This window comes from Salvelinus fontinalis, chromosome 32 (genome assembly GCF_029448725.1).
Source record: "Salvelinus fontinalis isolate EN_2023a chromosome 32, ASM2944872v1, whole genome shotgun sequence".
NCBI classification, from domain to species: Eukaryota; Metazoa; Chordata; class Actinopteri; order Salmoniformes; family Salmonidae; genus Salvelinus; species Salvelinus fontinalis.
In genome coordinates this window covers 38,818,913-38,960,493 of record NC_074696.1, presented here as the reverse complement: position 1 = coordinate 38,960,493, position 141,581 = coordinate 38,818,913, and the positions used below count along the sequence as shown (strand labels likewise).

Here is a 141,581-nt window from a genome sequence, read left to right as displayed (position 1 = left end):
GAGCAAAGTACAGTGAAATCCTTGATGAAAACCTGCTCCAGAGACGCTCAGGACCACAGACTGGGGCGAAGGTTCACCTTCCAACAAGACAATGACCCTAAGAACACAGCCAAGACAACGCAGGAGTGGCTTCAGGAGAAGTGTGAATGTCCTTGAGAGGCCCAGCCAGAGCCCGGACTTGAACCCGATCAAACATCTCTAGAGAGACCTGAAAATATCTGTGCAGCGACGCTCCCCATCCAACCTGACAGAGCTTGGGAGGATCTGCAGAGAAGAATGGAAGAAACTCCACAAATACAGGTGTGCCAAGCTTGTAGTGTCATACGCAAGAAGACTCGAGGCTGTAATCGCTGCCAAAAGTGCTTCAACAAAGTAATGAGTAAAGAGTCTGAATACTTATGTAAATGTGATATTGCCTTTTTTTATGGGGTATTGTGTGTAGATTGATGAGGGGGGGAATGGATTTAATCAATTTTAGAATAAGGCTGTAATGTAACAATATGTGGAAAAAGTCAAGGGGTCTGAATACTTTCCGAATGCACTGTACACTATGCACACGCACACAGCTAGCATAATCACTGATAAAAACATGCTCATTGACTCACACTTACTCATAAGATACATCCCTTTGGAAAGCAGAATACTATATTGGTGAACTTACTAATGATAATGACATAATGTATCTTGAAGGGGAAGCAAACATATTCATCAGTCCAATTACCTTCTATATTATTTAACCTCTATCATTCCTTCTCGTTCTTTCTCTCATCTGCACTTCTCTTTTGTCTCGCTCCGTCAATATGAAACCCTCTCTCTCTCTCTCTCTCTCTCTCTCTCTCTCTCTCTCTCTCTCTCTCTCTCTCACACACACACACAGTCTCGAGCTGCTCTCCACTTCACACTGGGCTGCTACTGCGGTTGCCATGCCGATGCTCACTATGAGCCGAGCAAACAGCGACCCACTCAGTGACTCTGGCACTTACTTACACACTGACACACACACGCACGCACGCACACACGCACACACACACACACACACACACACACACACACACACACACACACACACACACACACACACACACCACATGTACTCTTGTAATTTATAGATAATGTAGACATTGGTAATTACAGTACTGCTTAATGTATGTTTGTATTTATACAGTGTTATAGGTGAGAGTGTGTTTGTATGCAGATAATGTTATGCTAAGATAAGGGGAAAGGATGAGAGAATGAGAATTATGAGGGTTGATATTCAGAATCTGTGTCACTGTCTACGGTAGCACACCCACCTTCTAAGCACACAAACACACACACTGAGTCATAACAGAGTCCTGGCCTGATTTTCTCCTCCTACAGTATGCCTGGCCTCTGGACTACAGGTCTATGACAAGGCAAATATGATTCTGATTCCAGTAGTAGCCTCTGAGTGCAGGAGGCTGAGACAGACACAGAGAAAGGATCAATCAGTATGTGTACTGACTCATAAAACATTAGACTTCAGCCCTTGTTGACAGAAGGGTATATGGGAAAGGGCTAACATAGATACTGTATATAGCTAGCCATGATTGATTGAAATACTATTGGTACGTGTAACCACGCCAGCCCAGGAACCTCCACATCCCGTTTCTTCACCGATCGTCTGAGACCAGCCACCCGGACAGCTGATGAAATTGTGGGTTTGGTACAACCGAAGAATGTCAGCACAAACTGTCAGAAACCGTCTCAGGGAAGGTCATCAGCGGGCAAATGCTCACCTTCGATGACCACTGGCACACTGGAGAAGTGTGCACTTCACGGATGAATCCCGGTTTCAACAGATGGCACACAGCGTGTATGGCGTCATGTGGGCGAGCGGTTTGTTGATGTCAACGTTGTCAACAGAGTGCCCCATGGTGGCAGTGGGGTTATGGGATGGGCAGGCATAAGCTACGGACAACGAACACAATTGCATTTTATAAATGGCCATTTGAAAGCACATAGATACCGTGACGAGATCCTGAAGGTTATTGTCGCGCCATTCATCCGCCGCCATCACCTCACGTTTCAGCATTATAATGCACGACCCCATATCTGTACACAATTATTGGAAGTTGAAAATGTCCCAGATCTTCCATGGCCTGCATACTCAGCCGACATGTCACCCATTGAGCATGTTTGGGATGCTCTGGATCGGCATGCACAACAGCGTGTTCCAGTTCCCGCCAATATCCAGCAACTTCGCACAGCCATTGAAGAATGGAACATTCCACAGGCCACAATCAACAGCCTGATCAACTCTATGTGAAGGCTGCATGAGGCAAATGATGCACCCCAGATACTGACTGGTTTTCTGATCCACTCCCCTACCTTTTTTTAAGGTACCTGTGACCAACAGATGCACATCTATATTCCCTGTCACGTGAAATCTATAGATTAGGGCCTAATGAATTTATTTAAATTGACTGATTTCCATATGAACTGCAACTCAGTAAAATCTTTGAAATTGTTGCATGTTGAGTTTATAGTTTTGTTCAGCGCAGTATCTAAAGTTGTGTGTGATATAGAGAGAGAGGGGGGTGTGAGTGAAGAGGCACGGCAGATGGGCATGAACAGGCTGAAGACTCAGTGGTCTGGATTCTGTGATCAGCACACTCTTTTGTCCCTCACTTTTCCTCCCACCCGACTGCTGCTCGCTCACACACACACACAATCTCTCACTGTGATGAACGATTACACGAATGAAATTGTCTTCTTTTGCCTCTGAGCAGCTCTCTAGCTTGTCTTCCGCATTAAAAACCTCTCAGACAAGTCAAATATTGTTATCCTTGCTGCTGCACTGAGTCAACTGTATACGTAGCCTGTCATCTTCTTAACAGAGACATTGCTCTTTGTTTGGCCTAGTCTAAGCAATTCTATCTAAGCAATTTTATCTGCTGAAGACACTGAAACCGTACAGTCTGAGCACTTTAGGATCGTACATCCTTCCCAGGGGCCCTATGAACCTACATCTACACACATTCACACACACAAACTTACTGTAAGTCATTTAGGCGTAATATACACTACCGTTCAAAATTTTGGGGTCACTTAGAAAGGTCCTTGTTTTTGAAAGAAAAGCACATTTTTTGGTCCATTAAAATAACATCAAATTGATCAGAAATTCAGTGTAGACATAGTTAATGTTGTAAATGACTATTGTAGCTGGAAACGGCTGATTTTTAATGGAATATCTACATAGGCGTATAGAGGTCCATTATCAGCAACCATCACTCCTGTGTTCCAATGGCACGTTGTGTTAGATAATCCAAGTTTATCATTTCAAAAGGCTAATTGATCGTTACAAAACCCTTTTGCCATAATGTTAGCACAGCTGAAAAGTGTTGTTCTGATTAAAGTAGGCCTAAGTCATTGAAGCTCACCAACACACAAACCATCCGGTTCATGTCGGTGTGTTGTTTGTTTACAAAGACTGACAGACAGAGTGGTTGGCTAGCTAATTAGGTGGTTTGTAGTGATACTTCCTAAACCCTCTCTAAAGCCCTGAGCTGTAACTGAGGCCTGAGGCCTGTGTCCCTGGTTAGAGCAAGTGGTCTCTGTGAACTCAGATTTACTGGTTTAATGTTCTAAGTTCATTAGAGCAGAAGGGCGTAATAAAAAAGGTGGTGACAGGGTGAGGCAGTGAGATGCCCCTCTGGCTAGAGACAGATGCAACTCAGTGTGTCCTCCTCACTTAATCTCCTGGCAGGAGCTAATATAGAGGGAGGTAACAGAGTGAACTGCCCCTCCGGCTACGACACAGTTATACACCCCTCTTTCAACCTCTCCTCTCCTCCCTCTTGTTCCTTCTCGTTCTTTCTAGCTCTCCCTCTCATTCCTCTCTCTCTGTGACAAGGGCATCGTCATGTCTCAGTAGCTCGCTAGAAGGGCTGGGCAGGCCAACACCGCTGCCACGTTCAAACACCAGGCCAGTTGAGTCATGTCAGGATGTGATGATATAACATGCTAACTGGGTTAAAAAAGGAAACGTGTCCTTCTGTTCAGCTAAAAGCTCCATTATCTAGTTAGCTACTGATTCATAGAGTTTGGAGGCCATTTGGAGGCCCTGTGGAGCCCTCCCACACTTTCAGTAATGGTAGATTTGGGACTTTGAAGAGGAGTTGTGTGCCAGAGACAGTCGTGGGCCATTCTGTGGAAGCACCTAGAGAAACCAGACTTTGTGATTCCTCTGAATTTACCTCAGAACTGGAGCTGGCAGCGATGAGCTTGTCTGCAGTGGACAGTCATTCAAGCATCCCTTTTCAAACAAAATGAAGCAACAGCAATACCCTGGAATACACCCATCCCAAACACTCGAACGCACATGACACGCACCCACATACTTATACACCCAGTCATAAACACATTACAGACACGTCGTCAAACACACACACACACACACACACACACACACACACACACACACACACTTAAGTCTTACATGTATGGGGCGGCAGGTAGCCTAGTGGTTAGAGCGTTGGGACAGTAACCGAAAGGTTGCTAGATTGAATCCCCGAGCTGACAAGGTATAATAATTAGAGGAGCGTTCAGGAGGCAAACTGAACGTTTCATGTGAAGCCTGGAGGCATCACAGTGGCAGAGTGCAGGCCCAGGCCCCAGCTCCACAGCCATAGCTCTCTGAGCTCCAATCCACCAACACAGATCAGGGTCTACCAACTGACCAGTGGGCAAGAAATTCAGGGAGGGGACGGGTAGTTCGAGGGAGGAAGAGAATGAAGGGAAAGGCGGAGAGACATGTCAGTTAGGACTGTGCATGTGGGTGGAGAGGAGACAGAGATGTCACATAGGCCTATGACTGTTAGGCTGACTTCCAGGGGACTGTAACCTGAAGCATGTGGGCCTTAACGAACTATGATTGTGAGAATAGTTCCACTATATGGGACCTCAGATGGGAATATACAGTTGAAGTCGGAAGATTACATACACTTAGGTTGGAGTCATTAAATCTCGTTTTTCCACCACTCCACAAATTTCTTGTTAACAAACTATAGTTTTGGCAAGTCGGTTAGGACATCTACTTTGTGCATGACACAAGTAATTTTTCCAACATTTGTTTACAGACAGATTATTTCACTTATAATTCACCGTATCACATTTCCAGTGGGTCAGGAGTTTACATACACTAAGTTGACTGTGCCTTTAAACAGCTTGGAAAATTCCAGAAAATGATGTCATGGCTTTAGAAGCTTCTGATAGGCGAATTGACATAATTTGAGTCAATTGGAGGTATACCTGTGGATGTATTTCAAGGCCTAGCTTCAAACTCAGTGCCTCTTTGCTTGACATCATGGGAAAATCAAAAGAAATCAGCGAAGACCTCAGAAAAAAAATTGTAGACCTCAACAAGTCTGATTCATCATTGGGAGCAATTTCCAAACACCTGAAGGTACCACGTTCATCTGTACAAACAATAGTATGCAAGTATAAACACCATGGGACCACGCAGCCGTCATACCGCTCAGGAAGGAGACGCGTTCTGTCTCCTAGAGACGAACGTACTTTGGTGCAAAAAGTTCAAATCAATCCCAGAACAACAGCAAAAGACGAACAAGGAGGCCTACAAACCTGACTCAGTTACACCAGCTCTGTCAGGAGGAATGGGCCAAAATTCACCCAAATTATTATGGGAAGCTTGTGGAAGGCTACCCGAAACATTTGACCCAAGTTAAACAATTTAAAGGCAATGCTACCAAGTACTTATTGAGTTTATGTAAACTTCTGACCCACTGGGAATGTGATGAAATAAATAAAAGCTGAAATAAATCATTCTCTCTACTATTATTTGGACATTTCACATAATTAAAATAAAGTGGTGATCCTAACTGACCTAAAACAGGAAATTGTTACTAGGATTAATTGTCAGGAATTGTGAAAAACTGAGTTGAAATGTATTTGGCTAAGGTGTATGTAAACTTCCCGACTTCAACTGTAGTTGTGGGGAAGTGAGTATTGCTTTTCTATTAGTTCTTGAGGACAGATGGTAACTAGAGCTGGATATCATGCTTTCAGGGTTGCATGTCGTCACCTCTTTTCTCGCTCAACGGAATGATACACTACATGGCCTTGCACGGGGGCATTGTCATGCTGAAACAGGAAAGGGCCTTCCCCAAACTCTTGCCACAAAGTTGGAAGCACAGAATTGTCTAGAATGCCATTGTATGATGTAGCATTAAGATTTCCCTTTACTGGAACAAAGGGGCCTAGCCCGAACCATGAAAAACAGCTCCAGACCAATATTCCTCCTCCACCAAACTGTACAGTTGGCACTATGCATTGGGGCAGGTAGCGTTCTCCTGGCATTAGCCAAAAATCCAGATTTGTCCGTCGGACTGCCATATGTTGAAGCGTGATTCGTCAATCCAGAGAACGCATTTCCACTGCTTCAGAGTCCAATGGTGGTAGGCTTTACACCACTCCAGCCGATGCTTGGCATTGAGCATGGTGATCTTAGGCTTGTGTGTAGCTGCTCGGCAATGGAAACCCATTTCATGAAGCTCCTGACGAACAGTTATTGTGCTGACGTTGCTTCAAGAGGCAGTTTGGAACTCGGTAGTGAGTATTGCAACCGACAGACATTTTCTACGTGCTTCAGCACTCGGTGGTCCCGTTCTGTGAGCTTGTGTGGCCTAACTCTTCGCGGCTGATCCGTTTTTGCTCCTTGGCGTTTACACTTCACAATAACAGCACTTACAGTTGACCGGGGCGGCTCTAGCAGGGCAGAAATTTTACAAACTGACTTGTTGGAAAGGTGGCATCCTATGATGGTGCCACCTTAAAAGTCACTGAGCTCCTCAGTAAGGCTGTTCCACTGCCAATGTTTGTCTATGGAGATTGCATGGCTGTGTGCTCGATTTGATACACCTGTCAGCAACAGGTGTGGCTGGAATAGCCAAATCCACTCATTTGAAGGAGTGTCAACATAGTTTTGTATATATAATGAATTAATATCCTGTCCTCAATAATGCTTTTGGGACAAACGGGAGTGGTGGTACCAGGAATGAATGAGTGAAAGAGTGAGGGGGTGAGAGAGGAGAAAATTGAGAATGAGAGGGCATCTGACACAACAGGCGCTTTGAAATAGAGATGTCAAAAAATGGTCAGAGGAGCAAAGCAGTAGTTCACCTGACACTACTGTACAAACATGCATGTATACTGAACAAAAATATAAATGCAACAATTTCAACGATTTTATAGTGAGTTACAGTTCATATAAGGAAATCAGTCAATTTAAATAAGTTCATTAGGCCCTAATCTATGCATTTTTTTTATTTATTTATTTATTTATTTTACCGTTATTTTACCAGGTAAGTTGACTGAGAACACGTTCTCATTTGCAGCAACGACCTGGGGAATAGTTACAGGGGAGAGGAGGGGGATGAATGAGCCAATTGTAAACTGGGGGTTATTAGGTGACCATGATGGTAAGAGGGCCAGATTGGGAATTTAGCCAGGACACCGGGGTTAACACCCCTACTCTTACGATAAGTGCCGTGGGATCTTTAATGACCTCAGAGAGTCAGGACACCCGTTTAACGTCCCATCCGAAAGACGGCACCCTACACAGGGCAGTGTCCCCAATCACTGCCCTGGGGCATTGGGATATTTTTAGACCAGAGGAAAGAGTGCCTCCTACTGGCCCTCCAACACCACTTCCAGCAGCATCTGGTCTCCCATCCAGGGACTGACCAGGACCAACCCTGCTTAACTTCAGAAGCAAGCCAGTAGTGGTATGCAGGGTGGTATGCTGCTGGCTTGGTCCCACCCAATGGGGAGCCAAGCCCAGCCAATCAGAATGAGTTTTGACCCACAAAAGGGGTTTATTACATACAGAAATACTGAGTGGCTGGTCTCAGACGATCGCGCAGGTGTAGAAGCCGGATGTGGAGGTCCTGGGCTGGCGTGGTTACACGTGGTCTGTGGTTGTGAGGCCGGTTGGACGTATTGCCAAATTCTCTAAAACAACATTGGAGGTGGCTCTGGTGGACAGTCCTGCAGTCAGCATGTCAATTGCACACTCCCTCAAAACTTGAGACATCTGTGCCATTGTGTTGTGTGAGAAAACTGCACATTTTAGAGTGGCCTGTTATTGTCCCCAGCACAAAGTGCACCTGTGTAATGATCATGCTTTTTAATCAGCTTTTTGAAATGCCACACCTGTCAGTGGATGGATTATCTTGGCAAAGGAGAAATGCTCACTAACAGGGCTGTAAACAAATTTGGGCACAACATTTTAGAGAAATACGCTTTTTGTGCATATGAACGATTTCTGTGATCTTTAATTTCATCTCATGAAACCTACACTTTACATGTAGCGTTTATATTTTTGTTCAGTGGACATAAACAAACCCGAACGCTTAAGTATTGTACTATAGTACACTATCACCAGCCATGACTCACTGTGTAATTGTTTATTACTCAAGAATGAGCAGCAGTCAGAACATGCACAACAATATGGGATATATACAATTGGCTGTTCATATAAACTGACCATGTAACGAACAGTAACACTTCCGTTAGAGTGAAGATATGTTACTTCCCATAATGTAGCCTACCAAGTAAGCAACTGAGCGACATGACATTCCAAGCCACAAAAATCGGAATATCTTCAACATGTTGCAATTTGTGTCAAGGCCCAATAAGGCAGACTAGTCTTACCTCAAGGGGTGGTACGAGACCGTTTTCTGGGATCCGCTGTGAATGTTCATTCGTCAATGGCGATGGGCTGTGATCGCTTGCTTTGGGAGTGTTGAAATCTTCGTTGTCTAGGCTATTTCAGCTCAGCTTCCTATACGGGACCTGACACACTGTTCCTAAAATATCAAATGGAGTATGTATAGGTTATGAAATGCAGCTCGCGCCCTGTCCCGTTTTAGGAGAGCAACAGAAGAATCTCCGCAGCCTCCTTTGCTTTCTCATGGAGGAAAGCCCCAGTCCGTGACGCCACAAACCGAGAACAAGGAAACCCCACCCGTCCGTGAGGTCACCATCGAAAGCTCAAAATGAATTTAGTGCTTGGAAATAACCAGGGAAACGTCAATATTTTGGTTCTGTGGAATGACATGGCCTGGAAGTTGCTGACCATTATTTGTGTAGAGTTCCCAGAAATCAAAATCATAAAGACAGTTCTTCGCACAGTCGATTAGATATGGGAAATGTAGCCTACTGAATTTCCTCCAACTTTCCAGATATGAGTGCTAGCGTAATGTACTCTGATCCAGTTCCTCAAATTACATCTTTCAGTGTCTATAATACTATGAGATTTTCCTTACCAGGTAACCGACGGGGAAAAACTTCTAGCCCTAGTACACCTTTGCCAAGTATGAACGTTAGCCAAATCACTATGCAGGCTAACGCAAACGGTTATGTTCCATAAGACATCCACCGAGTTATGTAGAATATGCAACATAAACCATGACTCAATTCACATCGAGGCAATTGCAGTTGACTTATATTAGTAGCAAGTAAGGCAATATTATATTAGTAGTATGCAGCACAAAGGGAGGCTACAACATGTCATGGTTGTAGAAAAGCATCTTTTTATTAGAAGGGAAACATAATCAAAGTCAATTCCAAGATGGCTTCACTTATTACTGGTAGATTGCACTGCATTATGCTCACTCATCCTCCAGAAACATTTCAAAATTAGGTGCTACAGTACAACAGTTCCTCCTTCCCCTCCCGCTTGTTTCCATTGCCAGGATTGGAGAAGCAGGGATCAAACAGCTGAAAGAAAAAAGAAAAAAAATCTCGGGTGAATTTAAACATGTGAGACAATCGCACAGAAATCCTAACAAAATACTGAGTTTGGGTCATTCAAAGCTGCAAGAGGCAGAACATGTACAGACAAGTTGCTCCATTGGACATAGAAAGGCCCTAGTATGTGTTCAATTTAACAATCCTGTCCATCTAGTCCAATTATCATAAAGAGTCAGCCATCAGGCTTTACATGAGTCTAAATGAGCACTGCACTACAACGTGACTTAGCAGCACATTAACAATCATTTGCCAGTATCAAACTTGACTACAGGAACTAAATCAGATTTCAATAGTCATTGTTTGATACTTAACATGAACTTGTCAAGATAAGAAAATCCCCACAGCAAGTCTACTGGCCAATATAGCTTTACACAATTACTATTGTTTTCTGACTACCCTGAGAACATGCATTCACATCCAAAAGAAGACTAGTCACAATCGGCATGCAGATGTTTCAACCAAATGCAGAGATCACAGTTGACTACAGAGAGAGACAAGGGACAAAAATCTCTAGAAAGGAGAGGACAAATGAGTCAACCGGTAGCCTATTTATAGAGCGGGATGGAAATCGTATCAATAGGAACATAAAAATACTGTTGGTTAACAGGAACTAAATATACATCGGTATGACAGGTACTTTGTTTGTGGCTATGCTCTAGGGGGTGGGGGGGGGGGGGTGGGGGGGAACGGCATTCTTTCAGTTTCACTAAGCAAAGAAGATCAATGCACACCAAGTGTCAAAGTACAAAAGTCAGTAGATAATTCATTTCTGAGTACTGACAGTCGCATCATCTATCCCTGTCATTCATTTTTCAAACTAATAAGGACACATTACATTACCTGGAATACATTTTTAATCACGTCCATATTCCCCACACCTTGCTCAATTCAATCCAAGTACAGGGGCCATCACAATGAAGCTACATGTCCACCAATATGTATACCTGACCCAACGGGGACGTTACACTTATCTTTATACACGCCATTATAAAAATCAGCTATTGTCTGTAGTTTCCAGGGAGAGTCCCAGTAGAGGAGTGCATTCAAATACAAGTACAGCCCAACAGAAAGTAGAGAGACGAAGAGGGAGAAGAGAACGGAGCACAGACTAGTCCCGAGGAGGAGAATTGGAAAGCTAGACGAAAGGAGCACGGACCAGAGTCCTGAGAGTGAAGAAGCGACTGAAGTGGAAGGGAGCTTAGACGAAGAGCACCAGGTCTTTACAGGGGGCGGCTGTGGCCGAGGAGAAGGCGGCGAGGATAGAGGCGAAGACGACGTCGGGGGACTGGGCGGCGTCAACGGCCTTGTGCAGGCCGCGGGCGCTGTAGTACTTGACTAAGGGCACCGTCTGCCGGTGGTAGGCCTCCAGCCGCGAGCGCAGCGTCGACGCGTTGTCGTCACTGCGGCGCATCAGCGGCTGCCCTGTCACCTGATGGGGGACAGAGAGAGAAGACATTAGGGTTCATTTGACTGAAAAGTACCATTTTGGTTTCTCTCCCGTTGTTTATTTCTCCTTTCCTCCCTACACTTTCAGAGTCCACAGATCTATACGAATTTGATAGGTTTAAGAAATATGGTGATGGCTCCCTCTAGCGCTCCAGAAGGTCAAGTGCATCTTCTACCATATTAATTACTTCCTATCCAGTCCTTTCGGATCTATGATGAACACAGAAGGGCTTGTGAAGGCCTTCAGCGGTGTCAAATAGATTTCCAAGCCAGTAGCACCGATCTACATCTCTGGGTACCACACACACACTACAACCCTTTTGATTTGTGTGTTGAAAGCAATTTCTGTGCTGAGCATCTGAAACAAGAGCTCAAAGCCACCTGCACGGAACAACTCCTAGCCAAGGGATTGTGTGTCACGACACTTGTGAAAGAGTCTGTTTGCAAATGAGCCACTACATTCTTCATATGACAGATACACTTCTATAAGAACACACACACTTCTATAAGAACACACTTGTTAAAAGTGCATATTTGCACAAACACTGAGGGCGCACACACTTTTAAGTGCAAATTGACCCAGAAACACATTTGAAAACCTGTGATTATAAAACCAGCTTCCTCTGGGTTCTACAATAGAAGTAGGGTTTCCAGACTCAGAAAGGGGATGTTCGTCAAGGTACTTACGTCATCCTTCATGGGCTCTTTGGGTGGGTTGAACTCATCATGGTAGGAGCGACCGCTAGGCTGGTGAATTAGTCTTGGGGGGGGGGGGGGGGGGAGAAGGTTAGTGGGCCACGTGGTTACACCATTTTAACAACACTTCCATCCTCCATCAAGTCCAACCACACTGCCTTTGGCCCACTTCAACATTTTACACCACATCCCACAATGGCCTCACAAAGAACCCCTTTTGACATGCGAATGGAAACATTTGGATTGGACTAGTGGCACATTATTTCCTCTGTATGAAGCCGTGTCCTCATTACAGATCACTGTTGTGGATGAGGGAGGCATTGCTCTGTTTCATAACAATTTCGCCAACAAATGGTCTATAATAACTGGATCAAACCACAGGTCACCGCAGCACGTCTCCCCCTCTCTTCTCCCGCTATACAATATTTGGTCCCACCTGCCACAGATCCTGCGCACCAGTAGGGAGTCGTCAACGGAGAACTCAATCACAGAGTCCAGCTTCTCGGTGCGCTTCTCCAGCAAGTTATCCAGCTAGGAGAGAGGGACTCATGAAACATAAGAGCAGGGAAGAAACAGGTTCATATGCTCAGTGATGTAGTCGAGGGTAAACGCAGATTACACATCATTTTGCGCGACAGTTAACCCACCTTTTGCAGAAAAATGCATTGAAAGTGTAGGAAGCAATCCTTTTTTCACCGCGACCAGCAATCGGTTTACCCACTACATCACTTCATATGCTTGATTAACAGCAAGAGACTTTTGCTCTGGGAATTGACAGCAAAAACAGAGTCAGGCACCAACCAATCCTCACCATCTCTGCTTGTGTCACTGTGCGTGGGAATCCGTCCAATAGGAACCCCTTCTTACAGGGAGGCGTGTCCAGGTTCTTTTCTATGAGTTCTACCACCATCTCGTCACTGACCTATGAGTAAGTTGACAGTGATGAGCAGCGAGACAAAAAAGGCATGCGAACACACAATTGGGACAGAGGTCCAAGTAAACCGGTCTCAGATTACCACTAAGCTACAGAACCAGTGAAACAAAACAGATGTCATTTCTATTAAAATGAGCACAGAGACACGTTCAGAACTAACATATGAACACGCGCATCTTACCAGTTTCCCGGCATCCATGGTCTCCTTGAGCCTCTTGCCGAGCTCAGAGCCAGACGCCACCATGGCCCTCAGCATGTCCCCCGTGGCCAGATGACACACACAGTACTGCTCTGCCAACCGAGGCGCCTGGGAGGGAGGGGGATTATTGGCATTAGGCCTAATGTTACAAAGGCAACAAGGGTAGCATTTATGTAGCCATGTCTCATGTTTCAAAAGTGTAACTTGCCAACTCTGAAGAGAAAACTACAGCAATGCATTTCCACCCTCCAACATGTCAAACTTTTACAACAGGTGGGAGCCCTTCAAGCATTCAAGTCGTGCTGAATCTTAATAGTTGATAGCAACATCCCTCCAGCTGCAACATAGCCTCCACCCATGACATGAGACTAATGTCTAGATGCATGTGGGGAGGGCATGGGACACTTCTGGAAAAACTAAAACGTGGGTTGAATAATTAAAAACGCCATAGCACATGCAGTACAGTTGTTTCAAGGACACAATTATGTGGCCATTTTGTTTTTACATTTCAGAGTGATGTTCAAGTTGCGCCACAACAGAGCTAAAGACCAAACCCCCAAGGGACAAAGTAAATACTTAAGATCTTCCAAGCCAGACAACAAGTACAGTGCCGTCAAATTATTCATAGCTGTTGACTTATTCCACATTTTGTTGTGTTACAGCCTGAATTCAAAATGGATTAATATATATTTTTAATCTCACCCATCTACACACAATACCCCATAATGACAACATGTTTTTAGAAATGTTAGCAAATTTATGGAACTGAAGTATCTAAATGACATAACTACTCATACCACTGAGTCAACACATGTTAGAATCCCCTTTGGCAGCAATTACAGCTGTGAGTCTTTCTGGTTAAGTCTAAGAGCTTTGCACACCTGGATTGTACAATATTTGCTCATTATGCTGGTCAACATTCTTCAAGCTCTCAAGTTGGTTGTTGATCATTGCTAGACAACCATTACCAAGTCTTGCCATAGATTTTCAAGCAGATTTAAGACAAAACCGTAACTCAGCAACATTCACCGTCTTCTTGGTAAACAAATCCAGTGTATATTTGGCCTCATTTTAGGAAATGAACATTCATATCCCAGTATCTGCTGGAAAGCAGACAACCTGGTTTTCCTCTAGGATTCTCCCTGTGCTTAGCTCCATTCCTTTAACTTTATTTATTTTTATCCTGAAAAACTCAGCCTTAATGATAGCAAGCATACTCATAACATGATGCAGCCACCGCTATGCTTGAAAATATAGAGAGTGGTACTCTAATGTGTTGTATTTGACCCAAACATAACACTGTCTATTCAGGACTAAAAGTGAATTGCTTTGCCACATTTTTTGCAGTATTACTTTAGTGCCATGTTGTTTCAGAATATTTTTTATTTTCACTGTCAATTAGGTTAGCATTGTGGAGTAACTACACTGTTGATCAATCCTCGGTTTCCTATCACAGCCATTAAACTGTGTTTTAAAGTCACCATTGGTATCATGGTGAAATCCCTGAGCGACTTCCTTCCTTTCCGGCAACTTAGTTAGGAAGGACGCCTGTATCTTTGTAGTGACTGGGTGCATCCAAAGTGTAATTAATAACTTCACCATGCTCAACAGGATATTCAATGTCTGTTTTTTTTTTTGTTTTTTTTTAAACCACCCAGCTATCAATTGGTGCCCTTCTTTGCGATGCATTGGAAAACCTCCCTGGTCTTTGTGGTTGAATCTGTGTTTGAAGTTCACTGCTCGACTGTATGTGTTGGGTACAGAGATGAGGTAGGCATTTAGAAAGCATGTTAAACACTATTATTGCATACAGTCCATGCAACTTATTAAGCACATTTTTACTCCTGAACTTATTTATGCTTGCCATAACAAAGGGGATGAATACTTAGAATCAAGACATTCCAGCTTCTCAATTAATCATTTTTTAAGAATGTCAAATAAAACCACCCACAGGCCAACCCAGTTGGGGGAACCCTGTCATAAGATGGTGTGGTAGGCCAGTGACCCCCCAAAAAACTCAATTTAGTCACTTTTAAAAACTAGGGGTCTGAAAATCCTACACTACTTTTACCAGCCTGTGCAACAAAATGTGAGTGTTTAGTAAGGCAATGTTGTGCAGCTATCCAGCCACTACAGCAAGGAAGTACAGACGTCCCCAACTTCGCTCCTGGGAAGCTGCAGGTGTGCCAGCTTTTGTCCAGCCCAAACACATTTCAAACAAAACCCTGCACAACCTATTGTTCTCCCGGACCAGAGACTCCCAGAAACTAAATAAAAATTACACTGAGCTTATTGACAGGGAAGTCATAAGTCTACACGTTCATTGAACCTGGTTAGATCAAATGAAAGTAGTTGGCTCTGGCCAGCTGGAGAGTATGATTAGCATACAGTCACCTAATGGGACATTGAAAGTCATAGTTCAAAGTGCCCTTCATACAATACATTGGCATGCGACTCCAGAGACGAGTACCACATTGACTTTGTGCCAAAGTGTTGCAAGATCACAAATCAAACTGGTCAACACCAGATAACGTTAGTTCGAATGGAAATGGCTACATTCAACTTAACAAATGTTCATAACTAGTTAACTAGCTACAACTTGCATTATACTTCGATATCTGTCTGATCTAGAAACCCAATTCATTACACGAAACTTGGGAAAGCTAGCCATCTATGCAAGCCAATTCAGTGTGAACTTCAGGACAAGGTGTAACGTTATACAGTTAGGTGGCAGTGTCGGCCATGCGGTCTCCCATTCCTGCACTTCCATACTAGTTAGCATAACTCACTCACCTGTGTTCCTTTCCCAGCACCAGGGGGTCCGAGAAGGATTGCCCGAATTCCCTTTTTTACATCGTCCAATTGCATGCTGGGGGCCATGTTCACTTTCACCGTCCTTGTGACACTTCGTTATCTACCAACTCGACCACGAAAGGAAGTGTCAGTGACTTATTTCTTGCTGTTTAGGATTAAAGCCCGCCCCTTATTAGAAAATACTTCCCTCTCATTGGTCATTAGATGGTTCAGTCAAGCGACCTACACGCTGATTTGCTGAAATAGTAAGCACATATCTTGTTATAACATCCGGGTTTTGCACACGCAATTACGGATTTTCTTTGGTGAGGGACCATAGAAATGTAAATGAACATTGTTATTAGTTAGACTGTTAGATAAATCTCTATTATTAATTGTTTATTATTATTTAATAATTAAGTAATATTACTGTTATGGTTTCATCTGTCGCGAATAATTACAACTAGTACTGCATGCTGTGTGTAGAGGTGGCAGAGGAGGCTCAGGGACTGTTCTTAACCACTGCCAAGATGTGGTCGCTTTTTTTTGGCTCTACCAATCGATGCCTCCCCTGCTGAAGCTACAGTGCCTTTTCAATCCAAACAGCTCAACTCCCAGCCTTTCATTCGAATTCAAATTGAGACATTCAATCTCCATCAATCAATCTACATTTGTTGTTCGTTTGTTGAGATTTTATACGCTTTGAGATAGTTTTTGTGTAAAGAAAAGCGCCATACAAGTAAAATAAATAATAATAAGTATCATTATTAACATTGTTATTTGTGTCTAAATATAGGCATTTGTTAGATATACAGTTGAAGTCGGAAGTTTACATACACCTTAGCCAAATACATTTCAACTCAGTTTTTCACAATTCCTGACATATAATCCAAGTAAAAGTTCCCTGTTTTAGGTCAGTTAGGATCAACACTTTATTTTAAGAATGTGAAATGTCAGAATAACAGTAGAGAGAATTATTTATTTCAGTTTTTGTTTCTTTCGTCACATTCCCAGTGGGTCAGAAGTTTACATACACTAAATTAGTATTTGGTTTAAATTGTTTAACTTTGGTCAAACGTTGCGGGTAGCCTTTCACAAGCTTCCCACAATAAGTTGGGTGAATTTTGGCCCATTCCTCCTGACAGAGCTGGAGTAACTGAGTTAGTGGGCCCATGGTGTTTATACTTGTGTACTATTGTTTGTACAGATGAACGTGGTACCTTCAGGTGTTTGGAAATTGCTCCCAAGGATGAACCAGACTTGTCTAGATTTACATTTTTTTTTTTTTTTTTAGGTCTTGGCTGATTTATTTTGATTTTCCCATGATGTCAAGCAAAGAGGCACTGAGTTTGATGGTTGGCCTTGAAATACATCCACAGGTACACCTCCAATTGACTCAAATTATGTCAATTAGCCTATCAGAAGCTTCTAAAGCCTTGACATCATTTTCTGGAATTTTCCAAGCTGTTTAAAGGCACAGTCAATTTAGTGTATGTAAACTTCTGACCCGCTGGAATTGTGATAGGGAATTAAGTGAAATAATCTGTCTGTAAACAATTGTTGGAAAAATTACTTGTGTCATGCACAAAGTAGATGTCCTAACCGACTTTCCAAAACTATAGTTTTTTAACAAGAAATTTGTGGAGTGGTTGAAAAACGACTTTTAATGACTCCAACCTAAATGTATGTAAACTTCCGATTTCAACTGTAAATGGTTGTTTTTGTAGGCAAACCCCTGATTAAAGGTTGTTCAAATAATAATTTTCCAACTAACAAGAAAACCAACAAACTTCTATCAAAACCACAGTCTTTCTCTGAATTAAGATGCTTTTGGAAGCAAAAAAAGAGAAACATACTATTCATCAAACTAATCAGATAGCTCAGCTACATGTCTATAAGAGAAAGAGCTGTGTGGATGTAAACGATGACCAACGATACGAATAGGCTTAATAATTAATGGGGTGGCAGGTAGCCTAGTGGTTAGAGCGTTGGACTAGTAACCGAAAGGTTGCAAGATCGAATCCCCGAGCCGACAAGGTACAAATCTGTCATTCTAAACAAGGCAGTTTTTTTGCAATTTGCAATCCGCTGTTCCTAAACTGTCATTGAAAATAAGAATTTGTTCATAACTGACTTGCCAAGGTAAATAGTGATAGCTAATTTATGTTAGTTGAATAAATGCCACTAACAGAGAAAAGAGAAGTCTTTGTCATTGCAGAACTCTGTCCCTCAAGTGTTTAGTATGAGTTTTTAGGATCAGTAACCATCTCGACCCACTGAAAGACATACACTTACAATGGCTTACAAAGTATGTCTGAAGGAGTAGTCTACGCTGATGTGAAGCTCAAAAAGCAACCAAGTACTGAAGGAAAAGATGGTGCAATGTTCTAAACTAAAATATGTCACAAAAAATATTTTATTTTTATAGACATACTTCAGTATGTTCAACAAAAAGCTTCTTCTACCTGCATCAATATCTATCTAATTTTAAAGGGGCATAATAGGGTTAGAGGCAGAGAATCCCAGTGGAGAGAGGGGAACCGGCCAGGCAGAGGCTGCAATTGTAGTTCGTCGCTCCAGTGCCTTTCCGTTCACCTTCACATCCCTGGGCTTGACTACACACTTATAGGACCTGCTGAAGAGATGAGTATTCAATAATAACTTAAAGGTCGAGACCGAGTCTGCGTCTCTCACATGGATAGGCAGACCATTTCAGAAAAGATTACTCTTCCGGTGTTGTACCGAACAGCTCGAGAGCACTAGTAATGTCTGCAGTTTTCGGTTTGAATTAGTTTATAAATACATCTTTGTCAAAATTCGTCATCTCACCAATGTCTTATTAGACTAGCAGTTGTTCTGAAATGTTTAATGCTTGCCTGCATTTTACTCCCTCTAACACACATTAAATTATTAATTTCGGCAGCCTATCCTGACGTAAAGTTTGTTCTATAGAAAGTATTTGACTGATGTGTGCCTCAATGTCAAATTAAGGAAATTAGAAGGGGGGGATTTCGGCAAGGCTATTTTCTTGCTTGCCAAAATTCTCCCCCACCCCATTCTTTCTTTGGACTGCAAGGCCAGGGAACAGTATAGGCCTGGCACACTTCAGAATAATTTTGGTAGCTTATGTTGACCAGTAGTGTTTGCACCAGAAAGCAAAATTAGAGTATGAAGAAACAAACTTTTATTTTAGAAACATTTTGAAATGTTTTAGAAAATAAATATTAAAATCACAAACTTCAAAATTAAATAAGAAATACGAATTTCAATCTTTGCATAAGATATAATTACAAATAAAATATAAAAAGACCAATAACAAACAGATATTGGAAAGCTGTAACAGCTCGACTGAACATTTAGTCCACTTTTTATGGAAAGTTTCAGGTGATACCGTTGCCTGGAACTCAAGCCTAACCTAGTACTGACAGGCAGCGCAGACATAACCATCCCACCATTGGAGGATTTTCATACAGGACTGGTGGAACCATCGTGGGCAGCGGTCACAACCAATCTGAAATTTATGATAAAAAATGTAAATATATTTAAAACGTTAAATACATTTTCTTGAATTACAATTATTTAATTATCAGACAAAGTAGATGCTATTTCTAGAGGTAGTATTACTGCTTATACAAATTCGTACTCCTAAGAACATGCCTTTTGAAGTGAACTAGCAACTACCCCGTTAGTGTCTTCCAAATTATTGTCCACCTCAATAATGGCTCAGGTCATCAGTCATAATGTCAAGTAGTCTATACATCTTTATATGTATTTTTTTTAGCGAACAAGGGAATAGTATTGGTTTCTTGTAACAAAATGATTTATATACATGTGTTTTTTTTGCGGCCATCTAGTCAGAAGTTGGATCAAAGATAACATTTATATGGATATTTCAAGTTTTTTTTTAACGAGAATTATATTAAATTAGAAATTGAACATACCAGTGTTTTGGAGGAGAGTGACTGCTATTTCCTCTCTCATGATGTTAACATCTTTGTCCCTATTTGAAAAGACAACGACTCCTCCTTCTGTCACGCCCTGATCTGTTTCAGCTGTCTTTGTGATTGTCTCCACCCACATCCAGATGTCACCTGTTTTCCTCATTAGTCCCTGGATACTAACTCCTGTGTTCCCTGCTAGTCTGTTGCCAGTTTGTCAAGTCAACCAGCATGTTATTCCGGTCTCCTGCTTTTTACTTTGCTCTGTTTTTGCTAGTCCTTCCGGTTGTGACCCTTGCCTGTCTGGACTCTGAACCTGCCTGACCTTTCTGCCTGACCTTGAGCCTGCCTGCCTGCCACTCTGTACCTCCTGGACTCTGACCTGTTTTTGTTGGGACTCAAACCATCTGCATCTGGGTCTCACCTTGTGCCCTAATACCTTCAGAACACATTCAGCAAACTGGGGAAAAAATATGATGGACATTTCAGTTTCCACCAACAAAATTGTTAAACTTAAGATTCTAATTTGCAAGTATACAACGACACAGCTATAATATAATTTGACAGTTCTGTTTTGCCTTTTAGTCAGTATACTTTCAGTAGGTTAATTGTACATTACTTATACTCTCATACTTACTTTCAAGGCATAGACCCCACAAGAAGTAACTTCTTGTTGGCATGGGTGAGGAAGGGCACCACACACCTGTCTGGAGATATTACCCCCCTTCTCTCTCAGGAATGATCTGAACATATATGTTAATAAAAGTACAGCATTTTGAAACACTATTGATTACAATATAGAGATTAATAACAGAGGGGAATCTGAGAATGCAGGGATTCCACCAGGGTGTGAGTTGAAGTAGTCAAATCTGGAGCTGACAAGGGCTGGAATGATCATCTCGGATTATCTAACATCTGAGAATGGGCAGGCATTCCCTCGGATGAAGAGCATCTCAGTCTTGCTGATTATGTGCTGTCATCCATGTGGAAATGTCACCTGCATATCTGATGTAGGAAAAGAGATAAGAGAAGTTGAGTTTCCTGTGAATATGTTTATGTACTGTACATGTGTGTATGTATTTATTTTAATTTCTATTATTGTTATGTTTATTGTGTTTTGTGGTTGAGGGGTGGGGGGAGGTTGATGGGGATGGTGGTGTTGGGGGTGTCCTATTGAGGGCGAAGGGACCTATTGGGGAGGGGATTCTTCATAGAGGCACATTCAGTCATAATTTTGCTTATTATATTATTATACTTTTTTTCCTTTTTTTTCTATTAAAACAGTTTACTGTGATTATGGATATGCACTCATGTTGACTTATGTATTTGAACTTTCTTTTTTGCCCTGAGTACACATTTTTTATTTATTGTTATTATTTTGTTATTACTACTGTACCTACATTTAAAAAAAAAAAAAAAAAAAAAAAAAGGGGGAAAAAATAAATGTAGGAACTGCAATTAGAGGGAATAGCACAATGGGGTGGGGGATTGAGGGATGGGTATTCTTAAGTGTGCCAGGCCTTACAGTCCCAAGATAGAAGGGGAGGGGGGAGAATTTCGACAGGCAAGAAAATAGCCTTGCCGAAAGCAAGCAAGTGGCAAGAGTGATTGAGGGGACAAATTGATTTTGGGGAAAGTGGGGAAAGAAATAAGCTGTGTTCTGATACTCTGCATCGTTTGCATTTAAAAGCATTGGATTGGTGCAAACATAATGGTGAGACATTCCACCACAGCACAAGACCACTGAACGACCCCAGGCCAAGTGTTTTCTTTCCTAACCCCCTGTATTATTAGAATATTGTGAATACCTTCGGAAAGTGGACAGGAATTTGCTGGCTTCTTGCCTTCCTTGAGTTTGTGATCAACTACAGTGGCAAGAAAAAGTATGTGAACACTTTGGAATTTCCTGTATTTCTGCATAAATTGGTCATAAAATTGGATCGGATCTGTTTAAACTAATAACACACGAAGAATTATACATTTGAATGTCTTTATTGAACACACCATGTAAACATTAACACTGCAGGGTGGAAAAGGTATGCGAACCCTTGGATTTCATAACTGGTTGACCCTGCTTTGGCAGCAATAACCTCAACCAAATGTTTTCTGTAGTTGTGGATCAGACCTGCACAACGGTCAGGAGGAATTTTGGACCATTCCTCTTTACCAAACTGTTTCAGTTCAGCAATATTGATCCGCTCTCTTGAGGTCATGCCACAGCATCTCAATCAGGTTGAGGTCAGGACTGACTGGGCCACTCCAGAAGGCGCATTTTCTTCTGAAGCCATTCTGTTGTTGATTTACTTCTGTGTTTTGGGTCGTTGTCTTGTTGCATCACGCAACTTCTGTTGAGCTTCAATTGGTGGACAGATTGGCCGAACATTTTAGATGTGCAGCAATGTTTTTTTTGGACAGCAGTGGCTTCTTCCGTGGTGTCCTCCCATGAACACCATTCTTGTTAAGTGTTTTACGTATCGTAGACTCGTCAACAGAGATGTTAACATGTTCCAGAGATTTCTGTAAGTCTTTAGCTGACACTCTAGGATTCTTCATAACCGCATTGAGCATAATGCACTGTGCTCTTGCAGTCATCTTTCCCATACGGCCACTCCTAGGGAGAAAAGTAACAGTGCTGAACTTTCTCCATTTGTCTTCCCGTGGACTGATGAACACCAAGGCTTTTAGAGATACTTTTGTAACCCTTTCCAGCTTTATGCAAGTCAAAAAAATTTTTTATTGGTCTTCTGAGATCTCTTTTGTTCGAGGCATGGTTCATATCAGGCACGGATTCTTGTGAATAGCGAGCTAAAATTTTGTAAGTGTTTTTTTTATAGGGCAAGGCAGCTCTAAACAGCATCTCTAATCTCGTCTCATTGATTGGACTCCAGGTCAGCTGACTCTTGACTCCAATTGGCTTTTGGAGAAGTCATTAGCCTTGGGGTTCACATTTTCCAACCTACACTGTGAATGTTTAAATTATGTATTCAATATAGACAAGAAAAATACAATTTGAGTGTTATTAGTTCAGCACACTGTGTTTGTCAACTGTTGTGGCTTAGATGAAGATCAGATAGCTAGCCTTGAATAATTAGCTTCAACAATAAATAAGCCTTCCATTTTGGAAATTGCATTCTGATACGCTTATAATGTATTTAGTGTTTACATTGTTCCAAAGGGTCAGAGAAATTATATTGTAATCTATACAGCACCTGCTTGGCACACTTAATATCCACGCAGTGCTTGCTCCTTAACTTATTTTTATTGATCTCCAGTATTTTCTACAACTAGTCAAATGTATTCCTCACATCTGAATTCAACTTTACCTCAAGAGCGACCAGTAAACATTCCCCTGTTTCAAGTTTATTTGTCACGTCCTGCACCCCCGCAGCAACCTGGGCATTCGTCTCTATGTGGAGACAGAGGAGGGTGAGCCTCATAGAGTTAATACTATGGTCAGGGTCAGGAAATGCTCTGCAGATGGGGAGGTTATTTCCTACAAAATGGATGTCTTGATTATTATGCCTTTGAATAAAGAGGCAAGATAACTCAGAATACAACACCAGTACCTGCGCAGTAGCACTAATGTCATACTATATGTAATTGTTTAGTAAATACATAGAAATGGAGATATGTTATTTTTGGTTTACCTCATGATTAAATCTCAAACACACACACACACTGTTTTCTCTCTATCAGTCCTTGTCAGCTGGGTGGGTAGGCTTGGTGGGTCGAAGGGGCCCCCACTGCAAACTGCCCTTCTTCAGAGCCAGCCAGGTCCCCTGTCGCCCCCCACGCACCCTGAAACCCATCCCGCACAAGAGGGAGCCCAAATATGACCTGCCCCTGCCCAGTATACATGGTGAGGTCCTACAAGGTCAGGGGACAACACTGGTTTTAGGTCTTGTTGTGAAGCTTGTTTAATGCAACATTTAAAGGCATAGTTAATCCAAATGACTAAATTAATTAAGTTGTGTTTACATTTAATTGCGTCTTTATTGTAAATCCAATGCATCCAAAGTGTGCTTTACAGTCTGTCCTGTCTCAAAACATATTGTTTGGTCCCTTTCAGATCACAGCCACGTCAACAGTGGGCGTCAGGCTTGTAAGAGACATGAATTATGTGAGCTTTAGTGACCTAGGCTGGAAGGTAAGCTTCTGTCTCCCTGAACTACTCATTCTACTGAATAGATAATATCATGAGCTAACATTGTATCACCTTATTTGCTGTAACACACAATTAGTGTTTTTAGGGAAGCAAGGCATTTGTGTAGTACGTGCATTGTGGTGTATGTATTTCTGATAGAAATATAGTCTGTTCTAGTCATTCTATTTCTATGGTATTCTCTCCATTGGTTCCTGGCTCCTACGGGTTACTCTGCCTTCTACTGTGATGGAGAATGCCTATACCCTCTGGGGTCCTGCATGAACGCCACCAACCACGCTATGATCCAACTAGTGGTCAGTATGCACTACTACACCCTCACATGAACGATAACATTGGTTTCAGTGGGAAAGACGGTAATTGGCTCAGACATGAATGGGAAACATGGCAAATTGAAAGTAAAATACCCATGTTAACTGAGTCTACAATGGCAGACTCTTAAAGTAGAGTACAGATAGTGAGAAGTTACATTCAAGACTGAAGTGGTCGACTTTGCTATATGCCTGCTCTTTAAATGACAGACTGACCAGGTAAAACTATGATCCTTTATTGATGTCACTTATTAAACCCACTTCAACTAGTGTAGATGAAGGGGAGGAGACAGGTTAAAGAATGATGTTTCAGCATTGAGACATGGATTATGGATGTGTGCCATTCAGAGGGTGAATGGGCAAGACAAAAGATTGAAGTGCCTATGAACAGGGTATTTAAGTGACTTTGAACAGGGTATGGTAGTAGGTGTATCAAGAATGGTCCACCACCAAAAGGACATTGAACGAATTTGACACAACTGTGGGAAGCATTGGGAGTCAACATGGGCCAGCATCCCTGTGGAACACTTTCAACAGCTTGTAGAGTCAGTACAGTATCACACATCACAATACAATGCCATAAAGTGTGGGCCTGTAGTACCTGTAAATCAACTAAACTGTGTTGTTTATTTCCTTATGCAAAGAATAAAGCATAATTGTTCATGTAATATTAGCCTCATAACTCCAGGAAGAGGAAATAGTGATGAAACAATCAAGTAAATGAAAAGACAGAGACAAATCCTTTTGAACTACTAGTTATTTTATTTAAAAATGTAAAATTCAGTGCAAAGTAATGTAGTGCATTAGTGTCTAGATCCCTGTTAGGTGGCAAAGTGTCACAAGAATCCTGTGGGGAGAGAAAACAAGAGAATACATTAATTTAATGGGTGTTAACTAATCACGGTTCAACGAAGCACTTCAAGTCCTCAAATCCTGAGAGAGAGAGAGAGAGAAAGTGTGGCGTTTCAGATCTCTGCAGTAGGACTACATGCTGGCCATGAGGTTCTCCAGGTGGTACTCCAGGAGTCTGAAGAGCTCAGTGACCAGAGACACTGGGTTAAAGTACCAGGCCAGCTGCTGCCCAAACATGTCATCTAGCAGAGCCATCAGCCCGCCCTGAAGAGAACACCACACAACATATAGATAATGGCTCTGAGTTACTAGCTTACCAAGAGGAAAGAGACAATGAGAGTTACTCGCTGTAAAACGTCATTGAAACCCTGTTAATCAGGAAAAAGTAAACTAGGAATAAGGAAGTAAACTCTTGACTCTTACATTGAGCAGCAGCAGGTATCTCTCAGCCTTTGGCTCAATGCTGGCAGCAGCAGGCAGGAAGGAGTACAGGAGAGCGTACAGACGCTCCATGAACCCACCAGGGTGCTAAAGGAAACAGAGGAGGAGAAGAGAAATTGAAGTGAAATTGCCAAGAGAGAGACATTGAAACATCTACCAGTGAGATGCTACTTACCACCATCAGGGTCTTCTGAGCTGTCATCATCCCAAACATCACCAGTTCAAAGAGGACATCTATCAGGTTAACATGATGGATCTAGGACAAGAAAACAGGAATGATTTCAAATAGATCAGATACTGTGATGTATAAAATACATCCATGTGGAAGAACTCAAAGTGAGACATGAAAGAGTTAATGAACTCACCTTTGCCTCAGCCAGCTCCCTCTCAATGTCAATCTGCTTGGAGGGGTCACTCAGGTAGTCCACAAAGTCGTTATAGGCACGGATGAATTCGGCCTCGTCCTATCACAAAGCAAAGAGCATTGATGTTAGTGAACAGAACACATTTCCCACTGAGGACGCTCTCTTTCCCTAGAATGAATAATGAGTTAGTGAGTTACCATGTGGTGGGCCTGAACCAGTGCGCCCATTAGGACCTTTCCCGCCACAAACAGATAGTTCCTGCTCAAGGTGGAACCAAGCAGTGTCTAGAGAAGAGGGAAGAGTTAGGGTGAGACACCCATCTTCCTCTATGAGACAGAGAGAACAAGAAGACACAGAGGGAAAAAATAAAAGTGAGTCCACTCACAGTGAAGGCCTGGCGCAGGGAGACGAGCCTCAGGGCGATGTCCTCCACTCTCTTGGTGGTAAGGTAGAGGCTGTGGGAGGGAGGGAATGGAGCATGTCAACCATTAGAGTCAATGGGGATAACAGCATGGTGACCACTATCCTTCAGCATCTGACAAGCCCAGACTACACAGACATTTAGAGGAACTCACTTTAGCAGAGGAACCTCCCTCTCCTCAGGCAGCAGGTCCTCCTCCCAGCCCTACAACAACAGAACAAACATTCAACATCAGTGACTAATGCAATGACATGACAAACAATGGGTCAATGGAAGGATCTTAATGCTACTTAAGGCAATAGAATGTGTAGCTGTGTGTCTAACATCTGACCTCATAGCAGTTGTGGCCCTCAGGCTCTGGCTCAGTGTACTGCTGATTGGTGGGCGTAGAGATGGAGGCAGCCTCCGACCACGCCGAGGAGGAGAGCAGCCCGTCCAGCCCCATGTGGAGAGTGGCGTACACCACCGAGACATCAGTCTGCTGCTCCAAAAACACACACAATACACCTGTTTACCACACACACACGTTATTAGAAAACAGAGCATATCTAATGGAAAAATGCCCAGTAATTGGTATTCTATATACATAGGAAAACCTTTATTTACCTGGTAGCAGCCAAGCGTCACATCCACAGACGTTTCGTGGCGGAGGTGAGACGCATACTGGGTCACCCTGCCAGCCACATACTGACAGAGAGAGACGACATGTTAAGGCCAAATGGAATAAGTGAAGAAAAGCCTAATCTAATACTATTTCAGTAGTATTTACATCTTACCTGGATCCAAGTGACGGACTGCACCTTGGTGGCACAGTAGGGGATGCCCTCTGGACTAAGTCTGGCTGTCTCCTTGGAGATGGCCCACACCAGTTGAGTCTCCAGGCCTCGAACCCTACTCACATGGTGCATCCTCACCACCACCTGCTGTGGAGAGAAACAACAAGTAACATCAACAAAACAACATCAGCCATCGCTGTAACTGACAACTCTGACAATGTAGATTAGGACTAGGTAGTTACAAAGACACATACCTGGGATCCTCCACGCATGTAGGTGATAATGGGGCTGATAAACTGGAAAGTTCTCCAAGCTTTAGCCACCAGACCGGCATTGTTCTGCACAAGAGGGGGGTGACATTACAATACATTCAGGTTAGAAACAGCAAACATTGTAACGGTGATGTGACTCTGTGTGCTTCTCTTACCCTGATCACAACAAGCCCACAGTACAGGGGGCTGAACCTAATCGGGATCAGCTGCCAATTACCAGTGGCCTCCTAAAGCAGACAACAAAGATTTTAAGAATGAATATGTGGGATATTTTTCAAACATAAAACCAAAAACTTTCTGAAAAGTGTACCTCAAGGATAGTCGGCACATCCTCAAGGATGATAGCAGCATCCTGGACATGAAGGATAACTGGCAGCGGTGGCACATCCAACTGGACCTCATCCAGTACAGTTGATTCTAAAATGAGGAAAAGGAATACAAACAAACAATTATTAGGACGTAAAACGTAGCACGCTAGCTAGTACTACTAGCAAAAGTGCATCGCTTAGCAACAATTGCTAAAGTTAACGTTAGCTTGGAAGTCAGAATTACAGAAATACACAACATTTCACAAATTACATTGTCAATGTTGAATGTGGTAAAATAAGAAGTTTAAAACTCCACATACCCTCTTCCAAGTCGCTGTCGCTGTCCACCTCCCGACGATCGCGAACCCTGCAAAACGGAAAAAGACAACAAAAACAACCCACAAATGAATTTGAACAACCTGTCGACGCAGTAGGCTGCCGACGTCCTCGCACTCTCTCCGTCAATCTTGAAAAGCACCCAGGCATTTTCCAGTCGATGTTTCAATCTCAGGTCTCACAAATCAGTCAAGTTTGTTGTTGTTGAACAGCAAATTGAAGTTGTTCTTGTTTTCGCACAGAAAACGTTCAATAGAACGCCGATATGTTCTAACGGTTAGATGTCTCATGGCAACACATGTATTTGAAAATTGTTGTTTACAAAAATTGACAGCTGTGTTGCCATAGAAATGAGTTTGGAACTCTATGGTTACCATTAGAATCCTATACAATTCCTGGTCATCATTCTAATTCTATTGACCCTATTTTGTCACCAGAGGCTTTCCTATGTTGTGTGTATAATATAAAATAAAAAGACCAAATGTTGTTTTTTTAAATCACTAGCTAGGTCAATGGCCCATTGAAATGTTTTAGCTTGTTTCATGGAAGTTGTTGAACCTCTGAAAGTCTAGGCTTTGCCTCAGTGGGCTATAAAGTCTTGTGGAGCACAGACAACCCGGGTTAAAACATATTGACCACATTCATACAAGGTTGGCGAAGCCACAGCGCACTGAGGTAGGAGAGCACTGAAGCATCTGCATAATTATAATCCATATCTCTTTTATAAACAGGATATTATCATTGATTATATCAAAGTGTATGTATGAATAAGTCAGTCTGACCTTTTTCATGGCAGGTTCACCTTTTGAAGCCAGATGAGGTTCCAAAAGCGTGCTGCGCACCCACCAAGCTCAGTCCCATCTCTGTACTCTTCTACGACGACAACAACAATGTGATCCTAAAGAAGCATCGCAACATGGTGGTCAAGACCTGTGGATGCCTGTGACATCTGTGGTGGCCCATCTATTCTACATCATTTTAATAAACTTCACTGCCATTGTTCCAAAATATACAAACAGGGTAATATACACTGCTCAAAAAAATAAAGGGAACACTTAAACAACACAATGTAACTCCAAGTCAATCACACTTCTGTGAAATCAAACTGTCCACTTAGGAAGCAACACTGATTGACAATAAATTTCACATGCTGTTGTGCAAATGGAATAGACAAAATAGGCAATTAGCAAGACACCCCCAATAAAGGAATGGTTCTGCAGGTGGTGACCACAGACCACTTCTCAGTTCCTATGCTTCCTGGCTGATGTTTTGAATGCTGGTCACTTTTGAATGCTGCCGGTGCTTTCCCTCTCGTTGTAGCATGAGACGGAGTCTACAACCCACACAAGTGGCTCAAGTAGTGCAGTTCTTCCAGGATGGCACATCAATGCGAGCTGTGGCAAAAAGATTTTTGTGCTTATGAAACATTCCTGGAATATTTTACGTCAGCTCATGAAACATGGGAACAACACATTCCATGTTGTATTTATATATTTGTTCAGTATAAAACATTGATTTTGAGTATTAGAATGGTATATGAATAACACCCATTGCCTCTATCATAAAGGATAACCATACTTCACTCAAACTATTCAAATCTACAGTAATTCAGATAATTACATCACCCTTTGTCATATATTCTATACATCCAATCAAAGCTGTAAAGTACTGCGACATCAGTACAATGCTACATTTCTACCCTTTTGATGGCTATGTTGTCTTGTTGAACCATGAATTTCTCATTGTCTCTTTTAGATGTACTACACATGGTTAAATTAAAACACAAAATATATGGACCATAAGTGCGTGACAAAAATTACTACACATTTTTTTTGCATTTCTTTAATTATACTTTTAACCAGTACAAGTTAGTAGCAATGGCAAATGTCATTCTATTTTTTTGCAGTTTTTCTATGTACAGAGGATCCAATACACAGGAATGTGTCATTGTCAATATATTTATGGAGGACTGTGTACTGCTATTTTTGTAATAAAATAAGTAGAATATATATTGTAGAGGTTGATTTGATGCAGAAGTGAGAGGAAATGCCAGTGAACACAGACCTCCAAAAACTCCTATCCTTGACAGTGTCACCCTTGTTCAGCTACATAGCACTTCAGTATATTGGAAATACATTTGAAAATACTTATAAGTACGCATTTGCCTGGTATCAGTATAGACGGAATGGCATTTAACTTGCATTCGGAAGTAACCATATTCTGCTAGCATTACAAGGCATACATATTCTCTCACACATACAAAACGTATTCACTGCTTTCCTTCAGAATGGATCAAATAGGCAGAGGAATGCTTTCATATATATTGCTACAGTTCTTGGAAATGGTCAAATGCAAAATACAATTGTTACAACGTGGACCCGGCGACTATCAAAAGTGATTTTGGCACTGTGTCGACCAGGGCCTTTTACAGGCAGAACAAGGCTCAGTCTTGGGCAATTAACAAATCTTTTCCACTATGACACCATTCTCAAAGAAAGCAGAAATGATTTGCACAAGAGTGTATGGGAGGAGGTATAGAAAAGAGTTGGGGGGTAAAAGTAAGACAGCGGTACACAAATGAGAAAAAGTTGGAAAAACAGTAAAACCATGACACTTTTAGACATGTAACAGTCTAGATGTTACTGAATCAGGAATGAATGAAGGAAGCAGCATAGGGAAAAGGAAAGTAGGTAGAGTGGGCTCATATGATTAAGATGGGTGCTTCAATGGGTGGGTGCTTGAAGTTGAGGGGTGTTTGGACATATAAGATGGGGTGCTGGTGTGCTTCTGCCCCCATTTTAGGTCATTGTCACACATATTCCCCCACCCATGTCCAGGAGCCTCAGTGTTTTGTCTCTTGACACCATTTAGTTCCAGTTGCAGCGCTCTAATCGTGGTCATCCCGTGTCTGTGAATCACAACATGAAAGGCGATGAGTGACAACATATCCACAATATTGAGTAATACAAAATACAACTTTAGCATAGGGCAAGAGTTTGCTTCTAACATGTATACTGGGAGTCTGAATGATGAGAGCATCTTAACCCAGCTGTAGGTCCATTGTGTGTGTTGGTCTTTTAAGCCTCAACATCATCCAGCTCTGGGGGCATTGGGGATTTGGGATGCTTGCTCTCAAAGTGCTGCTTGAACGTCTTCGGGTCCGGCACCTGCGTCTGTAAGGGTCAGGTAAGGGACAGAGGATATCAACAATTGTTGGCTGAGACCAAATTTTCAGGTGACAAACAATAAACAAAGCAATAAAATGCATCAAAGTACTACACATCACAGGCCTGTACAATGGTCTAGACACAAAGAGAAACCTAAAAAAGTTAGAGATGTCAAACGTTCAGGCTGCTGTACAGACTATGGAGGCTCTAGTCTAGAGCGCCCGGTTCAATTGTGGTTGAGAGCATTATTTTACTCTCTAAATAGTTAAATGAGTGAGAAATAGATGTCATTGTTGCAATAGTTTGCCAGTGGGCAACAAACTACATGACCAAAAGTATGTGGACAGCTGCTCGTCGAACATCTCATTCCAAAATCATGGGCATATGGCGTTGGTACCCCCTTTGCTGCTATAACAGCCACTCTTTTGGGAAGGCTTGCTGCGGGGACTTGCTTCCATTCAGCCACAAGAGCATTAGTGAGTTCGGGCACTGAACTTCGGCAATAGGCCAGGCTCGCAGTCGGCGTTCCAATTCATCCCAAAGGTGTTCGATGTAGTTGAGGTCAGAGCTCTGTGCAGGCCAGTCAAGTTCTTCCACGCCGATCTCAACAAACCATTTCTGTATGGACCTCGTTTTGCGCATGGGTGCATGCTGAAACAGGAAAAAGCCTTCAAACTGTTGCCACAAAGTTGGACGCACATTGTATGCTGTAGCGTTAAGATTTCCCTTCTCACACAAGATTTGACGGTACATGATGCAATGAAAGTTGTCCTGTCCCCTTAGCAGAAAAACACCCCCAAAGCATAATGTTTCCACCTTCATGTTTGATGGTGTTCTTGGGGTCATAGGCAGCATTCCTCCTCCTCCAAACACGGTGAGTTGAGTTGATGCCAAAGAGCTCCATTTTGGTCTCATCTGACCACAACACTTTCACCCAGTTGTCCTCTGAATCATTCAGATGTTCATTGGCAAACTTCAGACGGGCATGTATATGTGCTTTCTTGAGCAGGGGGACCTTGCGGGCGCTGCAGGATTTCAGTCCTTCACGGCATAGTGTGTTACCAATTGTTTTCTTGGTGACTATGGTCCCAGCTGCCTTGAGATCATTGACAAGATCCTCCCGTGTAGTTCTGGGCTGATTCCTCACCGTTCTCATGACCATTGCAACTCCACGAGGTGAGATCTTGCATGATGCCCCAGGCCGAGGGAGATTGACAGTTCTTTTGTGTTTCTTCCATTTACGAATAATCGCACCAACTGTTGTCACCTTCTCACCAAGCTGCTTAGCGATGGTCTTGTAGCCCATTCCAGACTTGTGGTGTTCTACAATCTTGTCAATGACATCCTTGGAGAGCTCTTTGGTCTTGGCCATGGTGGAGAGTTTGGAAGCTGATTGATTGTTTGCTTCTGTGGACAGGTGTCTTTTATACAGGTAACAAACTGAGATTAGGAGCACTCCCTTTAAGAGTGTGCTCCTAATCTCAGCTCGTTACCTGTATAAAAGACACCTGGGAGTCAGAAATCTTTCTGATTTGAGAGGGGGTCAAATACTTATTTCCCTCATTAAAATGCAAATCAATTTGTAACATTTTTTACACGCGTTTTTCTGGATTTTGTTGTTGTTATTCTGTCTCTCACTGTTCAAATAAACCTACCATTAAAATTATAGACTGATCATTTCTTTGTCAGTGGGCAAAAGTACAAAATCAGCAGGGGATCAAATACTTTTTTCCCTCACTGTATAGTTTTCAAGATGACATTTGATTAATTGCTTAAAACAGATGAATATCTTTGGTTTGTTACTGATGATTTTGTCACACACGCTGCGTTATGCAGGACTTAGAAATGCCACATAAGTTAATGAAATGACACAGAAAATTAAACGCTGTCTCTATAAAAGTCGATGGTCACACACCAATACATGGATATGACAGTCAAACTGTCACTTAAATAGAAGCTAACCGTTGTCACTGTTGATATCCTAAGTCGCGTCGTGATTCGTTTAAGTTAAAGATAACTAACTAACAAAAAAGTGGTCTGTTCCCTCCTGAAATCAACACCTGACATTCCAAGATATAGATGTAAACCCGCTACAAGTTGACCTAACCAACTATGTATAGTTTATTCCAAGTGTGAATAGTGTTAGCTCAAACAGCGCTACACCCCCGTTCTATTGATTTCAACGTGACATTGATGGAAGTGATTAACAAAAAAAGTGTTGCATTACACTTGAATCAAAATGCAACACTTCTAAATGTAGGCCTAGCTAGCTGTCTACTACAAACTGTCCTCTAACCAGTGATGCACACATTATTCCCAGATTCCGTTTGGTTTTTGAGCTGTGTTAGTTTTAACAGGACGTGCAACCTCATCTCCCCCTCTCGCACAATTGATTTCAATGTGATATCGATATGAGTGATTCACAAATAAGTGTTGCATTTGTCTTCCTGTCTTGGTCGACCCCAAAACAAAACGAATCACTCCAAAAATCTATCTGACCGTCTCCTGATTTATTATTTGACCATGCTTGTCACTTATGAACATCTTGGCCATGTTCTGTTATAATCTCCACCCGGCACAGCCAGAAGAGGACTGGCCACCCCTCATAGCCTGGTTCCTCTCTAGGTTTCTTCCTAGGGTTTGGCCTTTCTAGGGAGTTTTTCCTAGCCACCGTGCTTCTACACCTGCATTGCTTGCTGTTTGGGGTTTTAGGCTGGGTTTCTGTACAGCACTTCGAGATATTAGCTGATGTACGAAGGGCTATATAAATAAACTTGATTTGATTCTGCAAGCTGTTCTCTAACCAGTGATGTAAAAAGCCTCCAGTTTCCATGTTTAAAAAAAAAATGTATTGTGGGTTTCAAGAGCACATACAACCTGATTTCCCCCCTAATTGATATCAGTTATTTGTCACTTGTCAAAACAGGGTTTTTGGTGTGCGTGCCGTTAATACAAAAGTACTATGATTATTATTGTTGCACATGTATGAGCAGATAGTACATTTTATGTTTAGGTCTTCAATATAACAAACTGTTTCTGCATATTGGTTATTGATTTGGACACATTGTCAACAGAAAGCAGCACCACCATCATTTTCAACTGAAGTTTTAGGACTATTTTATTAAACGTTCAACATTAATTTCTAATGGTTATGTACTTAATCAGGTAAAAACGGCTCAATGATTACAAAAACATGCTGCAGTTTATTTTGATGATATACCAGGAATCACCAAAACGAGTTTGGCCTGCCTTCTAAAGGCACATACAGTACCAACCACTAACACTTACCCGACAGACGGGGCAGGTGTGGACCAGTGCTGCCTTGGCTGCAGTCTTCTGGTCTGCTGCCGCTCCCTTCTTCTTAGCAGCTGCCGCCTTGGCGTTCTTTTGCTGGGATTGAATCTTCTGTTGACCGCGAGCCATGGCCTACCTGAGAGAAACAGACGTAGAAAAATGCTATCCATTTGTATTTATCTGTTGATACTAGTATCTCAGTCTCCGTCAGAAGTCTAGCCATCTATTTAGAGAATGTACAAGTGAATTCAGCTACACAAGACACTAGCCATCTGACAACTAAACAAGAGATTCCATTAGATTATATAGCTAGCTAGTATTTGGTAAACAATAGTTTATGTAACAGCTTGGCTATAAGATGTATAGCTCTCCTGACCCATTCCGTCTCAGCCTCCAGTATTTATGCTGCAATAGTTTATGTGTCAGGGGGCTAGGGTCAGTCTGTTATATCTGGAGTATTTCTCCTGTCTTACCCGGTGTCCTGTGTGAATTTAAGTATGCTTTTCTCTCTCTCGGACAACCTGAGCCCTAGGACCATGCTTCAGGACTACCTGGCCTGATGACTCCTTGCTATCCCCAGTCCACCTACTGCTCCAGTTTCAACTGTTCTGCCTGCGGCTATGGAGCCCTGACCTGGTCACCGGATATGCTACCTTGTCCCAGACCTGCTGTTTTCAACTTTTTAGAGACAGCAGGAGCGGTAGAGATACTCTCAATGATCGGCTATGAAAAGCCGACTGACATTTTCTCCTGAGGTGCTGACCTGTTGCACCCTCTACAACCACTGTGATTACTATTATTTGACCCTGCTGGTCATTTATGAACATTTGAACATCTTGGCCATGTTCTGTTATAATCTCCACCCGGCACAGCCAGAAGACTGGCCACTGGCCACCCCAAGAAATTTAGAACCAGGAACAGATATAGCCCTTGGTTCTCTCCTGACCTGACTGCCCTTAACCAACAGAAAAACATCCTATGGCGTTCTGCATTAGCATCGAACAGCCCCCGTGATATGCAACTTTTCAGGGAAGCTAGAAACCAATATACACAGGCAGTTAGAAAAGCCAAGGCTAGCTTTTTCAAGCAGAAATTTGCTTCCTGCAACACAAATTCAAAAAAGTTCTGGGACACTGTAAAGTCCATGGAGAATAAGAACACCTCCTCCCAGCTTCCAACTGCACTGAAGATAGGAAACACTGTCACCACCGACAAATCCACTATAATTGAGAATTTCAATAAGCATTTTTCTACGGCTGGCCATGCTTTCCACCTGGCTGCCCCTACCCCGGTCAACAGCACTGCCCTCCCCTCTGCTACTCGCCCAAGCCTTCCCCATTTCTCTTTCTCCCAAATACAGTCAGCTGATGTTCTGAAAGAGCTGCAAAATCTGGACCCTTACAAATCAGCCGGGCTAGATAATCTGGACCCTTTCTTTCTAAAACTATCTGCTGAAATTGTTGCCACCCCTATTACTAGCCTTTTCAACCTCTCTTTTGTGTCGTCTGAGATTCCCAAAGATTGGAAAGCAGCTGCGGTTATCCCCCTCTTCAAAGGGGGGGACACTCTTGACCCTAACAGCTACAGACCTATATCTATCCTACCCTGCCTTTCTAAGGTCTTCGAAAGCCAAGTCAACAAACAGATTACCGACCATTTCGAATCCCACCATACCTTCTCCACTATGCAATCTGGTTTCAGAGCTGGCCATGGGTGCACCTCAGCCACGCTCAAGGTCATAAACGATATCTTAACCGCCATCGATAGGAAACAATACTGTGCAGCCGTATTCATTGACCTGGCCAAGGCTTTTGACTCTGTCAATCACCACATCCTCATCGGCAGACTCGACAGCCTTGGTTTCTCTAATGATTGCCTCGCCTGGTTCACCAACTACTTCTCTGATCGAGTTCAGTGTGTCAAATCGGAGGGTCTGTTGTCCGGGCCTCTGGCAGTCTCTATGGGGGTGCCACAGGGTTCAATTCTTGGACCGACTCTCTTCTCTGTATACATCAATGATGTCGCTCTTGCTGCTGGTGATTCTCTGATCCATCTCTACGCAGACGACACTATTCTGTATACTTCTGGCCCTTCTTTTGACACTGTGTTAACAACCCTCCAGGCGAGCTTCAATGCCATACAACTCTCCTTCCGTGGCCTCCATTTGCTCTTAAATACAAGTAAAACTAAATGCATGCTCTTCAACCGATCGCTGCCTGCACCTGCCCGCCTGTCCAACATCACTACTCTGGACGGCTCTGACTTAGAATATGTGGACAACTACAAATACCTAGGTGTCTGGTTAGACTGTAAACTCTCCTTCCAGACTCACATCAAACATCTCCAATCCAAAGTTAAATCTAGAATTGGCTTCCTATTCTGCAACAAAGCATCCTTCACTCATGCTGCCAAACATACCCTTGTAAAACTGACCATCCTACCAATCCTCGACTTCGGTGATGTCATTTACAAAATAGCCTCCAAAACCCTACTCAATAAATTGGATGCAGTCTATCACAGTGCCATCCGTTTTGTCACCAAAGCCCCATATACTACCCACCACTGCGACCTGTACACTCTCGTTGGCTGGCCCTCGCTTCATACTCGTCGTCAAACCCACTGGCTCCAGGTCATCTACAAGACCCTGCTAGGTAAAGTCCCCCCTTATCTCAGCTCGCTGGTCACCATAGCAGCACCTACCTGTAGAACACGCTCCAGCAGGTATATCTCTCTGGTCACCCCCAAATCCAATTCTTCCTTTGGCCGCCTCTCCTTCCAGTTCTCTGCTGCCAATGACTGGAACAAACTACAAAAATCTCTGAAACTGGAAACACTTATCTCCCTCACTAGCTTTAAGCACCAGCTGTCAGAGCAGCTCATAGATTACTGCACCTGTACATAGCCCATCTATAATTTAGCCCAAACAACTACCTCTTTACCTACTGTATTTATTTATTTATTTTGCTCCTTTGCACCCCATTATTTCTATCTCTACTTTTTTCTATCTCTACTATCTCTACTTTTTTTTACTTTTTTTTTACTTGCTATATTGTATTTACTTCGCCACCATTGCCTTTTTATATTTTTATTTATTTATATATATATATTTTGTTTGCCTTCACCTCCCTTATCTCACCTCACTTGCTCATATTGTATATAGACTTATTTTTCACTGTATTATTGACTGTATGTTTGTTTTACTCCATGTGTAACTATGTGTTGTTGTATGTGTCGAACTGCTTTGCTTTATCTTGGCCAGGTCGCAATTGTAAATGAGAACGTGTTCTCAATTTGCCTACCTGGTTAAATAAAGGTGAAATAAATAAAAATAAATAAAAAAGATGTAATAAGGGCTTTATAAATACATTTGATTTATTGATATAAGATGTAGGCATGCTATACTATTTAATGGCTAAAATATGTTGTTAAAGTGGACATCGTTTTAACGACTTTGCACATATGAAACAGACAATCATAATCAAAAACATAAAATTCCCAGTTTATGCTACAAATCCAACTTTATAAGAGGTTTTAAACAAAGTTTATTATCGTCTATTCTGGTAAGAATGTGATGAGCATAAAACAAGAACCACAACAGAACATTCCAGTACAGTGGCTAGCTGGGGTGTATTCAATATCTAGAACTGACCTGTGTCCAATAAAAACTCGTTTACGTTGCAAAACGTTTTGCAACTGTTTGCTACGGTGTACACTAATGACTATACCCCGTCTTGATACTTCGCTCTTGCATTGTAGCTAGCTAGCCAACTTTAGTTCGGTTGGTAGAGAGCTAACTAACTAGCAATCAAAGCCAGTATCTATCTAGTAAGTTAGCCAATTAATTAGTAACAGTTGGCGTGGTTTACTGATAATAGCTAAGACCAACACGTCAGCGGCGCGAACTGAAACAAAATACAACATGGTTAGCCAGTTCTAACAACAATGGCTAACGTTAACCTATCAGTTAGCAAGCCAACTATTTCACGTGTGGCATAGCTAGCTAGCTACTTAGCTGACATTGCAGAACTGAATAGCTAAACCAAAACAAACGTTACCCAAGTGTTTATTTGGCTATTAGTTGTACAAACCGATATATGTGCTCTTCAATCTAATAAACAAAATGTTAATTTTGGAAAGAAATACCTTCCCGTTGCTTCGCCCTTCTTATTCTTCTTCTTCGGTGAGGTTTATCGCTGGTTGGCATCCAACGTTATGGTGCATTACCGCCACCTACTGTACTGGAGTGCTGACCAGAGACAGGGAGAAACTAAATCCTGCCAGCCCCGTTGCTCTTAAAAATATAACAAACTATTTGAGACTATTTCTAATGACGTTCTTGTCAATATACTCTTTAAACACATTTCCTATACCCCCTTCTCCCTCATACTAGATCTCAGCCTCTCTCTTTCCCTCTGATAAAGCCCACACTGTAGCAATACATGCTCCACGGTCTCTGTTTCCTGGCAATAATCACACTTTCCTGTTGGATGCTTTCCGATTACATTTAAGGTATTATTCAATCCGCTGTGTCACACTCTTAATCCTGTAAAAATAGCCTCCTTTCTTCTGTCCTTTCCTGCCAATCTCCCCTCGCCGAATTTCCTCTGTACTTGAAAGAAATGCCTTCCCTTAGTATCTCTATTCCACTGCTTCTGTCATCTCTGCACCATCACTGTCCAAATCAGTATTTCTGCCTCTGCCTTGCGCATTAAAACTACAACAGCAACATCTCCACTACTAAGTGCTTGTTTAGCCAGTACATCAACTGCCTTGTTCCCCTCCACCCCCACATAGGCTGGGACACAAGTAAATCTTATCTGTATACCCATTTGTCTAATCCTGCCATGGGTTTGTAGCACCTCATAAAGCATGTCTTCTCTGCTACGTGAGCTAAAGGACTGGATACTCATCAACACCGCACATGAATCAGAGCAAATAACTACAATGTCTGGCTTGACTTTCTCCACCAACTGCAAGCCAACAGTATTGCCATCAGCTCCGCCGTGTACACATCCATATGATCTGTAATACATTTCTGTAGTCTCTCCAACACTTCTAGATCAACTACTGGAGGTGGGAGTAGCCATGGTGGATTCACAGGGATAGCTACCTTTGGACTAAACTCCCTCCCATACAGTCCCATCTCCTTCGCCGGGGAATTACCCAACCACCCAAAGCTTGTGTTCTGTCTTCACTCATGTTCCCAGCATGCCTGTAAAATCCCTTTCGCAGGATGAGACACCACATTTCCCTGTAGGTTAACCCATTAATTCATTGCCAGCTGCTGTCTCCTTATCTGCAATGGCCTATCCCCCATCTCCACCTGTAGTGCAGCCACTGAGGAGTTCCGAAACGGCCCACTACATATTTTTGCCCCTGTATGACATCTAGCCTTTCCAATGAGGCCCGGGCTGCCGAACCATACGCTATGCTGCCATAGTCTATTACAAATTGGATAAATGCAACATACATGGTCCTCAATGAGGAACGCCCAGCCCCTCACTCCTTCCCCGTCAGACAGTGCATCACATTTAGCACCTTCTGACACTTTCCCACCACTCTCTCAATGTGTTCTGACCAGGTCATTCTAGTATCAAAGTATACGCCAAGCAACCTGAAGGCCCTCACCCTCTCCAAGTTTCTCCCATATAATCTCAAGCATACCTCATCTCCCACCTTCCTCCTTGTAAAGAACACTGTCTGAGTTCTCTACAGAGAACCTGAATCCCCACATTAAAACCCACCGCTCTACCTCATCAATTGCTTCCTGTACCTTCCTGCCTATGTATGGCACATTTCCTCCCCTCTTCCATAAGTCCCCATCATCTGCAAATAACGACCTCCCAATATCCGGCCGTACCCGAGAGTAAACATCATTGATTATGTCATGACTGTCCTGTGAGGATCACAATGGGTTAGATCAGCTTGGCAATGGTTGACAATAACCAGACCTCCTCTCACCCGCAGAGGGGAGGAGGGAACTGGTGTGGGGGTTTTGACACCTCCACACCCTATCGTAAATGAAGGTAGAAGAAGACTCTCTCTTATCCCCTCCAGCTTTGGCGAAAGGAATGTATTTTGTTTCCTGTCGAAACTCTAGCACGTTCAAAAAAGTGAATACTGGAACAATAGTTCTAACATAAGAATGTAGGTAATGGTCAGTGGGGAGCTATGGAAAACAAATGTCATGTTGTTTTTAATTTTGTGATCTCATTAAAAACTGTATGGACGAAATACTGTAACTTGGAAAGTATATCCCCTTTATGTGTCAAGTTTCCATCCAATACATTGTGCATATAATATGAACAAATATGACACTATTTTTGTTAAGATATGAATGTGATTTTAGGAGTCATAAGAGATAACTTCCAATCATATCCTTTGCACATTAAGTAGCCATGCCCTGAGTGAGGTCAGAAGAGCGTGTCAGCCTGATGGACCCGTCCTTTTTGACCAGAGTGCTTAAAAGGACTGGCTAAGAATTAACATTTCAGACCAGAACATTGCCAGGTTGCAGCTGTGCAAGTAGCCATGCCCTGAGTGAGGTCAGAAGAGCGTGTCAGCCTGATGGACCCGTCCTTTTTGACCAGAGTGCTTAAAAGGACTGGCTAAGAATTAACATTTCAGACCAGAACATTGCCAGGTTGCAGCTGTGCGTGTAAAGTGGTCTAAATCCTGAACCCTTAATAATCAACACGAGGTGTAGGCGAGGAATTAATCTCTCAGACAATCACTGTTACAGCTGATTAGCTGTCCTGAATCAAATATCTCAAACTCTTCAAACCATCCTACTACTCTTTTCAAATCACCGTAGTACGATACTCTCATCATCCCACTGGAACCATCGGCACGGCTGGCTGGCTTATCTTCAAATAAGCAGCTTCAGGAGCGAATGGAACAGAGTGAACTCTGTAGTTCTGTTCAGGACTACACAACGAACAAAGGCACCCATACGTAAATACATTCACAATTTCTTATTCCAAATGGGCGGCGGTTCGTGTGCAAACTATATGATTAATGTGAGAATAGTTCTGAAATGTATTGACGATAAGTGTTTTTTTTCTCTCGTTCCTTTTCCATGTCGTGGTGTAGAAAGCCACCATATTTTAAAAGTCCGCTAGGGACCTTTGTCTCATGTATTAAGTGTGTATGTTATCTTGTGATTATTTAGTTAGCTAGTAAATAAATAATTAAACAAATTTGTGTAGTACTGAATCATGAGTAAGGCTGGGGTTTTTGCAGATCCAAGTAGGTTACAACTTTTTATTTAACTAGGCAAGTCAGTGAAGACAAAATTCCGATTTACAAGGACAGCCTACCCCGGCCAAACCCAGATGATGCTGGGTCAATTGGGCGCCACCCTGTGGGACTCCCAATCACAGCCGCATATGATGCAGCCTGGATTTGAATAAGGTACTGTAGTGATGCCTCTTGCACTGAGATGCAGTGCCTTGACCGCTGCGTCACTTGGGAGCTCACCTGTTCAGAATGATGATATGATAAGAGGTTATGATTAATAAGATGACTGTTTATCGATGTAATAGATATACAGTTGAAGTTGGAAGTTTACATACACTTAGGTTGGAGTCATTAAAACTTGTTTTTCAACCACTCCACAAATTTCTTGTAAACAAACTATAGTTTTGTCAAAGTCGGTTAGGACATCTACTTCGTGCATGACACAAGTCATTTTTACAACAATTGTTTACAGACAGATGATTTCACTTATAATTCACTGTATCACAATTCTAGTGGGTCAGAAGTTTACATACACTAAGTTGACTGTGCCTTTAAACAGCTTGGAAAATTCCAGAAAATGATGTCATGGCTTTAGAAGCTTCTGATAGGCGAATCGACATCATTTGAGTCAATTGGAGGTGTACCTGTGGATGTATTTCAAGGCCTATCTTCAAACTCAGTACCTCTTTGCTTGACATCATGGGAAAATCAAAAGAAATCAGCCAAGACCTCAGGAAAAACATTGTGGACCTCCACAAATCTGGTTCATCCTTGGGAGCAATTTCCAAGTGCCTGAAGGTACCACGTTCATCTGTAAAAACAGTAGTATGCAAGTATAAACACCATGGGACCACGCAGCCGTCAAGTGCAAATCAATTCACTATGTTTAATTGTTACCCGATTAAATTAATCATGTAACAACTAACTCATTAGGAATTTGAGGCACCACGGAAGAGGTTGTTTAAAGAGTTACCATCTTCCGAATTAAACTTTATAAGATATACAGTTGAAGTCGGAAGTTTACATACACCTTAGCCAAATATATTTAAACTCAGTTTTTCACAATTCATGATATTTAATCCTATCAAAAATTCCCTGTCTTTGGTCAGTTAGGATCACCAATTTATTTTAAGAATGTGAAAATGTCAGAATAATAGTAGAAAGAATGATTTATTTCATATTTTATTTCTTTCATCACATTCCCAGTGAGTCAGAAGTTTACATACACTCAATTAGTATTTGGTAGCATTGCCTTTACATTTTTTAACTTGGGTCAAATGTTGCGGGTAGCCTTCCACAAGCTTCCAACAATAAGTAGGGTGAATTTTGGCCCAATCCTCCTGACAGAGCTGGTGTAACTGAGGCACATTTGTAGGCCTCCTTGCTCGCACACACTTTTTCAGTTCTGCCCACAAAATTTCTATGGGATTGAGGTCAGGGCTTTGTGATGGCCACTCCAATACCTTGACTTTGTTGTCCTTAAACCATTTTTCCACAACTTTGGAAGTATACTTGGGGTCATTGTCCATTTGGAAGACCCATTTGCGACCAAGCTTTAACTTCCTGACTGATGTCTTGAGATGTTGCTTCAATATATCCACATAATTGTCCTACCTCATGATGCCATCTATTTTGTGAAGTGCACCAGTCCCTCCTGCAGCAAAGCACCCCCACAACATGATGCTGCCACCCCTGTGCTTCACGGTTGGGATGTTGTTCTTCGGCTTGCAAGCCTCTCCCTTTTTCCTGTAAACATAACGATGGTCATTATGACCAAACGGTTCTTTTTTTGTTTCATCAGACCAGAGGACATTGCTCCAAAAAGTACGATCTTTGTCCCCATGTGCAGTTGTAAATCGTAGTCAGGCTTTTTTTATGGCGGTTTTTCGAGCAGTGGCTTCTTCTTTGCTGAGCGGCCTTTCAGGTTATGTCGATATAGGACTCTTGCACCTGTTTCCTCCAGCATCTTCACAAGGTCCTTTGCTGTTGTTCTGGGATTGATTTGCATTTTCGCACCAAAGTACGTTCATCTCTAGGAGACAGAACGCGTCTCCTCCCTGAGCGGTATGACGGCTGCGTGGTCCCATGGTGTTTATACTTGTGTACTATTGTTTGTACAGATGAATGTGGTACCTTCAGGTGTTTGGAAATTGCTCCCAAGGATGAACCAGATTTGTGGAGGTCTACACGTTTTTTTTGAGGTCTTGGCTGATTTCTTTTGATTTTCCCATGATGTCAAGCAAAGAGGCACTGAGTTTGAAGGTAATCCTTGAAATACATCCACAGGTACACCTCCAATTGATTTTCTGGAATTTTCCAAGCTGTTTAAAGGCATAGTCAACTTAGTGTATGTAAACTTCTGACCCACTGGAATTGTGATACAGTGAATTATAAGTGAAATAATCTGTCTGTAAACAATTGTTGGAAAATTGAGATTTTGGAAAATAGATTGTCACGGCCGTCGTTGAAGGAAGACCAAAGTGCAGCGTGGTGAGCGTACATATTCCTTTTATTTTAGAAAAATGACGCCAACAAAACAACAACGAAGAAAACAACCGTGAAGCTTACAGGGCTACACATACTGAGACAGAGGGGCGCTGTTTCCCTTGCTCTGATGATCTCTCCGGTGAGATTCAGCTACTTGCGATTTGACAGACAATTATGAATACACAGAGACGAAAAATACAAATAATTCTATATTTTGTGTTTTTTTATTGATCGAATATTTGGGGAAGTCTGGCTTCCTTTGGCATCCATGAATACACGCCATTGTCTTAGACATGCTAGGAAGAGGATATAGTTTAGTTGATGACTTGTCTAATCTCACATTCTTAACCTTAAAGGAAAGAGGAAGCATGCGAGAGCTGTCTGCTGTGTTTGTCTGACCGTGTTTGTGTGAAAGAGAGAGTGCGTGAGAGAGAGTATATAGACCCCAATGTGTTTTTTGTTTTGTTTAACCCTAGTTTCATGTCCACACCCCGGCTCAACTCCAACCCTCGCCCTAACCTTAAATACAGTTCGGTACAGTCTAATAATGAGTTATGACTATACTTGTTACACTGTAATTACAGGAATAAATACAAAGTAATAGGGCACTGTGTTGTAATGTGTAAACATCCATATCATGGAAGATCCGCGTATAGCTCAATTGTAATTTAAAGGCACTGTTCGTGGAGTCTGCATTCACAGTAAACGCTGTATATCTTGGCTCAATTCTAAATGACCTTTACATTTAAATGCGGATCTTCCGTCATACTTCCGCGATACGGATTGAACACAGACCTAACTTTAATTAAAATGAAATAGACTCAAGCCCTTCCTGATGGAAGTTTGACATAAAATAAATGAAGAAAAACATTTATTTTGGGCTGATATCCACTTCTGCTTTGAGGTTTTGTTTCAGCCGGTCTCTTTCACAATTTCACTAAATCAAATCAAATCGATTTATATAAGGGCCTCCCGGGTGGCGCAGTGGTCTAGGGCACTGCGTCGCAGCGCTAGCTGTGCCACCAGTGTCTCTGGGTTCGCGCAAAGGCTCTGTCGCAGCCGGCCGCGACCGGGAGGTCCGTGGGGCGACTCAAAAAAAAGGTCCGTGGCCTAGCGTCGTCCGGGTTAGGGAGGGTTTGGCCGGTAGGGATATCCTTGTCTCATCGCGCTCCAGCAACTCCTGTGGCGGGCCGGGCGCAGTGCGCGCTAACCAAGGGGGCCAGGTGCACAGTGTTTCCTCCGACACATTGGTGCGGCTGGCTTCCGGGTTGGAGGCGCACACTGCTTAAGAAACAGTGCGGCTTGGTTGGGTTATGCTTTGAGGACGCATGGCTTTCGACCTTCGTCTCTCCCGAGCCCGTATGGGAGTTGTAGCGATGAGACAAGATAGTAATTACTAGCGATTGAATAACCACGAAAAGTGGGGAGAAAAGGGGGTAAAATTAAAAAATATATATATATTTTTTTGTTGATATATATAGCCCTTCTTACATCAGCTGATATATCAAAGTGCTGTACAGAAACCCAGCCTAAAGCCCCAAACAGCAAGCAATGCAGGTGTAGAAGCACGGTGGCTAGGGAAAACTCCCTAGAAAGGCAGGAACCTAGGAAGAAACCTAGAGAGGAACCAGGCTATAAAGGGTGGCCAGTCCTCTTCGGCTGTGCTGGGTGAAGATTATAACAGAACATGGCCAAGATGTTCAAATGTTCATAAATGACCAGCATGGTCAAATAATAGTAATCACAGTGAACAGGTCAGGGTTCCATAGCCGCAGGCAGAACAGTTGAAACTGGAGCAGCAGCACAGGCAGGTGGACTGGGGACAACAAGGTGTCATCATGCCAGGTAGTCCTGAGGCATGGTCCTAGGGCTCAGGTCCTCCGAGAGAGAGAGAGAAAGAAAGAAAGAGAGAAAGAGAGAATTATAGAGAGCATACTTAAATTCACACAGGACACCGGATAAGACAGGAGAAATACTCCAGATATAACAGACTGACCCTAGCCCCCCGACACATAAACTACTGCAGCATAAATACAGGAGGCTGAGACAGGAGGGGTCAGGAGACACTGTGGCCCCATCCGATGATACCCCCAGACAGGGCCAAACAGGCAGGATATAACCCCACCCACTTTGCCAAAGCACAGCCCCCACACCACTAGAGGGATATCTTCAACCAGCAGCACTACTGCGGAACTAGTGCTCCAACCCCACCTCCATCACTCCACCCCCCAACAACACTTACACCATCACCCCTGGTACATCACAAGGTCAACGAGAGGATCACAGAGGCCATGTTTCCGTTCACAATTATTTTCAGTGTATTTCTGCTTTGTTACTTCCCCTTGTTGTTTTTTTAAAAATGTGGTTGTATAATTCCACCTCCGACCCCTTCAAAATAAGTCAGCTAGCGCGAATCTGATTGAATCTAGCCTTGAATCTAAAAGTGTCAGGACACAGTGTCTAAGCAATGCTGATTCCTTGGCTGGTGTGAGAATCCTAATCTAGAGAATGTAATGAATGTCATGATGATCAGTGACAAAACAACTGTGACGGATGTGTATCGCTGAAATAGTAGCAAAGAAAAACATAACTTGTGTAATTCCATGCACAGTAGCACCCTTCCCCCTTCAACCCCTTCAACCCATTTTATTATTTCACTTGTTGCTCAATTCAAGACCTTTACGCTTTTGACTCATGACGAATCAAATGACTCAGACAGACAGTAGTATAGGTCAACAGTGTTGGTTGAAGAATGTGATATCCGTTTACATGGTACATTCTTGACAATGGCAACTGGTCAAATTGCTTTACACAATTATTGATTTAGAGAAGTCTTTTACATTGTGTAACACATTGAAAAGATAAAATCACCAAAAAAGATATCACAATGTTTAACGTATCACCAGTTACACTATTCAAAATAGTCAAACAATTATTATTTTTTGCATTGGACATTTTAACCTTTGACATATGTTACAAAAAGCAATGATTGTCACGCCCTGACCTTAGTTCCTTTATTATGTCTCTATTTTGGTTTGGTCAGGGCGTGAGTTGGGGTGGGCATTCTATGTTTTTTTTCTATGTGTTTGGCCTGGTATGGTTCCCAATCAGAGGCAGCTGTCTATCGTCGTCTCTGATTGAGAACCATACTTAGGTAGCCTTTCCCACCTGTGGTTTGTGTGTAGTTGTTTCCTGTTTTGTGTTGTTTCACCTTTCAGGACTGTTTCGATTTTCATTGTTTTCACTTTGTTATTTTGTATTTCATGTTCAGTTATAATAAATTAACATGGACACTTACCACGCTGCGTTTTGGTCCGATCTATCCTGTTCATCAGATGAAGAAGATCATTACAATGATGCCGAGCAATGATGATACAGGGGGAAGAGCGTCATTTTTTTAAAGGGGTAGATCAGCTTTAATATTGCATACTGTTACGACTTCTAGGAGTAGTGGGTGCGGAGTCAGCAGAGGGTTTACGACAACCGTATTTATTCCGGGGACAGAAAAGGTCACGCCAAAAAACACCGGGCGCATACAATGACCGGCCCAAAAACTGGACCCAAACAGTCCGGAGAAAATAAGAAAATAGCACATCCACCAAACGAACAGAGAAACAAGCCTGCACAAAAGGAGGCGGGCATAACCGGCTTAAATAGCCCTAACCAAAACCCAAACAAGAAACAGGTGTAACCAATAAGACAAAACTAACAGAAAAGGAAAAGGGGATCGGTGGCAGCAAGTAGACCGGTGACGACGACCGTCGAGCCCCGCCAGAACAGGAAGAGGAGCCACCTTCGGTGGGAGTGGTGACACATACAGATTGTGGCTTCTATCAATGTCATTGTCTGCATCATTTTCAGTCCCACATATATATTTTTTTAAATATATACAGTACCAGTAAAAAGTTTGGACACACCTACTCATTCCAGGGTTTTCTTTATTTTTACTATTTTCTACATTGTAGAAAAATAGTGAAGACATCACAACTACGAAATAACACACATGGAATCATGTAGTAACCAAAAAAGTGTTAAACAAATCAAAATATATTTTATATTTCAGATTCTTCAAAGTAGCCACCCTTTGCATTGATGACAGCTTTGCACACTCTAGGCATTATCTCAACCAGCTTCATGAGGTAGTCACCTGGAATGCATTTCAATTAACAGGGGTGCCTTCTTAAAAGTTAATTTGTGGAATTTATTTTCTTCTTAATGCATTTGAGGCCATCAGTTGTGTTGTGACTAGGTAGGGGTGGTATACAGAAGATATCACTATTTGGTAAAAGACCAAGTCAGTATTATGGCAAGAACAGCTCAAATAATCAAAGAGAAATTACAGTCCATCATTCCTTTAAGACATGAAGGTCAGTCAATCTGGAAAATTTCAAGAACTCTGAAAGTTTCTTCAAGTGCAGTTGCAAAAACCATCAAGAGCTATGATGAAACTGGCTCTCATGAGGACCGCCACAGGACAGGAAGACCCAGAGTTAACTCTGCTGCAGAGGATACATTCATTAGAGTTAACTGCACCTCAGATTGCAGTCCAAATAAATGCTTCACAGAGTTCAAGTAACAGACACATCTCAACATCAATAGTTCAGAGGAGACTGTGTGAATTAGGCCTGTTTCTTGCTTGGGCCAAGAAACAAGAACAATGGACATTAGACTGGTGGAGTCCAAATGTGCGAAATTTGGTTCCAACCGCCGTGTATTTGTGATCCGCAAAGTAGGTGAAAGGATGATCTCTGCATGTGTGGTTCCCGCCGTGAAGAATGGAGGAGGAGGTCTGATGGTGTGGGTGTGCTTTGCTGGTGACACTATCAGTGATTTATTTAGAATTCAAGGCACACTTAACCAGCATGGCTAACACAGCATTCTCCAGCGATACTCCATCCCATCTGGTTTGGTCTTAGTGGGAATATCATTTGTTTTTCAACAGGACAATGACCCAAAACACACCTGCAGGCTGTGTAAAGGCTATTTGACCAAGAAGGTGAGTGATGGAGTGCTGCATCAGGTGACCTGGCCTTCACAATCACCCGACCTCAACCCAATTGAGATGGTTTGTGTCGCGCTGGTATAAAGGATCGGGAGACAGGTGTAGGAATGCGTAATAGGGTTTTTTATTTACCCAAATTACAGCGTGCCGTGTACAGGCACGGGGACGAAGACCAAATAAACACGTATACAACACACAGGGTAGAAACTCAAACAAAAGAGCGAGGAGTACCTCGAATAAATAACACACGTGCACAATGATTAACAAACGGGATGAGATCCGTAATCATCTGCGCAATCCACAATGGCAAGAATGCCAAAACACACAGCACAGGTACTCACACGCACCAACGAACATTATAACAATAATCGACAGGACACTGGTAAACCAAGGGCACACTAACAAAATTACTAATCACTGGGAATAGGGGCCAGGTTTGCGTAATGAAAGTTCCGGAGGGATCTGTGACAGTTTGGGATGAGTTGGACCGCAAAGTGATGGAAAAGCAACCAAAAAGTGCTCAGCACATGTGGGAACTCGTTCAAGACTGTTGGAAAAGCATTCCTCATGAAGCTGGTTGAGAGAATGCCAAGAGTGTGCAAAGCTGTCATCAAGGCAAAAGGTGGCTAATTTGAAGAATCTAAAATCTAAAATATATTTTTATTTGTTTAAAACTTTTGTGGTTGCTACATGATTCCATATGTGTTAGTTTTGATCTCTTCCCTATTATTCTACAATGTAGAAAATAGTAAAAATAAAGAAAAACCCTTGAATGAGTAGGTGTGTCCAAACTATTGACTGGTACTGTATATTATTTGAAATATGTATATACAGTATATATTTTATATATTTTCCTTCTTTATTATTTTGCCCTAACCCTATCACCCTCCCATAATTGGAGTAAACTAACGGACAACAATACTTAGGCTTCTACTTCCAGCTTATACATACTATATACATTTTACAGACATTATATTTTACATTAGTTATCTGTTTTTTTGGGGGGGGCGGGGGGGGGGGGGTCCCAGCCTTCAGCTACACTCAACCCCTCCCATCTATCTCTGAAGACCATTCCATTTTGATTTCTAGCTGCCATATATTTTTCCTCTGTGCTGTGATGTGTCACAAAAATTCTGAACCTTTCTATTCTCATAGTTTCTACAGATAGTAAATTAAAGATAAACATTTTTGCTAATAGTATTTTAATATTATTGATCTATTGACTCTGACTTTTGAAATCACCCAGCAGTGCTGTTTGCAGAGTTAGCTCCAAGTAAAACTTTCAGTTTTTTAGCCATTCCTGAACCTGTGACCAAAAACAAGCTACATATGGGCAGTACCAAAACAAATTATCTAATGGTTCTGCCTCTTCGTAGCAAAATCTGTAGAGCTGGGACGGTTGTATCCCCCATATAACATCATATTGGTTGCTAGAATTATTATTTTGTATAATAATATGCATTGAAAATATCCTCCCTACTCGTTTGCTATCTATATGGTCCTTAAATGAAACTGGTATACTTTTTTATTTATCACTATTTTCTTCAACCAATTTTGGTCTTTAATGCAGAGCTAACAGACAAGTTCCTTACCTTCTCCCCTTTCCACTTGCGTCCTCCATTTTTGTGGTAATGATGCAATCAGTTGGTTGCAATTTTGGATTATGGATTAATTTTGGATTTGAATATTTTTTTGTTAACTGCATGTGTGACATAACTCCACCAGTCCTATTTATGATATAATTGCAAAGATTATACAGTTTTTTGTACATTTTTTCCCAAAATAATGTTTTTTTTAATCAATTAGTATATTTGATTTTAACCATAATATTTGTTCAAATATTTGTTCTGTCTTTTCTGGTGGATTAAACTGAACTGTTCTGTTTGTTCCCATCCATTCATGTCCCTTCTCCTCCATTGTCCTGAGGGAGATTGCTGTTTCTCTGCATCCTGGACCTTTGGGCCTTTCATGAACGACACAGAGGACATGATATAGCTAGCTACACCGTTTCAGACAAGACAGGAAAACACTTCTGATTCTTATTTAGATAGACTTTAGATAGACTTTAGACTTTAGATAGACTTAGATAGACTTTAGACTTTAGATTGACTTTAGATAGACTTTAGACTTTAGACTTTAGATAGACTTTAGATAGACTTTAGATAGATTTTAGATAGACTTTAGACTTTAGATAGACTTAGATAGATTTTAGATAGACTTTAGACTTTAGATAGACTTTAGCTGAACTTTCTCTCTTACATACTTTTTATTTCAGCACAAGAGTTCTGAATAAGTAGAGAGATTGAATTTCAGAAGAGATACATTGAATAACTAGTGTGAATTGAATTGTGTGAGTGTGGTGTTTGTCACTGCAAATTAATTAACCATCCTCTTTAAACTGGCAACCACAGAGCTTAAGCTGAGCCACTGTGTTCACCACTGACACAGTTGTCTGAAGGAGAGGCCAGTCAGACTACTGAGAGACGAGTCATACGACTGAGACATGATCGAAACAGTCTAACTGTGAGGAACAATGTGGTGACTAAAAGAGAAACAAACGACCACCACACTTCCTCAAGTCCAGCTGTCCAGATTACATCCTCTGTTTCTGACTTCCCTCTCCCTTTCTTTCTATTTTCTCTCACATCTTTCATTTCCCCCTTTCCGAATCATCAATGAGAGTGAATGAGGTGTCACCGATATGTAAAATTCACCAATGGCACATAAGGATGCTGTCCTGTGGAAGACAATGATTCTAAATGGAAACGCTAAAATGGAAATAAAAGTTTTTCCCCTGTTGAGACCTGAAGTTGACTTTTAGTAGAAATAGCATGACTGAAGTCATTTATGACTTCCCCCAAAAGTTGTGTCACTTCCTCCTGTTATGTTATTGTCTATTTTCTAGGCACAGTTCCACTCAATCTGTGATTTTCATCACATACATCAAAACATTTGCACATAACACTTTGAAATTGTGAGAATTATTTATTGAGTCATTTACATACATTCACAGTCTCTATGTATCCCCTGTGGTCTTGCTTCCGCCTCTCTTAGCTAGCTACAACAAAGTCAGTGGAATGTGAACGGTTTGAACAACTGATCAAAAATATATATATTTTTTTGTCTACACAAGCTATTCAGCTATTCAGCGTTAACTAGCCTGTAAATGAATAAGGACTCAAACCCCTCCGCACACCAAATGTGACTTCCCTCAGAAGTTGGCCACATTTACTCGAGACTGACCAGTCACCATTACAGGTCGTGACGCAGGGCCAGAACTATCATCCACTGTGCGCTCGTTGGACTGCGTGGACCGACCATCCCTGTCATCTGCTAGTGCTCTCTGGTACACCCCCGCTAAGCTCTGCCTGAACCTTGAACCTCTCATGTCCAACCCCATACAGAAGTACAGCAGCGGGTTCACACAACTGTTGAAGTAAGCAAAGCCTTTGGCCACTGTCAGCCCCACCTTCACCATGGTACTCTTGCTGTACATCATTTTGGCCAGTAGGAGGCAGTGGTAGGGCGCCCAGCACAGGAAGAAGGCACAGACCAGCGATGCCAGGATACGAAGGGGACGCGACTTGCCCGACAGGCGGGTGCGTCGGATGCCCACCCCTGCCAGGACGTAGCAGCAGAGGATGATGAGAAAAGGAAGCAGGAAACCGCATAGGAAGCGGATGGAGTAGAGCGCTAACTTAGCGCTGTTGTCGCCTTCCATTGGCTCCTTGACCTCCAGCGAGCACTTGCTCAGGTTGTTCTTGCCCAGGTAGACCTGGCGGTAGGCAAAGTAGGGGGCGCTCAAAATGGCCGCCACCGCCCACACGCCGGTGCTCATCAGGCGGGCGGCGCAGAGTGTCCGGCGGCGTTTGGTAAAGACGGGGTGCCAGACGCACAGTGCCCGGTCCATGCTGATGACGGCGAGCAGGAACACGCTGCAGAACATGTTGGTGTACTTGAAGAATCCGTTGAACTTGCACAGGAAGATGCCGAACGGCCAGTAGTCGAAGAAGAGCTTCTTGGTCAGCGAGAGCACACGGCTCAGGCAGAAGATGAGGTCGGCCACGGCCAGGTTGACCAGCCACACATTGGTGACGGTGGGCTTGAGCTTGAAGCCCGCCACCCAGATGACCACAGAGTTGCCCGTGGTGCCCAGGACAATGGTCAGCGTGTAGAGGACAATGATGAAGTTGTCCATGATGGCGTCAATGTCCACCACGGTGGCTTTGTCATCTCGGCCGGCTGAGGCAAGGAGGACGAATGGAAGCGTGGCGTTGGATGTCATTCTGTTAAAAAGGGCGAGAAGGGTGTGAATATACAGAATGACTTCCTTATACATTACCACTTAATGGCTTTCCTCTAGATGAGGCATAAAGTGTAACACTTTTTCCTCTAATGATTTTGAACTTTGTCCAGCCAGTAGCCAATCAGTTATTATTATCAGGAAGAGGACTCATAGTCACAAATGGACAGAACTCTATAAATTCTTGACTTTAAGATTAAAATATCTTTAGCTTTTTAGGAAGTATTCTGAATCTTCAGATGGGACCTTGTGTGCCGGGCATGATGTGATCTGTCCATGACAGTCTGAGTCATTCTGAGTCCATGTCTGGGAATGTGTGTGTGTATTTGTGTGAGTATGTGGCGGAGGTCTGGAACTGTGAACTACTCACAGTTGTACTTTTTTGTTGTTGTTGCTTTTTCCAACGTGCACACCAGTGGAGGCTGCTGAGGGGAGGACGGCTCATAATAATGGCCGGAACGGTGTTAATGGAATGGTATCAAACATGTGTTTGATGTATTTGATGCCATTCCACTAATTCCGCTCCAGCCATTACCACGAGCCAGTCCTCCTCAACGAAGGTGCCACCAACCTCCTGTGGTGCACACCCACATACTATGCTATTCATCGGATATTGACAGACCGTCTGCATTCCACCTAAAACATATCAGTCCAACAAGGAACTTGTAAGAACACGATTGCCGTCCTGTTCCTCTTTGCATACAGTATCTCCATTTCCCTTCCAGAGGCATACATAGACAGGAACCATATAATGGTGTTGTCTTATGACTGATGTGACCAGTCTCTTGCCCAGGTACCCTCTCATTAAGAGTCCGACCAGAGATACCTGGGTCATAGCTGCGGCAAGTAGGGTGCTGGGGGTGTTACAGCACCCTCTGGTGGTGAGATGGTAATCCGCAGTCAGCACCCCCTAGTCAAAACATCTTGCGGCTACGGCCTGGGGTACATTTACATTTAAGTCATTTAGCAGACGCTCTTATCCAGAGCGACTTACAAATTGGGTAGTATATTAGGGCACAGTATCCTGTGCAATGTACCCATTCCCATCAGTGAGCCAACAGTAAAACAAACATATTCCTGTTGTCTGGCAGCCAATAAGCTTCCGGTCCATATACCTGATGGGGTTTACTTAGGAGCACGATTGTTAGGAACGCGTTATTAGGACCTGAGCCAAGAACGCACTCCACCTCTTGGACGGTTTTGTGGTTGTGCTTTTTTTAGAGGCTTCTTTGATATGACGCCAATATGATTTGCATTCCCCTAAATACTTCCATTGCCATGAAGCTGGCTCCCGGCACACGTTCAAAGTCAATATTGACCGACTACATTCATTGGTTGTTCTTTATCAGTTTGAGGATGTACTCCATTCATGGAAATACACCTTACAAAGCCAAATCCGATCATTCATCCGAAGCACTGTCATTGACAGACGTGAGATATTATTTCTGTTTAAATGTCTTTATTGTCAAGATTAACAACTATGTGTTACTGTTAGATTGACTGACATACTGTATGTACTGGTGACTTCATGATCAACGGGACTAGCACAGTGGACTGATTGTTCTGGACTACAGTGTATACATTCTGGACTACAGTGTATACATTCTGGACTACAGTGTATACATTCTGGACTAGTGTATACATTCTGGACTACAGTGTATACATTCTGGACTACAGTGTATACATCCTGGACTACAGTGTATACATCCTGGACTACAGTGTATACATTCTGGACTACAGTGTATACATTCTGGACTACAGTGTATACATTCTGGACTACAGTGTATACATTCTGGACTACAGTGTATACATCCTGGACTACAGTGTATACATCCTGGACTACAGTGTATACATCCTGGACTACAGTGTATACATCCTGGACTACAGTGTATACATCCTGGACTACAGTGTATACATCCTGGACTACAGTGTATACATCCTGGACTACAGTGTATACATTCTGGACTACAGTGTATACATTCTGGACTACAGTGTGTACATCCTGGACTACAGTGTATACATCCTGGACTACAGTGTATACATCCTGGACTACAGTGTATACATCCTGGACTACAGTGTATACATTCTGTACTACAGTGTATACATTCTGGACTACAGTGTATACATCCTGGACTACAGTGTATACATCCTGGACTACAGTGTATACATTCTGGACTACAGTGTATACATCCTGGACTACAGTGTATACATTCTGGACTACAGTGTATACATTCTGGACTACAGTGTATACATTCTGGACTACAGTGTATACATCCTGGACTACAGTGTATACATCCTGGACTACAGTGTATACATCCTGGACTACAGTGTATACATTCTGGACTACAGTGTATACATCCTGGACTACAGTGTATACATTCTGGACTAGTGTATACATTCTGGACTACAGTGTATACATTTTGAGCATTTAGTCATTTTACTACACCTCCTAGTTTATGGCACTGCTTGTGTCACTGCTACAGTATGTATGCTTGCCTACACGATTAAATGCTGTTTGCCCCTCGGCTCGTAAACACCGAAGAGACTTTGTTTTCAATGAAGTTTAAATAAATGCTGAGAAAAAAACATGCCATATCTCACGTAGACTATACTCAATCACAGGTTGTAATTTGCTGGGTCCCCCCCCGTCCACCTCAATGTCATATTTGAATCTACAGTAGTAATGTATATCAGTGGCTAATCATTAATCATCTTGTTGGCAACTCAATTTGAGCTGACGTGTGGTGATATGGTAATGGAAAGCAATAGACACAGATAAAGGGTAACATCTTCTTTGGATAGTCCCTGACAGATGATCTGTACATATTCAGCTAACTATACACAGAATCTCATCATTTGTCCAGAATAGGCTATAGCATGTTGCTACTGTTCGTGTACAGCTTGAGTATAGTATAGCTAGTCGGAAGACAGAGTTGCTGCATGTCAAAAGAGTTTACGTTGTCTCTAACTGAATCAAACCAGTCGTCTGTTGATAGAACATCTACAGAATGTTCTCTCTTGTACTTGAAACTATCCAAATTAAGTGATTTAAGAAACAAAATGAAAAGTAAAGCCAAAAAATGCTGTGTACGGTTGTTATTCATACTGATAATGCTTACCTATGAGTTGAGATGCTCCAGTAGTAGCTGACCAGTACTTCAGCTTCAATGGTTGAACAGAGTGTGGAGGTGCATAGTTCTATGCTGTGTGTCTGTGCAGATAGTTGTGTCTCTGTGTCACTACAATCCTCACTGTCCTCTCTGTCCTCTCTATGTGCATCAGTGTGTCTGTGCGAGCGAGTCTAAAGGATGTGGGCTCAAACCCCCTGTCACTGTGCCACTTCGGTGGCCACAGAAAAGACATGAGTTCTATGAACTTCCTCTCTCTCTCTCTCTCTCTCTCTCTCTCTCTAGAAGAGGCAGGAGTTGGAAGGGGGTGGGGACTACTGGCCATGCCTTACTCGTTCATTAGACGCTCCTCCCTCTTCAACTGGAGTCCACTTCTTGCCTCTCTATGTTCAGCCAAAAGAAACACACAGGAGGTGAATGCCCCCAAAATCTACAGCAGTGTTCTCACATATATACAGTGCCTTCAGAAAGTATTGATACCCCTTGACTTATCCCACATTCTGTTGTGTTACAGCCTGAATTCAAAATGGATTAAATAGATTTTTTGTGCTCATCCATCTACATACAATACCCCATAATGAGAAAGTTTATTGAATATGCAAATGTATTGAATATGAAATACAGAAATATCTAATTTGCTAAGTATTCACATCCCTGTCAATATATGTTAGAATCACCTTCTGCAGCAGTTACAGCTGTGAGTCTTGGGTAAGTCTAAGAGATTTGCACACCTGGATTGTACAGTCGTGGCCAAAAGTTTTGAGAATGACACAAATATGAATTTCCACAAAGTTTGCTGCTTCAGTGTCTTTAGATATTTTTGTCAGATGTTACTATGTAATACTGAAGTATAATTACAAGCATTTCATATGTGTCAAAGGCTTTTATTGACAATTACATGAAGTTGATGCAAAGAGTCAATATTTGCAGTGTTGACCCATCTTTTTCAAGACCTCTGCAAACCGCCCTGGCATGCTGTCAATTAACTTCTGGGCCACATCCTGACTGATGGCAGACCATTCTTGCCTAATTAATGCTTGGAGTTTGTCAGAATTTGTGGGTTTTTGTTTGTCCACCCGCCTCTTGAGGATTGACCACAAGTTCTTAATGGGATTAAGGTCTGGGGAGTTTCCTGGCCATGGACCCAAAATATTGATGTTTTGTTCCCCGAGCCACTTAGTTATCACTTTTGCCTTATGGCAAGGTGCTCCATCATGCTGGAAAAGGCATTGTTCATTTACAAACTGTTCCTGGATGGTTGGGAGAAGTTGCTCTCGGAGGATGTGTTGGTACCTTTCTTTATTCATGCCTGTGTTCTTAGGCAAAAATTGTGAGTGAGCCCACTCCCTTGGCTGAGAAGCAACCCCACACGTGAATGGTCTCAGGATGCTTTTCTGTTGGCATGACACAGGACTGATGGTAGCGCTCACTTTGTCTTCTCCGTACAAGCTTTTTTCCTGATGCCCCAAACAATCGGGAAGGGGATTCATCAGAGAAAATGACTTTACCCCAGTCAAATCAAATCAAATTTATTTATATAGCCCTTCGTACATCAGCTGATATCTCAAAGTGCTGTACAGAAACCCAGCCTAAAACTCCAAACAGCAAGCAATGCAGGTGTAGAAGCAACGGTGGCTAGGAAAAACTCCCTAGAAAGGCCAAAACCTAGGAAGAAACCAGGCTATGAGGGGTGGCCAGTCCTCTTCTGGCTGTGCCGGGTGGAGATTATAACAGAACATGGCCAAGATGTTCAAATGTTCATAGACTTTATTTATTTATTTTATTTTACTGTTATTTTACCAGGTAAGCTGACTGAGAACACGTTCTCATTTGCAGCAACGACCTGGGGAATAGTTACAGGGGAGAGGAGGGGGATGAATTAGCCAATTGTAAACTGCGGATTATTAGGTGACCATGATGGTTTGAGGGCCAGATTGGGAATTTAGCCAGGACACCAGGGTTAACACCCCTACTCTTACGATAAGTGCCATGGGATTTTTAATGACCTCAGAGAGTCAGGACACCCGTTTAACGTCCCATCCGAAAGACAGCACCCTACACAGGGCAGTGTCCCCAATCACTGCCCTGGGGCATTGGGATATTTCTTTTAGACCAGAGGAAAGAGTGCCTCCTACTGGCCCTCCAACACCACTTCCAGCAGCATCTGGTCTCCCATCCAGGGACTGACCAGGACCAACCCTGCTTAGCTTCAGAAGCAAGCCAGCAGTGGTATGCAGGGTGGTATGCTGCTGGCTGCAGTTTTGGGGGGATTCAGATGACCAGCATGGTCAAATAATAATAATCACAGTAGTTAACGAGGGTGCAGCAAGTCAGCACCTCAGGAGTAAATGTCCTCAGCAGTCCAATCCCCGTACCTTTTCCAGAATATCAGTATGTTCCTGATGTTTTTCCTGGAAAGAAGTGGCTTCTTTGCTGATGTTCTTGACACCAGGCCATCCTCCAAAAGTCTTTGCCTCACTGTGCGTGCAGATGCACTCACACCTGCCTGTTGCCATTCCTGAGCAAGCTCTGTACTGGTGGTGCCCCAATCCTCCAGCTGAATCAACTTTAGGAGACGGTCCTGGCGCTTGCTGGACTTGCTTGGGCGCCCTGAAGCCTTCTTCACAACAACTGAACCGCTCTCCTTGAAATTCTTGATGATCCGATAAATGGTTGATTTAGGTGCAATCTTACTGGCAGCAATATCCTTGCCTCTGAAGCCCCTTTTTTTGCAAAGCAATGATGACGGCACACGTTTCCTTGCAGGTAGCCATGGTTGACAGAGGAAGAACAATGATTCCAAGCACCACCCTCGTTTTGAAGCTTCCAGTCTGTTATTAGAACTCAATCAGCATGACAGAGTGATCTCCAGCCTTGTCCTCGTCAACACTCACACCTGTGTTAACGAGAGAATCACTGACATGACGTCAGCTGGTCCTTTTGTGGCAGGGCTGAAATGCAGTGGAAATGTTTTGGGGGGATTCAGTTCATTTGCATGGCAAAGAGGGACTTTGCAATTAATTGCAATTCATCTGATCACTCTTCATAACATTCTGGAGTATATGCAAATTGCCATCATACAAACTGAGGCAGCAGACTTTGTGAAAGTTAATATTTGTGTCATTCTCAAAACTTTTGGCCACAAGTTAAACACTATTATTGCACACGGAGTCCATGCAACTTACTATGTAACATTTTTACTCCTGAACTTATTTAGGCCATAACAAAGGTGTTGAATACTTATTGACTCAAGACATTTCAGCTTTTCTTTGTTAATTAATTTGCAGCTCCACTTTGACATTGTGTGCAGTATTGTGTGCAGGCCAGAGACACACAATCTCAATTGAATACATTTTAAATTCAGGCTGTAGCACAACAAAATATGTAAAAAGTAGTATTATTTGATATGTTGTTGACATAATGAGATTGGGATGCCACCATGAATAAGCCTTTATCTTGACTAACTACAACATAAAGTGATGACCTTATGACGAATTGACTGACGCATCTAAACTCATCATTCAATCACCGTTTAAAAAAAATTTGATTACGAAACGAACGACGTCAATCTTTTAGCTTCATTGCAGATTTGATACAGTATTTGAGAACATAGAGTTTGAGTATTTAACTTTCCAAAACGACCAATATATGGCTTACTGATGCATGTACTGCACGATTGTATACAGAGCTTTATAAAAGCTATCTGCAGAATGCCTCTGGCCCCTGATAGTTTTGGGTAACTCCTACATGGGGATGCTGCAATCTGGTGGCAGACTGTGACAAGTCATCACGTTGTGCCTTTTTACAATAAAGAAGTCCGATATATCCTGCCACAGAACGTTGCAGCCAATTGTAAATGTTCTATCGACTGCAGGAACCATTCTCTTTGTTCTGACGTTTGCTCTTGGTTAAGAATTGAGCAAGCAGGGTTTGGTGTGATGAGGACAATTTCCTTTGTTTCCCAATGCATTTAAAAGAAAAGACAGCTTCTTGCTTGATTAAACACCCAGTGCCATTTTGGAGATATCGGTAATCTCAATATCCATAATCTCTTTCACTCAGTTACAGGTAAGGCCTTTTCATTATTTAATCTAAAAGACACATTTAAAGCATGACACAATAATCACAATTCCACAAAATCTCATTCAAATACATTGAATCACAATACTAAAAAGACTTGAATCGTAGAGAAAGTAGAAATTGTATTGCCGTGGAAATGTGTTACCTCTAAATTTAAAATTGAGTTTTGGAAAAATGGTACTGATAAACAATACAATTACATTTTTGCTACAATTGAATGTCAGTAGTTAAGGTGTTCATAGGTAATTGCTACTTAGAGTCAAATGCTAAACATTCCAGGATTTTTACCTATTTGTACAAACACTGAACAAAAATATAAACGCAACAAGTAAAGTGATGGTCCAATGTTTGATGAGCTGAAATAAAAGATCCCAGAAATGTTCCATATGTACAAATAGCTTATTTCTCTCAAATGTTGTGCCAAAATTTTATTTTCATCATTGTTAGTGAGCATTGATAATCCATTCACCTGACAGATGTGGCATATCAAGAAGCTGATTAACAGCATAACCATTACACAGGTTCACCTTGTGCTGGGGACAATAAAAGGCTACTCTAAAATGTGCAGTTTTGTCACACAACACAATGCCACAGATGTTTCAAGTTTGAGGGAGCGTGAAAATGGCATGCTGACTGCAGGCATGTCCTCCAACACCGTTTTAGATCATTTGGGAGTACATCCAACCGGCCTCACACCACACACCACGTGTATGGCATCTTGTGGGTGAGCAGTTTGCTGATGTCACCGTTGTGACCAGAGTGCCCCAAGGTGGCGGGGGGTTATGGTATGGGCAGGCATAAGCTACGGACAACGAACACAATTGCATTTTATCAATGTCAATTTGAATGCACAGAGATACCGTGACGAGATCCTGAGGCCTATCGTCGTGCCATTCATCCGCCGCCATCACCTCATGTATCAGCATGATAATGTACACTATTCCTGCTAGATGAAAATGTCCCAGTGCTTCCATGGCCTGCATACTCACCAGACATGTCACCCATTGAGCATGTTTGGGATGCTCTGGATCGACGTGTACAACAGTGTGTTTCAGTTCCCCGCAATATCCAGCAACTTCGCTCAGCCATTGAAGAGGAGTGGGACAACAATCCACAGGCCACAATCAATAGCCTGATCAACTTTATGCGAAAAAGATGTGTCACGCTGCATGCGGCAAGTGGTGGTCACATCAGATACTGACTGGTATTTTCTGATCCATGCTCCTACCTTTTTTTAAAGAATCTGTGATCAAAATATGCATATCTGTATTCCCAGTCATGTGAAATCCGTAAATTTGGGCCTCATTTATTTATTTAAATTGACTGATTTCCTTATATGAACTGTAACTCAGTAAAATCTTTGAAATTGTTGCATGTTGCGTTTATATTTTTGTTCAGTACAGATTATTCATAATTCTGATCTACTTTTTCTATCTCTATGTTTATTTGAGGTGTATTCTTACTATGGAAGGCATCTCAACAACATCACAGATGTTTCTGGGGTTTATTGCTTTCATCACTTTTCTGTTGAAAGGTCAGTTTCTTCCCGATTGTACATACTGTACTTCCCTCTTAACTTGTACACATTTTGACTTAATGACAATTATATCATCTCTGCAATATGTGCTTGGGTGTTTCGACAAATGTGTGTGAGATTGATAAACCTTTGTGTGTCCGTGTGTGTGTGTGTGTGTCCGTGTGTGTGTGTGCAGACAAATGTGTTTTGCTGTTCAGCCTGGCCTCAAAGAGTAAATGTAACACAGTAAATGTGAATATGTGACACTCAAATGAGTATGATATGTTACGTTTGGTTACGTAAAACAGAAGATTACTTTAGCCAAAAACAAAAGGAGGGAGGTTGGTTGGGGAGGATGGGTAGGCGTATAACACGAATGTCTAGGTTCGAACAATCACATCAAGGACAACTTTAGCATTTGAGCTAATTAGCAACTTTTCAACTATTTACTACTTTTTAGCTACTTTGCAGTTGCTTAGCATGTTAGTTAACCCTTCCCCTAACCCTAACCTAACCATATCTCCTAACCCTAACCTTAACCTCACCCTAGCACACATAGCCACCTAGCTAACGTTTGCCACAACAAAGTGGAATTCGTAACATGTCATACGTATTGCAAATTCGTAACATACAGTATCATATAAAATGGATGATGGACATCCACAAATTAATACATACCATACGAAACGTAACATGTCACACTAAATGGAGGGAGACAGATTAACATTTGCTATGTTACGCGTATCCCTGAGTCCAGGTTTTGCTGTTCAGTGTTTCTTGATGGTGCTGTGTTCTCCAGGTGCACTCTGCCAACAGTGGAGTCTGTGGACGCCCCAGAGCATTGTGGCTGTTGGTGGATCCTGCCTACTGGTCCCATGTACATTTGAGATCCTTGCTACATTTGATGCTGACTTGAAAAACTGCACACCCACTGGGCTTTGGTCTAAAAACAAATGGGGTGGAAATATAGTATTGAGCACAGCCAAAACAGATGACCAAAACATCATAAAGGGAGTGATGGTGGGAAATCTGTTGAGCAAGAACTGCACCACCCTTTTCAACAGTTTCCCTGCAGGATATGATGACACATATCTCTTCAGGCTGGAATGTGCTGGAACAAATCGCCTCAAGTATATTTTCTACCCAGGAGTACATATCAGTCATACAGGTACACTGAATTTGACCTTACCTAAGATATTTATGGTTTCCAATTAAAACAAATATTGAGGGCTAAACATTCTAACAAAAGGACTACATTGAATTCTTGTGAATACTAACAGCAAACACAGGTTTAAAAACTTAACACCAGGGCCGGCTCTAGCCTTTTGGTTGCCCTAAGCAAGATTTGGTTCAGGGGCCCCCTCACCAAGCAGTTCTACACATTGTTGCCATGGGGCAAAGAGCAATTTTATAACAAATTTCATGAAATTGTACACATTTTGTCATGACTTATGCCATGTTAATGACATCTGAGTGAGAGTGACCAACAAAATCAATGGGGGCCCCATGGAGGTCAGGGCCCCTGAGCACCTGCATGCTCGGCTAAGATTACAAACATTTTAGATAACTGGCTAGACTAACTTACCAATCTAAAAATTGTTAGCTGAGATGGCTAATTGAGTGACTGACATTGACTGACAAAACAAGAGAAAAACTGCGGATTTTTTTATTTAAAAAAAATAAATTCAACCTTGCACTTTGTGTATTCTACTATTCTAACTCTCAACAGAAAGTAATTTTTTGGGTCGGGGGCCCTAAGCGACCGCTTATAATCGCTTATGCCTGGAGCCGGCACTGCTTAACATGAAAAAGAGAGGGATGTTCTAAGCAGAGTTGGTTTAAACCTGGTTGCCCCATTACGGTATGTCATTGGGCTTTACCCAGGCCTCTTTCTGTCTTGTTATTGATTCTCTCGCTCTCTCTCTCCCACATACCTTTATTACCTCCAGACACCCCACCCAAACCCCAACTAACCCCTATTGGCAACATCACAGAGGGGGAGCTGGTTATACTGAGCTGCTCTGCCTCTGCCCCCTGCCCTACGTTCCCGCCCTCTCTGACCTGGACCTCTGGGCTGGGTGGAAGTGTTGAGAGCCAGCTACAGGAGGGTATAGATGGGCTCATGACCATGACCTCCACCCTTACCTTTACCGCCTCCCTCCTCCATCACGGGCTGATGGTCAAATGTTCTGCCCGCTACACGCTGCAGCCAGGGGGCACCACCAAGACGACTCAGGGGAACCTGACCCTCAATGTTCTGTGTGAGAGACTACAACAACCATAACCATATGACCACAACTATAAACAGTAGTGTAGTTATAGAATGAGACCAAGGAATCTCCTCATTCTGTTTGTGAACATGATTAGTTAATTGATAGATAATTGATACTGTTAAGTGCTAAACAGTATCAAAGAGCACAGGGCATAAAAAAACATACTGGTTAACAACATGAATTAGCAGGTAATAAGCAGCCAGTTAGCTATTCATACCTATGCAGTGATTCTTCCCATCCTCATACACTGCATGTGTACCTTCTCAATATTGCTTTCTGGATCATGTTCTCAATATGGCAACCTTCCAGCACACTTGTGAGACTTCAAAATGACACTAATCGTCATCTTTTTTTTCTTATTTTTTCTCTCATTCACACCAATACACTCTATTTCTATCGTTCGCACGCTCGTTGACACGCACATGACGAACGTTCCCTTGTGGAAACGGGCCGTTAATCTCACGGATCAAAATGAGCTCACGTACCTCATCAGGAAGTTGATTTAACTGTGTGGATTCTATCTTCCAGATGCACCTAAAAACACTGTAGCCCTGTCCAGCCCATCTGGGCCTGTGCCCGACGGGAGGGCAGTGACCCTGACCTGTCAGAGTGATGCCAACCCACCAGTGGAGCGCTACTCCTGGTACAAAGACATCAGTGGGCAGGTGACGTGGAAGGCTAATGGGCAGACACTAGTCCTCCTGGTCAGCAAGGCAGACAGCGGGCTGTACTTCTGTGAGGCCCACAATGAGAAGGGATCACAAAGGTCAAAGGTCATGCCTCTGGAGTTCGAAAGTAAATCATTTTGTTCACTTGATGACTAACACACAACATTTGACCTAATAGTGCACTGTATGAAATAGGGTGCCATTTTATTTGTTGAAAAGTGCCGTTGTTGAAAAGTGAACATTAAATCTCTATTTTAAATGGTTAACACTCAAGACAAATGGACAACAAATGAATAGTACATTTTAAAAACCAATGTTCTATTCCCATTGTTTGTAGGTGGCCAATGTTCTGTGATGGTCCCCTACATCATCTGTGGAGTGATGGCGCTGCTCTATGTTCTAACCGTCACCGTGGATGTGTATAAATATAAAAGGTATCATTGTTTATATGTTCATGCCCATCGAGTTTAGGAATACATTCATAGAAAACATTTATAGAAGGACTGTTCCGATCCACTTTGTTCTAACCCAAGTCCCCCCTTTTTCCTCCCCTAAGTCTGTCCAGAAGACTGAAAGTAAGAGGAACATTTTCATTTTCATAATATTCTGTTTAATTAACTGAGCAATTGTAAGGCATTGGCAGTAGATGACGCCGTATGATACGATACAGAGACACATGCGTTTCTACGTCAAAGCTTTAACAATTCTCTTTATGACTATTACACATCTTGAATCTTTCACCAAATTCACGGTGGTTTTGTATTAAACGTGCAACACTAATGCTCCTATTACATTTGATATGGTATTGATACCTCTGAGACTGATAGTCTGTTGGATGAGATATAACTCCTCCGTTTATACACAATTATTTCTCCTCAATATTCCAGCAGCAGCTAGAGCTGTCGGAGAAAGGAGACAACACGTACACTAACCTGACGGTCGCCAGCATCAGCTCTGACTATGACCAACTCCAGGTGATTACGAGGAAAAATGTCCAATATAAACTCACAACATACAATGTTGTCGTTTGTAGGTATTTAAGCTAACTGTTTTACGTGTGAGCATTCATTTGAATTAAGTAAAGTCAGTGGTGGAAAAAGTAACCAATCGTCATACTTAAGTGAAAGTAAAGATACCTTAATAGAAAATGACTCAAGTAAAAGTGAAAGTCACCCAGTAAAATACCACTTGAGTAAAAGTCTAAAAGTATTTGGTTTTAAATATAGTTAAGTATCAAAAGTAAAAGTATAAATCATTTCAAATTACTTCTATTAGGCAAACCAAACACCACCATTTTCTTTTCTTTTTACAGATAGTCAAGGGCACACTCCGACACAATTTACAAATTGAGCATTTGTATTTTGTGAGTCTGCCAGATCAGAGGCAGTAGGGATGACCAGGGGCCTCATTTATAAAACGGACTTAAGTGTGACTTATGCAGAAATGTATAAGTAGTTATTTATAAAACCTTACTTTGACGTGGAAATGATCTTATCTCTAAGCAAAGTCTAGACTTGACGTACGTGATTTTCCTGCTGCTTATGTCAGGCTATTCTTTTTTCCCTTGTAGTTTAAGGTCAGACCATTTCTTTTTCACTTCAGCCACAGTTCTGTCTTGCTGCCCCACCTGGTTCACTGCAGCGGCGACACACTCCCAAGCTACCTTTTTGGCCCCCTATTTAGTCCACCGAATAATACGTGTTGCCTGTCTTCAATCTCCTCTACCATCACCGTGATCTCGTCTTCCGAAAAGTTTGCTTTTTTCTTTTGGTCCATGGCTATTCCTGACTAAACCCTCATTTTTGCAAGCATTCTATAAGGGGAAATCGCTGATTGTAAGGCACGTTCAGGTGTGGTCAATTTGAAGTTAATTTGAGATTTATAGATCACAGGTGCGTAAGTTACAAATGGGCTACTTAGAACCTGCGTAAGCAAGGTTTTTTATGCTCAGTATCTTTTATGAATCGAACGTAAGCACACCGTCGGAAATGATCTTATGACTAAGTTCAAGAATCAATCTAAGAACATTTTTATAAATGAGACCCCTGGGATGTTCTCTTGATAAGTGGGTGAATTGGACCATTTTCCTGTCCTGTTAAGCATTCAAAATGTAACGAGTACTTTTGGGTGTCAGGGAAAATGTATGGAGTAAATAATACATTGTTTTCTTTAGGAATGTAGTGAAGTAAAAGTAAAGTTGTAAAAAATGTAAAGAAAGTAAAGATACCCCAAAAACTACTTAAGTAAAAATACTTTCAATTACTACTTAAGTACTTCACACCACTGAGAAAAGTCAAACATCATCAATGTGAATGTGTGTGTGTGTCTATTTGCAATGTCTTCCTTTGACAGATGACCAGGGCTGCCCGAGGTGAAGCTCACCCTGGCAGAAGAAGTGAAAGAGCTGCTCCTTGAAACCACATGGCAAAACAGATCCAGATTTGACCTTTGCATTTGAACTTTGTTGTATGGAAAATGTTCATCTTGTTATTTTTCTTCAGATCATACTGTATATTTCTGTCACAAAATATATGATATTATATATTTTAACCTGATGCCTCAATTTTATGTACCTGTCAGCAACAGATGTGGCTGAAAAAGCCGAATCCACTAATTTGAAGGATTGTCCACATACTTCTGACCATGTAGTGCAGTACTAAATTGTAGTTGAATGTTTTTGGTTTGTGGTTCAGCATCATCAGTGTATTTCTGTCTTCTTCTCTGTAGATGATGTTAAACCATGCAGGGGGTTGTGGTTTGTGTCAGTCAGGATTATAATGGGCATAATCAGTCGAATAAATCTCTTAATGCCATTCTACCGTGCCTTCTCTCTTGAAATTCCACACATTCCTTTGCCTTCATCAATGAACAGGAAAGAAAGTAGAGGAGTGGGTGGGCGGTGGAGGGGAAATGACGAAGCGGGGCGTGATCTGACATCACTTTTTTGACACCTCCCCAGATAACCAATTTTGATTCTGGGAATGTTACCCGAAGGTTGTGGAAATGTTCCCTGAACGTTGCACCAATGTTCCCCAAAGGATCAATCAGATGGTTTTCTTAATGTTCTTTGAATGTTCTCTTTTGGTTGTATGACGGTTCTGGGAATGTTCTCTGAATGTTACAAAGTTAGGAACGTTCTGGGAACGTTCTCTGAAGGTTACAAAGTTGGGAACACACACACCCAGGATTACACAATTAAATATGAACAATTGATACACAATTATAATTTCAGTTATCAATTTGTTTTATAAAACGGGTTCGGAGAAATCTGCAATCTGATTGGCACACACACACCTTTACATCCTCGGACCGAGGCCCGAACTCGGCGGTCCTCACTGCAGGAACTTCATCAACACTCTCGTCAGGTTCAATCTCTGAGCTACTGGAACACGTATGCCTCTTTTTGCACTTGACGCCAACCTTCCTCGACACACTGCTTCCCTCTACACTCAACTTCTTCTCGACAGTCATCACTGCACATGCCACCACATATAATTGATCCTCACTTTCGTCACTCTCAATTTCCTCAAGTTCTTCCAAAAGTTCAGCAAAATCCCTCATTCCATATTCCCTCATAACCATTTCCACTGTTCTCCTTTTTTTCCCTTGTCCATCATCTTTTCCTTCGCCAGATCTTCCAGAAGACCTGTGCCATCCCTCCACTCCATGTTTACTCATAATATGCTTCACTTTCCGCCTTATTTCCTTTTCCACCATCATCTCCAATCGCTCCCTTTCTACAAACATTTCTCTCCGTGCAACCTCTCCAATGCCATCTGTCATCTTGATAACAGCTCTCTATGGCTTGTGAAAGGAGAGTTCAATATTTTTTGGGAGGCGGGGAATAAAAGCGACTGAACAAAACTATAAATGCAATATGCAACAATTTCAACAATTTTACTGAGTTCATATAAGGAAATCAGTCAATTAAAATAAATACATTAGACTCTAATCGATGGATTTCACATGAATCGACAGGGGCGCAGCCATGGGTGGGCCTAGGAGGGTTGGGACTTGGGAGCCAGGGAGCCAGGCACAGCCAATCAGAATGAGTTTTTCCCCACAAAAAGGGCTTTATTACAGACAGAAATACACCTTAGTTTCATCAGCTGTTCTCAGACGATCCCGCAGGTGAAGAAGCTGGATGTGGAGGTCCTGGGTTGACGTGGTTTCACGTGGTCTGCGGTTGTGAGCCCGGTTGGTTGTACTGCCAAATTCTCTAAAACAACGTTGGTAGAGAAATTAACATTACATTCTCTGGCAACAGCTCTGGTGGACATTCCTGCAGTCAGCATGCCAATTGCATGCTGTCGAAACTTGAGACATCTGTGGCATTGTGTTGTATGACAAACCTGCAAATTTGCACCTGTGTAATGATCATGCTGTTAAATCAGCTTCTTGAAATGCCACACCTGTCAGTGGATGGATTATCTTGGCAAATAAGAAATGCTCACTAACAGGGCTGTACACAAATTTGTTCACAACATTTTAGAGAAATGCGTTTTTTGTGCATATGGAGAATTTCTGGGATCTTTCATTTCAGCTCATGAAACATGGGACCAACACTTTACATTTTGCATTTATATTTTTGTTCAGTATAGTTAGCTATTTAAAAAATGATGTGCATTCACATTCCCAGAATGTTCCCAGAACTTTTTTTCTTCCAACATCCAAACGGGAACCACAGGGGAACGTTGCGTAAAAGTTCTAATTCCTCTAGTTCCTAACCAGAACCCAACCAATGACCCCAACCAGTGTAAAGAAAGTTCTAATAATGTTATTTTATGAGGCTATTTGAACGTTCTCAGAACAATGTGTTTCTACCTTACCAAAATAGCGACTTCCCTAAAGTGACTTCTTTCATTCTTAGAAAAATTACTTTTCCACAATGTTCTCAGAATGTTCTGTGAAAGTAATTTTTCTAAGAACCGAAGGAGAAACGAAGGAGAACCTTTAGAGAACGTTGCAGGAACGTTCTATGCTAGCTGGGTCCCTCCCTTGCCCCCCATTTCCCACCAGGGAGGAAGTGGCAGATCTTTGATGACATCATGGCATGCTCATTTCCTTTGTCTGCTCTGTCTGAGTCTCTATCCGTTTGTGTCCATCCATTAAACAACATCAGGCAGAATGCTAGCAGAGAGATCTGACAGTACTTGCTACAGAGAGGGTTGGGTGGGGTGTTTTTTGTCGGGTGCAGAGTGGGGACATGGGGTCAGTGCCATTACTTTTGTGGGATTACCTAATTCACTAAAGGAGGGGAATGATATAAAACTCCTATAAAAAGGAATCACCACTTAGCAACCATTTCAAACATCAAACATATCTGATAAATATTAGTTTTGAATCATCTCTTTCAGAGAGATTGCAGCTCATCATATCAGAGTTACAGAGTGGGACAGTTTTTTTTAGCGTCTGATTGCATCACTATTTCAAACCCCAAATTATTCCATAGAAAGGCCTGATAATCGAACCCAATCAGTAGAACCTAACCGGTTTTAAGAACCCAACCAGTGAACCAAACCAGTATAAAAAACAGTATAAAGAACCCAACTGGCATAAAGAACCCAACCAGTATAAAGAACCCAACTAGTATAAAGAACCTAACCAGTACCCAACCAATGAACCCCACCAGTATAAAGAACCCAACCAGTATGAATAACCTAACCAGTACCCAACCAATGAACCCAACCAGTGTAAAGAACCCAAATAGTATAAAGAACCTAACCAGTACCCAACCAATAAACCCCACCAGTATAAAGAACCCAACCAGTATGAAGAACCTAACCAGTACCCAACCAATGAAGCCAACCAGTGTAAAGAACCCAACTAGTATAAAGAACCTAACCAGTACCCAACCAATGAACCCTACCAGTATAAACTAGTACAAAGAACCTACTAGTACAAAGAACCTAATAAGAACCAAACCCATGACCCCAACCAGTGTAAAGAAACCCAACCAGTATAAAGACCCCTACCAGAACCGAACCAGTGTTAAGAACCTAACCTGTATAAAGACCTCAACCAGTGTAAAGAACCCAACCAGTACAAAGACCCCAAACAACCAGTTTAATGAACGAAACCAGTACAAAGACCCCAACCAACTAGTGTAATGAACCCAACCAGTACAAAAAACCCAAACAACCAGTGTAATGAACCCAAGCAGTATAAAGACCCCAACCAACTAGTGTAATGAACCCAACCAGTACAAAGACACCAAACAACCAGTGTAAAGAACCCAACCAGTACAAAGACCCCAACTAACCAGTGTAATGAACCCAACCAGTACAAAGACCCCAACCAAACAGTGTAATGAACCCAAGCAGTATAAAGACCCCAACCAACCAGTGTAAAGAACCCAACCAGTACAAAGACCCCAAACAACCACTGTAAAGAACCCAACCAGTACAAAGACCCCAACCAACCAGTGTAAATAACCCAACCAGTACAAAGACCCCAAACAACCAGTGTAAAGAACCCAAGCAATATAAAGACCCCAACCAACCAGTGTAATGAACGCAACCAGTACAACGAAACCAACTGGTATAAAAAACCCAACCGGTAGGATGAAAAACAAAGAAAGAAAGTGAACAGCCGTGTTTTGGGAGGGGGAGAGAGGGGCCTTGCGGGGGAGTTCTTCTATGAATGGAGAGGGTGACTCAGGTGATGTGTCATCGTACACATTCTATAAAAGAGAACGTTTGGATTTGTGAACTCATTTAGGGGGATGAAAGATTGGGGCTGCTGACAGTTTATTTACAACTTTTGGATTTTGGGGTGACAATGAAATGTAAGTATTTCTGATACTACACTATTGACTGGGGATGTAATGTGTCTGTGTGTATGTGTGTGTTTGTGTGTGTGGGGGGGGTGTATACATTTTGTAACCTGCCAACAATTCTGATTAAAGGTATAATTCAGCGATTTTGCATATTTAGATATTTGTTTCCTTACCTTGAAAGCAGTCTATGGAAAAGGAGTGACAGCAATCCACACTAGCACGTTTGGACCAATTCCTCACGCAAATCAATCTCCACCATTTAGCACCAAAATATTTAAAACCAAAATAGTCAAAATAGTTTGAGACCAACAAAATCCATTCAAGACATGATTTGGGCAAACAAAATGGAAACAAATAAGCAAATAAATAAATATATAAAACTACTGACTAGTCATCTAGTCACACTGCATCGTTTGGAAGGGCTCGTGACCAAGCGTTTCATGGTACAGTCTACTAGATGTATTCGGCGCACATGACAAATAAAATGTGATTTTGATTTTGATTTAAGCAATTTATTCTACTTAGGAGAGTAATACAGGCAGCTTCAAAACACTATAACGGTAGGTTTCCAGAAACGGAACTTAAACTAATACTGTTCCACTGTACGTAGACAAAGCTGTGCACTTACAAGCAGCAACGTGTGCAGAATTTCTCAAATACATGGGGGTGTTAGGTCAGCCCAAGCCTACGGGAAACTTCAGTGCAGCGCTTTCTGAATCAGCTGCACAGTATAAATACTGGGTCAGGAATAGCTTTTTGACAGTGCAAAAGGGACATACATTTTTCAAAGAAATGACTGCACAGGAAATAGTGTGTGTGTGTGTGTGTGTGTGTGTGGGGGGGGGGGGGGGGTTCTAAGCTAAAATTTAGAATTGTTTTAGGATGGAATTTTAGAATTTTAGGACCCCTTTAGGTGTCTTGTATTTGATAAAATATTGAATTTGGCCTTTACTACTAGAGCCCATAGAAACACATTCAATAACACATTTATAAATCAAATTTAAAAAACAGTAAGAATTGCTACCGTATTATTCTACTGGCAATGTACTGTACTGATCATCAACATGTAGCTCAGACAGATTCCATCTCCCTTCTTCACGTTCACATGGAATGTAAGGTGTCTACCACAACATACTCAGCATTCATCATCAATGACTTGGCTTCAACTGCAATATCTTGTTTAGTTCTGGTTGGTGATTTATATGAAGGTTTGGTTGCAGTCTGCTGGCTAAGAAAACAGTTGGCATCAATGCTTGTCATTTCGTGATCTGATATCATCAAATGAATCACTAGCCTACTGATTCAGAGCCATAATGCTTGCTAGCAATAACCACACAGTCTAGAAAGGGTTCTTTGAAGTTGTCGGCTTGATGAGTCAATGATGAAACAGTTGCACTCCATGCTGATTGGATGACCCCTTTTTCAAACACAACATCTTTTTTCAAATGGAAGCTATCAGGTCTATGTATTTCCCGTTCATGGTAGCATATGACATCTCATGTTTCAAGCAAGTTACACCAAAGTGAGGGGGGGGGGGGGCAAGTTAAAAGAAATACCTGTTTCCATAATGGTTTCTTGCTCTCTGGGAAGACAAAAACCTGTTACGTGGTAACCAATCAGTGTGTCCACTCACTCGAATGTAGGCCTACCATGTGGTCTGGTACCACCTGTGGTCTGGTACCATGTGGTCTGGTACCATGTGGTCTGGTACCATGTGGTCTGGTACCACCTGTGGTCTGGTACCATGTGGTCTGGTACCATGTGGTCTGGTACCATGTGGTCTGGTACCACCACTTAGCAATTGTTGAATAACAAACCTTTTTTGAAACGTTGATGAATGCTGTGATCTTGAATGTAACCCTGATCCAATGCCTCATTTAATGTAGCTCTCTAAAATTATGATTTATTTCTTACCTCTGCAGTGTGCCTGGACTCCACACAGTCTCTCCTCCTGTTGCTGCTACTAGCCCAGCTGCTTGTCCTTTCCTGGTCACGCCCCACCCCAAAGTGCCCCCTCTGTGCCCATCTGACAGTGATGGTCCAGCAAATGAGAAGCCTGCAGATGCTGACAAGGAATCTACAGGTGAGTGAGTTGACCATAGTTTGGTAGGCACAGCACAGTCACTGCTAGTCAACATACTCTCGTTCTGTGGCCATCCAATTGAACTCTTATCTGTGTGATCTTCATTTAGAGTGAAAGTGAGTTCAGCGGTATGGAGCTTACAGAGTACAATCTAGACTCTCTTCCCGAGATGGAGCACACGGCAAATCACCTCAGTTCACTAAAGGTATGTATGCGTCTTCTCACGTCCAGTCCTTATTGCATGCTCTCTCTAAACTACAGTGCCTTCAGATAACATGCACATCCCTTGACTTTTTCCACATTTTGTTGTGTTACAAAGTGGGAATTAAATGGATTTAATTGTCATTTCTTGTCTGCAATGTCAGAGTGAAAAAAAAAAAAAGTTTTTTAATGGAAAATAAAACTAATATACTTTGATTAGATAAGTATTCAACCCCATGAGTACCCCTGTTAGAATCACCTTTGGGAGTGATTAGAGCAATGAGTATTGCTAAGGAAGTCTCTAATAGCTTGGCAAACCTGGATTGTACAATATTTGCCCATTATTCTTTAAAACATTCTTCAAGCTCTGCCAAGTTGGTTAATGATCATTGCTAGACAGCCATTTTCAAGTCTTGCCATGGATTTTCAATCCAATTTAAGTCAAAACTGTAACTAGGCCACTCTGTAACATTCAACGTCGTCTTGGGTAGCAACTCCAGTAAATATTTGGCCTTGCCTTTTAGGCTATTTTCCTACTGAAAAGTGAATTTGTCTCCCAGTGTCTGTTGGGCAAACAAACTGAACCAGGTTTTCTTCTAGGACTTTGCCTGTGCTTAACTCTATTCCTTTTCTTTTTATCCTAAACAACTCCCTAGTCCTTGCTGATGACAAGCATATCCATAACATTATGCAGACTCAACCATGCTTGAAAATATGAAGAGTGGTACTCAGTAATATATTGTGTTAGATTTGCCCCAAACAAAATGCTTTGTATTCAGGACAATTTTTTTTCAATTTCTTTGCCACATTTTTTTGCAGTTTTACTTTAGTGCCTTGTTGCAAACAGGATGCATGTTTTGGAATATTTGTATTCCTTACAGGCTTCCTTGTTTTCACTCTGACATTTAGGTTAGTATTGTGGAGTAACTACAATGTTGTTGATCCATTCTCAGTTTTCTCCTTTAACAACCATTTAACTCTGGAAGTTGTTAAGTATGGGCCAAAAAATATGAAAATGTATGTCCGCACTACTGTAAGTTGCTTTGGATAAAAGCGTCTGCTAAATGACTCAAATGTACATGTAAAATGTTTAAATCACCATTGGCCTCATTGTGAGTGTTTTCCTTCCTCCCTGTTAACTGAGTTAGGAAGGATGGCTGTATCTTTGCAGTGACTGGGTGTATTGACCATCCAAAGTGTAATTAATAACTTCACCATGCTCAAAGGGATATTCAATGTATGCTTTTTTTGTACCCATCTACCAATAGGTGTCCTTCTTCGCGAGGCATTGTAAAACCTCCCTGGTCTTTGTGGTTGAATCTGTGCTTGAGATTCACTGCTTGGCTGAGAGACCTTACAGATAATTGTATGTGTGGGGTACAGAGATGAGGTAGTCATTAAAACATCTTGTTAAACACCATTATTGCACACAGAGTTAGTCCATGCAACTTATTATCTGACTTGTTAAGGACATTTTTACTCCTGAAGTTATTTAGGATTGTCATAAAAAAGGTGTTTAATACTTACTGTCTTAAGACATTTAAGCTTTTAATTTTTAATGAATTAGTACAAATTTACTTTACCACAATTGTAAATGTCCTTCAATCAAGTATTGAATTTCAAGCACAGATTAAATTATAAACACCAGGGAGCTTTTCGAAAGCCTCATAAAGAAGAGCAGTGATTGGTATATGGGTAACAATAACAAATCAGACATTGAAAATATCTTTAAGCATGATCAAGTTAATAATTATGATGTGCTTAATGTATTAAACCACCTAGACACATTAAAGATGCATTCGTCCTTTTGAACTGAGCTGCAGGAGAGGAAGGAAACTGCTTAGGGATGTCATCACGATGCCATTGATGAACAACATTTTAGGGACTCCACAATAATGACCTAAATGACATAGTGAAATATCACGCCAAAAAAACATGCAAAGACAATGAATGAAGTTGATTCACTCAAACAGTGCAAGATGTTTTGGGACTTGTCTGGTTAATGTTTATCAGATATGTTTGCTTCAGAGAAATGGCAATTAATCCACATATCAGCAATAATGCACAAATCAATACAAATACTTGATCTGAAAGTGATCTGAAAAAACAAGGCACTAAATTATTACTGAAAAAATAAAACACAGCAAAATAATACACTTTTTGGCCTAAATTGAAAGCATATGTTTGGGGCAAATCCAAAACAACACATCACTGAGTAACTGCCTCCTTATTTTCAAGTATGGTGGTGGCTGCATCATGGTATGGGTATGCTTGACCTCCACAAAGACTGGGGAGTTTTTCAGGATGAAAATAAATGGGAATTTGAAAAGAATAATGGGCAAATATTACACAATACAGGTGTGCAAAGCTCTTATGAGACTTACCCAAGAAGAATCACAGCTGTAATTAATGTCAAAGGTGTTCCTAACATGTTAAATACTTATGCAATGACTATATTTTAGTTATTTAATTTGTAGTCATATTTTTTTGTTGTTGGTATAATTGTTCTTCCATTTTGACATTACATAGTATTTTGTACATTACATAGTACAAAAAAAGACAATTAAATACATTTTAATCCCACTTTGTAAGACAACAAAATGTGAAGAAATCCAATGGGTCAGAATACTTTTGCAAGGAGCGGTATACAGTGCCAGTTGTCTGAAAGTGACAAAGTTTTGTAAATGTAGTGACTTAAAGCAACATAAATGTATTCCATAATTCATTACTGCTCAATTTATTTAATCTATTGTGAGGAATACTTCAGTGATGCTTTATAAATTCACCAGGAACACTTTCAGAAACTTTTTTGACGTTGTACTAAATGGGATGTACGCGTTTAAAACACAGTGTCAAGTCCCCAGTCTTCGGGAATTCACACCTTGTCGCCCTCTCTTCCCTCTCCCAGCTAAACGACTCCCTCTCACAACTTTACACGGATCTCTTCTCCTTTAAACTGCATGTTGACTGGATGATTGATGCCCGAGTCAATATGAGCTTGCCAGTCTCTCCCAAGACACGAGAGGTCGCTAAAGGCCTGCATAATCTCTCAAGCTTCTGTTCTACTGCACTACAGCAGGTAGGTAGCGCAATATACTCTGGGTACAGTTCTAGGATCCACTTACGCGCTCAAATTCCAAACCTTATCCATAAGTGAGGGAGTACGTGACCGACCTTAGATCAGAGTATAGGCTCAATGTACCCAAGCATTTTAGCTTAGTCACTGTGTGTAAAGAACATCTATATAATATAACACACATGGGAAAGCTGTTTGGATTTTGATAATTCTCTGTGATATGTTCAGGAGTCATATTTTACAGTAACATACGATTCTTAGTTTGCACCATTCTAACTCCCCCCCACCCCCTTCTCCCTCCATTATAGATCGCGTGCACACTACCCCAGATTTCCACCCCCTCCTTCCCAACACAACTCAAAGCCTGGGATGTGGCCCTCCTCTCCTACGAGATTCCTGAGCGGTTACGATTCTACTGTCAATGGTCAACCAGAGTGTTGCTCCTCCTTAGGTCAAAGGTTCAGCGCCTTTGACATAAAGTTTCCCGCCATCTAAGTTCCTACTCTGTGCAACAACAAATGACTTCCTCGAAAGCAGTGCTATCTTATTCAATTTAACTCAAGGTTTTTAGCCACAGTAAGTACGCTTACTTACTGTGATTGCGAATTGTGTTCAACTTGAGTGTTTAAGATTCAGCTTACTGTAGCGTCATTCTTTCAAACATAATGCACTCTATAAGGTCATTTCCTTTTTACCTCTCCCTTTGGTCTTAGCTCATTTATATGTTGAAATGAAAATTCTTCTTCTTTAATATACAGTCATTTATAATATCATTATTACAGTGATGTTACTGAAGAATGTGATTGAATTAGGGTTAACCCTAACCCTACATCTGAATGAGCTTATGACCCTGTTTTGTATTGTATTTACTGAATGTACAGTTATTTATTAACCAAGTATCTCATCTCTGAGCCTATGATATTTTTGATGCTGGCATCACATATTTTTATACAAATACATTATAATATCCATGGGATTTACCCATCTAAAATAAAAAGACAGTGATATATTACCATGTTGTCCTGCATTTCTATACATCATTCTAAATAAACTGACATACTGTTTGTGTAACTTACTTGAATTGTATCTACATAATGACTTCATAACACATTTATAAGGCTTTCATAGCAGTACTATCGACCCGTAGCACTCGCTTCCGCCATCATAAAGTGCTCCGAGAGGCTAATCAAAGACCATATCACCTCCTCCCTCCTCGACACACTCGACCCTCTCCAATTCGTCTGACAGATCCAGGGACGACACAATCGCCATTGCACTGCACACTGCCCTCACCCACCTGGACAAAAGGAATGCATATGTGAGGATGCTGTTCATCGACTACAGCTCGGCCTTCAATACCATAGTACCCTCTAAGCTCACCGCAAAGCTCACAGCCCTGGGACTGAACTCCACTCGGTGCAACAGAGCTGCCGTGGAGACGGTTAAAAACGTCACGTTCCGTGGCGTACACATCTCAGAGGAGCTGAAATGGTCGAATCACGCGGACACTGTGGTGAAGAAGGCACGGCGGCGACTCTTCAACCTTAGGATGCTGAAGAAATTTAGCCTGTCCCCGACGGCCCTCAGTGTTCTACAGGACCACAATCAAGAGCATACCGTCGGGCTGCATCACAGTCTGGTAGGGCAACTCCCCCGCTGACCGCAAGGTGCTACCAGAAGGTGGAAAGCTCAGCCGAACACACGATTGGATGCACACTGCCTGCCCTACAGGACACCTACAACACCAGGTGTCGCAGGAAGGCCAAGAAGATCATCAGGGACAACACGGACTGTTCTTCCCGTTTCCATCACTCAGACACGGACATGGTAAAAAAAATGAAAGACTGGCCAATAGCTTGTAACCCCAGACCATCAGGCTGCAGTAGGGACCCTTTAAATGAAGTGTCACCCAGAACTTTGCTACACATGAACATGTAACACTGAGGACATATTGCTAACACAGCTAAAGTGACAGTACAGTTGTAAGTTGCGTGGTAATGCGAGGCACGGAGAAATGTATCTGCCCCAAGGGGGGCTGGAGGGGTTAGAAAAGATGTTGGGCAGAATAGCTGGTGGTCGGATGGGTGGCGGTGGGGGAGATAGTTGGATAGTTGGCAAGCTGGAGGAAATAGAGTTGGCAGACACTCGAGGTACGAGAGGATCGCACTATAAAGCTGTTTTGGTGCGTGACCCCCTGCAGCTGTTCGGTTTGTCAAATGAGGGGAGAGAGGGAGTTGGAGAGGAAGACAGAAAGAAAGAGAGAAAGAATTAATAAAAAAATAAAGAACGAAAGAAAGAAAAACAAAGACAGAAAGACAGAAAGACAGAAAGACAGAATAAAGACAAAAAGTCAGACTGAAAGACAGACAGACAGACAGAAAGACAGAAAGACAGAAAGAAAGACAGAAAGACAGAATAAAGACAAAAAGTCAGACTGAAAGACAGAAAGACAGAATAAAGACAGAAGGAATGAAAGAGGCACAAAACAGGTGGACAAGTTGAGGAAAAGAGGCCGTCATTTGAAAGCCTGTGATGTGTGCCGCTTGTTAAGCACAGGTCACACACAGATGGTTATCCAAGCCCAGGTTTGTCAGAGTGGCATGCCCTCTCTTGCTCCTCTTCAAAGGTGAAATGCAGCAAGAGTGGAGGGAGAGAGAGAGTGGAAAATGAGAGAGTGTCTAGATAAGTGTTTGGATAGACACAGGATAGACACAGGCGTTTATTTGTTGACTGACAGATCAAACTCAAAACATTGACTGGCCTTGGGCTCCACAACAGGGAGGGAAGGCACCAGTGGGAGTGGCTGGCTTTCGACTGATGGGACAGACAGCTCACCAGAGAATCCGGAAGGAGGGAGAGAATGAGGGAGGAGTGCGGAGGTGAGGAACAGGGGAGCAAGATAATGTAAGGATTAAAGTAGGGGAGGAGATATCAAAACGCACAAACAGCAGAGATAGAAGGGCCATTGCCGAGAAAGACAGACACGGACAACTATTCGACAAGATCTCTAGAGCAAGGACTCTTTTACCTTGTGATTGGAAGCGCTACAGTGCAGCTTATGTTTTGTGGAAGCATTTCTGAAAGGTGCACTACTTGGTGGATGTGGGCAGGGATACAGATTCACTGCAACCTGTCTGTGAGGAACATCACAATATCAGTGTGAAGTCAACCACAGAGCCAAAATGACGGTAAGTAAGCCGTCCTCTCTACCCCATTTTCTCCTGCAACCAAGTAAGAATTAGGAGCAATGTGTTTCATTCAGCCAATAATCATCAAGGTTTAGGGAGACATTTGTAGAAGTTTTCTAAGATGCTGACTTCTTCTGGAATTGATTTCATCCAGTTTAACTTCATAAATGTTTTCCCGAAATGTATTAATAGGAAATTCCCTTTTATTGCACTGTTACATAAACAAGGGGGGGTCCAGTCTCTAATGCATGTACAGCCTCTGTTACAATAGTGTATTTTCCTTGCTGACTACGCCAATGTAGAATTACATCATACATAAATGCACCCCCCCCCCCCCCACACACACACACACACACACAAATGTACTCATAATGCTTAGAATATTTATATTTCATTGAATTTTCATTTAGGATAAACAACACAAATGTAAATAGCCGGTTAATATTGAGCTGTAGAAATGCAAGCAACATTTCTGCCTTATACCGATGTGAGATGTCCCCGTTATGTGACAAAATGCTATCACACGTGACACTGATACTAGACAGCAGGCTATTAAATACAACCAATTGAATGTGTAGTATACACTATTTGGTAACACATACATTGTAAATGCCTATACATGTTTTTAAATGCTTTATAAATGATTATAAATGCTATGAAAGCTTATGAATTGGAATCCTTGTAATGCTTGTAAATAATGAAATACCTATTTATTAACAGTTTACTAATGCTTGTTCATGATAGGTTTTATAAAGTGTTTACCCATTATATTGATTCATATTCATATCAATCCATACTGTTTCTGCTTACACTATTGATACGGAACGTTCCACTATTGTAATCCATATTGAGTAGTAGATAGAAGTGGGGTAGAGGACAAGACAAGCTTAATCCACAAACCACACAACTCTCTTTCCCCCAACACAAAGTTACATAACCAAGGTGTTAAATCCATGTCCCTACAGGCTATTCAAGTAATGCCATGCTGGCAGGGGTCTGGGCTGGGCTTAACCCTGTGGAGCTAGCTATGCAACAGAGATGTACTAATGGGGAGCCTTGGGGTCAATCCGGTCGGCAAATCCAGAAAAATCCCACAATAGCTCTCCTGGTGCCAATCAATGGAACAGACAACAACCAATCAGAATAAATCAACGGCTTTGTTGAAATAGGAGGTGTCCAAAAACTGTCCATCAAGCCGTTCATAGGGCTCTAAAGGGTAATCTTTACATCTGGTTTAGTGATAAGCATCATGACAGATATCTGTCATGCTCCCATCTCCACAGGCTGCCACGAGACTATTGGACGAGATGTGCCATCTCACGGCCCAGTCGCTTACATCACTGGAGACCTCGGACCACTTCCAGGTGGTCAAGATGTTAGGGGAGGGGTCGTACGGGAAGGTCATGTTGGCTGTACATCGGAAAAGAGGTAAACTATGGATCTGTTTTAATCCTAACCCCAGTTTGCCTGGCCTCATATCTCCAGAATGTCTTTCTTTCTTTTGTTCTGATCACTTTTCTCTCTTTCCCTTCCCTCAAGGAACTCCAATGGCCCTGAAGTTCTTTCCTCGTGATTCCACAAATCTCTTCTCCTTTTTGCGAGAGTATAACCTCTCCCTCTCCTTCTGCACCCACCCGTCCCTGACCAAGGCCCTGGGCATTGCCTTCTCCACCCCCTCACATTACGTTTTCGCCCAGCAAGCCAGCCTCTTCGGTGATCTATACGACGTCATTGTCCCTGAGGTATAATATACAGTATGTGTAAAAAAATAAATAATAATCCACGCCCATGAGACATTTGTCAGTGTGTTCTGTTATGAATCTTTGGTAACTAACAGAATGGGAAATGTAGTTCAACTGTGCCTATGTCTATGTCTCAGGTGGGTGTGGAGGAGGACTGTGTCCAGAGGGTGGTTTCCCAGCTGTGCGGTGCCCTAACCCACCTCCACTCCCTAGGCTTCGTCCACCGTGACGTCAAGCCCGAGAACATCTTCCTGGTCGACGCTGCCTGCCGCTGGGTCAAACTGGGCGACTTCGGCATGGCCAAGGCCACGGGAACCAAGGTACCCGGTGTGTGGTACAGTTCTGCTTACTGTACGCCCGAGGCAGAGATAGCGAAGGAGTCGGAGGATAGTAGGCATAATACTGCATCAAAACCTGATGGAGGAAACGGGTTGGACAACAAGATCAAGAGGGTGTGGGTGTCGGTGGAGGTCAGTACAGACTGCTGGGCCTTGGGGATCCTCATCTACGCCATGCTGACTGGCAGTCTACCCTGGACGCAGACCGCGTCCGATGACCGCTCGTACATCAAGTACCAAGAGTGGTTTGACCAGCAAGATGGTCAGGACGACGAACTAGACCTATGGGGGGAAGGAAAAGACGAGGACATCATGAGGAGTTTGGATGAAGACAAGCCGAATCGGAGCAAGAGAAAATCCCATCCGGTCGCCCCCCAGTTTGCCTGTTTCACCCCACTGGCCAGTTCCCTTTTCCTGTCACTACTTCACCCGCAGCCTAGGCTTCGCGGTAAGCCCGGCGATGTGCTGGGCTACCTTGGAGGAGACTGGTTGCAGGTGAAGGAAAAGATACAGCTGGAGGAGGAGAGGAAGAAAATGAGAGGGCGAGAGGTCATCAGGAACGAGACAGAGAGGGAGGGAAGGGGAGAGGGATAAAGGAGTGGCGACACACGATCATGAACTCACAAACTCAGAGGTGAAAGAGAAAATATTTTTTGGACCTTCCAGAAGACAATACAGTGGGGCAAAAAAGTATTTAGTCAGCCACCAATTGTGCAAGTTCTCCCACTTAAAAAGATGAGAGAGGCCTGTAATTTTCATCATAGGTACACTTCAACTATGACAGACAAAATGAGAAAAAAAATCCAGAAAATCACATTGTAGGATTTTTTATGAATTTATTTGCAAATTATGGTGGGAAATAAGTATTTGGTCAATAACAAAAGTTTATCTCAATACTTTGTTATATACCCTTTGTTGGCAATGACAGAGGTCAAACGTTTTCTGTAAATCTTCACAAGGTTTTCACACACTGTTGCTGGTATTTTGGCCCATTCCTCCATGCAGATCTCCTCTAGAGCAGTGATGTTTTGGGGCTGTTGCCGGGCAACACGGACTTTCAACTCCCTCCAAAGATTTTCTATGGGGTTGAGATCTGGAGACTGGCTAGGCCATTCCAGGACCTTGAAATGCTTCTTACGAAGCCACTCCTTCGTTGCCCGGGCGGTGTGTTTGGGATCATTGTCATGCTGAAAGACCCAGCCATGTTTCATCTTCAATGCCCTTGCTGATGGAAGGAGGTTTTCACTCAAAATCTCACGATACATGGCCCCATTCATTCTTTCCTTTACACGGATCAGTCGTCCTGGTCCCTTTGCAGAAAAACAGCCCCAAAGCATGATGTTTCCACCCCCATGCTTCACAGTAGGTATGGTGTTCTTTGGATGCAACTCAGCATTCTTTGTCCTCCAAACACGACGAGTTGAGTTTTTACCAAAAAGTTATATTTTGGTTTCATCTGACCATATGACATTCTCCCAATCTTCTTCTGGATCATCCAAATGCTCTCTAGCAAACTTCAGACGGGCCTGGACATGTACTGGCTTAAGCAGGGGGACACGTCTGGCACTGCAGGATTTGAGTCCCTGGCGGCGTAGTGTGTTACTGATGGTGGGCTATGTTACTTTGGTCCCAGCTCTCTGCAGGTCATTCACTAGGTCCCCCCGTGTGGTTCTGGGATTTTTGCTCACCGTTCTTGTGATCATTTTGACCCCACGGGGTGAGATCTTGTGTGGAGCCCCAGATCGAGGGAGATTATCAGTGGTCTTGTATGTCTTCCATTTCCTAATAATTGCTCCCACAGTTGATTTCTTCAAACCAAGCTGCTTACCTATTGCAGATTCAGTCTTCCCAGCCTGGTGCAGGTCTACAATTTTGTTTCTGGTGTCCTTTGACAGCTCTTTGGTCTTGGCCATAGTGGAGTTTGGAGTGTGACTGTTTGAGGTTGTGGACAGGTGTATTTTATACTGATAACAAGTTCAAACAGGTGCCATTAATACAGGTAACGAGTGGAGGACAGAGGAGCCTCTTAAAGAAGAAGTTACAGGTCTGTGAGAGCCAGAAATCTTGCTTGTTTGTAGGTGACCAAATATTTATTTTCCACCATAATTTGCAAATAAATTCATAAAAAATCCTACAATGTGATTTTCTGGGAATTTTTTTCTCATTTTGTCTGTCATAGTTGAAGTGTACCTATGATGAAAATTACAGGCCTCTCTCATCTTTTTAAGTGGGAGAACTTGCACAATTGGTGGCTGACTAAATACTTTTTTGCCCCACTGTACTTATCCTCTGATGTGTCACATTGGTGCTTAAAAAGACATTGTACAGTATATAATACCACTACAGTTGCACTTACTGTAAGATAAATATCCATCAAGTCATTGTTGATACTGGATAGCATTTGGGGATAGACACAGCTGCAATTGGCTACTTTAGGGACTTGTAAGCACTTTACAATTATCATTTCGATGTTTTCAATCTAGTAAATTCTAAGTGTGACTTGATGATGGTGTTTCTGTATTCTAATGTTTTTTTATCATATGTAAATGTCATCTGTATGTCATATCATTTCTTGTGGTTGGAATTGAGTCTAATAAACATTTTATTATGTGTTATCATTTGGATTAAACTCATAAATTCAAAGTTTTGCTGGGCCTACCTCTCTAGATTGCTATGATATTTACAAATGTTAAAGTCTTCTGCATTTTGTGTTGATTCTACAGTAAGTTATCTGGCTACTCTACTGTATTAAGTTAAGCAGGAAAATTGATCAGATTTCTGATTTCTGATTTATTATTGGACTTGAAAAGTAGAATAACAACTGCGACTGCAAGCACTGCACTCGGCAAAAAACTGGTTGAATCATCGTTGTTCCCATGTCATTTCAACAACAAAAATGTAATGTGATGACATTGAGTTAACGTGGAAAACTGATTGGATTAGCAAAAAGTCACCAACGTAAGGGTAAGTTCAGTCTTTTTCACCCAACGTTTAACCTAAATCCAATGACATGGTGACATGTTTTGTTGATTTCACGTTGAATTCAGGTTAACTCAACCAAATGTAAATCAAAACTAAACGTTGAACTGACGCCTGTGCCTAGTGGGACATGACTATCACTCCATAATGTGAACTCCATGCAGTAGGCAGTTGGCCTTCAACAAGTAGCCGTACTCCTTGCCATAGAAGGAACTGGTATTATGATACAACAATAAATCTGCTCGCCTGCACAGCAGGGTGCTCCAAAATCCCATAATAATGCACAATGTCAGCAGAACGTCATCGTCCCCATTGCAAATGGACGGAAATACAGAGGCCATTTTATGTGTTTGGGACCATCTCACTCCACAAGACGACACGGTGACTGTCATTCACTTATCATGACAAACAAGATCCAAAGAAGATTGGAACAAAATGGCTGCTTGTTATGACGCATTTGCATTGTGGTGTGCGAGTAACTGAACACTATTTAAGAACCATAACATGACACCCTGGCATGCATCGGCATACATACAAACACACCCTCACATACAGACACTAACACACAGAGTACCAAGCACACACAGTGAGATCTTCCCAGGGTGCCACATTTAAAAATAGACCGTCCGCAGTTTATTAACCACGACGAGCCATCATCATCCCCAACCCCCTGCTCTGCACCTTTCTCACTTGTGGGCCTACAAAGTTCTCAAACAGTTCACACAGCATTCACTTAACCCACTCACACACACTTTCAGTCAACATTATCACAAACAATGGGAGAATTCCTTGAACAGACCACACATGAACACGTAGTCCTGTCAGCTCTCTTTCTCATACCATCAATGCACATACACTACCGGTCAAAAGTTTTAGAACACCTACTCATTCAAGGGTCTTTCTTTATTTGTATTTTTACTATTTTCTACATTGTAGAATAATAGTGAAGACATCAAAACTATAAAATAACACATATGGAATCATGTAGTGACCAAAAAAGTGTAAACAAATAAAAACGTATTTTATATTTGAGATATTTCAAATAGCCACCCTTTGCCTTGATGACAGCTTTGCACACTCTTAGCATTCTCTCAACCAGCTCCATGAGGTAGTCACCTGGAATGCATTTCAATTAACAGGTGTGCCTTGTTAAAAGTTCATTTGTGGAATTTCTTTCCTTCTTAATGCGTTTGAGCCAATCAGTTGTGTTGTGACAAGGCAGGGGTGGTATACAGGAGATAGCCATTTTTGGTAAAAGACCAAGTCCATATTATGGCAAAAACAGCTCAAATAATCCAAGAGAAACAACAGTCCATCATTACAAGGTTAAATCCTGAGATTACAGACTAGTACTAAAACACTTGAAGTAGGTCAGTCAATCCGGAAAATATAAAGAACTTTGAAAGTTTCTTCAAGTGCAGTCGCAAAAACCACTAAGCGCTTAGATGGAACTGGCTCTCATGAGGACTGCCACAGGAAAGGAAGACCCAGAGTTACATCTGCTGCAGAGGATAAGTTCATTAGAGTTACCAGCCTCAGAAATTGCAGCCCAAATAAATGCTTCACAGAGTTCAAGTAACAGACACATCTAAACATCAACTGTTGAGAGGAGACTGTGTGAATTTTTTTATTTTTTATTTTTTTATTTATTTAACCTTTATTTAACCAGGTAGGCAAATTGAGAACACGTTCTCATTTACAATTGCGACCTGGCCAAGATAAAGCAAAGCAGTTCGACACATACAACAACACATAGTTACACATGGAGTAAAAACAAACATATAGTCAATAATACAGTGAAAAAAAAATAAGTCTATATACAATGTGAGCAAGTGAGGTGAGATAAGGGAGGTGAAGGCAAACAGATATATGTATAAATAAATAAAATATAAAAAGGCCATGGAGGCGAAGTGAGTACAACACAGCAAGTAAAATAAAAACTAAAAAACACTGGAATGGTTGGTTTGCATTGGAAGAAAGTGCAAAGTAGAGACAGAAATAATGGGGTGCAAAGGAGCAAAATAAATTAATAAATAAATACAGTAGGTAAAGAGGTAGTTGCTTGGGCTAAATTGTAGATGGGTTATGTACAGGTGCAGTAATCTATGAGCTGCTCTGACAGCTGGTGCTTAAAGCTAGTGAGGGAGATAGGTGTTTCCAGTTTCAGAGATTTTTGTAGTTCGTTCCAGTCATTGGCAGCAGAGAACTGGAAGGAGAGGCGTCCAAAGGAAGAATTGGTTTTGGGGGTGACTAGAGAGATATACCTGCTGGAGCGCGTGCTACAGGTAGGTGCTGCTATGGTGACCAGCGAGCTGAGATAAGGGGGGACTTTACCTAGCAGGGTCTTGTAGATGACCTGGAACCAGTGGGTTTGGCGACGAGTATGAAGCGAGGGCCAGCCAACGAGAGTGTACAGGTCGCAGTGGTGGGTAGTATATGGGGCTTTGGTGACAAAACGGATGGCACTGTGATAGACTGCATCCAATTTATTGAGTAGGGTTTTGGAGGCTATTTTGTAAATGACATCACCGAAGTCGAGGATTGGTAGGATGGTCAGTTTTACAAGGGTATGTTTGGCAGCATGAGTAAAGGATGCTTTGTTGCGGAATAGGAAGCCAATTCTAGATTTGACTTTGGATTGGAGATGTTTGATGTGGGTCTGGAAGGAGAGTTTACAGTCTAACCAGACACCTAGGTATTTGTAGTTGTCCACATATTCTAAGTCAGAGCCGTCCAAAGTAGTGATGTTGGACAGGCGGGCAGGAGCAGGCAGCGATCGGTTGAAGAGCATGCATTTGGTTTTACTTGTATTTAAGAGCAGTTGGAGGCCACGGAAGGAGAGTTGTATGGCATTGAAGCTCGCCTGGAGGGTTGTTAACACAGTGTCAAAAGAAGGGCCAGAAGTATACAGAATAGTGTCGTCTGCGTAGAGGTGGATCAGAGAATCACCAGCAGCAAGAGCGACATCATTGATGTAAACAGAGAAGAGGGTCGGTCCAAGAATTGAACCCTGTGGCACCCCCATAGAGACTGCCAGAGGCCCGGACAACAGACCCTCCGATTTGACACACTGAACTCTATCAGAGAAGTAGTTGGTGAACCAGGCGAGTCAGGCCATGAATCAGGCCATCATGGTCGAATTGCTGCAAAGAAACCACTAGTAAAGGACACCAATAATAAGAAGAGACTTGCTTGGGCCAAGAAACACAAGCAATGGACATTTGACCGGTGAAAATGTGTCCTTTGGTCTGGAGTCTAAATTTGAGATTTTTGGTTCCAACCGCTGTGTCTTTGTGAGATGCGGTGTGGGTGAACGGATGATCTCTGCATGTGTATTTCCCACCGGAGGAGGTGTTATGGTGTGGGGGTGCTTTGCTGGTGACACTGCATGGCTACCACAGCATTCTGCAACGATACGCCATCCCATCTGGTTTGGGCTTAGTGGGACTATCATTTATTTTTCAACAGGACAATGACCCAACACACCTCCAGTGATGGAGTGCTGCATCAGATGACCTGGCCTCCACAATCCCCCGACCTCAACCCAATTGAGATGGTTTAGAATGAGTAGGACTACAGAGTCAAGGAAAAGCAGCCAACAAGTGCTCAGCGTATGTCGGAAATCCATCAAGGCTATTGGAAAAGCATTCCAGGTGAAGCTGGTTGAGAGAATGCCAAGAGTGTGCAAAGCTGTCATCAAGGCAACGGGTGGCAACTTTAAACAAATCAAAATATATTTTAAAACACTTTTTTGGTTACTACATCAAAACACTTTTTTGGTTACTACATAATTCCCTGAGTTCTTTCATAGTTTTTTATGTCTTCACTTTATTCTACAATGTAGAAAATAAAGAAAAACCTTGAAGTCAAAAAAACACCCTTCGTCGAACATTCTCACTAAATAATAAATCTAACTTTCAAATGTTTTTTTTACCCTCAAAGCTTAATTAACGTCAAATTTTTTCTACCATGCATCATCCATAAGATGCACAAAGACACACGACTCCTTTTGAAGGTTTTTATTGCCACTTTCACATGTCATGATGAGTAATGATGACCAAGGCAATAAATCATAAGTACACATCCAGTGACAGGAAAAGGGTGGGTATTTGAAGAATCTCAAATATAAAATATATTTTGATTTGTTCAACACTTTTTTTGGTTACTACATGATTCCCATATGTGTTATTTCATACAATATAGAAAAAAGTACAAATAAAGAAAAAACATTGAATGAGTAGGTGTTCTAAAAGTTTTGACTGGTAGTGTACATGGACAGTAAACACCATGCGCATATATCACACTAACTTCATGTACAATAAGTCTGTCAATAAAGTAGTTATTCTTTAGGACTATTGTAATAAGTCTTTGTGTACAACCCTACATGGGTCAATTCTGCCTGACTGTGTTTGGCTAGTCAATTTATTAGCTTGAATACATTTGCTCGTTTGACACTCGCAACTTCTTGGAAACGACAGCGAGGTCAGTGGCAAGATATCTACATGTACAGTATGTTGAACCCAGTCAAATCAAAACATTATGGAACTGTAACTCAACCAACACAAGGCAACTGGAAAACATGTGGTTGTGTCATTCATGTGGTTCATGTGGTTGTGTCACTCATTCAATGTTTTTTTTATTCATACCTAACACTTTACATTACAACCTGGTCTCAAATATGTAAATCCAGGACACTCAAATTAGTCTGATATGTTACATTTGGTATGGTTACCTAAGACGATATTTACCACTTTCTCCAATTAGAAAAAACAGTACAAGAATTCAACATCTATTGGGTTTGAGTCATCTTGACCCATAGACTACATTAGATCCCAAAGACCAACAGTCAGTCCTTACAAACCACTGATTCCATGTTGAGTCCTGGGTGATACAACCCCTGATCCCCTTGTAAAACACTGAGGTTGAAGCACCCAATGCAAGAAAGGTCACACTACAATGGGTTGTCCTTTGTGTCCTTTGTCCTTTGCGTAAATCAAAGCGTAAAAACTCTGGGTTTATGAGCAAAACCAGGGGCGGAAAATGGCGGCAGAAAAGGGGCACTAGCCAGTAGTAAATGTATATGGAGGGATAAAATACAGTTGTCATCTGCCAGGCTAACAACACCAGGTTATAACTCACTCGGCCAAAACTCGTTAATTATGGCTCGTTAACGGCTGGACAGTTTAATTGGGGTATTACACATGGGAAGGAGAGGGGCTGGGTTGGAGGGGGCTGAGAAGGATTGCTGCACAGCTCCAATAAATGACTACAACCGCGGCTCACTCCTGACATTTCACCTGATATGAGTCATTAACGGTGTGTGCTTGTAAAAGTATGCCAAAGTTTGTGTGTGTGAGAGAGAGGGAGAGTGAGGGCATGAAAGATCAAGAGAGATGCAAGAAAGTGCATTTTAGGTATGTGTAAAATGTATTTTCTCGTGGCCACAATATCAGAACATCCCATGCCAACTAAATTCAAACCGATCTGTCTCATATTTTGGCTTAGAGTTTCATAGAAATGTATTAAATGTTGACATACAATTTTACATAAGGTGCCAGTCTCTGATGGGTAAGTTAATATTAGCATCCAGTAGCTACAAGTCTGTTAATGGGCCTAGCGCACGACTAGTGCAGTCAGGCACTCTGCGGTCTGACACCTGAACCCCAGCACTGCCTTCGACCAGGCCTGTGTTTGTGAGGCAACTTTAAAAAATGATGGATGTAGGACATGAGAGCATTGGAATCAGAACTAGAATCTCATGTGCTTGTATACAAATGTCATAACTCTCAAATATACTTTGAATCACAAGGTAAAGAATAACATTACATAACCTAATAAAGTGACTTTTCAAAGATGCTATTCAGTCACGTCCTCCTGAAAAGGATACTTTTATAATATGAGTTGGATTGAAGTGTTTGAAAGATGTTTCAGATATATTTTCAGAATTAATGAGAGTCTATGGTAATACTGAAAACACCTAAATCAAATACCTAAAGCGAAATACAGCACATTTATCCAAAAATAGTTTTCCGGAATCGACAACCACCAAGTTGACGGAAACATCATGCTAAACTGTGTTTTGAGAGCAACATCCCTTCGTCTGCCACAACTATCCACTGCCACCAACCATTAATTTGAGCATTTTCTAATGTAGGATAATGAATGTCCCCTAGTTAGCATGCTTCAAATATCATGTCCAAATCATCTCTGAAAGAGATTGTGTAGTTCAAATGAAGTTTATTTTGGATGATTTGGGCATGAAATTTAAAGCATACCAACGGGGGACATTTACTTACATGGGTTTTGGTTAGAAAATGCTAATATTAGCAGTTGGTGGCAGTGGCTAGTTGAAAATAACCAAAGTGTGGATTGCAGTCTTTTCTTGTACATACAGTCAGTAGACTAAGGAAACAAATATGCTAATTTCCAACTTGGCTAAGTTATCCCTTGAATGTGAAAAATGTAAGGATATTTGACACTGAGCTTGGTCCAGACCCTCTTGGTATTTTCACAGTACGTCATCTTCAAAGCATTAACAGACTGATAGCGTTGCAAGTCCCGTTCCTCAGAACTATGTGTATGTGTATGAGCCACGTGTTGCCAATTGATCAGTTGAACGATATCCTGGGACGGATGGGGACAGATGGGGGAATAGAGAGAGATAGATGAGGCTCAGTGGAAGTCATTGAGACTGTACCTCCTCTCCTTTTTCCATCTCTCTCATGACTCTCACTATCCATCCATCTCCTTTCTTCGTTTTCTCTGTCAGCAATGCTAAAAGCGACCAGCCGCGGAGAGATCATGCACTGACCCCCTGTTCCTCGCCTCTCCCTCACTCTTCCTTCTCGTCTGTCTAGGTCATGTCACCAGCAACCAGTCATGGAGTCACACTAGCCCCCTCTCACCCCCACCTCTTTCTCTCTCCCCCTCTCTCTCCCCCACTCCTTCTCTTCATTGACTTCCAGCCTCTGCCTGGCTAGTTGTCACACTTATCAATCTGTCTGTCCACTGTGTTCTTCACGTGATGTTCCCTGTTCCCATGTCCCCCTGACCCTGTTGTGTCAACTTGGTATTTGTGACGAATGTGTCAGGTCTATTAAAAGGTCCAATGCAGCTATTTTATTTCATTATCAAATAATTATTGGGTTAATAAAATAAATATTTTTTATATACTTCTACTTATTCAGGGCAACCCAATTGAGACCAGTGTCTCATTTACAATGGTGCCTGACAAAATTACATCAACAAAATGATTAAGAAACTATCAGACAGCTATAAATACATCAGGTTATTACAACAAGTTATAATAATACATTGTAGGCTATACTCAGGCTATACTCGGCCTTGTCTCAGGATGGTAAGTTGGTGGTTGAAGATTCCCTCTAGTGGTGTGGGGGCTGTGCTTTGGCAAAGTGGGTGGGGTTATATCCTTCCTGTTTGGCCCTGTCCGGGGGTATCATCGGATGGGGCCACAGTGTCTCCTGACCCCTCCTGTCTCAGCCTCCAGTATTTATGCTGCAGTAGTTTATGTGTCGGGGGGCTAAGGTCAGTTTGTTATATCTGGAGTACTTCTCTTGTCTTATCCGGTGTCCTGTGTGAATTTAAGTATGCTCTCTCTAATTCTCTCTCTTTCTCTCATTCTTTCTCTCGGAGGACCTGAGTCCTAGGACCATGCCTTAGGACTACCTGGCATGATGACACCTTGCTATCCCCAGTTCACCTGGCCGTGCTGCTGCTCCAGTTTCAACTGTTCTGCCTGCGGCTATGGAACCCTTACCTGTTCACCGGACGTGCTACCTGTCCCAGACCTGCTGTTTTCAACTCTCTAGAGACCGTAGGAGCGGTAGAGATACTCTTAATGATCGGCTATGAAAAGCCAACTGACATTTACTCCTGAGGTGCTGACTTGCTGCACCCTCGACAACTACTGTGATTATTATTATTTGACCATGCTGGTCATTTATGAACATTTGAACATCTTGGCCATGTTCTGTTATAATCTCCACCCGGCACAGCCAGAAGAGGACTGGCCACCCCTCATAGCCTGGTTCCTTTCTAGGTTTCTTTCTAGGTTTTGGCCTTTCTAGGTAGTTTTTCCTAGCCACCGTGCTTCTTCACCTGCATTGCTTGCTGTTTGGGGTTTTAGGCTGGGTTTCTGTACAGCACTTTGAGATATCAGCTGATGTACGAAGGGCTATATAAATAAATTTGATTTGATTTGATTGAAACAATTGCACGCTTCAGTAAACGAATTTAACTCCAGAGTTTTAAACTGCTCTATCGGCAGCAGGGAATCCATTTTGCGCAGCAGGGAATCCGTGACAGCTTCCTGCTGTTCGTAGAGAGGTAAGATCGAAAAGATCATTAAAATAAGCCCATCTTAAATCTTAGCTTTTTAATTAGCTCATCTGTATACATTTCTTTAATATTAGATCTTATCAATCCAAACGCCCAGATATTTATAGGCGGGACCCCGTTCGATAAGAGAACCAAGCATCCAATGAGCGAATGTGTAGCCCATGTGAGATATTTTCCTGTGAATTAGAGAACAACATACTGTATATTTAGTTTTGCCTGCATTAAGTAAAAGTTTTAAATCAACAAGGGCTTTCTGTGAGGTAACAAAATCAGATTGCAGCTCTAACATACGTTGGTCAACAGTCGGTGCGATGGCATCTATTACTGTACACAGATTCATATTACAGGATTTAATACATAGACCAATATTATTTGTATAAAGAGTAAAGAGAACAGGTCCCAAAATCGACCCCTGCGGTACACCTTGCGTAATATCAAGGAAACTAGACTTATCACCACCTGAAAGCACACATTGTGTCCTGTTTGTCAAATAGTTCTCAAACCATTTGCAAGACTCCTTATCCAGGCCCATTTCAGACGGTTTTTGAATGAGTAGGGAATGGTCAACTGTGTCGAAGGCCTTGGAACGGTCTCTAAATAAGACAGCACAACGATTCTTATGATCTAGGTGATTTAACCCATCAGCTGAAACAAGCATAGTGGCTGAAACAGTGCTATGTCCAAGTCTGAAACCAGATTAGTGGAAATGTAGAAAAGATTGAGAAGTTAAAAAAGGTTCTTAGCTGGGAGTTGGTCCAAATCTTTCCAAATCTTAGGGATAAAACCTAGAATGCAATTTGTCAAGTTCAAAATACAGGTTAGAGGTTCAAAGACGAGTGGGGCAGAGAGCTGTAGTCAGGAGAGGTCAAGTGAATCATCTCCTGCATAAACATTACACCATAGAAATCAAATGGTTGAAATGAAAATGAAGTATGTGGGGGCGGCAGGTAGCCTAGTGGTTAGAGTGGAGGGGCGGCAGGTAGCCTAGTGGTTAGAGCGTTGGGCCAGTAACCAGCAGGTAGCCTAGTGGTTAGAGCGTTGGGCCAGTTGTCACGACTTCTACCGAAGATAGCCCCTCTCCCGATTCGGGCGGCGCTCGGCGCTCGGCGTCGCCGGTTTACTAGCCGCCACCGATCCCTTTTTCCTTTTCTGTTTTTTTTGTCTGTGTTCATTTTCACACCTGGTTTCAATTGCGTTTATTTCTGTGTGTATATAGGGTGCTTGTTTCCTGCCTTATTTCGTGCGGGATTAAGTTTGTGGGGGTTTTGCGCTCATTGATCGTTGATATTTCTTGTTCTCCTATTTACGCACGTGTAGTTTATTTTTCGGAACTGAGTTTGTTCCTCCGTGCGTTTGGCACGAGTTTCGGTTTTGTTTTCTCTAATCTGCTCTATGAACTGTGAGACCTTATATAGAGGGATCTGTGCCATTTTTGTATTGGTGGACTATATATATATTAAACACGCTTCTCAGTATCCCTGCTCTCCTGCGCCTGACTCCTACACCTCTCACCGAGACTCACCTTATCACACCAGTAACCAGCAGGTAGCCTAGTGGTTAGAGCGTTGGGCCAGTAACCGAAAGGTTGCTAGATTGAATCCCAGAGCTGACAAGGTAAAAATCTGTTGTTCTGCCCATGAACAAGGCAGTTAACCTACTGTTCCAAGGCTGTCATTGTAAATAAGAATTTGTTCTTAACTGACTTGCCTAGTCTGCCTCATTCTCTACAATCTGTTCTGATGTGACTAAAGGACTCCCTCTAGTGGAATGAGATACATTTTCATAGATTATCCTTTCAAACAGACGGCTAGCTGACGCAAAATGGTTATTAAAAGCACTACAAATTTCCGTTTTGTCTAGTATGGGACCAGAGGCTTTCAAAACCTGCTGGGCATTACGACATTACGACGGGGTGGAGTTTTGTTTGAACGATTTTACCACTTTCCAGAAGTTGCCTTGATTACCAGCAGGCTCCGATACACAATTCAAGAAATATGTTGATTTAGCTTTTCTTTGAGATGTCCATTTCTCAAATGTCTGAAGGACAAAAACATCTTCTTAGCAAAGAGCAATTTCTAAAGCAAGTATTTTGCTAGGACTGTCTGGGGGTGGTTTGAGTGTCGAACTGAAAATTAGCTGTTATTGGCATTGAGGTTTGGAACTCTGTTTCTTATTGGCCAAGTAACTAATTTACCGCATTGTGATGTCACCATGGAAGGCCAAAATTCCCTCACACTAAAAAAGTGTGTAAATATATGTACATAAAACCCCAAAAAGTCCCGTTGACTGCACTGGGCCTTTAATTTTTTAACCTTTCGTGCTTTAGATAATGTGAGGTAGTTCAACGTGGGAATCGGCATGGGCCTGTGTTAACATTCATGTCCGTGTACAGTATATAGGTGTGAGTAGATATATTGAGGCTGGGGTGGCAGGTTAAAAGCACAGTGGTGTAAATACTTTAAAGTACTACTTATGGAGTTTTTTTTTGTATCTGTACTTTACTATTATTTTTACTTCACTACATTCCTAAAGAAAAGAATGTACTTTTAACTCCATACATTTTCCCTGACACCCAAAAATACTTGTTACATTTTGAATGACTAGCAGGACAAGAAAATGGTCCAATTCACACACTTAACAAGAGAACATCCCTGGCCATCTCTACTACCTGATCTGGCAGACTGCCTAACCACAAATGCTTCGTTTGTAAATGATGTCTGAGTGTTGGAGTGTGCCCCTGGCCATCCGTAAATAAAATAAAAACAAGAAAATCGTGCAGTGTGGTTTGCTTAATATAAGGAATCTGAAAGGATTTATACTTGTACTTTTAGTTATGATAGTTAAGTACATTTTATCAATTACATTTACTTTTGTTACTTAAGTATATTTAAAACCAAATACTTTTACTCAAGTAGTATTTTACTGGGTGACTTTCACTTGAGTCATTTTCTATTAAACTTATCTTTACTTTTACTCAAGTATGACAATTGGGAGCAGAGCATGTACAAAGCAATTCAAAGTGGCTCTGTGGTGGTCAGCGTTGGGCTGTCCCCCTAGTGGTAAAGGTTGACAGCTACAACAACTATTTGACATACTTTTTCCCTGTCAGGGGATATAGGGATGTAAATGTAAAACTTGAAATATGAATATCCAAATTTTTGGAATGTATTTTGGGAAGCCATGTTTTCTAACACCTTTGACATACCGTACCAGTCAAAAGCTTGGACACACAGCTTGGTTTTTATTTATTTGTACTATTTTCTACATTGTAGAACAATAGTGAAGAACTCAAAACTATGAAATAACACATATGGAATCATGTAGTAACCAAAAAAGTGTTAAACAAATCAAAATATATTTTTGATTTTAGATTCTTCAAAGTAGCCAACCTTTGCCTTGATGGCTTTGCACACTCTTGGCATTCTCTCAACCAGCTTCACCTGGAATGATTTTCTTGAAGAGGTTCCCACATATGATGAACACTTGTTGGCTGCTTTTCATTCACTCTGTGGTCCAACTCATCCCAAACCATCTCAATTGGGTTGAGGTCAGGTGATTGTGGAGACCAGGCCATCTGGTGCAGCACTCCATCACTCTCCCTCTTTGTCAAATAGCACTTACACAGCCTGGAGGTGTTGGGTCATTGTCCTATTGAAAAACAATTGATAGTCCCATTAAGTGCAAATCAGATGGGATGGCATGTCGCTGCAGAATGCTGTGTTAGACATGCTTGTTAAGTGTGCCTTGAATTCTAAATAAATCACTGACAGTGTCACCAGCAAAGCACCCCCACACCTCCTCCTCCATGCTTCATGGTGGGAACCACACATGCGGAGACCATCCATTCACCTACTCTGCATCTCACAAAGACTTCGAGGTTGGAACCAAAAATCTCCAATTTGGACTCATCAGACCAAAGGACATATCCACCAGTATAATGTCCATTGCTTGTGTTTCTTGGCCCAAGCAAGTCTCTTCTTCTTATTGGTGTCCTTTAGTAGTGGTTTCTTCCTTCATGTCTTAAAGTAATGATGGACTGTCATTTCTCTTTGCATAGTTGAGCTGTTTTTGCCATAATATGGACTTGGTCTTTTACCAAATAGAGGTGATGTACAGAAGATAGCCCTAACTTATCACAACACAACTGACTGGCTCAAACGCATTTAGAAGGAAAGAAATTGCACAAATTAACAAGGCACACCTGTTGATTGAAATACATTCCAGGTGACTACCTCATGAAGCTGGTTGAGAGAATGCTAAGAGTGTGCAAAGCTGTCAAGGCAACGGGTGGCTACTTTAAACAAATCAACATATATTTTGATTAAATATATAAATTCTTCACATTTTTGGTTACTACATAATTCCCTGAGTTCTTTCATTGTTTTGATGTCTTCACTTTATTCTACAATGTAGAAAATAAAGAAAAACCTTGAAGTCAAAAAAAACACCCTTCGTTGAACATTCTCACTAAATAATAACTCGAACTTTCAAACATTTTTTACCCTCAAAGCTTAATGAAAGTCTATTTTTTTCTACCATGCATCATCCATAAATTGCACAAAGACACAGCACCTTTTGAAGGTTTTTATTGCCACTTTCGCATGTCATGATGAGTAATGATGACCAAGGTAATAAATCATAAGTACACATCCAGTGACAGAGCCATGTGAAACCATGTTCTGGGGAATGTAAACAAACACGATTGACATGAGGCAACTTTAGTCATTCACTCCCAACAGCATTCATCAATAAACAGCAGCACATCCTCTCCAACAATAGCTGGAGTTGTCATAGATTCATCAAAATTACACTGTTAGACAATCATCATATTTCACAGCCTGGTTGCCAGATTGGTTTCTGCATTGGCTATTGATAGAGGAGCAGGCAAACACAGATCTGGCATCCCAGGCTACTTATTTCATAAACAGACAAATTAAATATTGAATAGCACTTTTGCGCACATCATTCGTTTTATACCGATTTACTTGTCATTCTTTTCATTACAAATATGCATTTTAACCCATTTTTCATCCAATGTACACTACATCACAACTACCTACCTACAAATGGACTGTAGAGTGCTCTGTCAAGTCCTCCACAAAGTAAACACAGATACATGCTCTTCTCTCTTCAAAAAGGCCCAGTGTGTGAGGTGGTCAGTACAAAGGTAACAGGTACGTTCAACAATATGAGATCTACTCCGTTTCTCCCAAAAACCCACTATAGTTGATATGCAAGCATAAGGAATATGGGAGATTCCATCCAGCCAATGCACACACTAATCCAATGCTTTTAAATCCTTGAGGGGGGAGTGAACAAATGCACACTGAGGAGAATCGGAATTGAGCTACTGTCCTAGCAATTACAATTCATTACTACAAATCCTTTCCCCTATTATGACCAGAAGAAAACCATATGGGAAAGGATGTCTCCCTATGTGTTGTCCTCTATAAATCAAGCATGTCGTGACGATTAGGTAAACATTAACAAGAGGGCACTGTTTCTGGGTAAAAAGCAGTACTGTAATATTGCTGCTACTCTTGTGATAACAGGAAATTGAAGATCTTATCATCATAGCCCTTAGGCGGTATTGAAGACCTCCCATAAATCTCATATGACCAAACATTGAATATGTGCGATAGATTTGCATTATTATCCAAAATATAACTTCATTATTATTTTTTACTTTGGGAGGAGATTATAGCCCACATTCATGAATAGTTTTGATAAAGACATTCTAGAAGTACATGGTGTTCCTTGTCTCTTGGACAGTTTTCTGTTGTATTGTAGCGACAGAGGGAGGCGGTGCGTTCAGCGATGGAATCAAATAAAAAAATGCAGTGACGTGGACTCAAAACTGGCCCCAATTCAGAGTGTGCTGTTGTTGCGATGTTGGGGGGAGTGAACTGAAGATAAAGATACAATTTTTACAGGCTGATTGACTCATAGCAATACCGGTGTTACTGAATATCAAGCATGTACAGTACCAATCAAAAGTTTGGAAACACCTACTCATTTAAGGGTTTTTCTTTATTTGTACTATTTTCTACATTGTAGTATAATAGTGAAGACATCAAAACTATGAAATAACAGATATGGAATCATGTAGTAACCAAAAAATGTTAAATCAAAATATTTTAGATTCTTCAAAGTAGCCACCCTTTGCCTTGATGGCAGGCTTTGCTTATTTGAGCTGTTCTTGCCATAATATGGACTTGGTCTGTTATCAAATATGGCTATTTTCTTTATACCCCTCTACCTTGTCACAACACAACTGATTGGCTCAAACACATTAAGAAGGAAAGAAATTCCACAAATTAACAAGGCACACCTGTTAATTGAAATGCATTCCAGGTGACAGCCTCATGAAGCTGGTTGAGAGAATGCCAAGAGTATGCAAAGCTGTCATCAAGGCAAAGGCTGGCTACTTTGAAGAATCTCAAATACATTTTGATATATTTAACACTTTTTTGGATACTACATGATTCCATGTGTTATTTCATAGATTGTCTTTCCTATTATTCTACAATGTAGAAAACAGTAAAAATAAAGAAAACCCTGAAATAAGTAGGTGTGTCCAAACTTTTGACTGGTAGTATGTCATAGCATAACAAGAAAAAGGGCTAAAATAAGCTCATCACAGACAGTTGTAACAAGTTACCTTGCAGGAGTGGAGTCTCCCCAAAGATCAGTGCTGGGGTTGGATGATTGGACCACAGTGTTGGAGTTACTACTGTCCAGATCTAGCAAACAGCCTAGAGAGAGAAAAAGAGACCCTTTTGCGTGTTCAATGGCAACTGTTCATTTGTGATTGTTTATTTCAATTGCTTTGGCAATGTTAACATATGTTTCCCATGCCAATAAAGCCCCTTTGAATTGAGAGAGAAAGAAAAAACAATCAAAGCTACCAAATTAAAGCTTCATTTAGCTATAAAGAAACATTTTCAAGGCTTTATTGAGAGTTTTAACTGCTGTACCGATCTCTGGGCCTCCTGTTTGAGGCACTGTGTTGTGATTGGAGAAGGTAGAGGAAGGAGGAGTAGCCATCTTTCCTTTTGGTGGCGGCGGTAGGAGACCAGACCCACCTGCCCCCTGTGAGCGTGGCTTATCCCTTTTTTTGCCTTGCTGGTAAGAGAGAAAGGATGATAGAGAGAAATATTGAAATTGGAACGCTTAAGGAATATTGGTTGTTGGTGAAAAGTTAAATGGCCAATCACAAACAGACCCCAGGGTCACAGGCTATGATTTTGTTATACAATTTCTATGAGAATGATCTAGTTTAATTGTTCCAGGTCTTTACCCCAATATTAAGGGTGATGGTTTGTCCTTCTTTAAATCCCAAGTCCAGCTTTGGTCCCGAAGCTGCCCCCTGAGGGTTTTTGCTGATCTCATTCTCTTGTTTCACCCACCTGTGAGACACACACACAAAATCAACCTACTATGCACTGACACTGGAAAAAGCAATGTCACAGTTGTTTTGGAAACTGCAATATCTGGAACAAGCATACTCAATGACAGTTTTGGCTGGCAGCTTATGCTGCAGACAGACCACAGTAGGCATGTTTGTTATTAGTGGGAAATGGTGAAGCACCAGTGTTTGAGTGCCTTGACAGTCACAATGTCCCTGGAGTGACCTTCCATCACTTACTTAAAGTGGTCCTGCAAAGACACGTTGAAGTCAAAAGAGTCCCCTCTATCCCCGAATCCAACACCAATGAACGCACTGCGGCCTGAGAGAGTAGGTTGACATAGCTGTATGAGTGCATAGGCATGGAGCTGACAGTGTGTTGCGAATTGACATTTGAGGAGAGCTGACAAATTCAAATGCGATCCGAGACATGATGTTGACATAGACTGATGAAAGTACCATAACCTGCTAAAGGAAGCTGACATAAAACTATATGACCTGTGTAAAAGTCTGACAGCTATGAATGCACAGGGAGGGGCTTTCACTCATATACACACCATTGCCATCCTGTATTCGCAGGACAAAGTAGCGACTGGAGTCGCTTACGGTTTCAACTGCGATGCCGGGATACTCTGTGACAGGGGCTTGGGCGAACAGCTCCCCTGCAGGATGGGAGGAGAAAACATCATAATAATAAACCACACAGATAAGCTGTATGAAGTTCATTTTACTGGCTACATCGAAAGGGTGCCTGGTGAGCAATGCTGGGACAAAGGGGCAGCTGTGCAACACACACACAGTTTCATGACTCTCTCACCTGAGACCTTGTCTTCCAGTTTGATGTAGGCCACTTTGCCCTTCGCCGTGATCCGCATGCGCCCTGACCAATCAGGCACATCCAGCTTCCAGTCTGCTGCCCTACAGTTAATACCCAGGTCAGAGGTAGCCAATAACACAGCAAAACAGGAAGTACATCATAATGTCAGTAAACAGTGCCTATTTAAACTGTTCTCAGACAGCTTCTGTAACAAATAGTACTGTGTAATATGGAGATATTTCTGAATTGACCCAATTGTCTTGTTCTTATAACACCTGAAGGCTGAAGCAAGACTATTATGAAGATCACAAACCCCAATTAATAGCATATCAGATCATCTACGGTCTTAGAGAATCTCAATTAAAACCATTTAGCCTACAGTTAACTGGGCCACACACACACATATAGGCCAGATTGAAAACAGTAGTCTGCTGAAACTACTTTTTATCCTCCCTGGCAGCTGGCACTGCTTGTTTCAGCTGTCCTTAATAGACAATGGTTTCATTATTTGAGCAATTCTGAAATAAAATGTTACTATCATAATAAGACTGTTGTAGAATGATTGCTAGCCTTGGCCAAAGGATAGAGTTATTTATCACCTATATACATTCATATAAGATTTGCTGTCAATGCATTACACCAATACATTTCCTGTGTAAACTATGGTGATAAACAACACACGTAAATAGACATATCATGCCATTCACTGTCGATTCATCCGCACTCATAGTGCCAGCTTTGCGAGTGTAACATCAATATTGCCAATGGGGCAGAATAATGAATGACTCATAGGCCTACGCAAAACAAATATTAGACACACATCGACAGCGGTAAACATATTTTGAGCAAACAGACAGATAGGCGCACACACACACAATGCAGCACGATGACCACAGATAGAACCACCGGCACCGCGCGTTTAGTCCAACACCCCAAAAATGGGCCAACCCTTTGCATTTACCTGTATCCACGATTTGTAGCCCTCGGTGGTATGCGATAAACATTGATGTCGGGTTTAACGCACAGGATTGACTCATATTCGCCTTCGGTCGCCATTTATGTAAAAAAAAAATTGATGATGTGTGTCGAATTTATCGGTCCTTTCGGTTTTTGCGAGTGGCCTACACACTCACAAGCCACGAGACGGCGATGACGTGACGGGGATTCAAGAGCGGAGTTTGTGTTCCAGGATGCATTGACCCTGAGCACATCCCCCAATGTTATAAGGCAGCATTCCCCTTCCAATAATTAGTGGTGGAAAAAGTACCCAATTGTCATAATTGAGTAAAAGTAGACACCACAAGTAAAAGTCACCCTCTAAGTAAAATATACTTAAGTATCAAAAGCACATGTAGTTGCTAAAATATACTTAAGTATCAAAAGTTAAAGTATAAATCATTTCAAATTCCTTATAAACCAGATGGCACCATTTTCTTGTTTTTATTTTATTTACGGATAGCCAGGGGCACACCAACATTTAGACATAATTCACAAATGAAGCATGTGTGTTTAGTGAGTCCACAAGATTAGAAGCAGTAGTGATGACCAGGGATGTTCTGTTGATAAGTGCATGATTTTGACATTTTTCCTATCCAGCTAAGCATTCAAAATGTAACAAGTACTTTTTGGTGTCAAGGAAAATGTATGGAGTAAAAAGTACAATATTTTCTTAATTAAGGAATGTAGTGAAGTAAAAGTAGTCAAAAATATAAATTGTAAAGTAAAGTACAGATACCCCCAGAAAACTACTTAAGTACTACTTTAAAGTATTTTTTCTTAAGTTCTTTACACCACTGCCAATATGCATAGATGTGTAAGCACCCCTAGATGGCATTTGTAACCAAGGTAAACAGATGTTCATGTAAACATTTGAGACCCCAAAAATGCCGACCTTATGAGAAACAGGCAAGACTGCTCCCAATAATAATCCGTTAGTTTGTGGAAAAACAAAGAAACGAACAGAGTCGTTTGTTTCCCTCTCACTTATAAAGGCACTGTTACTACATTGTTTCATTTGATTGACTACAATGTAGCCAAACATCCTCGTGATTATTAAGTAGGGGGAGTGGTCTTTTAATCAGGTGCGGATTGCAGACGGAAGCGGAAATTGTAGTTTTTTTTTCTTCAGATCTATGAAAACATCTCGAAGGTTCGTATTCCTTTGAAATAGACGCAGGATCATATAACTAAATGTATGATCAATGGAAGTATGTATTTTAAAGGTGTCAGTTGTCGATATAAGTAGACCAAAGCTGTCATCAGGTGACTGTCGTTGACAGCTAACTGGTTCGCTTGCTAAAGCTTGCTCTAAAAACAACATTCGACAGCCATGAAGACGCACTGACGTTTTTTTTTTAGCTACGCCGGTCGCTGTCCATGGTGCTGAATCGTGATGCATTTTGTAGGTGGATGTATATAACGCAACTAGCGTTCGTGACAAGACGAAAATTGCCCAATAACATGCTAAATCGACAATAGCCTACTCAGGTGCATAGCTAATCGGTAACACTGCAGAGCCTGGATTTGTCGCCATAGCATTGGCATTGCAGAATGCTAGCTAGCTAGCCACAGAGCTAGCTTAGTTTATTGCAAACATGAATGGTGTTGATTTGGTCGCAATCATGACTAGGTCTAGTTTCTAGGCTGCTTTCGGCATTTTCTGTTTGGCATTTACATGATAAAAACACAAACAATTTGTTGCCCAATGGCATGCCAATGTGACGTAGCTTCTTCACTAGCCCTAGCTATGTCATTGCTTTGCTCCCTTTTAGAAGAATTGTTCCTGATCTGTGTGTGCTGGGACCCGATGTCGTCGTGGAGAGAGAGACTAAAAGAATGAGCATCCAGTGAACCAGTGAGACCAGATCGCAAGACAGTCTTTGAGATCCCCGCTATCCGTTTTATTTCAATAGGTAAGGAGATGTAGCTATCAGCAGCATGAGTTGGGCTAAGTGCCAAGCAGCTTCTCCTGTGTTGATACCTGCCATTCATTACGTGAGGCGAGACAGAAGCTTCATTAATACACTGCTCAATAAAATAAAGGGAACACTTAAACAACACAATGTAACTCCAAGTCAATCACACTTCTGTGAAATCAAACTGTCCACTTAGGAAGCAACACTGATTGACAATACATTTCACATGCTGTTGTGCAAATGGAATAGACAAAAGGTGGAAATTATAGGCAATTAGCCAGACACCCCCAATAAAGGAGTGATTCTGCAGGTGGTGACCACAGACAACTTCTCAGTTCCTATGCTTCCTGGCTGATGTTTTGGTCACTTTTGAATGCTGGCGGTGCTCTCACTCTAGTGGTAGCATGAGACGGAGTCTACAACCCACACAAGTGGCTCAGGTAGTGCAGTTCATCCAGGATAGCACATCAATGCGAACTGTGGCAAAAAGGTTTGCTGTGTCTGTCAGCGTAGTGTCCAGAGCATGCAGGCGCTACCAGGAGACAGGCCAGTACATCAGGAGATGTGGAGGAGGCCGTAGGAGGGCAACAACCCAGCAGCAGGACCGCTACCTCCGCCTTTGTGCAAGGAGGTGCACTGCCAGCGCCCTGCAAAATGACCTCCAGCAGGCCACAAATGTGCATGTGTCAGCATATGGTCTCACAAGGGGTCTGAGGATCTCATCTCGGTACCTAATGGCAGTCAGGCTACCTCTGGCGAGCACATGGAGGGCTGTGCGGCCCCACAAAGAAATGCCACCCCACACCATGACTGACCCATCGCCAAACCGGTCATGCTGGAGGATGTTGCAGGCAGCAGAACGTTCTCCACGGCGTCTCCAGACTCTGTCACGTCTGTCACATGTGCTCATGTGCTCGGTGTGAACCTGCTTTCATCTGTGAAGAGCACAGGGCGCCAGTGGCGAATTTGCCAATCTTGGTGTTCTCTGGCAAATGCCAAACGTCCTGCACTGTGTTGGGCTGTAAGCACAACCCCCAACTGTGGACGTCGGGCCCTCATACCACCCTCATTGAGTCTGTTTCTGACCGTTTGAGCAGACACATGCACATTTGTGGCCTGCTGGAGGTCATTTTGCAGGGCGCTGGCAGTGCACCTCCTTGCACAAAGGCGGAGGTAGCGGTCCTGCTGCTGGGTTGTTGCCCTCCTACGGCCTCCTCCACGTCTCCTGATGTACTGGCCTGTCTCCTGGTAGCGCCTGCATGCTCTGGACACTACGCTGACAGACACAGCAAACCTTTTTGCCACAGTTCGCATTGATGTGCCATCCTGGATGAACTGCACTACCTGAGCCACTTGTGTGGGTTGTAGACTCCGTCTCATGCTACCACTAGAGTGAGAGCACCGCCAGCATTCAAAAGTGACCAAAACATCAGCCAGGAAGCATAGGAACTGAGAAGTGGTCTGTGGTCACCACCTGCAGAACCACTCCTTTATTGGGGGTGTCTTGCTAATTGCCTATAATTTCCACCTTTTGTCTATTCCATTTGCACAACAGCATGTGAAATTTATTGTCAATCAGTGTTGCTTCCTAAGTGGACAGTTTGATTTCACAGAAGTGTGATTGACTTGGAGTTACATTGTGTTATTTAAGTGTTCCCTTTATTTTTTTGAGCAGTGTATATGGATGAAAGCTCTGTCTGCTTACGTTTACTATGCGTGCGTGTGTACATGCTCTTACTAGTCTTTATACTGACTAGGTCCTTGTGGTTTGAGACACCCCATTAGGCGTCATGACGTCCTCTATGCTACGCCGACAATTGAAGAACCTCGTTCAAAACTTCTCTGAGGCTGAGGTCAAGGTAAGGGAGATGATTTACTTTACCCCATCCCCCATCTTGTCTTTGACCCCTCTCCTTTCCCCTCTTTCCTTTTCCCTCCACTCTCACTTTTCCTTCTCTTCTGTCATCACTCACTCCTCCTGTTCTCTCCTTTCTTGCTCTCTGTCCTGCGTTCTCAGATTTTTCTCCTGATTTTTGCCTAATCTTCCTCGCACTCTCTGCCACGACATGCTTCCCTTCATCTTGACTATTCCTCTCTTTCTCCCCTCTTGATGTTGTACCCAGTGTGCGTCAATCTTACCTTGCAAGGGCCGGTGTGGGTTCATTCTTTTGTGCCAGCCAATTAGTAGTACACCTAATTCAACTGATCACAGTCTTGGATCAAGGCTTTCATTTAGTAGAATCAAGCTAGTACTGTTTGGCTGGAGCTAAAGCCTGCATCCACATTGGCCCTTGCAGAGTAAGATTGGCCACATATGCTGTTCAGTTGACACTGTCAGCATTCCAAAGTACCTTTGCAGCATCCTTCTAATATAAGACACACCCTCTGTAGCAGAGCATGAGTCAGTTCTCCATCTGTTACACCTATCTGTAACACCAGTGACTCTATCACCAGTATTTCCCCTACAATTATATACAGTAGTACAAGTTTGGTGCCAGAAGGCCTGGATGCCTTTGTTCTCCATCTGGACAATAATCTGTATTAACACTGCTGTATGTCTGTCAGGTGAGGGAGGCCACCTCCAACGACCCATGGGGCCCCTCTAGCTCGCAGATGGCCGACATCTCGGACCTCACCTACAATGTGGTGGCCTGCAATGAGATCATGACCATGCTGTGGAAACGCCTCAAAGACGACAAGAACTGGAGGCACATCTACAAGGTGAGGCCAAAGAGAAATAATCACGCATGTACAGTACCAGTCAAAAGTTTGGACACACCTACTCATTCAAGGCTTTTTCCTTATTTTTACTATTTTCTACATTGTAGAATAGTAATGAAGACATCAAAACTATGAAATAACACATATGGAATCATATTTAGTAACCAAAAAAGTGTTAAACAATTCCAAATATATTTTATATTTGAGATTCTTCAAAGTAGCCACCCTTTGCCTTGATGACAGCTTTGCACACTTGGCATTCTCTCTACCAGCTTCATCTGGAATGCTTTTCCAACAGTCTTGAAGGAGTTCCCACATGCTGAGCACTTGTTCCCTGCTTTTCGTTCACTCTGTGGTCCAACATCCCAAATCATCTCATTAGGTTGAGGTCGGGTGATTGTGGAGGCCAGGTCATATGACCCAGCACTCCATCACTCTCCTTCTTGGTAAAATAGCCCTTACACAGCCTGGAGGTGTGTTGGGTCATTGTCCTGTTGAAAAACTAATTATAGTCCCACTAAGCGCAAACCAGATGGGATGGCGTATCGCTGAAGAATGCTATGGTAGCCATGCTGGTTAAGTGTGCCTTAAATTCTAAATAAATCACAGACAGTGTCACCAGCAAAGCACCCCCACACCATCACACCTCGTCCTCCATGCTTCACGGTGGGAACCACACAAGTGGAGATCATCCGTTCTTGTACTCTGCGTTTCACAGAGACACGGCGGTTGGAACCACACATCTCAAATTTGGACTCATCAGACCAGGAACAGATTAACACCGGTCTAATGTCCATTGCTGGTGTTTCTTGGCCCAAGCAAGTCTCTTCTTATTGGTGGCCTTTAAATGTGGTTTCTTTGCAGCAATTGGACTATGAAGGCCTGATTCATGCAGTCTCCTCTAAACAGTCGATGTTGAGATGTGTCTGTTACTTGAACTCTGTGAAGCATTTATTTGGGCTGCAATCTGAGGTGCAGTTTACTCTAATGGACGTATCCTCCGCAGCAGAGGTAACTCTGAGTCTTCCTTTCCTTCCTTTTTATTTTTGTTTTTTCAAGTGCTTTGTAAAACTGTAGCCTATATATTTGATCTTCCTGTGAAAAGATGGTCTTCATATTATTTGACACTTTCTTCTTTGTTTTGTTTCTATTGCCACAAATCAGATACAAATACATGTCCTCCACAGGATTTGTATTGGCATGGGAAATATATACAGTTTGTGTGGTAATCTTTCTCAGTTTTTACAATCCGCTTGTAATTTCATAAAAACCCTCCCATCTTTGCCACACTATGGTGTCATCTTAACTTTTGATGTATTTATTGTTCTGTTGATGATCGCTCCATTCAGTGATTTAAGTCGCAGAGTGTTTTTAAGGAGCTGGGGACGCTCATCTGGATCCCCCATTTTGTTTTTCTCCCATCCCCTAACTGCAGTCATTGACTCTGCTGGAGAACCTGTTAAAGACGGGCTCAGACCGCGTTCTGAATACGATGCAGGACAACGTCTACATTGTGAAAGCGCTAACAGAGTTCCGTTTCCAGGACAAGGATGGGAAAGATCAGGTACTAAAGCTTGCTAAATGCATGTTTGTCCCACCAACTCCTCTGATATGCAGGTTCCATCTCCAATGTACTCTTTTTGAAGACTCCTCACTTGAGAAATTGACTGTGAGCTAATTTACTCATGAATAATTGTTATTAGCATAATTCCAGCATAACTCCAGTGAAAGTGCTTTGTAGAACAGGATAGGCTTAAACTGGTCCGGGAGACCAGTCCAATAAGTGAGTGAGGCTTGAGGTATCTGGCTCCACTAACATCTAAGCTAACACATTGCTTTCCCATGCATACACTGATCATTTGAGCTTCCCCTTACCAGTTCTGCACAGTTACATTTAGGGAGCACCATGCTTCAGAAAGAGAGCTGCCTAGCAGTACTCCTCATGCTATCCTTTACAGGGGGTGAACGTGAGGGAGAAGGCCAAGGTAGTACTGGTTCTTATGGAGGACGACGAGAAATTAAAGGAAGAGCGAGAGTTTGCACTCAAGACCAGAGACAAGATCTCAAAGAACGCTACTGGTGAGCGTTACAGAGCACACCAACATTTGAGATACTTCAATTGACCATTTCCCTTAAAACATTCTTGGAAAATCCCCACAGGACACAAAAGTGAATTGACCCCAACCCTGCTTTACCATAATAATGTATCTCGTTATGCTATATCTTATCGGGCTCTTTCTACAGCCTCCTCGGATGACCCCAAGGACCCCAAGGACCCCAACTACAAGCCAGTGTATGTCCCAGGAGCCACCGGGCTCCCCTCCCTAGCCAACATCCCGTCTGTGGCTGATCTCGCCGCCAGCTTTGAGGCCAAGAAGCAAGAAAAACTGAGACTAGAGGCCCAGAAAAAAGAGGAGGAACGAAGGGTAAGTATTACACCTTAATAGTCAGATTTCTCCCTTTATTTGGACTTTCAAAGGTAAATGATTGTACACTTAGGACATTTTGGATCATCTACCAATTAAATGTGCGTTTGGCATCATGATTGTCCAGTCTCTTATGTAATTGCAGTCAAAGATGACCAAGGAAGAGCTTGAATGGGAGGATGCCGCCAAAGCAGGCAAGCCTACGGTTGCTGACGCCTTTGGCGAGGCAGATGAGCCATCAGAGGAGGATGCATGGGGCGCAGCAGCCAAAGCACCCGCTCCTGATCCTTGGGGGGGTGCGCCCAAAGCTCCATCCGAGGATGCATGGGGTGGAACATCCAAAGCTCCATCCGAGGATGCATGGGGTGCACCATCTAATGCTACAACAGAAGAAGCAGATCCTTTTGCGGCGCCAGCCAGTGCCCCAACAGATGGTTCAGATCCTTTTGCGGCGCCAGCCAGTGCCCCAATAGATGGTTCAGATCCTTTTGCGGCGCCAGCCAGTGCCCCAATAGATGGTTCAGATCCTTTTGCGGGGCCAGCCAGTGCCCCAATAGATGGTTCAGATCCTTTTGCGGCGCCAGCCAGTGCCGCAATAGATGGTTCAGATCCTTTTGCGGCGCCAGCCAGTGCCCCAATAGATGGTTCAGATCCTTTTGCGGCTCCAAAAGATGGTTCCGATCCATTTTCGGCACCATCCAATACACCATCTAAAGTTGAAGCGGATCCGTTTGGGGCATCAAAAGATGATCAATTTTCAGCACCATCCAATACACCAAAAGGTGGTTCTGATCCATTTGGGGTACCAAAAGATGATCCATTTTTAGTATCATCCAATACACCAAAAGGTGGTTCTGATCTGTTTGGGGCATCAAAAGATGATCAATTTTCAGCACCATCCAATACACCAAAAGGTGGTTCAGATCCCTTTGGGGCACCAATAGACGATTCAGATCCCTTTGGGGGCCCATTGAATGACCCAACGAAGGGTGCTGATCCTTTTAGGGCACCATCCAGTCCAAAAACCGAGGCTTCAGACACGTGGGGTGCTCCATCCAATCCACTGTCTGAAAAGAAGGCTGATCCCTGGGGAGACGAGGGGACCACAGATCCATTTGGCGATGGCTCGAAGGCTGATGATGACGCATGGGGACCAACAGGTAAGTAGTGATAGTTATAATCTTGTGACACCATCACATGTGCTCTTAATTCAGATTTTTGTCTCAATCCTTAGGTTAAATACATGATAGAAAATGTGTATACGGTCATTTTAAGATGTAGAGCACAATTTCCATATAACAATTTTTCATTGGAGTTCCCCTTTAAATCGGTTTAACCCCACCCCCTTTACACCAGCATCGACTCCGCCCACCGCCAGTGACCCTTGGGGTGCACCTGCAGCTCCCACCGACACAGCATCCACAGACGACCCCTGGGGAGATGGAGGGGCTTCCACCACTACAGGCGCTATGAACTCTGACCCATGGGGAGCTCCAAGTAATGGCACAGGTAATACAGTACTGTAGTACATACAGTACTGTAGTATTGTATGCTTCCTCAAGGCTGTTGCCTCCAAGCTCTGAGGAAGGTGTCTGACACGCCACAATGTAAGCCTGTCTGTTTGTCCTGGCAATAAACCTTAAACACCCTTGCATGCAGACATCTGAGTGGCACCTTTTTCTTTTTCTGGGATAGTCGGCAATTGAAGTGCCCTGGGGTAAGATCTTTTCTTTGGATCCCGTTGTTGACCACCGTATTCCATCTTTCAGTCAAGCTGAGCTGAAGAGCGTCTGCGTACGCTAACAGATCCCAGTAATGTGTTTGTGTGTTAGCGCTCCGTCTGTCTTCCCTCTATGTCTGTGCCTCCACCACTGTACTTAACACGTCCTTGTCGTCATATATCTTCGTGATATACACTAATATTGCAATACCGGGATAATATTGTAATATTTCGCAGGCCTAATTTTCCTCTCTCTCTACAGACAGTGGAGCCACAGCGGACGAAGACAACAAATCGCCAGCTTCCTTCCATGGTGCCGGCGCTTTGCTCGTGGACGTGGGCTCAGTCCTTTCCCCCAAACCCAAACAACCCCCCCCCCCCCCCCCCCCCTCGCCAAGTAACAAAGTAAGGACGGGTAAACGAGAGACCAGACCCTGAGAGAGATAGACAGAGAGAACCAGAGGGTGAATATGAGAAGTATATTTATGTTCATTTAAAGCAGTGTTTGTGATTCAGTGTTTTTACTAGGCCTTCCTCCCACTATAGTGCATAACTGTTGTGTGGGTCAGCATCGGTAGTTGTAGATGCATAGATTTTAGAGATGTAACCTTTTCACTCCTCTCTCTGTTCTATACTCTCTCTTGGAATGCTCTGTACTGTATATCTGTTCCTCCCTCGCCCCATTTTCTTTTGCTTTTCCTAATTTCCTAGGCGTTTTACAAGGCCCAGGCATGGCTGGCCCTATGGGCAGAGTCACATCCATTGCTGGAATGTCTCGTACTACAATCTCCCCAAACTCCAGCCTTTTTGGTTCCACCCATATGTCCTACGGTGTTACCCGCCTTTGGGTCCCACGACCCCTTGCTGGGGCCTCCTTTATCCCAGCTAGCATCCCATTCCCTGGGAATGCCTCATCCTGGCCTGGCAATGCCTGCAATGGGACCTCAGATGGCATGCCCCTGTTTTGGAGCTGGGATGGTACAACCCAATCGTCTGGGTTGGGTTCCTCAGGCAGGACACTCTGCAGTGGAGCATCCACTCCTCAAATGGGAGGGTGGTCCCTTTGCAGTGACACATGGTTTTAGACACCAGAATGGGAGACGGAACAACAATCCTATACTTTTTTGAAAAGCTACAACCTGTCCAGCTCACCTTCCTCAACCCCAATATCTACAATGGTTAATATAATGTACACGTCCAATTTAAGTGTATGCAATAATATGTAAGAAATGAAACGAGACAAAATATAAGTATTTCAAAATAGTTTTTCCAAGAAAAACATTCCATTTTGGTTGATTCGATGTTCATTTCGGTTCTTTCAAGAGTGGGAAGCTGAGATGGGGCCCGTAGGAGTTAGTTCCATTTATTCCTTGTGTGATTTTGTTCTTTTTCAATTAGACTGGTTCTTATCACTGCTCACCTTCTCTATGCTTGACTCATAAGGCTCTGAGAAAGGTGGATGGAGGGTTAAGAAGACCTGATGAGTCATTACAGTAGTCTACAATGGAACATGTACACAAAAATAACAGGATGGCAGTAGAGCCGCTATCAGGAGGGTGTGTGTGTGTGTGTGTGTGTGTGTGTGTGTGTGAGAGAGCATGTTTTGTGTGAAGATGAGGTGAGATCCTTGAGCAAAAGTAACCATAACGCAATAGTAACTTATTTGTGATTTTTTTTTTAAAGTACAATTGTATCTATTTATTAATTTACTTATTAGCCTATTTACTGTATTTATTAATTAAATTATTTGTTTCTTGAACACTTGGCCTCCAACAGATACTTTCAAAACAAACTAGAGCCATATTCAAATTCATTCATCTCACATTACTGACAGCAAGCATCAAAGTTGTCATTGTCCTGTGGGTTTCTTGAGTTGAACATTGACTTTGGTTGGAAAAGGTCATATCCAATTGGATAGAAACCTAATCATCCACATTATCAGCCAATAACCAATAGTGGCTTTATTTCTCTTTTGTCATTTTATACACATAAGTCTACTTATTTACTTGTGTTTGGGAACAAACACATTGTATTCAAATGAAATCTGAATTTGTCATATCCTTTTTTTCTGTCCAGCGTATGTTGTTGAAAACTGTATCTCAGTCAGTTAAGTCTTGTCGTCAAATATTTGTATGACAAGACAACATCCCATGCATACGGTATTGTTATGTTTTCCTATCCAGTGAGTTTTCATTGTAAGGCCTCTGAATCCTACGGGATACTTGTCATTCTGTGTTTTGCATTTCCTCTCTGGCCTCAAACAAAACAGTTGAAATACAACAAGACAGTACACAATGTGAAGCGAAATGAAAAGTGGACTGGAAGTCACAAGATTGATTTATCTGAATCGTAGCGCAAAAGGATTAGTTTTGTTACGATAATACATGTTATCGTAGCTACTATTATAATTTAATTTGTATGATATACTTTTTATTTTTATGTCAAGGCTGTGGTGTAAACTGTGACAGTACACATTTGAGAAATAAAGTTATCCAAGCCTTGAGATCTCAGATCTGACTATGGTAGGGGGCAAATTCTCTCTTTTGTTGGCATTTCTTGTTTTAAGGTGTCTCCATCAATGCCTGTTATCTCTTTTGATTGAGGTGTATGGCCTATGCTCAAACCACATTTGTCTCAATCAACATCAGTGATGGTACCTATTTCAAATGGCCACATGAGGGCTGGTGAAACATCTGCCACTACAGTCACTTCAGTACAGCGTTATATCTCCCCTTTTTTAGTTTGCACATACATGCGTACGTACGCCACAATACTAAAGCCCAATTTCAATTATCTTCATTCAGTCGCTCACATCACTCTTTCAGTTCCTCTCCATAATCGTGACGATTCAAAGTAATTTGTGAACAATTTGAGGAACAGCTGTTTGAAGGGGAGTGATCTCAACGGAGTAGAGATTGCTGGGTCGAAGGGAGATTGGGTGGATCAGTGTTGATGAGTGTACTACATAACTTGAACACTCCAAATGACGGGATGAACGCGAGGAGCTGAGCGGTGAGCGGCGCACATACTGTACATTCTCTAATTCCGCTCTTCATTCAGAGTATGGCATGACCTTCGGAAAGCGGGGCGGTGACTCGTCATCCGGGTCAAGATGGGGATTCCCCGGAGGTGAACAGATAAACAGTATAGAACAACACATGATCCTTAAATAATATGTAGTGAACTACAAAGTAGGATCATGGAGTTGCTTAAAGTGGAGCGTAAGAAATGGTGGGAGAGAGAGCGAGAGAATGTGACGATGGATGATAGATAGATATAGGGAGCAAAGGGAGAGAAAGTAACAGATGGGTTTGTGAGGATTAAGTGAAATCTGGGTGGGTTTGTGATAGAAACTCACCCAAGAAAGGCAGAAGCGTGAGGAAGAGAGGGAGAGAAAAGGTAAAGAAATTTAATCTGTTAGAGGACAGAGTGTAGAGGGTCGATGTCTCTGAAGGCCTTATATGGTATGTTTTTTTGCTTCTTTAATTTCAGTTTCCTTTTTTTTGCTTCATTCACAAACATCGGTTCAGTAACTTTCATGCATGTATTGTACAACCGTATGGGGGGACAAGGACTCTATGGAAAGCCCGGCGATATGCAGCACAGAGAAAATACAACTGGTATGGCCATTTGAACTCAAATCTAGTCACAGCTATTACAGGAAATTAAACTGCGTGTGTGGCTGTGTCATATTTAATCATATTGCTGGACAATGGGGATAGGAGATTTTCTTTGCTTTACGCATTAAATTGATGCGGTTCCTAGACTGCTGCAAATATTTTCCGGTTTCGAGTCAAGTATAAAAAAAAATGTTTTGCCGGAGTATCTGGAGTTAATATGGATGAGACTCTTAGGAAGGAGATATTGATTGACAGTTTGCAACAAACGTTTTGTTGAAACGCTTACAGATTTGGAAAATTAAGAGCTTGTAATTTAATACTTTTGGGGGAAATTGACAATGTTTGAAGGATATTCTAATTGTTGAAATATTTTGGTGTCATGATGGGATAAATTAAATACCGGAGTCTGATTAACTCCTCGTTTTACTGTAATGAGGAATAATCTCTGTCATTATTTTGTGCCGCAATTGACAAACCAATCTGGCAACAACACAGCTTTACTCTCTTCGAAAAAAGGGTTCCGAAAAGGTTATTTGGCTGTCGTCTTTTTATTACATTTTTACATGTAACATATGCTCTTATTCAGAGTCCAGGGTCCTACATGGAACCCAACAGGGTTCTACCTGGAACCAAAATGGGTTCTTCAAAGGGTTCTCCTATGGGGACAGCCGAAAAACCATTTTGGGTTATAGATGGCACCTTTTTTTCAAAGAGTGTATAGTGGTAATGTATGCAGATGGGCTGATGCAGATGTCGCCAGATTAAATAAAAATACACAAACATCTGTGATTCTGCTATCTTTGTCAGATTGCTATTTTACATAAAGACCATATCAACACAGATGGATTAATATTTCAATGATTATTCCCAAATGCAAGGTTCGCGGACGGAATTTGTCCCCCCCAAGTTTTCTGAGCAACAAAATAAAATAAAAACATTTTTGTTTCATTGTAGAAGAGTAAAAACACCAGGAAATAAGATCCAAGTGATTTTAATATAAGAAATCTGTTCCCAAGTATTACCAGGCATATTAGAGAAAAATGTGATGGTAAGCAAGGTTGAAATGATTGCTTTATGCAAGTATTATACTATATCTGTTTGCTTTTTTGCGGTCAATTTGCAATCTACAAATGATTTGTAATTGTGTTCCGGCCCCCTGACCATCCGCTCAAGAACAAATCGGCTCGCGTCTAGTCGATGATCCCTGCACTAAAGTATCCAATTATCATTCATGGAGTCAAGACAGACCTCAGAGGTGCGTTTAGTTGGCTTGAACGTTTGCTACGTTTCTGAACGGTTTGTTCGGAACAACACGTTTCCCCAAAACGTTCTTGAACAAAGTTTGAGGTATGTTTGCTCCTGTTTGGTGGGTGTGGCGAGGTGTGGTTTGAAGCAACGTGTGACGTGTTTAAAGGGCAGTGGCCATGCTGACTGCGTTCCCCATCTCCCAACCCCTCCTTGTTTTTCAACTGGTCGTTCGGTACCTTTTCTGTACAATTGAACGTTCCAGAACGTAAATCGTACTGAACTCATCCCAGACCAGTACACTAAACCATCCGCATAGTATGATGAGTGTGATGATGCAGAAGATTGTGATTATGAAGATTGTGATGACAATTATGACGATGATGGGATGACGATTGTGCGGATGATTGTGATGATGATAAAGATTGTTGTGACGATGAGATGATGATAATGGTCTGTTTACGTAATCCACATAGTCCAATGTATATACAATATGTCATCTCACATTTTGCTGACCATATGGATTACATTGTTGTCTCAGCCTATTGCCATGTGATATGAAATGTTTCTACATAAAGGAGATTACATCATGAACAGTGGTTTCTGTAGATTGTTTCCCCTTAATTACTCCTCCCGAAACTAATCCAAATGATTTGTCTTGCTCTATAGGTGGTTGGACAGACGTTACGAGTGTGGGATTAAACAGATTGATTTAGTACAGGGAGATTAACAAAGATTAATGAGGATTACGGGTCAACAGAGAGGTAGACTAATCATTATAGCAAATCACAATCTTCCTAAGAAAGCTGAGATGCATGGGAAGAACAGAATGTTTCCTGAGAAAAAGGAGACTGGAGAAAATAATTAGTGGTTGTATAAAACGTGGTAAAATGTGTTTATCTTCCAGGACACAACTGTATACCAGCGAACACATGACAAATCCATGTCATATACTGGAAATATGGGATGTAGCATATGGACGTAAAATGTAAGAAATTCATTTATTATCATTTTTTTCTTCCCAAATCAAAAGCTCTCTGCCTGATTGCCTCAGTTCAATGACTGCTTTGATTTGCAAATTAATCATCACAAGTTGTTATTGCGGGACCACAGCTGGATCAGCATGTAAAGGGTGGAGGAATATCGACAGGACTAATTGAAGAAGGTGACAGGCTAGCCCTCATCCAATCCATCTGGCTCGGCGAATAAATTCCTCCACTCTATTGCTTCTTCTTCTACTTCTTCCATCCCATAATTTTCTCACAGTTTCCTAATCCCACTCTGCCATACCATCCCTTTGTCAATCCCCCTTTCTCTATATCGCTCCATTCCATTTCCCTCATTCTGCCTTGTCATTGAGTCCCCCCACAGTTCCCCCCCCTAATCGTTGTCACTGCCCTCACTCTAGCTGATCTCTCATCTGTCATCCCTGTACCGGTCCTCTAACCAGCCCCATCACTCTGTTTCACCATCATTCGTCTCAAGCTCCTCTTGAGACACCCCGTCTCTCCCCCGACCTCTCTCCCACCTCTGTCTCTCCATCGGAGGGCCACTATTTCTCTTAGCAGTGGCCCTCGCCCCACACCCATAAGCCACCATGCTGGAGAACATGTCACGATGCAACCGCTCCCTGCTCTCCCTGTCCCTGACCTCACTGGCCCTGGCACTGTCCATCCTGGCCTTCTGCACCTCGTACTGGTGCGAGGGGACCCACAAGGTTGCCAAGCCCCTCTGCCTCTCCCCGGTCAAGTTGAAGAACTGCGGCCAGAACAACAGCCAGCCCTACACCACAGGTAGGGGAATAATTCACCTATTCACCTGTGCAAGAATGAATGTGGAGCCCGTTACCTACATAATGATTTGTTTCCCTCGCTCTGTACTTGTGGACTCACCCATGTTGAACCAACCCCTGAACATGAATCCTGACACTGAGAATTGTTGCTTTTTAGAGAAGGCACACAAAGGTTTGTTGACAAAGTCCAATGTATGTAACCTCAAACTTTGTTGAATATCTGGATTACATTGTTGTCTAAGCCTATTGCCATGGAATATGCTATTTTCTACACAAGGTAGATTATGTAAAAAAACAGAGATTTCATACGGATTTTGCTGTAGATTGTTGCCCCTTCATTCCGTTGACACTAGGGAGCGGTTTATGAACTCATAGGCACTTTTGACCTCTGTCCCTGAAGAATATTAAACGATGGTCTTGAAATGCCTTTAAAAAACATGGTTTGAAGATGTGTGTTTCTGGAGTTTATTGTAGAAAAAAATGACAGTAGTACGGTGTGTAGACTAGACGCATATATTTCGCCTAAAACTGTCCAACCGTTCCTGTCCCAATGACCCTCTTACCCTCTCTTTTCCTCAGAGAGTCCCACTCTGGACCCTAAGAAGCCGTCAAACAACATCACCTTGTCGCCACTGGAAAAGGAAGAGCAGGCGAGGCTTGAGAAAAAGGCCCTCGCCAACGCAGTGCACTACATCTGGGAGACGGGCGAGGACAAGTACATGCTGCGCTACTTCCACACAGGTTTCTGGTTGTCCTGCGAGGCACACAACGAGGGTGAGCATTGGGTCTTCATCCAGGCCATTGTTTGAGTATGCTTTACCTTTATAGAAAGGGGGGTTAAGTAGCCTTCATCCCAAGAACCTAATGATGCCTGGTTCTTGCACTGTAAGATCCAATCTCCTCAATGAATGTACTTGCTATGACTGTGATATGTGGTTGTCTCACCTAGCTATAATGAATGAATGCACTAAGTAAGTCACTCTGGATAAGAGCATCTCCTAAATGAATCTCTAGCCTTAGCCAGTAATTGCTTGACACGGAGAACTTAATTGGAAAAGTGAATAAAACATTAGACAGCTCTTGTTTTAGGCTGTTGATATACAGAACCTTGATTGAGTAAAGTCTTACAATAGAGTCAAACCTAGGACGTTGCCTTGTGGAACCCCAATAATGACTGGACACTAGTTATTATAATGCACTATAATGTTGATATATCTATCAGCAATTGCCATTGTGTCTTTGAATGTGGCTGTTTTGCTGCTCTACTGTCAATCTATCTCTGCAAGACTGGTTGCTTTAACACCAGACGCATTCACTGATTTGGGATAGTCCCTAATCAACCAAGGCTATTAGAAGTAAATTATTACAAGCGGGTACTCTGTTAATAATTGAATAATCTTTAATGTTGGCAATGTAAGCTCGAGTCAGGGAGGGAAAACTCAAAGTAATGTCTTTACATGTCGCCTTAGGACTAATTTGCAAAATCACTGTAGAGAGGGGAGAGTTAGAGCTTTTGTCTTGACCCTAGATAGAGAACATCTGGTGGATTTCTCCCTCTCAATGTGGCTTATTCTACTACAGAAAGTGTCCCCTTCCGATTACCCATGCCAATTGGAGCACTATTTTAAGATCTCACAACAGACACTCAAGGGATCTAAATTAAATCAGTATGTCAATCTCCTTGACAAGGCCCTGAAAGACACAGTACAAGTGAATATACTGACTGTCACGTCCTGACCATAGTTCTTATGTGTTTTGCTTGTTTAGTGTTGGCCAGGACGTGAGCTGGGTGGGAATTTTATGTTGTGTGTCTAGTTTGTCTGTTTCTATGTTCAGCCTAATATGGTTCTCAATCAGAGGCAGCTGTCTATCGTTGTCACTGATTGAGAATCATATATAGGTGGCTTGTTTTGTGTTGGGGATTGGTGGGTGGTCTTCCGTGTCTGTGTATGTACCACACAGGACTGTTTCGTTTGTTTAGTCTGTTCCTGTTTGTGCGTTCTTCGTGTTATGTAAGTTCTCATGTCCAGGTCGGTCTACGTCGTTTTTGTTATTTTGTAATTTATCAAGTGTGCTTCGTGTTCGTCTTGTTTAAATACATTTGTTATGTCTTCACAACACGCTGCGTTTTGGTCCGATCCATCCTCAGACGAGGAGGAGAACAATCGTTACAGAACCACCCACCAATCTCGGACCAAGCAGCGTGGCTACGGGCAGCGACAGCAGCGTCAGCAGGAGCAGAGAAAGGAGGAATGGACATGGGAAGACGTTTTGGACGGCAAGGGTTGCTACACATGGGAGGAGATCCTGGCTGGAAAGGATTGCCTCCCATGGGAACAGCTGGAGGCAGCTAGGAGAGCAGAGGCAACCGGAGAGAGGAACCAGCGTTATGAAGTTACGCGGCTAGCACTGAAACCCGAGAAGAAATCCCAAAAATTTGGGGTAGTGTGGCGAAGGCAGGTAGGAAACCTGCGCCCACATCCCATGCTTACCGTGGAGAGCGGGAGTACGGGCAGACACCGTGTTATGCGGAAGAGCGCACGGTGTCTCCTGTACGTGTGCATAGCCCGGCGCACGTTATTTCACCTCCCCGCACTGGCCGGGCTAGATTGAGCATTGAGCCAAGTGCCATGAAGCCGGCTCAACATATCTAGCCTCCAGTACGTCTCCTCGGGCCGGTGTACATGGCACCAGCCTTACGTATGGTGTCCCCGGTTCGCCAACACAGCCCAGTGCTGGTTATTCCACCTCCCCGCACTGGTCGGGCTACGGGGAGCATTCAACCAGGTAAGGTTGGGCAGGCTCGGTGCTCAAGGGAGCCAGTACGCCTGCACGGTCCGGTATATCCGGCGCCACCTTCCCGCCCCAGCCCAGTACCTCCAGTTCCAGCACCACGCACCAAGCCTCCTGTGCGTCTCCGGAGCCCTATACGCACTGTTCCTTCTCCCCGCACTCGCCCTGAGGTGCGTGCCCTCAGCCCGGTACCACCAGTGCCGGTACCACGCACCAGGCCTATAGTGCGCTTCGAGAGTCCAGTGTGCCCTGTTCCTGCTCCCCGTACTAGCCTTGAGGTGCGTGTCTCCAGTCCGGTACCACCAGTTCCGGCACCACGCACCAGGCCTACTGTGCGCCTCAGCAGGTCAGAGTCGGCCGTCTGCCCAACGCCGCCTGCACTGCTCGCCTGCCCAGCGCCATCTGAGCTGCCTGCCTGCCCAGCGCCGTCTGAGCCATCCGTCTGCCCAGCTCCATCTGAGCCATCCGTCTGCCCAGCGCCGTCTGAGCCGCCCTTCTGTCCCGAGCCGTCAGAGCCGCCCTTCTGTCCCGAGCTGTCAGAGCCGCCCTTCTGTCCCGAGCTGTCAGAGCCGCCCGTCTGTCCCGAGCCGTCAGAGCCGCCCGTCTGTCCCGAGCCGCCCGTCTGTCCCGAGCCGTCAGAGCCGCCCGTCTGTCCCGAGCCGTCAGAGCCGCCCGTCTGTCCCGAGCCGTCAGAGCCGCCCGTCCGTCCCGAGCCGCCAGAGCCGCCCGTCCGTCCCGAGCCGCCAGAGCCGCCCGTCCGTCCCGAGCCGCCAGAGCCGCCCGTCCGTCCCGAGCCGCCAGAGCCGCCCGTCCGTCCCGAGCCGCCAGAGCCGCCCGTCCGTCCCGAGCCGCCAGAGCCGCCCGTCCGTCCCGAGCCGCCAGAGCCGCCCGTCCGTCCCGAGCCGCCAGAGCCGCCCGTCCGTCCCGAGCCGCCAGAGCCGCCCGTCCGTCCCGAGCCGCCAGAGCCGCCCGTCCGTCCCGAGCCGCCAGAGCCGCCCGTCCGTCCCGAGCCGTCAGAGCCGCCCGTCCGTCCCGAGCCGTCAGAGCCGCCCGTCCGTCCCGAGCCGTCAGAGCCGCCCGTCCGTCCCGAGCCGTCAGAGCCGCCCGTCCGTCCCGAGCCGTCAGAGCCGCCCGTCCGTCCCGAGCCGCCAGAGCCGCCCGTCCGTCCCGAGCCGCCAGAGCCGTCCGCCAGTCAGGAGCCGCCAGAGCCGCCCGCCAGTCAGGAGCCGCCCGCCAGTCAGGAGCCGCCCGCCAGTCAAGAGCCGCCCGCCAGTCATGAGCCGCCCTCCAGTCAGGAGCCGCCAGAGCCGCCCGCCAGTCATGAGCCGCCCGCCAGTCATGAGCCGCCCTCCAGTCAGGAGCCGCCAGAGCCACCCGCCAGTCAGGTGCCACCAAAGCCGCCCGCCAGTCAGGAGCCTCCAGAGCCGCCCGCCAGTCAGGAGCCGCCAGAGCCGCCCGCCAGTCAGGAGCCGCCAGAGCCGCCCGCCAGTCAGGAGCCGCCAGAGCCGTCCGCCAGTCATGAGCCGCCCGCCAGTCATGAGCCGCCCGCCAGTCATGAGCCGCCCGCCAGTCATGAGCCGCCCTCCAGTCAGGAGCCGCCAGAGCCACCCGCCAGTCAGGAGCTGCCAAAGCCGCCCGCCAGTCAGGAGCCGCCAGAGCCGCCCGCATGTCAGGAGCCGCCAGAGCCGCCCGCCAGTCAGGAGCCGCCAGAGCCACCCGCCAGTCAGGAGCCGCCAAAGCCGCCCGCCAGTCAGGAACCGCCAGAGCCGCCCGCCAGTCAGGAGCCGCCAGAGCCGCCCGCCAGTCAGGAGCCGCCAGAGCCTTCTGCCAGTCAGGAGCCGCCAGAGCCGTCCGCCAGTCAGGAGCCGCCAGAGCCGCCCGCCAGTCAGGAGCCGCCAGAGCCGCCCGCCAGTCAGGAGCCGCCAGAGCCGCCCGCCAGTCAGGAGCCGCCAGAGCCGCCCGCCAGAGCCGCCCGCCAGTCAGGAGCCGCCAGAGCCGCCCGCCAGTCAGGAGCCGCCCGCCAGTCAAGAGCCGCCCGCCAGTCATGAGCCGCCCGCCAGAGCCGCCCGCCAGTCAGGAGCCGCCAGAGCCGCCCGCCAGTCAGGAGCCGCCAGAGCCGCCCGCCAGTCAGGAGCCGCCCGCCAGTCATGAGCCGCCCGCCAGTCATGAGCCGCCCTCCAGTCAGGAGCCGCCAGAGCCACCCGCCAGTCAGGAGCTGCCAAAGCCGCCCGCCAGTCAGGAGCCGCCAGAGCCGCCCGCATGTCAGGAGCCGCCAGAGCCGTCCGCCAGTCAGGAGCCGCCAGAGCCGTCCGCCAGTCAGGAGCCGCCAGAGCCGCCCACCAGAGCCGCCCGCCAGTCAGGAGCCGCCAGAGCCGCCCGCCAGTCAGGAGCCGCCAGAGCCGCCCGCCAGTCAGGAGCCGCCAGAGCCGCCCGCCAGAGCCGCCCGCCAGTCAGGAGCCGCCAGAGCCGCCCGCCAGTCAGGAGCCGCCAGAGCCGCCCGCCAGTCAGGAGCCGCCCGCCAGTCAGGAGCCGCCCATCAGTCAAGAGCCGCCCGCCAGTCAAGAGCCGCCCGCCAGTCATGAGCCGCCCCCCAGTCAGGAGCCGCCAGAGCCACCCGCCAGTCAGGAGCCGCCAAAGCCGCCCGCCAGTCAGGAACCGCCAGAGCCGCCCGCCAGTCAGGAGCCGCCAGAGCCGCCCGCCAGTCAGGAGCCGCCAGAGCCGTCCGCCAGTCAGGAGCCGCCAGAGCCGCCCGCCAGTCAGGAGCCGCCAGAGCCGCCCGCCAGTCAGGAGCCGCCAGAGCCGCCCGCCAGAGCCGCCCGCCAGTCAGGAGCCGCCAGAGCCGCCCGCCAGTCAGGAGCCGCCAGAGCCGCCCGCCAGTCAGGAGCCGCCCGCCAGTCAGGAGCCGCCCGCCAGTCACGAGCCGCCCGCCAGTCATGAGCCGCCCGCCAGTCAGGAGCCGCCAGAGCCGCCCGCCAGTCAGGAGCCGCCAGAGCCGCCTGCCAGTCAGGAGCCGCCAGAGCCGCCCGCCAGTCAAGAGCCGCCAGAGCCGCCCGCCAGTCAGGAGCCGCCAGAGCCGCCCGCCAGTCAGGAGCCGCCCGCCAGTCAGGAGCCGCCCGCCAGTCAGGAGCCGCCCGCCAGTCATGAGCCGCCCGCCAGTCATGAGCCGCCCTCCAGTCAGGAGCCGCCAGAGCCACCCGCCAGTCAGGAGCCGCCAAAGCCGCCCGCCAGTCAGGAACCGCCAGAGCCGCCCGCCAGTCAGGAGCCGCCAGAGCCGCCCGCCAGTCAGGAGCCGCCAGAGCCGTCCGCCAGTCAGGAGCCGCCAGAGCCGCCCGCCAGTCAGGAGCCGCCAGAGCCGCCCGCCAGTCAGGAGCCGCCAGAGCCGCCCGCCAGAGCCGCCCGCCAGTCAGGAGCCGCCAGAGCCGCCCGCCAGTCAGGAGCCGCCCGCCAGTCAAGAGCCGCCCGCCAGTCATGAGCCGCCCGCCAGTCATGAGCCGCCCGCCAGAGCCGCCCGCCAGTCAGGAGCCGCCAGAGCCGCCCGCCAGTCAGGAGCCGCCAGAGCCGCCCGCCAGTCAGGAGCCGCCCGCCAGTCATGAGCCGCCCGCCAGTCATGAGCCGCCCGCCAGAGCCGCCCGCCAGTCAGGAGCCGCCAGAGCCGCCCGCCAGTCATGAGCCGCCCGCCAGTCAAGAGCCGCCCGCCAGTCATGAGCCGCCCGCCAGTCATGAGCCGCCCTCCAGTCAGGAGCCGCCAGAGCCGCCCGCCAGTCATGAGCCGCCCGCCAGTCATGAGCCGCCCGCCAGTCATGAGCCGCCCTCCAGTCATGAGCAGCCCCTCAGTCCGGAGCCGCCCTACAGTCCAGAGCTGCCTCTCTGTACGGAGCTGCCCTTCAGTCCGGAGCTGCCCCTCTGTCCTGAGCTACCTCTCTGGCCTGAGCTACCTCTCTGGCCTGAGCTACCTCTCTGGCCTGAGCTGTCTCCTAAATCATGTGGGGACCTTGGTGAAGATTCCTAGGTCAAGGTCGGGGGCGAGGGTCGCCACTCAAAGGACGCTAAGGAGGGGACAAAGACAATGGTGGAGTGGTGTCCTCGTCCTGCGCCGGAGCCGCCAGAGCCGCCCGCCAGTCAGGAGCCGCCAGAGCCGCCCGCCAGAGCCGCCCGCCAGTCAGGAGCCGCCAGAGCCGCCCGCCAGTCAGGAGCCGCCCGCCAGTCATGAGCCGCCCGCCAGTCATGAGCTGCCCGCCAGTCAGGAGCCGCCAGAGCCGCCCGCCAGTCAGGAGCCGCCAGAGCCGCCCGCCAGTCAGGAGCCGCCAGAGCCGCCCGCCAGAGCCGCCCGCCAGTCAGGAGCCGCCAGAGCCGCCCTCCAGTCAGGAGCCGCCAGAGCCACCCGCCAGTCAGGAGCCGCCAAAGCCGCCCGCCAGTCAGGAACCGCCAGAGCCGCCCGCCAGTCAGGAGCCGCCAGAGCCGCCCGCCAGTCAGGAGCCGCCGGAGCCGCCCGCCAGTCAGGAGCCGCCGGAGCCGCCCGCCAGTCAGGGGCCGCCAGAGCCGCCCGCCAGTCAGGAGCCACCAGAGCCGCCCGCCAGAGCCGCCCGCCAGTCAGGAGCCGCCAGAGCCGCCCGCCAGTCAGGAGCCGCCAGAGCCGCCCGCCAGTCAGGAGCCGCCCGCCAGTCAAGAGCCGCCCGCCAGTCATGAGCCGCCCGCCAGAGCCGCCCGCCAGTCAGGAGCCGCCAGAGCCGCCCGCCAGTCATGAGCCGCCAGAGCCGCCCGCCAGTCAGGAGCCGCCGGAGCCGCCCGCCAGTCAGGAGCCGCCGGAGCCGCCCGCCAGTCAGGGGCCGCCAGAGCCGCCCGCCAGTCAGGAGCCACCAGAGCCGCCCGCCAGAGCCGCCCGCCAGTCAGGAGCCGCCAGAGCCGCCCGCCAGTCAGGAGCCGCCAGAGCCGTCCGCCAGTCAGGAGCCGCCAGAGCCGCCCGCCAGTCAGGAGCCGCCAGAGCCGCCCGCCAGTCAGGAGCCGCCAGAGCCGCCCGCCAGAGCCGCCCGCCAGTCAGGAGCCGCCAGAGCCGCCCGCCAGTCAGGAGCCGCCCGCCAGTCAAGAGCCGCCCGCCAGTCATGAGCCGCCCGCCAGTCATGAGCCGCCCGCCAGAGCCGCCCGCCAGTCAGGAGCCGCCAGAGCCGCCCGCCAGTCAGGAGCCGCCAGAGCCGCCCGCCAGTCAGGAGCCGCCCGCCAGTCATGAGCCGCCCGCCAGTCATGAGCCGCCCGCCAGAGCCGCCCGCCAGTCAGGAGCCGCCAGAGCCGCCCGCCAGTCATGAGCCGCCCGCCAGTCAAGAGCCGCCCGCCAGTCATGAGCCGCCCGCCAGTCATGAGCCGCCCTCCAGTCAGGAGCCGCCAGAGCCGCCCGCCAGTCATGAGCCGCCCGCCAGTCATGAGCCGCCCGCCAGTCATGAGCCGCCCTCCAGTCATGAGCAGCCCCTCAGTCCGGAGCCGCCCTACAGTCCAGAGCTGCCTCTCTGTACGGAGCTGCCCTTCAGTCCGGAGCTGCCCCTCTGTCCTGAGCTACCTCTCTGGCCTGAGCTACCTCTCTGGCCTGAGCTACCTCTCTGGCCTGAGCTGTCTCCTAAATCATGTGGGGACCTTGGTGAAGATTCCTAGGTCAAGGTCGGGGGCGAGGGTCGCCACTCAAAGGACGCTAAGGAGGGGACAAAGACAATGGTGGAGTGGTGTCCTCGTCCTGCGCCGGAGCCGCCAGAGCCGCCCGCCAGTCAGGAGCCGCCAGAGCCGCCCGCCAGAGCCGCCCGCCAGTCAGGAGCCGCCAGAGCCGCCCGCCAGTCAGGAGCCGCCCGCCAGTCATGAGCCGCCCGCCAGTCATGAGCTGCCCGCCAGTCAGGAGCCGCCAGAGCCGCCCGCCAGTCAGGAGCCGCCAGAGCCGCCCGCCAGTCAGGAGCCGCCAGAGCCGCCCGCCAGAGCCGCCCGCCAGTCAGGAGCCGCCAGAGCCGCCCTCCAGTCAGGAGCTGCCAGAGCCACCCGCCAGTCAGGAGCCGCCAAAGCCGCCCGCCAGTCAGGAACCGCCAGAGCCGCCCGCCAGTCAGGAGCCGCCAGAGCCGCCCGCCAGTCAGGAGCCGCCGGAGCCGCCCGCCAGTCAGGAGCCGCCGGAGCCGCCCGCCAGTCAGGGGCCGCCAGAGCCGCCCGCCAGTCAGGAGCCACCAGAGCCGCCCGCCAGAGCCGCCCGCCAGTCAGGAGCCGCCAGAGCCGCCCGCCAGTCAGGAGCCGCCAGAGCCGCCCGCCAGTCAGGAGCCGCCCGCCAGTCAAGAGCCGCCCGCCAGTCATGAGCCGCCCGCCAGAGCCGCCCGCCAGTCAGGAGCCGCCAGAGCCGCCCGCCAGTCATGAGCCGCCCGCCAGTCAAGAGCCGCCCGCCAGTCATGAGCCGCCCGCCAGTCATGAGCCGCCCTCCAGTCAGGAGCCGCCAGAGCCGCCCGCCAGTCATGAGCCGCCCGCCAGTCATGAGCCGCCCGCCAGTCATGAGCCGCCCTCCAGTCATGAGCAGCCCCTCAGTCCGGAGCCGCCCTACAGTCCAGAGCTGCCTCTCTGTACGGAGCTGCCCTTCAGTCCGGAGCTGCCCCTCTGTCCTGAGCTACCTCTCTGGCCTGAGCTACCTCTCTGGCCTGAGCTACCTCTCTGGCCTGAGCTGTCTCCTAAATCATGTGGGGACCTTGGTGAAGATTCCTAGGTCAAGGTCGGGGGCGAGGGTCGCCACTCAAAGGACGCTAAGGAGGGGACAAAGACAATGGTGGAGTGGTGTCCTCGTCCTGCGCCGGAGCCGCCACCGCGGACAGATGCCCACCAAGACCCTCCCCGTGAGTTTAAGGGGTGCGTTCGGAGTCCGCACCTCAGAAGGGGGGTACTGTCACGTCCTGACCATAGTTCTTATGTGTTTTGCTTGTTTAGTGTTGGTCAGGACGTGAGCTGGGTGGGAATTCAATGTTGTGTGTCTAGTTTGTCTGTTTCTATGTTCAGCCTAATATGGTTCTCAATCAGAGGCAGCTGTCTATCGTTGTCCCTGATTGACAATCATATATAGGTGGCTTGTTTTGTGTTGGGGATTGGTGGGTGGTTGTCTTCCATGTCTGTGTATGTATCACACGGGACTGTTTCGTTTGTTTAGTCTGTTCCTGTTTGTGCGTTCTTCGTGTTATGTAAGTTCTCATGTCCAGGTCGGTCTACGTCGTTTTTGTTATTTTGTAATTTATCAAGTGTGCTTCGTGTTCGTCTTGTTTAAATAAATTCGTTATGTCTTCACAACACGCTGCGTTTTGGTCCGATCCATGCTCCTCCTCAGACGAGGAGGAGAACAATCGTTACACTGACTTAAGTTGTATTTGTTGCTAATCACATTGTATTTGTCTTACAGAGGAGAAATGCCGGAGCTTCATTGAATTGACTCCAGGAGAGACACAAGGTTTGTGCTCATTGCAAGTAGATATAGGCGAAGCTAATACATTACCATTAAATTGCGGGTCGTCAAATAAGCACTGTATGCCAACTTTTTCTCGCTCTACCTCTCTCCAATCTTCATTTTCTCTTTCTATTGCTCTCTTCCTCAATCTATCACTCACTCACTCACTCACTCACTCGCAGGGGTGCTGTGGCTGTCAGTAGTATCAGAGTTTGCGTACATAGGCCTGTTGGCCATGGGCTTTCTCCTCATGTGGGTGGAGGTGCTGTGTCTCTGTGCCCATAAGGAGATGTACGCTCTCAAGATCAACGCCTTTGCCGCTATATGCACTGTCCTTTCAGGTGAGACGGCCACGACGAGCACAACTTTCTCTTATCACCAAAATGGTCTATACCAAGGCTTTTGAGCATTCTGTAAAAACATTCACAAGGTTAAGCATTGATTATTCGATGTTGGTCAAATAAATTAAGAGATTGTCAGCAAATAAATCCCCCCTTCTCTCTTTCTCACTCTTCATCCCCCTTTCTCTCTCTCTCTCAGGTCTGATGGGGATGGTGGCTCATATGATGTACACCACAGTGTTCCAGATGACTGTGAGCATTGGGCCAAAAGATTGGAGACCACAGACCTGGGACTACGGCTGGTCATTTGTGTAAGTATTCCCTTGGGAATAGTTCACCCAAATTACAAAATTGCTTATTTTGTTCCCTTACCCCGAAAGCAGTCTTTGGACATGGAGATACTACAATTCATGATTGGTTTGTTTACCTAGGCACGGTCTCCAACCGTTAGCTTAAGCATTTTCTAACCACAGTCCAATTGAAAACCGTGGAGTCCGGAATGATTGGATCCCTTCATAAAGATGAGCAAAAAACCCTGTCTAAAATAATTAATACAATACTGAGCTATATTTTATGTTATTTTATTTTTTATAATTGTATTATTTTATACTAATACAATTGCTCAGAGAAAGAGATTTTGTTTATCAACTAGTACAAATCTCAAAAAGATAGGGGTCCAAATCCACAAAGAAATGGTTCATTGACCACAAAATCTATATTTTCCAATGGCCATCTCAGTCTCAGGATTTGAACCCCATTGAAAACCTGTGATTTGAATTGAAGAGGGAAGTCCATAAGAGCAGAATAAGGATATCAAGGATCTGGAAATATACCTGTATGGAGGAATGGTTTAAGATCCCTCCCAATGTGTTCTCCAATTTCATAAAACATTTTATAAAAAGGCCCAGTGACCTTATCCACGCAAGGGGAGGGTGCTGGAGTATTGAAAACAAGGGATCCAATAATTTTATTGACTTTTTTTTGTATTACTTCTTAGAAAAAATAAAAAAATTCTGAGCAACTGTATTAGTATAAAACAATATAATACTACAAAAAAGTGAGCATACAGCACAGTATTTGTATTGTTTATTTTATACTGTGTTTTTGCTTATCGTTATCAAGGGATCCATTAATTCTGGACCCCTCAGTATGTACCCGATATCAGCATATTTTAAACTTCCTTGGCCATATTTACAGCCTATTCATAACCAATGACCACCACGGCCCTACCATCCTTTCTCTCTCTTACCCTCAGTCTGGCCTGGATCTCCTTCAGCTGCTGCATGGCGGCGGCTGTCTTCACCCTCAACTCCTACACCAAGACGCTGATAGAGATGAAGCACCGAGCCCGCGTTCGTCTAGAGGAGGCCCGGGCGGCCATCCAGGCGCCCTCCTACGACGAGGTGTTGCAGGCGGCCGGGGCCGTCTGCTCAGTCAGCGGCCTGCTCCAGCACTGCAAGCAGGGGGCGTTGATCGACCCCGGTCCGGGGGTTCCAGATCACAGAGGGCTGGTGATGATGGCTGGTGGCTGTGGGACAAAGGGGTGTGAGGACTGCGAGAGAGAGATGGACGAGATTGAGGACGCCCTGGATAGGGAGGAGAGGGAGGAGATGGAGGGAGAGGACTGTGAGAGGTGCTGAGGGAAGGGAGGAGGAGAGGTTAAAAAGAGGTTCTAGCCACCTGAAACTTATTTTTGTCTTTTTATTTTTTACATGTTTTGGATTGAGCTGTGAAATGGACCGTGCTTGATTTCAGTACCTCAACCCATAAATGACATCTGAGTAGATAAAGCTCTGTAAAACCACACACAGAGATTGACATGTATTGTCTGGGTCGAGATCAATAGAGACAATCGCTAAGAAATGCCTGGCATTGGCCACATTTAACATATATATTATATATAATTTTTATTGTGTTGATGGTAACCCTGTTATTACTATCCTGATATTGATAGTAACTGTGGTGACATTGTGAATAAAAGTGTTTTAAAAAAGTGAAACTGTCTTATGACAATTACTTAGTATTGGGATTTTCTCTGAGTCTCTGTTGTCATGCCAGTTCTAATTAAACTGGATGAATCCCGGGCATTGTCGGTTGGGACAACTCTCTCAATATCACCGGTTGATGTCCAGAAAGAGATGAAGTGATCTTGTAGTTAAACAGACAGTGATGCAAAGATTACATAAAAATACAGGGAGCTTTGGAAGTTAAAACAGATGCTTGACAGAAGATTATGTCAATAATCTCCCCAGTCAGAGGAACAAGGGTGAAGAGCGAGAGAGGGGCTAGGGAAGGATGGATTGATGTGTGTGACAGTCATCTCTGTAAGTCTGTAGGGATATTACAAACGGACACCCTCCACCCCCTCTGTAGGGATATACACAAACGGACACCCTCTTCAATTAGTGGATTTGGCTATTTCAGTCCCACCTGTTGCTGACAGGTGTATAAAATTGAGCACACAGCCATGCAATCTCCATATTCAAACATTGGCAGTAGAACGGCCTTACTGAAGAGCTCAGTGACTTTCAACATGGCACCATCATAGGATGCAACCTTTCCAACAAGTCAGTTCGTCAAATTTCTGCCCTGCTTGAGCTGCCCCAGTCAAATGTAAGTGGTGTTTTTGTGAAGTGGAAACATCTAGGAGCACCAGTGGTAGGCCGCACAAGTTCACAGAATGGGACCGGCGAGTGTTGAAGCACGCAGCGCGTATGAAAGTTCTGTCCTCGGTTTCAATACTCACTACCGAGTTCCAAACTGCCTCTGGAAGCAACGTCAGCACAATAACTGTTCGTCAGGAGCTTCATGAAATGGGTTTCCATGGCTGAGCAGCTGCACACAAGTCTAAGATCCCCATGCGCAATGCCAAGGCGTTTGCTGGTTTCGTGTAAAGCTCGCCGCCATTGGACTCTGGAGCAAAGGAAACGCGTTCTCTGGAGTGATGAATCACACTTCACCACCTGGCAGTCGGACGGACGAATCTGGGTTTGAACGCTAGCTGCCCCAATGCAGAATGCCAACTGTACAGTTTGGTGGAGGGATAATGGTCTGCGGCTGTTTTTCATGGTTCGGGCTAGGCTCCTTAGTTCCAGTGAAGGGAAATCTTAATGTTACAGCACACAATAACATTCTAGATGATTCTGTGCTTCCAACTTTGTGGAAACAATTTGGGGAAGGCCCTCTCCTGTTTCAGCATGACAACGCCCCCGTGCACAAAGTGAGGTCCATACAGAAATGGTTTGTCGAGATCGGTGTAGAAGAACTTGACTAGCCTGCACAGAGCCCTGACCTCAACCCCATCAACACCTTTAGGATGAATACGAGCCAGGCCTAATCGCCCAACATCAGTGCCCGACCTCACTTAATGCTCTTGTGGCTGAATGGACGCAATTCCACGCAGCAATATTACAACACCTAGTGGAAAGCCTTCCCAGAAGAGGCTGTTATAGCAGCAAAGGTGGGACCAACTCCATATTAATGCCCATGATTTTGGAATGAGATGTTCTTTTTTTATTATAATATGTTTATTATTTTCCAATAAAAAAAGAAGACAAGAGAAACAAACATTGACAATCATTGTAGTGTTGAACGGGATGACAAATTTAGAGGACAAAGGTAGGTCGATTTCCCCGGGCACCGAAGACGTGGGCAGCCCTCCGCACCTCTCTGATTCACAGGGGTAGACACATTTCAGTTGAATACATTCAGTTGGACAACTGACTAGTTATTCCCCTTTCCCTTTCCTTTCCCTAGGTACTGTCTCCAATTTCCAAAATTGCAATATGAGCCTTTTGGCTAATAGAGTACAAAGAGAGACAGCTTTCCCTTCCTGGTTATTCCCATCAACTGTACCAAACAGAGCGATCAATGGGTTTGGGGCTAGAACTCTATCAAAGGCTTTAGATAAGTAATCAAAAATGAGAGCCCAGTAAGCATGTAACTTAGGACATGTCCAAAATAAGTGGGTCAACGTCCCCTCATCCTGCTTGCACCTCTCACACAGTGGTGAGGTGTCCGGGAATATTTGATGCCGTTTTGAGTAATGTAACCTGTATATCACCTTAAACTGAACAAGGAATGAGAAGTTCAACGAGCAGGTGTCCACATACTTTGGTCATGTAGTGTATGTAGTAAATGACAGAGAATGTAAATAAAAAAGAGGATAGGAATTATGCAACAGTAGCCTATATGATCAGCAATGTAAGTAGTATGACAATGTATGGAATGTATTTGGCAAGAGTTTATATGTTGTATGGATCGATTTTAAATTTAACGTTGACATTGACATTTCCAATCAGAAAATAGCAATTTATTTTAATAATGTATCAACCGTTAAAATAACTTTTCTTGACGTGAAATGCTTTATCTCACAATAATTATTTTGAATCAAAACAGAAAACGAATTGTTTGCAAAAACAGAGGGGTAAAACACAAATAACACAATCAAACACAAAGACAAATAATCATCTGATAGACAGATTTGATTTTGCCTTCCCATACACCCCAGCTCTCTAAGAACTGTTAAAGAGACATTTTTATCGAATGAAGCTCGAAGCTAATGGAATCTAAAGTTCACGACAAATCTTTCACGAAGTCAACATCTTATCAAAAGAAAAGGTTTGCACATTAAATGAGTGAGACTTTAAATGCTAGAACCAAGCTCAGACAGACAGGGAAAACACTAGTTCAGCAATACTTTCAGTCGAAGCGTTTGCACGTTTGTGTCTATCATTTTCAGAGGGTAATATTAAGTCAAAGAAACTGATTGAAAAGCACAATAATCCTTATCCTTCAATAACAGCGGCAAACTGTAGCTTCAACAAATTTTACCAAGTTTCTTTCTACTTTAAAAAGAGAAGAGATTTCATGAGGTAAATGTCATAAAGACTTGTATCGTAGTTGGCATTGTGTGCGTCTACAGTATTTAACCCTTGACCTTCATATTAGATTTTGTCTGTTGGTATCAGGACTCATGTCTTTACAAGTTCAATTTTAAACACATTCTCTAAAACGTCCTAAAACATTATCTTATGATTGCACTCCCGTTGTTATTGTTGCTTCATTGATACACATTTCAAAATATGTAACGAATGATTAGCTAATGAATAGCACATTTGGTGTTAAGTATTATCAACAGATTACTCATTGCTTGCTTTAAGTTCCTAAACCCCTTGTAACTGCTCTCAATACTCTTAAGCCTTTCTCAAATCATTCAGAGGTTAAATATCAAGTCCAAAAATTATATAGCTATTATTTTTTCCTTTTTTTTCTTCAAACAATACAACACAAAACATACACACACAAAAGACAACATACAGACGCACACAAACATCAACAACATCTGTTCTAACTCCTATCTCCAGTGCCTGTACTTCTCTCCGACACATGTCCTCAAATTGCACCATTTTGTTCCCCTCCGTCGCCCATGCTCAATATTTAGAAAATCAAACATATGATTTTCCATTGTCTTAAAGATAGAGGATTGGTTTATTTCCAGTTTAAGTATACGTTTTTTCAAGATAATTGACGAGAAGAGTATCGTCCAACCCATGGTTACATTGTAATACTTCTGACAGACAACCTTCTATATTTGTGCAATACTAGTATACAGTACACACAGATTGCACAAAACATTATGAACACTTGCTCTTTCCATGCCATAGACTGACCAGGTGAATCCAGGTGAAAGCCATGATCCCTTATTGATGTCACTTGTTAAATCCACTTCAATCAGTGTAGATGAAGGGGAGGAGACAGATTAAAGAAGGATTTCTAAGCCTTGAGACAATTGAGACATGGATTATGTATGCGTGCCATTCAGAGGGTGAACGGGCAAGACAAAAGATTTAAGTGCCTTTGAGCGGGACATGGTAGTAGGTGCCAGGCGCACCGGTTTGTGTCAAGAACTGCAATGCTGCTGGGTTTTTCAAGTTTAACAGTTTCCCGACTGTATCAAGGACAGTCCACCAATCAAAGGAGATCCAGCCAAATTGACACAGCTGTGGGAAGCATTGGAGCCAACATGGGCCAGCATCCCTATGGAACGCTTTCGACACCTTGTAGTCCTTGTAGAGTCCCAACGAATTGAAGCTGTTCTGGGGGCAAAAGGGAGGAGGGTGCAACTCAACGTCAGGAAGGTGTTCTTAATGTTTTGTACACTCAGTGTATAGTATAAAGTATATACTTCAGTATATGGCAATTGCGCAATAAATCATGTACATCATAAGTCAGTGAGTGTTACATTGACTTGGACATGCATATGTTAATATTTTCTTCTAGATGTCCTTCAAATCTCTTTCTGGTTGACAGTGCACTTTAGAATCAGACCTGGGTTCAATTAGTATGTTTTCACAATCAAGCACAGCTAAAGTATTTGAAGAAAAAAAAAAGACTATTTGAAGCCAGGTCTGATAAATTTTTGACATTAGACTGGGATTAAAACAAAAATACTTCCTGAGGTATGATGGGTAAATTGAGGATAGCGGTGGGGATTGTGGAATGTAGGAGCCTGAACCCAGATCTGTTTGCGCTGTCTTGCCAACTCCTATGGTCAAACAGATCTGGGACCAAGCTAGGAATGTAGACCGGAGGCAACAGAATTTATTAGCAGAATTTATTAGCATACTGAATGAGGCGAAGCGCATCTCCGAGTTACTCTCCGTCTGTAACTCGCTCTGAGGTGGGGAGAGAGAGCAAGAGAAAGAAACAGACAGGAATGATCTTCATCAGGTTTATATTACAGTTAAAATGTCAAATCACATTAAACAAGACTTTCTTTTTCTCACCGTTGTCTTTTTTCTCAAAGAATGTCCAGAGTTTTTTGGCCCTCTTCTCCGGTGTGTTATCATCGTTGGGCAGCTCCTGCCTGTGTTAGGAATTAGCTTGAAAATAGCCGGTTGGATACACAAGGGGCATAGTTTAGGATCCGTCAAATATCAGGGAGGGACTAAATGTGGTATAGCTTTTGCTCAATACAATTTTGAATAGACTACCACACTGTTTATTGTGAACAGTATGACCAGTATGAACATTATGAAAACAAATCCATCGCAGATCAACGACTAGACTGCCGATCATACACCCCCCCCATTTCGCGCTTCAACACCATGAAGAACGATACCGGTGATGTCGTGTTTCTTTTTGGTGGCGCGATGGCTAGCAACAATGACAGAATTTTGTAAAAATGTTTTTAATGCACATGACCATGGGGATATCAGAGCTGTGTCCATGGTAATCTCGTAAACAATTCATTTTGACCTGGTGTTTATTTGAAACAGCTGTTTTTTTGTTGTTGCTGAAATAGGCATCGGCAGCTATTTGAGGCAGCTATCAGTTATTCTGTAACGTGGGAGTGTTACTGACAAATACGTAAAACCAATCGTGGCGACTACGTAAAAAATCATGGAAGTATTTGATCCACATTCATTTAGGGAATTACGCTCAATACAAGCGGCTTGTTGTTGTAAAGTGTTTGTGAAACGATGTCATGGAAATTCTCTCACCCTACATCAACTATAAACACCAGATCACTGCAGTGAGAACATATCCTTAAAACATCCCAATCTTGTTCTTTTTAATCTTCTCACAAAACCATATCCCAGGCCTGATTACGTTTATATGGGAACATTTTAAACGAGAGATTACTGTGGAACATTGATGGTTGTACTATGAAACAATCAAGTTATAATCTTTACAGGTAAGGACAAAGAAAACATATCCCTCCGAAGCGTCAAAAACACACCGCATTCTTTCCTGAACAATGTAAATGTATGAAATAATCATATACCGTGAACATTGTAAAATATTTGCGTTCAGGGAAAATTTGTTGGTTTCGATGGATTTCAAATGTTAGTATCTACCATTTATAAATATGCTTCCCATCTGAACCTTAGTTTTGATTAAATCGCATTGTGTTCCCATGGCTTGTAAGCAATCAAAATAAGATTTTGGAGAGAAGAATGGTGGTACAGAAACCACTAAATCACATGTCAGCATTTCAACTGTAAACATGGAGCTTAAAGAAGATTAGAGCCGAAGGACTGGTGCCAACTGACAAATCAGCAGCAGCTTGTTCTCATTTACAGTTCACACAGACTTGGTTTGTTGAAAAGGATTTAGTCCTTTTTTAATATACAGTACCAGTGAAAAGTTTGGACACACCTACTCATTCAAGGGTTTTTCTTTATTTTTTACTATTTTCTACATTGTCGAATAATAGTGAAGACATCAAAACTATGAAATAACACATATAGAATCATGTAGTAAAAAGTGTTAAACAAATCAAAATATATTTTACATGTTAGATTCTTAGCCACCCTTTGCCTTGATGACAACTCATCCCAAACCATCTCAATTAGGTTGAGGTCTGGTGATTGTGGAGAACAGGTCATCTGATGCAGCACTCTAATCACTCTCATTCTTTGTCAAATAGCTCTTACACAGCCTGGAGGTGTGTTGGGTCATTGTCCTGTTGAAAAACAAATGATAGTCCCACTAAGCACAAAACCAATCAAGTTTTTTATTTTATTTTTTTTAATTTTTAAATTTTAGCCCCTTTTCTCCCCAATTTTTCGTGGTATCCAATCGCTAGTAATTACTATCTTGTCTCATCGCTACAACTCCCGTACGGGCTCGGGAGAGACGAAGGTCGAAAGCCATGCGTCCTCCGAAGCACAACCCAACCTAGCCGCACTGCTTCTTTAACACAGCGCGCCTCCAACCCGGAAGCCAGCCGCACCAATGTGTCGGAGGAAACACCGTGTACCTGTCCCCCTTGGTTAGCGCGCACTGCGCCCGGCCCGCCACAGGAGTCGCTGGAGCGCGATGAGACAAGGATATCCCTACCGGCCAAACCCACCCTAACCCGGACGACGCTAGCCCAATTGTGCGTCGCCCCACGGACCTCCCGGTCGCGGCCGGCTGCGACAGAGCCTGGGCGCGAACCCAGAGACTCTGGTGGCGCAGTTAGCACTGCGATGCAGTGCCCTAGACCACTGCGCCACCCGGGAGGCCCCAAGTCTCTTCTTCTTATTGGTGTCCTTTAGTAGTGGTTTCTTTGCAGCAATTCGACCATTAAAGGCCTCATTCAGGCAGTCTCCTCTGAACAGTTAATGTTGAGATGTGTCTGTTACTTGAACTCTGTGAAGCATTTATTTGGGCTGCAGTCTGAGGTGCAGTTAACTCTAATGGACGTATCTGCACAAGTGCGACTGCACGTGAAGAAATGATCAAAGTTCTTTACATTTTCCCGGATTGACTGACCTTCATGTCTTAAAGTAATGATGGACTCTCATTTGTCTTTGCTTATTTGAGCTGTTCTTGCCATAAAATTGACAAATAGGGCTATCTTCTGTACACCACCCCTACCTTGTCACAATACAGCTGGTTGGCTCAAACGCATTAAGAAGGAAAGAAATTCCACAAATTAACTTTTAACAAGGCACACCTGTTAACTGAAATGCATTCCAGGTGACTTCCTCATGAAGCTGTTTGAGAGAATGCCAAGAGTGTGCAAAGCTGTTATCACGGCAAAGGGTGGCTACTATGAAGAATCTCAAATATATTTTGATTTGTTTAACACTTTTTTTGGTTACTATATGATTCCATATGTGTTATTTCATAGTTTTGATGTCTTCACTATTATTCTACAATGTAGAAAATAGTCAAAATAAATAGAAACCCTGGAATGATTAGGTGTTCTAAAACTTTTGACCGGTACTGTATGTAAACCACTACTAACCCCAGCAAAATACAGTATGTGGTGTTTGCCATTGGTCACATTTACACGGCAAAGCACTGACTGTTCAGATATTGGTTGGCAATATTGTACACTTCACCATGATCACTACAGGGTGGGTAAACTCACTGTCATTCTTTAGCATATATCCAGCTCGAAGGGCCATATAAGAAATGGTAGGTTTAAAAAACATTTTCATTTGGCCTAAAACATTATTCACGATTTTAGTATTCAACATCCTTTGCATGTTTGAACAATTGACACATTTACTTCCAGACAGCCATGGGAGAAAATTGCACAGTGAGTGTTACGTACATCATGACCTGCAGCCCAGGACACACCGAGATGTGTCTTTAAGTCTTTAAGACACTGTTTATCCCTCTCTCCTACACACTTTTAGTTTAACCTCAGTACTAGGTCATGTTTAGTTGTTTACCGCTCGTTAATTCTGACCACCCTCAGTATACAACTGGTTACCTAAGTGATGGAGAGCTGACTATGGGTCCGGGTGAATACGGTCAGACACTGCAGTGGAGTGGTATCAGTGCCAGAATGAATCTGCACCGCAGGCACATTGACACTATCGCTGAGGCAAAACAATTTACACCAGCCTCCAGGTCACTATAATGCTACCTGAGCCTCCATAGCAGGAGCGAGGCACCAATGCAAGGAATTTTGAGATTTTCGGTGTTAACATTTTCTTTGTCTAATGGAAAGTCAAGATTTTTTTGATTGAACATTACATTTTTTCGGCTTAGTTTGCTCTTGTTATAAAGTGTTTAATTATCCTATGGCTGAGAGCCCTTGATATAAGCATTGCCCATTTCTGGGTAAAAGGTTTGTGTGTAGCAATGTCAGAGGATCTGTTCAGGGGACAAGTAATACATCTTAGAAGCTAAAACAGAGCTTGAGGCTTATCCCTCCTCCATACTGCCTGAGACCCTAACCACAGCCCCTCCCCCATCTCTGTCAATCCCCAAGTAGCTCAACAAGTAGTACAACCATATGATACTTGATGACCAGAATCAACCTCACACAACCTTAAACCTTGACCCCTCAATGACAATACAGAGGCTTAGTTTAAGGCTAGTTTGGATTTAGATGACAAGCATCAGTCAACAGCATTAGTTTCTAAAATGCATGTCATCTCTATTGATCTGTCTATTTATCCACCCATCCATCCATCCATCCATCCATCCACTCCCCGCTTCCCCTCCCCCAATCATGCTGCAGATCTCGGTCACTCCCGACTTGGTGATGTATCCGTTCCTGTCCAAGTCGAACAGCGAGAAGGTCCACTCCAGCTTCCTGGCGGTCTTGCCCGTGGACGTCAGGTGCAGCGCAATGATGTACTCTTGAAGTCCAGGGTGCCGTTATCATTGGTGTCGAAGGAGCGGAAGACGACCTGCGCATACGTCTGGGCGTTGCTCTCGGGGAAGAAGCGGCTGTAGATGACCTCGAACTACTTGGGCGTGATACGTCCCGTGGGACACGACTTCCGGAAGTTCTCGTACCAATGGGTGATCTCCGTCTCTGTGAACTTGGTGCTGAGCTTCAGGTCTTCCAGGATCTCCTTGGAGACGGCGTTGCTCTTGGCGTTCCCCATGTTGTGTTTTCAGGTGAAATAAATAGTCCCCTGTTGTGACCTTTACAGGACAAATGTATATCAACACGGACTGTGATGTGGAAAGAAGATATACATTGATGAATTCAAAGCTTACCTGTGTGAGTGACTCAGAGAAGACGAGTCAAGATGAAAGTGATACTCACATGGTCAGCAGAGAGAAAAGGGGATCCTGCTACACCTGCAGGCTGGGCTAAGTCAATTATACAGGATTGTTAAGGTGCTGAGCCACAAACACACCCAAATGAACTTCTTATCTGCACATTTTCGTTTCTCCATCAATCCATGTCCACACGTTAAACACACACACAATATATTTTATGCAATGTCTATGTAATGTCTTAATATGTCCTTATTTTTGTATTGCCCTTTCTTAACAAGTACAAACATCTTTAAATAATTACATTATTTTAAACCTATTGCAATGAGCATTTTATCCACATACTGTAGACTGCTGTGTAGGTATTGTCTGTAGCTTTACCTTCAACACCATCAGTAAGACTTGTCCGTTGTCAACACTTGAGTTGAATAAACAACAACAATGGTCTTACAGATATGAGCTGTTTTCACAGATTTGAGCTGTTTTCACAGATATCAGCTGAGGTTAGTGTAGAGGGGCCATGCAACCATTTCTCAACACATTGTTGGCAGTTCCTAGATAGCCAACTGTAGGTCCGTCTTTTAGGTTTAGGTGCTTTAGTCAGTTGGGATCCCACCTTGAGTGTTTGGTCAAACTATGTACAGTAATATAGAAACAAATGTCATGTCTGCTCGCCGTTTCTTTGTTGCCAGATGTGGTTATTTAACAAACGGTCAAGCTTTATTCAAATCACCTTAGAGGTAAATGACCACGTTAGTTTTATTAAATCATCATGTTAGCTTTATTAAATCACCAGGTTTGGGAGCAGCATAACAGTGAACGAAGATTCCTTTGTTGACGTAGATCTTATTTTTGTTGAGCTCCTGTTACCATTTAAGATTTTCATAAACCCCCTGTTTCCATCATGCACACTTAACCGCTATCGAGACAGAGA

General features: G+C 43.7%; 10 protein-coding genes and 2 pseudogenes across 18 annotated transcripts in view; 5 read left to right on the top strand and 7 right to left on the bottom strand.

Annotated features, from left to right (window-relative positions):
* Positions 1–9,300, bottom strand: part of LOC129831302 (E3 ubiquitin-protein ligase RNF19B-like) — a 22,229-nt gene extending 12,929 nt beyond the window's left edge. The window contains exon 1 of the mRNA XM_055894569.1: positions 8,695–9,300. The gene's annotated coding sequence lies outside the window, so the exon portion shown is untranslated. The remainder of the gene's footprint in view (positions 1–8,694) is intronic.
* A 252-nt stretch (positions 9,301–9,552) lies between these two features.
* On the bottom strand, positions 9,553–16,021 carry LOC129831301 (adenylate kinase 2, mitochondrial-like). 2 transcript variants are annotated; one of them, XM_055894567.1, is made up of 7 exons: positions 15,864–16,021; positions 13,053–13,178; positions 12,749–12,859; positions 12,374–12,468; positions 11,929–12,001; positions 10,952–11,224; positions 9,553–9,762 (listed from the first exon to the last, which is right to left on the bottom strand). In XM_055894567.1, the coding sequence occupies exons 1-6, from the start codon at positions 15,948–15,950 to the stop codon at positions 10,994–10,996; spliced, it is 723 nt and encodes a 240-aa protein (XP_055750542.1). In that variant the 5' UTR covers positions 15,951–16,021; the 3' UTR covers positions 9,553–9,762; positions 10,952–10,993. The 2 variants fall into 2 exon arrangements, with proteins under 2 accessions (XP_055750542.1, XP_055750543.1); XM_055894568.1 differs by having other exon boundaries at positions 11,020–11,224; positions 15,864–16,020.
* Positions 16,022–24,986: 8,965 nt separating this feature from the next.
* Positions 24,987–28,488, bottom strand: LOC129830604 (uncharacterized). The gene is made up of 14 exons (XM_055893159.1): positions 28,030–28,488; positions 27,712–27,818; positions 27,557–27,628; positions 27,384–27,467; positions 27,130–27,276; positions 26,960–27,040; positions 26,685–26,834; positions 26,508–26,557; positions 26,318–26,387; positions 26,130–26,216; positions 25,933–26,031; positions 25,743–25,823; positions 25,550–25,654; positions 24,987–25,121 (listed from the first exon to the last, which is right to left on the bottom strand). The coding sequence occupies exons 1-14, from the start codon at positions 28,193–28,195 to the stop codon at positions 24,987–24,989; spliced, it is 1,434 nt and encodes a 477-aa protein (XP_055749134.1). The 5' UTR covers positions 28,196–28,488.
* A 1,380-nt stretch (positions 28,489–29,868) lies between these two features.
* Positions 29,869–38,753, bottom strand: LOC129831300 (zinc finger protein 706-like). 5 transcript variants are annotated; one of them, XR_008755694.1, is made up of 5 exons: positions 38,650–38,753; positions 37,207–37,312; positions 34,501–34,642; positions 31,053–31,218; positions 29,869–30,953 (listed from the first exon to the last, which is right to left on the bottom strand). XR_008755694.1 is itself a non-coding variant. In XM_055894562.1 (5 exons), the coding sequence occupies exons 3-4, from the start codon at positions 34,633–34,635 to the stop codon at positions 31,123–31,125; spliced, it is 231 nt and encodes a 76-aa protein (XP_055750537.1). In that variant the 5' UTR covers positions 34,636–34,642; positions 37,207–37,312; positions 38,650–38,752; the 3' UTR covers positions 29,872–30,953; positions 31,091–31,122. The 5 variants fall into 5 exon arrangements, 4 of the variants coding, with proteins under 4 accessions (XP_055750540.1, XP_055750537.1, XP_055750539.1 ...); XM_055894562.1 differs by having other exon boundaries at positions 29,872–30,953; positions 31,091–31,218; positions 38,650–38,752; XM_055894564.1 differs by having other exon boundaries at positions 29,872–30,953; positions 31,091–31,218; positions 37,207–37,302; positions 38,650–38,734.
* A 13,446-nt stretch (positions 38,754–52,199) lies between these two features.
* LOC129831299 (fMet-Leu-Phe receptor-like) lies at positions 52,200–56,876 on the bottom strand. Its single transcript, XM_055894561.1, has 2 exons — positions 56,657–56,876; positions 52,200–53,520 (listed from the first exon to the last, which is right to left on the bottom strand). Exon 2 carries the CDS (start codon positions 53,517–53,519, stop codon positions 52,446–52,448), a length of 1,074 nt encoding a protein of 357 aa, XP_055750536.1. The 5' UTR covers position 53,520; positions 56,657–56,876; the 3' UTR covers positions 52,200–52,445.
* A 3,721-nt stretch (positions 56,877–60,597) lies between these two features.
* On the top strand, positions 60,598–68,009 carry LOC129831298 (sialoadhesin-like). 2 transcript variants are annotated; one of them, XM_055894559.1, is made up of 9 exons: positions 60,598–60,733; positions 62,197–62,279; positions 63,061–63,429; positions 64,211–64,522; positions 65,063–65,329; positions 65,540–65,636; positions 65,759–65,777; positions 66,090–66,176; positions 67,555–68,009. In XM_055894559.1, exons 2-9 carry the CDS (start codon positions 62,210–62,212, stop codon positions 67,615–67,617), a joined length of 1,284 nt encoding a protein of 427 aa, XP_055750534.1. In that variant the 5' UTR covers positions 60,598–60,733; positions 62,197–62,209; the 3' UTR covers positions 67,618–68,009. The 2 variants fall into 2 exon arrangements, with proteins under 2 accessions (XP_055750534.1, XP_055750535.1); XM_055894560.1 differs by having other exon boundaries at positions 60,598–62,279.
* A 5,730-nt stretch (positions 68,010–73,739) lies between these two features.
* Positions 73,740–78,011, top strand: LOC129830603 (interleukin-11-like). The gene is made up of 5 exons (XM_055893157.1): positions 73,740–73,749; positions 73,903–74,063; positions 74,173–74,268; positions 77,173–77,343; positions 77,649–78,011. Exons 1-5 carry the CDS (start codon positions 73,740–73,742, stop codon positions 77,811–77,813), a joined length of 603 nt encoding a protein of 200 aa, XP_055749132.1. The 3' UTR covers positions 77,814–78,011.
* Positions 78,012–80,233: 2,222 nt separating this feature from the next.
* On the top strand, positions 80,234–85,132 carry LOC129831297 (serine/threonine-protein kinase SBK1-like). Its single transcript, XM_055894558.1, has 3 exons — positions 80,234–80,528; positions 81,812–82,270; positions 82,408–85,132. Exons 1-3 carry the CDS (start codon positions 80,523–80,525, stop codon positions 83,200–83,202), a joined length of 1,260 nt encoding a protein of 419 aa, XP_055750533.1. The 5' UTR covers positions 80,234–80,522; the 3' UTR covers positions 83,203–85,132.
* Positions 85,133–98,515: 13,383 nt separating this feature from the next.
* Positions 98,516–103,390, bottom strand: LOC129831296 (adaptin ear-binding coat-associated protein 1-like). Of its 3 annotated transcripts, none has more exons than XM_055894555.1 (8): positions 103,132–103,390; positions 102,171–102,266; positions 101,911–102,015; positions 101,594–101,675; positions 101,246–101,354; positions 100,923–101,070; positions 100,607–100,700; positions 98,516–99,851 (listed from the first exon to the last, which is right to left on the bottom strand). In XM_055894555.1, exons 1-8 carry the CDS (start codon positions 103,205–103,207, stop codon positions 99,797–99,799), a joined length of 765 nt encoding a protein of 254 aa, XP_055750530.1. In that variant the 5' UTR covers positions 103,208–103,390; the 3' UTR covers positions 98,516–99,796. The 3 variants fall into 3 exon arrangements, with proteins under 3 accessions (XP_055750530.1, XP_055750531.1, XP_055750529.1); XM_055894556.1 differs by having other exon boundaries at positions 102,171–102,263; XM_055894554.1 differs by having other exon boundaries at positions 102,171–102,271; positions 103,132–103,388.
* Positions 103,391–104,235: 845 nt separating this feature from the next.
* On the top strand, positions 104,236–114,489 carry LOC129831295 (epsin-1-like; annotated as a pseudogene).
* Positions 114,490–114,577: 88 nt separating this feature from the next.
* Positions 114,578–131,183, top strand: LOC129831294 (germ cell-specific gene 1-like protein). Its single transcript, XM_055894553.1, has 8 exons — positions 114,578–115,572; positions 117,725–117,805; positions 117,931–118,610; positions 119,189–119,383; positions 128,799–128,846; positions 129,026–129,184; positions 129,384–129,495; positions 130,440–131,183. Exons 3-8 carry the CDS (start codon positions 118,415–118,417, stop codon positions 130,822–130,824), a joined length of 1,095 nt encoding a protein of 364 aa, XP_055750528.1. The 5' UTR covers positions 114,578–115,572; positions 117,725–117,805; positions 117,931–118,414; the 3' UTR covers positions 130,825–131,183.
* A 4,446-nt stretch (positions 131,184–135,629) lies between these two features.
* On the bottom strand, positions 135,630–140,529 carry LOC129830564 (recoverin-like; annotated as a pseudogene).
* Positions 140,530–141,581: the final 1,052 nt, after the last annotated feature.

What these genes read in the sequence shown, in the direction of transcription:
- LOC129831297 (XM_055894558.1), top strand. An exon ending in ACGACGTCATTGTCCCTGAG is followed by an intron (nt 82,271 to 82,407) that starts GTATAATATACA and finishes TCTATGTCTCAG; the next exon opens with GTGGGTGTGGAGGAGGACTG.
- LOC129831298 (XM_055894559.1), top strand. Translation starts at nt 62,210, where the DNA reads ATGGAAGGCATCTCAACAACATCACAGATGTTTCTGGGGTTTATTGCT. An exon ending in CCTGACCCTCAATGTTCTGT is followed by an intron (nt 64,523 to 65,062) that starts GTGAGAGACTAC and finishes TCTATCTTCCAG; the next exon opens with ATGCACCTAAAAACACTGTA. An exon ending in CATGCCTCTGGAGTTCGAAA is followed by an intron (nt 65,330 to 65,539) that starts GTAAATCATTTT and finishes CATTGTTTGTAG; the next exon opens with GTGGCCAATGTTCTGTGATG.
- LOC129830604 (XM_055893159.1), bottom strand. Translation starts at nt 28,195, where the DNA reads ATGCCTGGGTGCTTTTCAAGATTGACGGAGAGAGTGCGAGGACGTCGG. An exon ending in GTGGGCTTGTTGTGATCAGG is followed by an intron (nt 27,468 to 27,556) that starts GTAAGAGAAGCA and finishes CCTCTTGTGCAG; the next exon opens with AACAATGCCGGTCTGGTGGC. An exon ending in CTCAGAAGACCCTGATGGTG is followed by an intron (nt 25,655 to 25,742) that starts GTAAGTAGCATC and finishes TGTTTCCTTTAG; the next exon opens with CACCCTGGTGGGTTCATGGA.
- LOC129831296 (XM_055894554.1), bottom strand. Translation starts at nt 103,226, where the DNA reads ATGGCGACCGAAGGCGAATATGAGTCAATCCTGTGCGTTAAACCCGAC. An exon ending in GCTACAAATCGTGGATACAG is followed by an intron (nt 102,272 to 103,131) that starts GTAAATGCAAAG and finishes TATTAACTGTAG; the next exon opens with GGCAGCAGACTGGAAGCTGG. An exon ending in AACAGGAGGCCCAGAGATCG is followed by an intron (nt 100,701 to 100,922) that starts GTACAGCAGTTA and finishes TTCTCTCTCTAG; the next exon opens with GCTGTTTGCTAGATCTGGAC.
- LOC129831301 (XM_055894567.1), bottom strand. Translation starts at nt 15,950, where the DNA reads ATGGCCCCCAGCATGCAATTGGACGATGTAAAAAAGGGAATTCGGGCA. An exon ending in GTGCGCAGGATCTGTGGCAG is followed by an intron (nt 12,002 to 12,373) that starts GTGGGACCAAAT and finishes CCCCCCCCCAAG; the next exon opens with ACTAATTCACCAGCCTAGCG. An exon ending in AAGAGCCCATGAAGGATGAC is followed by an intron (nt 11,225 to 11,928) that starts GTAAGTACCTTG and finishes GTCCCCCATCAG; the next exon opens with GTGACAGGGCAGCCGCTGAT.
- LOC129831300 (XM_055894562.1), bottom strand. Translation starts at nt 34,635, where the DNA reads ATGGCTCGCGGTCAACAGAAGATTCAATCCCAGCAAAAGAACGCCAAG. An exon ending in ACACCTGCCCCGTCTGTCGG is followed by an intron (nt 31,219 to 34,500) that starts GTAAGTGTTAGT and finishes TGACCCTTACAG; the next exon opens with ACGCAGGTGCCGGACCCGAA.
- LOC129831299 (XM_055894561.1), bottom strand. Translation starts at nt 53,519, where the DNA reads ATGACATCCAACGCCACGCTTCCATTCGTCCTCCTTGCCTCAGCCGGC.
- LOC129830603 (XM_055893157.1), top strand. An exon ending in TGCTGACAAGGAATCTACAG is followed by an intron (nt 74,064 to 74,172) that starts GTGAGTGAGTTG and finishes ATCTTCATTTAG; the next exon opens with AGTGAAAGTGAGTTCAGCGG. An exon ending in GTTCTACTGCACTACAGCAG is followed by an intron (nt 77,344 to 77,648) that starts GTAGGTAGCGCA and finishes CCTCCATTATAG; the next exon opens with ATCGCGTGCACACTACCCCA.
- LOC129831294 (XM_055894553.1), top strand. Translation starts at nt 118,415, where the DNA reads ATGCTGGAGAACATGTCACGATGCAACCGCTCCCTGCTCTCCCTGTCC. An exon ending in CTGCGAGGCACACAACGAGG is followed by an intron (nt 119,384 to 128,798) that starts GTGAGCATTGGG and finishes TTTGTCTTACAG; the next exon opens with AGGAGAAATGCCGGAGCTTC. An exon ending in TATATGCACTGTCCTTTCAG is followed by an intron (nt 129,185 to 129,383) that starts GTGAGACGGCCA and finishes TCTCTCTCTCAG; the next exon opens with GTCTGATGGGGATGGTGGCT.